The sequence below is a fragment of the Syngnathoides biaculeatus genome, chromosome 12 (assembly GCF_019802595.1).
Source record: "Syngnathoides biaculeatus isolate LvHL_M chromosome 12, ASM1980259v1, whole genome shotgun sequence".
In the NCBI taxonomy this organism is placed as follows: Eukaryota; Metazoa; Chordata; class Actinopteri; order Syngnathiformes; family Syngnathidae; genus Syngnathoides; species Syngnathoides biaculeatus.
In genome coordinates, this window is record NC_084651.1 from 15,379,833 (window position 1) to 15,504,348 (window position 124,516).

A 124,516-nucleotide genomic window follows, 5' to 3' on the forward strand; every position below is an offset into this window, starting at 1 on the left:
AAGAGAAGTCGTTTTCGTGGCGTCGACGACAGCTGTTTCAATTTCAAGTGAGTTGATTTGAATTGCATAGAATCATTCATGTATGTACCATTTCCCCCACGTTGTATAACAAATTGGAAGATTACAGATGTTTTCCTTTTTAAATTCATTTGAATCCCCCAAAGGGAAAGTCATTGTATACTCTGCTGTTGTGTGTTTTTTTTTTTTTTTTTTTTTTTGCACACACATGAAGGCATGCAAAGGAGCAAAGGAGTGATATCAGAGTTATGGGACCTGCAAACAGTAACTGAGCAGAGTGCCTTGCCCAAGGGCACCTCAACAGTTGTCACAAAGCAAAATAGCATCGCTTCAACAACTGCATTAATCCACAGCATAATTCATTAACAATTTATTCAGAATGTATGGCATTTTTTCCTCATAACTGTAATACTTATTCGTCATAAGATTACATTTCATATGAGAAAGTTAGTCTTGTAATTTTAGAATTTGATTCTGGTGACTTTATCCCATTACGTACACCTAATATTATGTTAATAAAAGATTTTCTTCACAATATTAAAACTTCTACCATTACTGGTAATTTTGACTTTATTAATGCATTTTTCCTCTAAATGTTACGACTTCTTTCTCATGACCTTGTTTTTTTTTCACATAATATAATTTTTTTATTTTTATTTTTTTAGCACAGCCCTTTAAAGCTCTTAGAACCCTTTTTTCCCCTTTACCCTTTTCAAACATGCACAATTGTCAAGTTGTTTTATGCCAGAGAGGCTTTGTTGAATTTATGTTACGTCTCAATCCATTCCCCCCCCCCCCACTCCATTCTCCTTCTTCCCAGGTCAACTTGCCATCCACAAGAGGTTTTCGAGTGGAAGAGACGACTAAATGACCCTGCGTGCATGTCATCTCTCACCCCCGCCGACTGTTAGGTCACACATAAAGTCGACTTGAACTGAACCCTTCCAATGACAGCTGAAAAGCTGCGCATGTGCAATGCTAAGCGAGCATTGGGTCTGTCTTTCACAGTTATGGGTGTAAAGCTTTTTCTTTATAATTCAGAGCGAATTATAGACATCAAAGAGGTTTTTTTTCCTAATGCGCAGTAGTAGTTGTAATAGTAGAAGATCTGATCTTTTAGGAAAGCAACTGTTGTCTGAGATTGCACAGGCAAAACTATCACAAGCATACCTAACATACTTTATTAAAAGCTTTTAAATGAGTTTTCATGCCTATTATTCAAATATCATGAAGAAATGATAGTGAAAGAGCTATCATGATCTCCACCCACTCAGCGTCACAAGTGCTCCACTTTTTAGGCAACTCCTCCAGGCAAGCATGCAGCTCACATTCACGTGAGTACATGAAGGCAACACTACTGCTAAAACTTAAAAGAAAAAAGAAGATAGCCACCTTTTTTTTTTTTTTTGTACTGTAGCTTGAACTGGCAACACTCCATTTTATTTACAAATTCTGTTTTGTTGGTATTTTGGGGGAAACTTAAGGGTCTATTTTTTTTATTATTATTCTTTATTTCACAAATGACCCCCCAGGTGCTCTGGGTTGCGGTTGCATTGTCCGGCATCCTCTCCGTGACCTCCTATGAGGCGTTCAAATGTCCACAGATCTGCCGCTGCACGGCCTCCAGCCTCCGATGCAGCAACGATACTCAACGGGCTTCTGACAATAACACCACATCCATGTAAGTATCGTTGTTTGTGAATAAAGAGCTACTCTAAGATCTATCGTCTTCTTTTAACTTGCAGTCGCACAAACCCATTCTTTAACTTTTGCAATATTTCTACTGTACAAATACTGTGGAGGAAGCATTTTCTGTTGTCACATATCTAACAGAGTTCTCAAACACCTGGATCTTGAAGAACTTCCAACACACGCCTTCAAGCAACTGATCAACATAAAAGCGATGTAAGTCTACTGAAGAAATTTTTTTTATTGGGGTGAATCGGGCAAAGCAGCACAAGTACTGACGTTTCTATCGGTATAAATGTTCGAAGCGGGAATCAAAGCTGCTACAGACCTCCGAAATAATGCTTGAAAAAATGAAAAAATAGGAACGTGTTGTTGTGAACATTTCCCTAATAACATATTTACATTTTACTTGATGTATTGATCAGGGTTTCGTTGATTTGGGATCAATATCCAACTAGCTCAGAGGCAAAACTGTGTTGCTCTCATTTTTTATGATGCATTCATTCGCCACAACATGAGGTGCGGATACACAAAACACTACAGAAGTGTACCTGTATTCAAATCCCTTGGCAAAGTTAATAACCCTTAATAACCTTAAATTGAGTTGCTGCTCAAAAATATTGTTTGAAATCGCTGCCTGCCTTACATGTGATAATGAACATATTACATTCCCACCTCGATGGAAGATTTGATGAAAACGTTTTTTTACATCTATGAATAATTATAATGTATTAATGTTAAAAGGCCACCATCAGACCATTTTCCAAAGTTTTATTTGTTAATAAATTGAGAAATTAAAAACCTTATGCAGTCAAAGCATGGAATTGCATTTTATTGCCCAACATCAATATTTATAGTAGCTAACATTTTAGGAAATATAATCATAGCCATATTTAATTATATTATGTTTCATTTCATTTAAATGCTATGAGTTAGATGAAAATCATTGCTGTTCTCCCTGCTTCACAAAGGGTTCATTTTGAACACCCGATTAAGTTACCAAATGTATTTCCTTGCCTGATAAAGCAGGATTTTTGGATAGCACACTTACAACCATCACGCCACAAAAGTAGGCCATCAAATGCCACAGGTCACACCAACTGACATGATGTGATCTTGCTTTTTCTTCCGAGGATTTGCCACAGAACTGTGATGATGCATGTCCCAAAATTCTTGGAACAAACTCTAAACCTGTTATTTTATTATACATAGCCAGCAAGTTTTTAGAGCGTTTATAGTACTGCATATTTAAATGGTTAAATAACAATTCAATTATTAAATAAAGGACAAAACCAGATGAAAGTTGTCCATCCCACCACTGTAAAATGGGTGGACAGTATTATGTTTACAGTATGTCTATAAAAACTCGACCCGACTGCGGTTTCCAATGTTGGCATTACTTTTTAGTCAACAATTCTCTTGCAGTTGGAGGAGCAGATATGAAATGTTGTTTGGTTATGGTGAAAACTTTGCTCTCCTCTTCAGGGACAAGCTTTATCAGTCTGGGATACTTAAAATTCTAATCTGGCCAATGATGGGTTCACCGTGTACAAGCAACTTAAAAGAGACGACACAATATTGTGGAAAATAGTCCTCTGTGCTTGTGTGTTGTGAAAAAAAAAATCCGTAATTCTTTTATACAAGTTTGTACAAGCGATGCATACAAATCTTAAGGAGTGAAACTTGCAGCATGAGATGATCGTATTTTTTCTTCCAAAGCATTTTAACATCAAATTGTTTGTCACTACATTTTGTTACTTTAAAGTTGATTAGAACACGGATGCTGAAAATGCAGATTAATAAGTATTTCTTAGTCCCTCCAAGATAGAATGGAACGACGTGGTCTCTATCGTGGGTGGGCAAAGTTTCCTCTGACAGCAACTTTGGTGCAATCGTGCAAGGGAGCAAAGTAAATGAAAAAAAAAAAAAACATTTGTGGGATTTCATTGTCACTTAGATATTGAAGCACAGTGACCTAAGAATCGGAGAGAAAAAAGAGAAAGAAGAGGGAAACAGAGGTTGATTATACTTCTATTAGAAAACAAAACGCTGAAGGACAAAGCTGAACGTCTGTTTACCTTTCAATGTCTTTGTTTAGACGTCATTCTTAAACATTTTCTTTTGGTTTTCTTGGCCTAGAAGAGGGGTCAGCAATCTTTTCGAAGACTGAAAGCTAATTCTTGGGGACCGAGTAATGCCAAAGGAAACCTGTTTGATACATAATTCTAATAAAGAAATGTGTTTGATATATATATATACAGTAGTTAGAGATACTAAATGTGATAATACGGTACATCTAAATGAAGACACTGATCATGATGTCTCACAATAATTACCAACTGATTTACTGTAACAAGACAGTAACAGATTCATATGAATATGCAACTCTTAAATTGTACAAATCTCTACAAGCTGTTACATTTTAAAATGATCACTTCTATAACATTAAGAAAATCTCGCATCAACGTGTGCTACGTTTACAATAAGCAGGTCACTCCTGATGCCCTGGTTAGCACCATATTGGTGACCCCTGGCCGACCTGCATCCGTAATGTACATTAAATTCAGGTGAAATTGCATGAACTATATTGTCCCAAAAGCACTTTTGTACACGCATGCCTATTCATTTATTGCTTTCCATAGACAGCATACAGTACTTTTTTTTTCTTTATCTGGTGACTTCTTAAACGCCATTCCTGTTTTCTACTTAAATGTTTCAGTTGATTTATTGATCTCCTATCTCAGTCTCAAGCTGATGTCAAGATGTGTGTGTGTGTGTGTCACAGTAAGATCTACTACAGCACTGTAACCCGGATACAGACACACGCCTTCCTCTCCATCCACAGCTTGAGAGAAATGTATGTACAACATCGTGTCTCTGTTTCTCCTTTCCCTGTTTCAGTCCCACACGTGAAAAATGTGCAATTTTTAAAGCTGAGAGAGGAAGGAAAATCGATCACAACCATTGCACAATCATTGGCCAAAGCCAATGTGACCATTTGGAATGTGCTGAAGAAGACAGAAAGCACTGCCACACTAAGTGACTTATGCTACTTCAAATAGCACTGCGTAGTTCATTACAGAAAAATTGTAGTAGTTGTAAGGAAGTACCAAAATACGTTAACGACATCAGCTACATCCTTCAATGTTTAATGTATGATAGTCGAGACTTCCTGAACAAAAGCAAAGAGGTTCAACCAGAAGATGCAAACCACTCATTAGTCGGAAAAAAACAAAGGCCAAACTAGAATTTGTTTAAAAGTAAAGAAGCTTACCTCGAGAATTCAACAAAGTTTTATTGAACGAGAAAATAGAACAAACCTAAATAATGTAAAAGCTAAAGCTTTCGAGAAAGTAATATACAGATCAATGCTCTGGATGTCAAACACCAAACATCATCTATGTCGTACCTTGCGTTTCCATCTTCTTCTTCTTTTAGGAGGGTTTCATTCATCTTCTCTGCTGAAAGCAAAAGTAACTGAAGTCTACAAAAAAAAATTGTCTGTCAATATAAAGAAGTATGTAACCAAATGCGGTAAGGCAACGGCTAAAACATTAAATGCTCTCATCGAGGAAAGAAGTGAAAGGTTCGCGATTGCTCAAGTCGGTATTTAGTCTTATACTCCATGGTACATGCATTGTACCCTCAGATGAAGTTCGCTTATGTCAAAACTTCAGAGGCTCAAGGGAGTTTTGCAAAGGAGTTGCTACTAAATAGTAAATCCATCTGTTCTCATTTTTTGTTTCACCAGCCCACCGCCCAAAAAATATTTTGTCACAAATAACAAATAAATATATTCTCTGTTGTTACCTGGAAATAAAAGATGAAATGTTGATGTCGTGTCTCGTTCATGTAAACCCAAATGTTTTCGTTCTACATTTCAAAGTGGAAATTGGCCTCACCCTTGCAGTTCTTTTGGAGCGAGTTGACAGAACTGAACACCCTTCCCTTTTAGTATTGGGAAAGCATTATGTTGTTATTTTTGTTTGTTTTATGACCGTTTTCTCATTTGACATACAATCCACTCAACACTTTGAACACACTTTCAAGTGCTATTGAATGAAAACCTTTGTCTAAACATTTGACAGGTAATGTAGCAAACCTGAAAAATGATACCTGAAAAATACAAGATTGTACAAGAAGATTGTCCTGCATGAATTCATTTTTAGCATGTGAATCACTACAGCGTTAACCAGAATGTACCCTGCTAACAAACCCATGGGCAAACTCTTTTTTTGTGTGACTTTTATTAACAAAAACACATTTGAGAGACATTCTACTTACATGTAGCTTTTGTGAGAAAGCTAAAACAACAAACGATTTCTCTCTCTCTGTGAATTTCCATAGCACTCTTAAAAATATGAAAAATCTGAGGACAATTGAAAAGGGAGCCTTCACTGACCTGCCCGATCTGAATTATTTGTAAGTATATCCTTTTTTTTTCATAATTCCATTTTCATAATTCTACCTTATTTCAGATCATCTTAGCCTGCAGAATTTGTTCATTATTCATATGTCAAAGTAATCGGTGCATTTTTCAAACTCATTTCCGTTGCGGGCCACATCGTAGTTGCAGTTTCCCTCAAAGGGCGGTAATGACTGTGAAACCAACAATATGAAATTTTGGTACAGATTTAAAAAGAAATCATGGAAGTTGATTCTCACGATTTGACTTCGCGGGCCACATAAAATCATGCCCGGATCTGCCCCACCTCCCAGGCCTTGGGTTTGACACCTGTGGGTTACACTGACAGTTTAACCTTAGCCATTACTCAGAAACCCTTTTTTGACAGCAAAATATGGAATTCAGTGTAAGCACGTGCATTTAAATGTAACACTATGTAAATTAAAGAGTAAATGAAAGTGGTGAACAGTATAGTGGCAATGGCAAGACTTAAAAACACGTACTAAGATAGACGTAATGTCATTTTTCACAGGTGCATCTTTGGCACTGGGGTGATGCACTTCCCAGACTTCTCCTCTATATCCTCCTCAGCATTCCCATTCAGCCTGTAAGTGTTCCCAAACAAGATAAATGGCGTGGTTGCCAACATTATTTTTGGATTTGCATTTATTGCTCAAGGCGTCTTTGCATCCATCACTGAATGTCACAAACATCGGAACAAATCCTACGATTGTTTCTCAGTTCCTCAAGACTGCGCGAACTAACACTGTCTGACTAATGAGCCAAAACTGGTTTTGCAGAAAAATGCAAGGAAACATGGCCATAAAAAATATTCCTGCCAATTCCTTCAATGGTATGACAAAGATGACCAGCGACATGTGAGTAGAACTGCTTAAGAATTTGTCCTTTAAGTAGTTTAAGAAAACAGGGTGCTTTTAAGAATGTATTCACATTTGTGTGTGTGTGTGTGTGTGTGGTGTGTGTGTGTGGTGTGTGTGTGTGTGTGTGTGTGTGTGCGTGTGTGTTGCTTCTCATATGTGCTTTTGTAACTGAACGTTCGCTTCCTCAACCTTGGCCACTGGATTTGTTGACTGTATATTTTACCTTGACAGAAGCCTGATCGGTAGTGGTTTCAAGGAAATCAACGCACATGCGTTCAATGGAACCTTCATCAGAACACTGTAAGTCCAATCTTTTTCCATTGAAAAGACAAGCGTGCGAAAAATAGGATAGGCTGATGTCGTATTTTTCTGATGGCATCGATATTTTGTATACTTTTAATAGCTCGCTTTTTCTTATCCCAAAAATAGAGCAAACAAATAGTATGAAAGACTAAACAAAGATATCCCTTTATTTTCTCAAACTCGACACACTGATTGATGCCAGTGGGTAAATACAATATATGCTTGAATCAAATATAAATGATAACTAAGTACAATGACCATTCACATTGCACAACCAAAAAGTTGTACAAGTTCGGAGTTCATGTCAAATTTGCTGTAAAAACATGACTCAAAAGTTAAAAAATGATCATAAAAAATGAGTGTGACATGAAATGTCAGCAAATCCCATCAGAGTTCAGCTCAGTGGGCCCAATGACTTGTTAAACAAATGTCTTTGTTTTTTTTTTATTGGCCTTTTTGGGGATAAAACTGCAGAAGGAAAAAGAGAACAGAGAACAAAAGAGAACAGTATAACCATATAACCAGGAACTGAACTTAATGTCACATACTAGACGGCAAACCTACTCATAGAATTAATTTTTAATCAAATTAAACATCAGTTATAGGCAAACTCGTTTTAGCCGTGTTTAGCGTAGAATTACTTTACCGACAATACAAGTGCTCAAAATGTGTTGCGCTGCTGGCCAAAAAGTGTCACGGAATGGATTGTGTTCAACTTTGAAAGTTGTACTGTAAATGAAAACTATCTTTATCTTTCACACTCTGAATGTAGCTCATCTTTTTCTTCATATTTAGAGATTTAAGATACAACCGACATCTGTGCAGCCTTCCAGAAGCTGCTTTCGAGGGAGCCTCTGGCCCGCTTTATCTGTGAGTGTTAAAACACACACACACACACATACATTGCTGATATTCTCAACAAATCCAATTCATTGATATCCAAATTCAGGCTGTCAGTTTCAAGGGAGATTTCAACCAGTTTTCAAAGGCACGTGCAGGAGGCTAATCATATTTTTAATTTACTGGAGCATCGAACTGCTACACTGTGTGAGATCAAGATGGCTTCCAGGAAGCCTCCAAAACGGTTATCATGTCTCAGGGCATTATTTTGCTTTCCTAGCCAACCACATCACACTAGTCATATAGCTGTGTGCCTGCCGTTGTGTAATCAGGGCTTTAGAGTTCCGGTAACTTCTTCTCTATGTGTGTGATTCAGGGATGTTTCCTACACAGCTTTGACATCGCTCCCCCAAACGGGTTTAGAGCAAGTAAAGCGCTTGAAAGCAAATTCTACTTTTGCTCTGAAGCGCCTTCCTCCATTGGAGAGTCTGGCTGAACTTGGGGTGGCCGAGCTCCCGTACGCAAGCCAGTGCTGTGCCTTCCGCGTCTGGTACAGCAAGCACAGGTAAACAATATGTTCTCCCAGATTTGACGTGAAATAATCATACAAACATTTATACAAACCATCAAAAAAAAAAAAACTTACACTTGTAACATGTGATTTTACATTAACAGACAAGAGGCCCGCAAGAATCCAAACCCATTTTGTCAATGGATACACAAGTAAGTTACAAAAATTTGATATACCATGTATGACACTGCTCATTTTACTATTAATAATCAGAACAAAACTTGTGTTCTCTTGTAAAAATGTTCCTTGTAAGAACATGCGGATTCAAGGCATGAGCAGTACAGTTGAAACTGTACCAAATCGTCACTGCCCATGCAAAACATTTTACTCTTCTCCTGTCGCTATTGTCTTGTTTAATTTTGTAATGGATTGGATTTGGATGAACATGAGACTTAAGAGCAGTGCCAGGAGGCAACATGAAGTGCCAATACTATGTTTGTGTACTTAAATTTGTACTTGAATATTTATTTTTCTGATGACTTTTACTTGTACTACATACAAAAACAGATATTTGCTTTGTAAAAATAGGCTAGGTCCTTTTTTCAACTTCCGCGGTTGACGACACAATGTCAAAAAGATGTACTCTACATAGAGGTGTAGTAAAGTCAACCGCGATTGAGAAAATGGGCTCTAAAAAGACAAGGACAGTACTATGGTGCAGAAATGGGAGCAAGGAACAATAATTGAAAAGAAAAAAAAAAAAGAAATGTGATAAGATTGTTTTTCTTCTCAGCACAAGTGCTTGTAAATTAATGAAGATCGTAACTTTTGTCCACAAAAATATATCCATCCTTCCATTATCTGAGCTGCTTAACCTCACAGCGGTCGCAAGGTACACCCTGAACTGGTTGCCAGTCAATTGCAGGGCACATAGAAACAAACAACCATTCACACAATCATGCCTAGGGGCAATTCAGAGCCTCCAATGAAGGCATGTTTTTGGGATCTGGGGGGAAACCGGGGTGCCTGGAGAAAACCCACGCAGGCCCAGGAAAAACATGAAAACTCCAGAGTCAGGGCCTGGATTTGAACTACAGTCCTCAGAACTGTGAGGCAGACGCTCTAACTGATATTGGGGCTCAAATTTAATTTTGACCTTTGTACTTAAGTACATTTAAGCATATTATTATTTTCATATAGTAGTAGAATCACTACTATTACCAAAATCTTTTTTGCAGTATCTGTATCCGTAAGCAGCAGCGGTGGTGTAGTGGCACATGTTGTCCTACATGTTGGTGACATGTTCAATTCATGGCCAGCACACCAATACCCAAACCCAAATAAAAATGACAGGTTGGTTCAGGAAAGGTCATTAGGTGCAAAAACTCTACCAAACTATCATGTGAGTGACTTGCGGTGGTGACCGCTGATGGCTGAAAAGTCACAAGTTCCTTCTGCCTAAGTACCTCGATAGAGTGCTTTTTCCACCTCTGCTTGGAAGTCACAAGAAATAAAAAATAATTTCACAATTTAGTGAGTTGAAACAATCAACGACCACTACTGTTGGTACCTCCTCCTCAAGGTGGTCACAGACGACTGCAGGATGGTATTCTACTCCTCAGCCTGTTGGCAGGTCACTCCATTCTTTCTACCCCTAAATTCCAGAGGTTGCAGTTGATAAACACATTTTAGTGGGAGTGGCATCGTGGGCGAGCGGTTAGCGCATGGTTTACAGTTCTGAGGTTGGGGGTTCAAATTCTACCCTGTCCTTTGCACGTTCCAAAGACACTTTTAAAGATAATTAAAGAGTAAATTGTCCATAAGTGTGACTGTTGACTAAGTGTTGATTGTCAGTATGTACCCCGTAGTTGGGTGATGAAGAGTTTAGTGGCTATCTCACCTCTCGCCCAGTCAGCTGGGATAGTCTCCCACTGAAACGTGACCTCGGTGAGGATAAGCGGTACAGAAAATATTTGCATGTTTTGTTGGGCTTAGCGGATGGAGTTCTGACGTATTATTACAACAGACCAAACACAATATTCCCAAACTTTTTGTTCTAGGTTCAGTCTGATGACATTTTTCAGTGTTGTTTTCCCATAATAATGTGAACAGAGCGTTCCAAACAACTGAAATAATTAGATTCTATTTGATCTATCTGTTTGCTTGATTAGGAGAAGTACAGTGCTCTGCCCGGATGTCCATAACATGCAACATATGGAATATTCATTCAACTGCCTAAAATAACTCAAATACTGTATCTTTGATTCTCCAGACATTTTGGTCGAGGCATTGACCTCTACAAAAAGAATCCACAATTGGAAGATATTTGTCCCAGCCATGACGGCATCAAGTGCACGCCAGAGAAAGATCCTTTTAACCCTTGCGAGGACCTCCTGGGTCCCGTCCTGGGCAATGTCACATGGATAATAGCCTTTTTGACCATTGTTGCGAACATAACAGTGTTGGTCATGCTGCTCTTTACCGGTCGCAAGCTAACTATCTCACGATTTCTTATATGTAACCTTGCCCTGGCAGACCTGTGCATGGGCTTTTACCTGATGCTCATTGCCCGCATGGACTGCCACTCTCGCCACGAGTACTACAACCACGCCATGGAATGGCAGACGGGCCCTGGATGCGACACCTCAGGCTTCCTGACAATGTTCTCAAGCGAGCTATCCGTTTATACGCTCACTGTGATAAGCTTCGAACGCTGGTACACCATTATCAATGCCATGGATCTAAACAAGAGGCTGGGGATGCACCATGTGGTGGCCATCATGGTTGCAGGTTGGGTCTTCTCCCTGCTGGTTGCTATGCTGCCCTTAGTGGGAGTCAGCAGCTACAGCAAAGTCAGCATCTGTCTCCCAATGGATATTGACTCGTGGGTTTCCCAGGCGTACGTGATGGTTGTGTTATTGCTTAATGTCCTTGCATTTCTGGGGGTGTGTTTCTGCTACGTGTGCATCTACCACAGTGTCCGCAAGCCAGAGCCTGCCAATCACTACAATGACACAAAGCTTGCCAAGCGCATGGCGGTGCTCATTTTCACCGACTTCCTTTGCATGGCGCCAATCTCCTTCTTCGCAATCTCTGCGACACTGCACATGCCCCTGATCACCGTGTCTCACTCCAAAATTCTACTCATCATTTTTTATCCCATCAACTCACTCTGCAACCCTTTCCTCTACACCATCTTCACTCGGGGCTTCAGGAAAGAAGTGCGCCTGCTGCTCCAACGTTGGGGAATACTCTCGTAGCATTTAAAGGTAAAGCTCCACAGCTCCCAAATTACCTGCATCGAAATAATGCCCAGCACAAAAACACACTTTACTTATTCTGCTATTCACTCAAATGGATGGATGGATGGATGGATGCATATGTTTCAGCGTATACTATATTATATATTATACTCTACGTTAACTGTATAAGCAGAATCAGAAGTATCTTCATTGGCTGGAACGCTGACCTTTGACGTCCTGACTTTTGGAACAACTACAAGGCCAAAGATAGACAACCTTAGGGCCCGCAAGGCTTAATAGGGTAAAAGCTTGAAAACTTTGAAAACTTGAAAAACAGAAAAAGAACCTTAAAAATCACATTGGGAGCAAATGCAGTGATGGAATGTGTTCCCTTCTTCTGGTGTTGATTAAGATACATTCTGCTTCTGTAGCAACTGTTGGACCAGACCAGAAAGCAGGGCATTACGGTAATCAATCCGACTGGGGGAAAAAAAGCATGCATTAACATCTCGGTGTTGGCTCTACATAGAATGGCGTGGACGCTGGCTATGTTCTTTCTATGATAATAACCTGTTTTTGTGAGAATTTTTTTACGCGTGCAATAAAAGTGAGAAAGGTCTAGAATAACACCCAGGTTTTTCATAAGTAGGGAAGGATTTAAGAACTGTGCTAGTAGTTGAGTCAGAGGGGCTATAGCTAAGACTTCAGTTGTGTCCTGGTTAAACTGAAGTCTTGCCATCCAGTATTTGATATTTAAAATATACTGTAGTTTAAAAGTCATAAGGAGACATCACATAGTTACACATCATGAGCATAGCTGTGGAAGTTCCCTCCATGCCTCCTGATGACACTCCCAAGAGGGAGGATATGCACATTGTGGAAGATGGGTTAACATTGATCCTTGTGGAACACCACGTTATTTCATGGCTATCTAAACTTATAAACCTTGTCAGTGGAGTGGAAAAGAAAAATAGATATTTGTGTATAGTACGAGGGAGGACAACCAAATGTTTAAGTCTATTTAAAAGAATAGTCTGGCCTACTGTGTTGAAGGAAAGACTAAAATTCAGGAGAATCAGCTCAGTGAATTGACACTTACCAGAACTGACTCAAAAATTTTGAGGGCCATGCTAAAACCAGACTGAGACTTTTCAAGAGTATTGAAATTTCTTAACAAGCAAAATCATCTCATTGAATCAATTATCTTTTTTAAGATTGTGCCTATTGATGGTGGTTTTTAATTATTATTTTGCGTGTGTCCTGTTTGGCTGTTGGTGAGAAAGTATGAATGAGTGAGTAGTGTGAGCATGTGCTGAGTGAGTGATTAAGAGGCAAGGCTCCCACAGGTCCGCCCCATCAGGCTGGACACATCCAGACCCACAGCATCACCCCCAGGACTACCCCCTCCAACACCCCTGCCGTTACCCATTACCAACCACCAGGGCAGTCGTTGTTAAAATTATTAAAATGGGAATAGCTCTTCTTCAGAAGGGGCGTTACAACCGCTGCTTTGACGTGCACAGGGAAGATTCTCTCCTGAAGAGAGCAACTTAGAAATGTTGAAAAGCCCTTATGTAAAAATCCATAAAATGTTTTCAAAATTGATGAGGGAAATGGGTGTAAAAGACATGATGGACTCAGACTCTGTCAAGTATCTCAGCAGCAATCAGCACAAAATTGTGCAAGGTCTCCTCAGGTAAAGATGCAATATTTGGATAAAATGCTGCATCCGACAGTCTCGAACTTTACACAGGAGTGGACTGCCAAGTCTTCACTGACAATTCCAGTTGGAGTAAAAAAAAGTAGCTGTTAAAATCCTGATTCAATAACTATTAAATGGCAGAGAGTAAAACATTTTGATTTTTTGTGTGTGTGATTACCTTGGCAAAATAAGCATTTCTAAGAAATCTCATTTTTATTATAAAATATAAATTGATCTCAGAAAATCTGTTAATTGATTCTTCTCTCTGCCAGCCCCCGGTTTTGTTTTCATTTAAGGCCAAATAATCCATTCATGATGTTGTTCTAAATGTACATTTCTCTGAGCAGTCAACATAAGAGCAAATGTTGAGCTGTGTGGCCTGAGCGCCGACCTTTGTATGTACCATTTACAGTCACCCATTCATAGTCAAAGTCATTGTCTATGAAATGGGAAAAACATGAAAAGTAAAATTTGCCATTCGTTGGTAAGCTCCTCTCATCATTTTCATGAGAGCCGCTAGACCTTGTCAAAACGTAAAATTTATGTAATTGATATTTAATATACTGTGTTGCTCACACTGCACTGCACAGCCAAAGTAGTTCCTGGACTACAAAATCTTCCATTCCACGTTCTGTCATATTAATGGTTAGGCTTGACCAAGTTTTAATTGGAATTTCGAGGTACATCAAAAATTGAACTTCAGAACATTTTGGTGGGGTTTATACTGTATATTATCAAAACTATTCTTATGATTGCACTTTTGCGCATTGTGTATAATATTGGATTCTGTGTTAAATGTAATTTGAGTGTAGAAGTTTCCAATTTTATCAATCCACAAACTACTGATAATTAAATATGCACTCATGAAACCCTAAGGGACTTCTTGACTGTTTAGACTGTGAACTTCAACAATAAAACATTTTTGTAAAGATAAAGGGGGCCAGGTTACTGTTCATTGTATATGACATAGAGACTGAGAGATGTATTATTGTCCAAGTCAGCCAGGTTTAAACCACTCTTATCACAAACAGTTTATTGTCCTGGCATCGACAAATATGTAGAGAATATTCTGCAATTCAGATTTTCCCTTCGGCTAGCATCGTCCGTTGTATTGCACATACACTAAATGTACACTGTGTGCCGCTGACATGCCACAAGACTGTATACAAAATACCTGTATCATCGTAAATGTGTTGATTTTTTTTCTTTGCATTTATAGAAAAGATGTAGCGTGTTGCTATTTTATTGAAGGACGTGAAGCCCAGCAGCTTTCAATATGATATACTGTAGTACATTCCTTGACAGCATTGTAAAACAATGAGCTGGTACCAGTCTGACAGTGGCAGTTAAATTTAGCATTATAAATATTACCATCTGTAAGGCAAAATTTTTCATACTGAACTATTACTCATGACCATACTGTAGTTAATTTAGTGTATAGTGAGTGCAAAAGTCCAACCCCAACTATATTCAAGAAATCTTGGTAGATCTGGTTTTAACCATAATAACGGAAACTCCCCGTTTCAATGTTTATTGACTGTTGCACACGGTGTAGTAAATATATGTGAGGAATAAACATTACAATCAAGCTAGGAACTCATATTGGCAACACGACAGGCAGACCCTTTAAACCAGAGTATTAAAAAAAATACAGAATAATTAACGTGAAATTATATTACATTTGCAACCAAAATACTGTAATTTTCTGTGTAGATTCTTCTGTAATCATAGTAATAAATAAAAAAATAAATACAATATAGCTAATTAGGCAGCATGTTCTCTTGTTTTTTTATTACAAGTAGCAGTCCCTATGATTGGCCAGCAGACAGTTCAGGGTCACCTCTCACTTAAAACGTAGGCTGGGATGGGCCGCCCTGACCTGCTGCAACCCTCGTGAGGATAAATGCTACACAAAATGGATGGAGCAGTGCATTACCATTCTGCTTCCCCAACAGCTTTAGAGAACACGTAATCCCTGCCACCGTAACACATGACGCCATCTTTCAAATGGAACTTCCAGCGGTTCTTGCTGCGGTGAATCTGCAACTCGGTGAAGAACACAAGACATTGCAATATCAAGGCTCAAAGCCCCGAATTATGATTTGCCGAAAAGTCCACTTACTTTGTCATATTGGCAAACAATGACATTCTCTGAGTCAAACAGATCTGGGATGTCTTGTTCAAACACATCGTCACCTGAATTCAATGGATCCTATTGAACAGAACCTGAGTTTCAATATAACAGCTTCACAGATCTAACCATTTTCTTAGCTTTTAAATATACTAATTTGACCATAAAATAAACCCGCACAATCTAAAGCATTGGTTGTCAATTTTTGCCAACCTTGTAATCCCATTTCTGTGTCGTCATTAAGTTCCAACCCACTTTTACAGATATTAGAAACAAAGCACATGCATTGTTCGAAAATGTACTAATTCTTACATATTTAAAATACCTTTCGGATCAGTTTAAAAAGCTGAAGACCAGAACTGCCTGTAAAAAATAATCTATAAAGACATGACCAAAAGTAACTGCAAGAGTACAAATGGTTCCACTACGATTGAAATTTTATTATTTTTTTTTTTTTTAACTGCCCATCCAAAACTTGGCGGCTGACTGGTCAGCAAATCTGAAGCCTGCCCTATGTGGAATTTGCATGTTCTCCCTGCGCCTTTGTGGGTTTACTCAGAGTACTCCTGTTTCCCCCCACATCCTAAAAAACTAAAAACTAAAGTGCCCATAGTTGTGAGTGCGAATGAATATTTGTACCCTGTGATGAGCTACTCACCAGTTGAGGGTGTCTCACATAAAGATAGCTGGAATAACCTCCAGCAAGACCCTGACCCTATCGAGGATAAACGTTACAGAAAAAGGATGGATAGATGGACACCCGCAACCCACTCCAAAAAGGGTCCGTGACACACTTTTAGGTACACTAGTTGAGAATCACTGCTAAACTTCATTGCACATTTGCAGACTACAAGGGTGAAGATATGTACAGTATATTGCAAGGAACCCATACGGTACAGTACCTCATCTTCTACATGTTCAAGCTCATCAGCGCCTTCACTATCACTGCTGGAAGAGGCGGTGTTCCCATCACTGCTCCCGACTCCTTCCTGCAGAGCCTTGATGGCCTCTGCGTTGATTATACCCAGGAAGTCATTCTGCTCCAGCGGCACGACTTCTTCCTCTTCCAGGTCCGAATTGTCTGCCGTACCATCCAGCTGTACGATGTCGGATAGCTCATTGTAGTTGAAGTCCAGGTCCAGCTTGTCAACAAAAATTACGATTATCACAAGAAAATAAAATTTAGCTGGTGTAGAAACAGAACCGTTCAACAATAGCAAAAACTGCTGAGTGATGGTGATGTCAGAAGGCTTAATTGCTCAGGGAAAATTCTTACAATTACTTTAAAGCAGTGCTTAACAAACATTTTCTCCCCAAATAAAAATTGGATTGCATCACCATAACATTGTCATATACAGCACAAGCAAGTTCCATAGTGACAGACGGAAAATTTAATGAGCCTCCACTTGAGGGCAGAAGGGACAACCTGTGTTAGAATATATTTCTATGAATTTTTTGTTTTGTTCAACAACGGTTGGAAAACACTGTCATAATACAAACTAATAAGGAAACGCAATACATTCATTTACAAAGATGTCTGTTTCCAAAAAATGTATATGCTTAAAGATCAATAAAATGACAAAACTTTTTACTCTGACATGCAACCCAAGATTTAAATGACTATATTGAAATTACCCCGAGAATTGCTTCAGGCTGGTCGCAACATTTGCCGTGAGCCAAATTCCTTGCCCTTGCTGCTTTTTCTCGCTCCTCTTTAATGAATTCTTTGAGGATGTCATCAACGTCACTGCTCTTGAACGGAGTGGTCTTCGTCAAAGCCTCCTGGGTATCGAAAAACTGGCCGACGGCAGAGCTTTTGACGCTAAGGTCCACAGGCTCTGGATTCGACAGGCTCGCTCCCGCAGCCAGTGCAGATTCCTGTTCTGGAGAAGACCCTACCCCAATCGGTGTGGGCTTTGGGATAGGGTCTTGCTGTGGAAAGCTGCTTTCCTGACTGCGGGGTAAAGTAGCGTCTGGCAGTGTCAAGGAGTCGGGCAAAATGGTCGCGGCAGGCGGTGGCTCCTGAGAGAGCGTTTCACCAACTTGGATTGAAGCCGGTGGAGGTTGGGATACCGTTTGCTGTCCGGCTGGGGCCTGAGTAACCACAACAGGAACATTGACCTTGTAAAGTTGACCTTTGGGTAACACAGGAAGAAGGAGTTTTCAGAACAGTCAGACCAAACGTTTCAGCGGAACAGAACACAATCTGTTACGGGTCAATGGCTGATTTTTTTTCCCACCATAACACTGGAATGAATACATCAAATCTTAAATCATGAAATATTAACACCAGGGAAATGTTTGTCACATTTTAATAAGAATCAAACAAGTGTTTAAAAATAAAGTTAATTCCTATTTGACAAGGTTAATTGAAAGCAAAATATAAAATCATAAACTAAGATGACATAGGTAGACAACATGACAGTGGTGAAACATCTAGAGAGGTGTATTTTTTATTCCATTTTATTACAATAAAATGTTAAATCGACAAATATTTTAATGTTTCAATGATAAGTTAGTTTTAATAATAAAATCCCCTTTGTATTGTAATTATTGTGATGAATTTTATTTTTTTGAAAATGTACAATAAAAACATTGTACACTCTTTGCAATCATGAAAAAAAATTAAGAATACATTATTTAACCAAGGTAGAATCTCAATTATATAAATTCTCAGTGGGAGGAGGCCTGCTATGTTCCCCGAGCCTTACTTTTCACTACATTTGCATCACAAGCTCTAAAAGATGAGAAGTCGGATTTAATCATAATTATGGCATAATGACCGCTATATTTTTGTGAAATTTTGATCTTTTTGATTTTCACCACAGTTTTGGTTTAGAGGTGCTCAACTGTACATTGAACGGGTGGGATAAGAGGCATCACGTACCGGAGGCTGTTTGTAGAGTGACTCCAGCAGGTATCTGCACAGGGTAAGATAGGCCAGCAGGAAGTGAAAAGGTAGCAAGTGTCTCGGAGTTGGTCTGCAATTGAACATTTGTTACTGTTTTTTTTTTTTATGAATAGACACTGGAAATAATTTTACGCAGTGCTACACCATTAAAAAAGTGCACCAGCAACAATTATAGATTAAATGGAAAAATATTCAAGTGGATAAACATATAAAAAACAGCTAAAAAAAAAAAAAAACAGGTCACCCCTGTGAGGCTGAATGTTTGATAAAGCCCTTGAATTTAAAAAATAAAATAAAATAAAAAGAAAAAAAATACATGTATTGATTTGCATTTAAAAAAAAATACAAAAACATACTTGCCTTGACAGGAAAACTGTGATTAGTCTGACTTGCGGGCATCATTACTGAAGCTGTCAGTCATAAGAAAACAGCTAATAGAACACAACTCATGCCACTGTTTGAAACTTTGACTTCACGACGTCAATTTTAATGACAACCAATACATCAGCTTCTGGAAGTCTTTGTGCTACCTGTGAGTTCTGCATCATTGCGGCTGTAGTTTGGTGGAAGCTCCAGCACAAAGTCTGGAGAGTCGATGTTGTTCTTCCTGAAGTCATCCATAGTCTTTGACTCCATCATTTTTGTCTCCCAAAGCTGCACAACAGAAAATGCAGACTGTATGTTCTTTTCTTACTCAACAGTCCGTGAAACTCACTTGTCGTAAATTGTCGAGGATGCAGTCTTCAATACCCTCATCCAGGAATAGCTCCCTCATACTCTCAATCACGTCATTGATTATTGACAAATAGAGCTTGGCCTGCAATCAGTTATACGAAAATCTGATCATCAAGATGCGCTTTGCCAGTAGAGTGCATTAAGAAAATGTAATTCATTTTGAAATGATTGAGTTTATTTATCAAAACTAACGGAGTCATTGATGATGTAGTGGTACACGCGACTGACTGTAGTGCAGGTAGCGTGGGATCAACTCTCGCTCAAGGATGGTGTCACTATGTGCCCTGTGACTGCCAACCAGTTCAGGGTGTAGTCGGCCTTTCCCCCAATGTTAGCTGGGATAGGCTGCGGCACGCCCCCGTGATCCTTGTGAGGATGGGTGACTTGGAAAATGAACATGGACAAAGCTAACTTCGACTGACTCGTAGTAGGCTGAAACGGGGGTTGGGCAAAGTCTGGCCCACGGGCTACATAAAACCCATTCTGTTCTTTAAATCAGGCCAACTGAGTATTTACAGCAATTTAGAGAGAGTCCTGAAATATTTGTTGCAATATTTTAACTGAATTTGATTTCATCACTTTTATTTTTGTTTTGATTTATTGTAATTAAAAAAAAAAAATTTATGTTTAAGGCCAAATTCAATTTGATAAAACAAAAAAGCTAATTAAAGATTAGTTTCATGATTACCTTACACATCTTTTTTTTTTTAAATATACTATAAATGTCATGTAAAAGTGACCAAGCAACATGTGACCATGTTCAAATTCAAATGCAGTCCTTCACCACAAACATTTGTTCATCTGTAGTCTAAAGAGAACACTTGGGTTCACCACATGGTTTAGAATCAATTTTCCCACCTCTTTTTTTTTTTTTTTTTTTTTTTAAACAAACCCTCATTTTCAGTCTAAATTTGCCACGAGGAAGCAGCTCTTACCACCATGGGGCCCATGTTGACCAGAATGCCTGAAGGAATATAAATAGCAGCTACAATGCACTTCCATCAGAACTAATGTGTTCCACAGTCCCCCACAGGTGATAGCAATCAGCCTCCTAAGAGAAGCTGTGATTGGACTTGTGTCTCTCATGGAGCTCCTCTTCTATTGTATTTCCTTGTCTTTTCATTGCTCGAAATATCACCTTGGAAGTTAACTAGAATGAATCATTTTGAACCCAGCATAAAATCACCTATTCATTTATCCGACCATGCAGGTCCCAGTGATTGTTTGCAGCTAGCTGCTGTAAGAAGGGGTGAAGAATGTGGCTTGTGCTGAAAGGACCCTTAGTATGACCCCTGACAACTATCTGAGGGATAGTTATAATGGCTCTGCTCACTGAGGTCAAATGCCACGTCAGAATATTGAGAGTTTTGTTATGGCTTGTATGGGTTAGCGTGCTTTGTTTTCAAAACTTATCTGAGGCCCGACTGTGTTAAATCTAGACTTTTAAGTATAAATGTTTGTCTTTGTACTCTAATTGCTGGCAACCAGTCCAAAGTATGCCCCGCCTCTCAAGTCAACTACGATTGGCTCTAGCACAGCTGAAGCCATAAGAACAAACGGGATGGGGTCTCACAGTCATTGCCTATGTGAGTTTTGAAGCCCCCCAACGGAACAAGGGAGTACCCAGACCATACTTGCAGAGTGTAGGTCAGGGCGTCAAACGTACGGCCTAGGGGCCAGAACTGGTCCATTAGAGGGACCGATCCTGCACTTAGGATAGAAAACACAATTTACTATTTTTAATAACTGTAACTTGTTGTTAAATTTGGCCACTACAGGGTGCACTGAAATGACACTGATGCGTTTGTGAAAGCCAAATAATGCCACATTTCAGGAGCACATTAATATACAATGGTGTGCCATGTTCAAACTGTGAAAATAAATACCTCCTGCAGAAATGTTTTAAGACATTGAATAATACAAAATTTCAGTCAAAAGCTTCACTTCAAAAGAGGTTGGTTTCTTGTTTTTTTTTTTTTTTTTGCCACAACTGAAGTTTTTATAAATGCATTGACAAAGGATGCATAACTGAATAGTACATGCTCACTGATTCGTAATACTGTTGAAATCATTTGTTGTTAGAAATGTGAAACTGCTCCTATGGTTTGCAAGAAAAATTTTAAAAAGATAATAGTGAATAAATGTGATTCTCTGAAACTACTTGTGATTGCACAAAATTAATGGGGAATTTTTTTAATAAATATTTATGGATTTTTTAGTCACAAATATTGTGTTCTGCAGACTAAAATGAATTTTTTACACCCCTGCTCTAGATTATGAATTTCAGTGTACATGGTTGTTTGTCTAGGTGCCATGTGATTGGCTGGCAACCAGTTAAGGGTGTATTTTGCCCCCCATCCTAGTATGAGGACAACCGCTATAGAAAATGAATGGATAGAGCAGATGTTATGGAATTTAAAATTTGCTGAAGTACTGCAACTGCTGTAATGTACTTACAAATGCATTATATAACTGTGTCAATAATGGCTTCATTGCCTCATGTCCAAACCTGTAAAATGAGACTTTTTCAGCTTGTTACTGCAAACTTGTCTCAGGTCTAAACTTTCCCCCCTTTTTTTTGTGTTTCACCTTTTGTTTTGTTTCAACTGGAACTTTGCAAGTTCCGCATTGAGGGACGCATAAAGGAATCACTTATCTTGGGGAACCTCTCAAGGCTTCGCCAGCAGGTCACTGAAGGCACCGTGGTGTCTCCTGCAACAAACACCAAACAATCCATCTGAAGATTAACATTTCAACAAACACTTTGACCTTAAGACACAATCATGTGTATACTGAGTGCAGACGACTCACTATTTGCAGAATTCAAGGTTGGGCAGAGATACAGTAGTTGGGTACAGTATTTACCGAACGCGGAATATTTTGTTTTGCATGAATCCATAAAGCAGAAGACAAAATTTTGTAAACAATGAATAATGGGAGCAGCACGGGGAGCTACTGATTTTCACATCTGCCTCACAGTACCAAGGACCCAGGTTCAAATCTGGTATCGCCTGTGTAGTCTGAAAGTTCTTCCTGTGCCTGCATGGATTTCCTCCCAAGTACAGTACTTTGGTTTCCTCTCACACGCCAAAAACATGCGTAATAGGTTAAGTGATGACTCTAAATTACCCTTAAATGTGAGCACGAATGGTTGTTTGTGCCCAATGGTGAGCTGGCGACCGGTTCAGGGTGTATCACCTAAAGATGAGATGCCATGACCCTTCTTAAGTAGTATATAAGTGGTATGGAATGTGGATGGATGCCCCCAAATCATGGCATGTGACATCTATTTAGGTCTCCACCCATCAACTGAGAATCATTGTTAAACTATAGTGCACATTTGCAGACTACAGGGCAAGAAATGTATATTAAAAGGAACCCATATTGTACCTCATCTTATACATGCAAAGTCTTGCATGTTTTCCCAATGCCTGTGTTTTTTCCCCAAATACTTTGATTTCCTACCACATCCCCAAAATATGCAAATTGGGTTAATTGAAGTCTTTAAAATCCCCATAGGTGTGAAAGTGAGCGTGAACGGTTGCTCATATATGCCCTGCAATTGGCTGGTGCCCAGTTCAGGGTGTACCCTGCCGCTTACCTGAAGATAGTTGGGATGGGCTCCACAAGCCCACGGAAAATGGATAGCTGGATAGTTAAACAATGGGGAAATCGGATTTACATAAAAACAGTACACTATTCAATAAGATAAGCATTATGGTATGAGTTTTACAATTCATACAAGTTTATTTCTCATTTTGCTTTGGTAGGACAGGATTTCATATTACATACATCAGTCTGAATTGAGGACCTTTGAGTTGAAATGGCACATAATAAGCACAACATTCGAGTCCATGAAAACACATTCCTCCAAAATTGAACCCTGCTAAAGACTGAAACTAAACTAAAGGTAAGCAGCAAATCAGATGAGATGGTCTTAATGCATTAAAAAAAAAAAAAAAAAAAAAACTGGCCCTATTACTTATTGGCACTAAGAGAAATAGTTCTGCACAGTTTAAGATCATGAGTGAAATTCTTGGGTTTTTGCAGCAGCAGCAGTTTGTACACAAAAATATCCCGTGAAACAAGATTAAAAACATTTGCCAATTCCCTAGTTACACTTTGACTCATTCAACAGCTTGTAAGACTAATGCACAAAATGTCCAACAGCTTGTTGGTTGTCGTTATCATTAAAATGCAGTTCAGGTCAACCAAATTAGCAAAAATTACAGACAAAATGAAGCATGTTGTTATTTTGTTTACATCACTCTTCTGCATGGGGTTCACGTTTCAATTTTGATTCTTTTGGATGATGTTAAACATTTGCCATATTTTAGTGGAGATAATTGACTTGTCAGTTGAACATACTTGGAATGAATGAGCAGTCAAATCTCTACATACAATGATTAGCATGAACTATATCATTCACTCATGTAACACAGAGCGGAATTGCAAACCTCGTAAACTACTAATCCCAAATAGCGAAAACCGCTCATTAATAATAATCTCAGCCCAGCCGTTTTTTAGGCTGCAAACGAATCTGGAGGGCAGTCCAGATAATACAAATGCAAGCCTACGTACAGTTCTCTTACATTTGTTATTTTACTTTGAACAATTACATGTAAAGTGCAAGTGTTAGAATGTTAATGCATACAGTTTCAGCTACAGGACTAAACCTTAAATAGCAATGATACCAAGCAATGTCCAATTAGATGAATTAGACACTAGATTCCCTTGCTACCCAACTAAGTTTTTTTTTTTTTTTTTGTAAAGCAAGTTTCTTTGATCTTCACTGTGTCATACAGTCAGATTCCTTCTTTGACTCTATTTCAATCACTTTCTTCTCCACTTCCACCTGGACAAAAAAAAAAAGAACAAAGTTGCCATTGCAATTAAATCATTTAAGACGAGGAATTAATTTTCCAAAAGACCCACGTACGAAACAGGAAGAGTTGCAGAGGTTCGCGCCATGCTAGGCTCAATTCTGGATCATATCAATTTTATGACTTCATGTAAAGCAGTAACTGTATATTTTTAATGTGCTGATATGAAAAATAAGTTTAACTAATATATATATATATATATATATATATATATATATATAAAATAATCAATGATGTTAAATTTATCGTAATTTCTCAAGTATAATTCGTCCTGAAGTATAATGTGCACCCACAAAGTTGACCTTTAAAAAAAAAAAAAAAATAGGAAAACCCCTTCTACCAATGTAAAACACGCACCACTGATTTGCGGCTATCCGTATGCTCAAAATATTAGGAATGATCTCTATTTTGCCAGGTTTGTATTTTCAATGTTTGTACTTGTATTGTTTTTCAAAAAAATCATCATTAATAATCTTTGTGCATGTACTGATGCAGCGGTAAGACAGTATATATCTCGGGACAGGCCACAGGACACGCTTGTCCTCGTCCCTTCAATTGTCAGAACAGAATCCCTAAATTAACTAAAATAAATGCTCAACGAAGGCATGACATCTTATTAATCCTGTTGATAACACATATCAAAGTCTTAAATAAACTACAGAATTTAACGCAAACATTTTTTGCATTACATACTTGTGCATAAAACATTTGTGCATAGTCAAGTTTACATTACACATTCTTGGCCAAGACATCAAAAGAAGCATCCGACTCGTCTCCGATATAAAAAATATCCATCGTAGCTATCTTTGGTGCATCATTGTCAAACTCATCATTGATGACTTGGCCCAGTTCTGGTCCCTCCTGCATTCATGAACAGTGATCCCATCTTGCTCCCACAGCATGTCATCCTCTGTGCCATCCATGGTGTTTGTGAGGAAACATTTTTTTAATCCAAGAGTCTTGGTTCCATTTATTCCTCATTATTGTCAGGTCTTACCTCCGTTCGGCTACAATCTGTCGCAGCTCTTCATAGCGTTAGGTCGCAATCAAAACGAGAGCTCAAACTACATAGAAATGAGCGTAATGGTCACTTGAAAAAAGTGAGCATTTCAATTGTGTGCACTATTCCGTTTTTTTTTTTTTTTAAATGTGCCCATTACGATTGTATTACGTAGTTTAGTTAGTTAGCTGTTAGCTTGGGTTTTTTTGCTTTCGGTTTGGCCGTGTCATCGGCCAGAATGAGGTCACATTTCTTATAAAAGTGGCTGCACAACTAGCCCTAGTAGTCAACATTTTTTGTCTTCGTTTAAGTTAAAACAAACTCATGGGCTGTCGTTTCTGTTTGGTGCAGTAGTAACAAATATGTTCTGTTAACGATCGTAAAATGCTATGCCCCCCACCCTCCAGGAGGTCAGAGTTCATGTTGGTGGTGCACATTACCGTAATTTATATAAATGTGTAAATATACCTAAATATAACGCATTCTCTTGACTTTTTGAAAATATTTGGGGAAAAAATTTTCAGTATTTTTGAGAAATTATGGCACATGTTCATTCAACACTATTGCACATTTCATCCAAATAATTCGTGCAACAACTTGTACATCTTATAGTCACAAGTTGGAAGCAAAATAAAGGTGCTGCACTAACAAGGTGTGTGTGGTCCAAACTGTGGTTTATTAGATTGAGATTATTTAATAGTGTTTGAATACTTCTGAAACATCTTACCTGACAATGATAGCGTGTCCAGCTGGTCACGTGTTTTTGTGGCTGAATGTCATTGACCGTCCCAAGTGATTTGACTGTAGTCTGTGACACGACGGCGCCCATAATCTCACATTCCATTGTGATAAAAGGATACCAGTCGCGTGGGATTTCCTGATCAGATCCCAGCTCGAGTTTGCAGGAGAAAGAATGAGGATGGTCGACTGCTGCAAGGGGAAAAAACACCTGTTCAAGCTTTCATGCACTTACTTGCAATCTTAAAACTTACATTCCACAAGAAGCAAAGATTAGGACACACCATAGAGGAAGAATACAACCTTTTCGTTTTTATTTCATTGTATTTCAATTTTGGTTTTTTTTTTTTTTTTTTAAATAGCATCTTATCCTGTTCAGGGTTGCGGGGTGCTAGAGCCTATACCAGTGCTATATTTGTGTTCTACAACCCTTATTGAACCTGAGAGCTACTTCTTGGGCATTGATGATGATGATTGAGCAGACACTTGTGACATAATTCTGCTTAAATAACTTTTAACTAGGTGTTAATAATATTCTCAATTAATGATAGTCTTAGCAGCACAGTGGAGCAGCTGTACAGAGTTGGCCTCACAGTTCTGAGGACCAGGGTTCAAATCCCAGCTCTGCCTGTGTGGAGTTTGTGTGTTCTGCCCGTGCCTGCGTAGCTTTTCTCCGGGCACTCCGCTTTCCTCCCAAATCCCAAAAACATGCATTAATTGGAGACTCTAAATTGCCCCTGGGTGTAATTGTGACTGTTCGTCTCCACATGCCCTGCGATTGGCTGGCAACCACTTCAGGGTGTACCCCGCTTTCTGGCCGATGACGCCTGGGATTGGCTCCAGCACTCCCGCGACCCTGGTGAGGATAAGCAGCTCAGAAAACCGATGGATGGACAATAGTCTTCACTGGGAATACACTATGTTCTCACAATAATTAATGATTTGACAAGACAGGAAACATAAGCCTCAATATGCAACACTTCTATAAATCACTACAACTACTTGATCACTTGTAAAAAAATTCCTAGGTCATTAATATGTCCCTTCTTTTGTGGCATTGCGTGGGGGGATTACACAAGTGACCCTTTGGGACTTCCTATTATTATTATAAAATGATCAAGAAAAATATTTAAAACCATGGGTAAAACGCTTCCGGAAAATTATGGGCTGATTTATAACACACAAAAGTTTAAACGGGGGTTATTGAAAGATGATTGACATACTTCAAACCTGTTGCTTAATATAGTGCCCCCACCCCCACCCGACTCAGCCATTGGACCGTGTGATGGTTCCTTGGCAGTCAAAATTTGGGGGAACCTGAACGTTTGTTTCCACCAAGTACTTCAGTTTATGAAATATGGCCGAGAAGCGTTTTAAACCCTCTATGGGTCACCGGTCAATGACGAGAAAATGTCTTTTTATGGCTGTCATAACAGGAATGAAATGGAAAGCACAAACAAATATTTCTGAACTTTATTTAATGTGTTTCCTCCATAACAGATTATGCTGCATTGGTATGTCATATGATTTTGGTCATTGCCATCGGACCTGGATTGGCCACACCAGGTTTTACCGTCAATATCGTAACTGGAGTGAGTTCAGATGAACCACACCACATTGTTAAAAGTACCCAGTCAAAAGTGACAGCACTTTCTAAATTCATATGGTTTAATATCATGTTGCTTGTCCCTTTGCAGCTATTATAGAAGCTCTTGTTGGAAGGCTTTCAACAAGGTTTACGAGTGACTTTAGAGGAATTTCCATTCTTCCAGGAGCAGAAATGTGAGGTCACACATGGATGTTGAACGAGAAGGCCTGACTCACTGTCCTTTTGAAATTAACCCAAAGGTTTTCTGTCGGGTTGTGGCCAGAACTCTGTGCAGGCTGATCAAGTTCATCCATACCAAATTCTCTCATCCATGTCTTTATGGACTTTGCTTTGTGGAATAGGAAGAAGTAATCCCCAAACTGTTTGACCTTCCAAAATATCTTGGTAAAATGAAGCATCAGCTTCCATCACTGGAGCTCAGGGGATATTTTCAACAGTTTGAAGATGACCACTTCATGTTCCAACACATTAGCGCACAACTGAACTAATCAAGGTTCATAAAAACACGGATGAGAGCATTTCATGTGGATGAACTTGACTGGCCTGCGCAATGCTGACCCAAATCTATGGAACACTTTTGATTGTGGACAATGCGAGCCACGCCTTCTGACCCAACATCAGTGTGTGACCTCACAAATGTGCTTCTGGGAAAATGGTAATGAATCTCCTTTAAAACTCCTAAACCTTGTGGAAAACCTTTCCAGAAGAAATTATGTTATAACTGCAGAGGTGGGCTGATATCCTTATGAAACCATATTTATTAAGAATGGGATGTCACTCAAACTCACACCCGAGTCGAGGCACGTGAGGGAATATTTTTGGTAATGTAGTGCATATTACTCGATGGAAGGATTGCTCAGTCAAGACTACATAGAATGTGTGTTACCTGTGTTCTTTGCTGGGAGTCTGTCAATCTTCCACACAACAGCAGAATAGACGTTCTCATATTTGATAGTGCCAACTGACACCTGCATGACAGGCTGTGACTGTGCAGTGCTGAAGGAGCCCAAGCAGGCATTTCTGTTCATTCGGGCTTTTAGTGACCTCTGGCGCAGCAAGGCCGCTGTTTGCGTTACTTTGACCCAGTCACCCGGTACCGGCACCCGAAGTTCTACATTCTCACATAGTGGATACACGTCTGAGAGACGCATCGTGGAGAGGAATGTTCCTGACATATTAAGAAAGGCCTGTAGCTCCACATAGGCACCTTGAACTGTGACCACGGCTTTTATTGAGAAAGGTATTTCCGTGCAACCCAAAAACATCGTCTTGTACCGCATCAGCTCCACCCTACATGCATCAGGTGGGCAGAACTTTATCAGTCTGGAGGTCCGAAATTCTGTTTCATTCACACACTTGTGAAAGTGGCAGTCTGTGATCTCCATCCAGAGCTCACCGCTATCTTCAGATCCATAACTGGCATTTGAGCGCAACAGGCCAAGGTCATTTAGGGCCAGAAAGCAATCGCCGGCTCCATTCAGGAAACCAAGACAGTGAATTTGCGTGAAAGCAATCCGCTCCATAACTCCTCCGAACTTATCTTGCTGGACCCAAATGTGGTCAGTGATCTGCAGCGACAGCTCCTGCTCCTCATAATTCCGCCTGGGCTGGTGGAGCATGGACAGCTTAAAGATCTCCTCCTCCATGGAGACTACTAGGTCTTCCATGTCTTTGTGCACAGTTGAGCCAAACTTGAGCAGTTGTTCAACTTCTGCTTCGTGATTCACCTCCAGTTTAGGGTGGTAGCGTTTCTTTTCAATGTAGGTGAAATGTTCAACTTTGACTGTGAGGACTTTGCGTGGCTCACTGTAACTTTCTAGTTTGAGGTCGGAGAGTCGACACTGAGGCAACAGCTGGAACTCCTTGAAGGGCTTCTCAAGCCCTCTCTCATAGTACATCTGCAGCACACCGCCCGGTAACAAGCGGAGGTAGATCGGTCCCCACTGTCTTGAGGACATGCGGTTCTTTTTTTCAGGAATCCTGAGCATCACAGGCCAACCATCTCTCCTGTGGCTACGAAATAACCCCCGGGGGACAAACTCAGAGGGACCCTCTCTTATCACTTCACATTTCGAACTGAGGCACCTCTCCTTTCCCTCGTGTCTTTCTGTCTCTCCACTGTTGTCCGATTCTGCTCGGAGGCCTTTGATTTTGTTACACACGAAAGACAAAGTGTTCTGGAGGTGATCACGTGGAGGCTCACTGCCATCTTTGGGCCGTATAAAGAAACGCGGTAGACTGTTGTCAGATTCAGAGTCTGAAGAGGCGCTGTCCACATCAATGCTGTGTCCGGAGTTGTCCCAGAAAGGGTTAAAGTGTCCAGAGTTCCCCTGGAAATTAGGAAAGGCATTTGGTCCATCTGAGCTTAGATTCAAGGCTTCTGGTGCAGAAGAGGGAACAGAAGAGACAGATGTGCTGGTGAAGCTCTGGAAGAAGTTGCTCGTCTCCCTTGAGTTTGAGCAAAATGGAGACGTGACGCTTGGAACGCCACTCATGGGGGTGCGAAGGGGCGTGTTACTGAAATTTGATTGGCTTTGAGGAGATTCCGGAGTGCTGTTGAAGCTCCAGGAAGTGTCTCTAATAGGTGGAAGAACTAATTTGAGACCATTTGGGCGTGGTAGTGCAGCTTTGATACACCCTGGTGACTGTGGGGGCTTCTGTGGGGAGGAGAGTGGTGTGTTATCATCTTCAAATGTAACCCAGTTTGAGTGATTGGTCGAACACATGGCTGAAAGCTCTTCAAAACAACTTTTCCTCCTTTCCTTTGACAACTGTCCTAACACTGAGGAATTCTTATCTGCAAGAAAAAAATGTAATAATAATTAATTACAAAAATCACAAAAAGTAAAAGGAACACATGGCATATATTGAACACATTTCTGAGTGAGAACAACTGTAGTTCATGTATTCAATTGAAATACAGGATGCAAAAGCAAACATATGTAAATATGTAGCAGGATGGATTTTTTTTTTTTTTTTTTTAGGACATCAAGTATGTTTTTTTTTTTCAGTACCATACTGTCGTATTTGGCAATGAGGTGACGAGTGATGCTTGTCCACTGACACATTGCAATGGTGGACTGTAACAATAAGTCAAAGTGATAACTTAGCATTAAGATGAGTCCACTGTTGTCCTCTAGCTTGAATGTAGATGTGCATATTTTCAAATGGGTGCTTCACTTTAATTGATGGCATGGAAAAATCAAGAGACAATTTGCCATAATCAAACGCTGAGAAAAATCCATAATAATGAACAACATGGACATTAAGCACAAGTATGTGAACTTTACATTTCTGCTCCTGAAAGAATGAAAATTCCTCTTTTGTTGGGATCGCACCACCTATATACAGATTTGACACTTCATGGGACTGCTTATGACAGCAACACATCTGGATGATTTTTTTCCGGTGGCATGTTGCCCCCTCATGACAATGCTCAGCTACGCTAAGTGTAAAATGCACCTTTCAATGTGCGTGAAGGGGTTTTCATTTCAATCGGTGCCATGTTCAACATGGAGAAAACCCAGAAGGACCAGGGTATGCAGTACAAAAGCTTTGGATTCAGTAGAAGGAAGAGCCACAACACAGTAAGGAGCCTGACATAGGGACAAGGTTTCATGCATCCATTCATTTTCTACAGTGTACCGCTTATCTTGTGCTGAGATGTAGAAAATTGGAGCCTAATCCACCTGAATTCCAACAAAAATGCATTTTAAACACAAAAAAATAAAATACATAAAGTTACGGCAATATTTCTAAAATAGCATATTAGTACAGACGATTTGCACAAACTATCAATCACGATTTATTTAAGTAACCTCAGCAGAACCGGAATATATTCACCATGTCTTCTGCAACTGATATAATCAATTCCATTTTAAGGAGACTTCAGATGTGCAAATGAATTTTGCTAGAAACAAACCAGGAAGTCAACCTTGGTATGTTGTTGAAAGCTAAATCCAAGCTTTTTCCATGAGTTCAGCCCCTCCTCTATATTTGATAATGTTTTTCGAGGCTGAACTTCTGCTCATGAAGCATCACAGAAATGAAAAGCATCTAAATCTGCAGAGGATAAAAGATTCAATTCCATACATTCCTTTGGGACAAACAGTCAAGCACACAGGAAATAGCAACATGCTCTTAATTTTTCTGTACATACAACAAATATTGCCTAAATACAAGTTGCTCAACTTGGGGGGGAAAAACACCCACAATGTGATGAACCCATTATAAATACAGCTACGTATAAAATGCATGTCAGCCAAACAAGCTTAAACACATAACACACTGGAGTGAGTCAAATAATATTTGTAGATGGCACAAAGCTTTTTTTTTTTTTTTTTTTTAAACGAGGCCACCGCGTTTTTTACATCACAGTCATCAAAGGTGGATTACAAAACTACGAATTGGAGCATCATGTGCTGATGGGTGAGCAATTACATCATGCTCAGTCATGTGGCGAGTAAAAGCAAACCCTTCAAAATACGATGAGTTGAAGTGGAACTGTAATTCCATGGGGGGGAAAAAAGGTTGTGACCGAAGTTGGAATAACTCAATTAGATTTGCCTTTGATGAATGTTGATTTGACCACAGTGACTGTTATCAAGTGAAGGGCAGAGAATTCGATGACCCATTTCCAGAGGCAAATCGTCAACTCATCAGTCAGCGAGCAGAAGAGGAACTGCTGCTGAGCAGACACTGGAAACACAACGTGCAACAAGCGTCACCAGTTACCCGTGGTTAACCTTCATTCCAAACAAGCCCAGCACCAGCCCTCCCCTCCCCAAAAAATGAAAAAATAAAACACACCACAAGAATGAATAAAAGGTAGTGATTTAGAGCTGTCCCATAAAACGTCATACGTTAAACACAAACAGTTCTGAATATGTAAGTATTATATATGTTTGAAACTTTTTCTCTCCGCCCTCCCCCCAACAGCAGCTGACAATGTTACACCTGCACAATCTACGGATATCCAAAACAAGGTCTATAAATTCCGTCTTCACAAATATATCTATTATGCGTTCACGTTGCTGTTAATGTACGTAGTAGGAGTAGATGTACGTTTACGTAAATACAAGTGTGCTGAATCAAAGATGTTTCCAACCCAGTCCATCGCTTACATTTTCCAGGCAATGCTAAAGAATAAAGAACGAGCCCAGCTATTAGATTGTGCAGGTGTCCAAATTGTTGCGAGACCCCCACCCCAAATGTGTTTACGTTGTAAAGTTCGCCAAAAATTCACGACGTTGCGAGGTACAGCGAAGATCAGGGTAGAAATGAAAAGACGCGACAATCACCGCTCTTTGCTTTCTCAGTGGCTCCAGCCGCCGATACCCACAACAACGTCGCCCGGGGTCCGCGTCGCATACACGCAGGCCGCTTTCCGGGATCCTTGCTTCACGCCATTGTTTTGGACTTTGTGAACTTTTGCAGTGAGTTTAGTCACACTCTTTATAAACGGTTTAACAACAAATTCCACTGAACCCAATCACTGCGTGGCTGCAAGTGACAACAATCATTGCTTGAAAAAATAACTAAACTTGGAAAAAAACAAAACAAAACGTTAGACCAAACTTGGTCTTACGGCGCGTTGGAACGTCACAAGAACCAATCCCAAACCCCTTAGAAAACATACACAAATGGCGCCAAAGCCAAGACAAACTTACAAATTCACAAAGATAGCTGACTCTCCGAGGTCATCACTGTCGTTTGATCGGTCGGTTCTCTTCAAAATGGCAGAAAGTGAGAGAGAATCCCGGCCGGGAATGTTCACGCTCCCCACTGCGGTCCTCAGCCAGGACGCCGCAGGAAGCAACAGAGCAAGCCGCGCTGCGTTCACGAAGCTGGGAAAAAGAAAAAAAAAACACCATACGTTTCCACTCCTGTCTCATTTCTATTCGTCAGGGGCGTCCAAACTTTTCTTTCTCCACAGTTAAGGGCCAGAAATTACATTCGACCCCAGGACAATGAAGCAGATGTGCTCACCATTTGAACACAGTGCTACCCTTCATACCATTTTGGTGTAAAACTGAACAGGCAATTTTCTTGTATAAAGTAAAGCATAAGTTTTCTTGTATAAAGTAAAGCATAAGTTTATTATGCATTATTGGAAGAGCATCAAACATCTTTGGTATAAACGAACTGAAATCGTGAGCCACATCTCTTCACCTCACCTTCACATCTTATTTTTACAGTTCTACTGGATAAATGGCAAAAATTATCAGATTCAAGAATCTTGTTAAAATTCACAGAAGTGAAAGTTGTTACATCTGCAAAGGAACTAATTTTGCAGTTTTTCATTTTCACTTCCAAGGTAGCAGTCCTTAATTTTATGGTGAAAAATGCTGTATGAAGTGAACCACATGCTCACACTTAACTCAAAGTTGAGATTGTGAAATTTTGAAGTGTATGGAGTACTTAAATCTACTACAAGCTACAACAGACTCAAAGTTGAGATTATGAAATTTGAAGTGTATGGAGTACTTAAATCTACTACAAACTACACCAGATTGACAAAGCATATTTAATATACATTTGTCTTAAGAAGGTTAACTGAATAATTTTGAAATAATTTCTCTGTCAAGTTAAATTTTATTATTGTTGCTGCCGTATTTCCAGGTGGTCAGGGTGGTTCTTTGTCTGAAAAACCAAAAACCCTCACAAATGCATTTATTGAAAAGGGTCATACCCAACCACATAATTTTAAAGACAAAATGCTCTTTATTCAGAGTCTCACACACATTGTGAGCTTTTGAGAAGATTATACGGCTCGGATATCATACTAGTACAGTACTTTCCATCATGTGGACAGTTTGCAAACATTTGTTACCCAAGTGAAGACTGGTGGGCAATCCGTGAGCAGATTCCTTACTGACCTCATCATGTCAAAACAAGCCAGAACTGAACTGCAGTTGCACGTTGCATGCTGCGTGAATCAGCTTGTCTACGCACCAGTTCAAGAGTCCAGGCAACGACACATCCCATTAAACAAACTTTATGAGACACACCCAAAATAAGTAGGTACAGACTTCATACTTTGTGAGAAACATTTGCACGTTCAGGAATGGATACTTTTTGTATTGTGTATGTGGAGAGATTAAAACATATGGCAAAGGGCCTTAAAATAAAAATAATTCGAAGCCACGAAAAAAAAAAAAATAGACACTGCAATATCCCAGCAGAAGCACACCTCCACACTTACTTTGGTGCTTTAAAAAAAAAGTAGTTGTAAAGTAAGATCACACACATAAAGGATGCTTTACAAGCAAAGTGTCTATTGTAGACTTTTACTTGCATGTAAACAGTTAGTTGGTGGTTCTCAGCAAACAACTTTGTTGTTCTCGTAAGAGGACTCCAGAATAAGGGATGGATTCAAGTGTCTAATTGTTGGTGGATCACTGGAAGCCTTTCTTAGATTATGCAGGTGTTAGAAGGGATGTATACATTAAAGGCGTGAAACAATAAGTGCATGTAAAAATAACCACACTGACATTTTGTGTTCAGTAAGCAGCAAAAACTGTCATTTTTCCACACACAAAAAAACCCCAAAACAAAACAGAAAGCCTGATTGATCATCAGTTGTTTGGTCTTCAAGTCAAACTTTATCCATTTCCTGCATTCCATTGAAAGGAAAGAGCCTCCAGCACTATTTATGTGATGCGGTGTCATGAGGAAATAAAAGGCCTCTTCAGTCAGTCAGTCTTGAGTGTTTGTATTGCCAAAATGTAAACTATGGAGGATTTTGAAGCTTTGTTTGTGAACTGGTTTTGGGGACATGATGGTCTTGGTACCAGGATGCTGTGGGATTTTGGGGGCTCCACAGTGTCTTCAGGGTGCTCTTGTGATGTAAATGGAGCCAATGCGAGACCCACTGCTAACGGCCTTTGTTCTTTTTGGCGTTTGCCTGCAGAAGATAAAAAAAAAAAAAAAAACAGTTCAGTTCAGGCTTTTTTTATTTTTTAAACTGTTAATGAGGAAGAAATGAGTGCACATCACTGCAACCACCAGGGGCGCTGGTGGGTCTAAATTTCTGATCTGAGAATGAAAAACACGTCAGCTAGGGCTGGGTGATTATGTTCAGAACAATTTGCAGTTTGACAGCTCATTTTATGTTAAATTGTCAAACGCTGAAAATGTTATATTTACCAAAAAACGTGTATGCATTCATATACATGTTCTGCTAAAAGCAAGAGGAAGCACCCATTTACCAATATTTGAGAGGGGAAAAAAACGTTTCTCATTTTCTGTGGAAAAAAAACTTGTACAGGGGAACAAATTAATTAAAAATGATAATCTGGTTTTTTAGAAATAATTTGAGATTATTAAAGCCATATTTCATAGTTTGAATTTCAATTTTGAGAAGCTGAGCTAAATCAGAAACAGCATTATACGACTCAATAGAACGCTAGAATCAAAAGAGCAGCTCCCCTTGATTGTTAATTTGTCACATAACAGTTCATTTAGTCAAATGCCCATCCCTAATTGAATGTTTACTTCATCACATAAAAACAAAATATACACAGTATTGTATTGTAAGATACAATCACAATTGCACATGGGGCAACACAGGACGTGAATGTTAAATAGTTTCATGAAACTGAAGCGAGAAAAAGTAAAAAAAAAACAGTGTCCAGTTTATATGATCAAATTAGGGGCTAAGGTTCACTACACATAGCTGTGAGAATCCAGAAACATACTCAGTGTGGTTTCTGTCGTTCAAGGGGAAAAACACCACCTTCAGTTCACACACATGTTCGGTCGGCCCTGCCATTTGGCTGTCTGGCCTCAGGGAGCCCAGAACACACAACACACAACGCACACACACGCACACACACACACACAATTCTTCAATACAGACCTACTAATGTCTTTTATGATGGTGCCAGGAAGTGCATTTTCCATTCGATCATGCAACAAGCACACTTAACTCTGACCTCCTTGTCCACCTTGTGGCAGAATTTTCATGACGTCACAGCTCACAGTTTACAAAACAACTTGACTTCCAAAGAGGGACTCGAATTTTCTTATTCACCCCGTGGAGCTTTCGATTTTCTTTTAAACAGGGGCAATTCAGGTTGCCCATGTGGAAAATGTATTTGCATCCAGGCGTTACCACAAACATGGGGGGGAACTAAACTCTCCGTCATGTAATGCAATTGTAGTAAAAGTAGTTACTAGCGTTAACTGTTAAAATTAAAAAGCTAAGAGATTCAAATGTAAAGCAATATCTAAGTAATACTGTATTTCTCCAAATGATAATACCAAATAGGTGAGGGTCAAAATGATTGATGTGAGCCAGAGAACTTCATAAAATTGTAAAATTACAGAAACTGAAGCAAAGGGAAGATTAAAAAAAAAGAGGAAAGACAAGGGAAAAAGAGGCAAAGTAGATAATCAAATGAAGCACCAGTTGTACTGTATTAGCCATTCTACACAGTGTACAGTTCAGTTTCCCCTCATACCAGATTAAACTGCAGTTTTACTACTTCTTTGCATCAGATAATTAATATTTCGCTGCAATGACCATTATCTCACATGCAAAATACCATGTATATCATAAACGCATAGTTGACCATGATTAGGTTTTCCTTTAAATTAGGATAATGGAATTATTTCACATTTTATTTAATACTTTGAATCAGCGAGGTGTTATCTGACAAATTAAACAATGGTCAAAGCAATGGATTTGAACTTCTTTGGCTAGCGTAGGTAAATTGCTAATGGTGAGGGACAACATGCAAAAACGTGCCTGGGAGCCATATTCCAGGAGGTTCAATGATTTCAAAAACAGAAAACGGTCATCAGTTTACCTTGCTTCCCAATTTGAGTGTGTCGATCTCCTCTCTCTGTTTGCTCAGCGTCTCGTTCATACTACACAAATGGTCACTCATCATGCTCAGCTGGTCTTCGTAGCTCCTCTTGGTCGTGCTCAGTTCATCCTGTGTGCCACATGACAATTTCAAGTGAACCAACAAGTGAGTGTGCTTTGTGATTCTTTGGTTGGAGGATCAACATACCTGCAGGTGTGTGATATTCTGATTGGCCCTTTTCATCTCCTCAACAACAGTGTCCCGTGATTGCTCTGCAATGGCCAGTCTTTTAGCCAAAGCACGACACTAGAAATATAAAGAGATTACAATGTTTCAACGAATGCAAATTTAAACCGGATGCTTTTCTTTGTAGGTATAAATCTGCACTGAATACAGTTATTTGAAGGCACTGTGAAAAGGAATGTTTGGCGTAAGGACAGCACAATATTTTGGCCCCTGAATTGAGGAACTGAGGAATATTTGTTTTAAAAACACCCAATTATTGGACCAGGGGTCACTAATGTGGTGCTCTAAAGGAAACCCCTAAGGACCAAATGATGGGTAGCCAGCGGCCTTGTTCTAAGAAACGTTAGTTATGTGACATTGTAATTTTCTAGGTGTAGTGTATATTAAAATGAACATGTAAACACTGGCAGAGATTTATAGAAATAGAGTGTTGAACATTGATATTTGTTTCCCAATTATTGTGAAAAATCATTAACATGACAAGTGTCTTCACATAAATGAATAGAATTCATTATTTATCCAGTAATAATGTATAACAATAACATCCATGCATCCATTTTACAATCAGAGGTAATTTGACAAAAATTGTCACCTCAAAAGTGCGGAAAATAAGTTTGTGACAAGCCATTAACTCATGTGGTGTTTTTATTTATTTATTTCCCCCCCCCAATGAGAAATAAGATGAAGAACACATACTGACAGTCTACCGGTCGTCCTCAGCTACCGTCCTTCAAATATTTGGAAGGAACACGTATAAAGAATATTTATTATGACTGGTGTTTTACACCTACTCTGTAAGTAACACTGCTAAGATGACTTACAATGCTAAATGGGCAAGAGAAGATTATTTACACAAAATCACTGAAGTTGTTTATCAGACAAAATGTCAAGTGAAGGCCTCACCTCAGAGTGGAAGTGCACCGCTTTGCTGTCTGACACCTGGAGTTGAGTGGTGAGCTCCCCCACTCTGGTCATGTAGTGAGTCTTTATCAGCTGCTCCCTGGACTCCTCGTCTCCCAACTGCAAAACAGACGCAACATCCTGCAATGTTACACTTGATTTATCCAAATGGAATATGCTACTTTGAACTTCTTCCTTATAAATGCACGGCCACTCACATGCTCAGCTGTGGGTACGGTACACAACATGCCAACCTGACGAGAGGAGACAAAAACACAGCTGTTGAGTAAACTTCAACTATGAAACCATTGCACAGCCTGACCAGTTCTAGATTATGAGGCCACTGTAAACCCCTACAACAGTACTCTTCTATTGTGCTGCCTCAGCAAATTGGATGTCTGAGATTTATCAGGCATAAAGAATGTGGGAGCAACAAGATCAGACAATTATTGCTACAGGAAATGAGATACTCTGGCCAAGAAAAATAATTTTCCTCAGCAAGATAAAAATAAGAAGTGACTGTACCAAGCTGGTGCACATAGTTTCCTTCGCAGCAGTTTTCAGAGCAGTCTCCACTTCCTCGTGGTTCTGTGTCAGCGTGCTGACTGCAGTTGTCCGTGATTTCTGACCTGCCCCTTGAGCCATGGCGAGCTGAGCTTCCAGGTCCGAAATACGCTGGTTCTCCTTTTCCAGACGCACCTTCCCCAGCTGAGCTTCCAGGAGCCAGTGTTCTTTTTCCTGCTCAAGACGTGCAATCTTTTCCTGACTCTGCTGTACCTGCAGGAAGCCAGCATGGGTAAAAATAACAATCAAATTAAGGGCACCAAGCACAACAATTAAGAAAAGTATATGAAAAATAATCTTTTTGCAGTAGCTTCTAAAATTGTAAAATACAGTAATGATCTTGAAACACCATTTTTTTTTTTCCATCACAGCATTATACAACAACAAAAATAATAAGTAGCAACATATTTAGACACACATAACATATACTTGTCCATGTAACCTTTACTTATGGTGACCAATGGAAACATCAGCATCATACCTGTTGAGTGAGACCTTCTCTACTCTCAGTGGAGCTAGTGAGTATCCGGCGATTAGACAACGCTTCCCTGTATGGAACAGATTGTGGCCTGGGCTAAATATGAAGAAAGGTTTATTAAACACAAAACTCAAGCAGTAACAACACATAACAATGAATAAATAAGTTTTCAGTACATCTATCAAAATTTATTCGTATTGCTCATCACTGCAAACTCCTAACACTACAATAAAAACATTTTGAATGCAATAGTAACATTTGAAATACAATAATAGTATGTTAAAGCTCTTAAAGCTAATGGCAAGAGTGTTTTGTCCAGTCAAATGTCTACTAGTCTGTAAATACTGATCTGAGCAGAGCTCAGGGAATGCTTACCTTTTGAAGTGCATGAATGTAAGCAGCTGCTTTCTTTTTGTTGGAAAGCATACTTTCAGCATGTAAAGGATTGAGTGCTGCTGTACTTCCTCTGGGACTGTAGCTCGATGATGTGAAGAAATCCAAGTTGTTGCTGAAAAATGTGGAAAGCTGCAAGAAATCACAGATATTATGCCTCATAAAAATAAATCTTTCTCAGCCTCTTGAGCTAGAAGGCAACAGCAATGGGTAAAATAAATGTCTGTGCAGTTAGGATTTCTCCTGCAGAAACACTCAATCTAAAAATTCTCACGTCATACATCCTGTGCCAGCAAGTGTGCAAGTCACCACACTGGGCCTCCCATTGGATATGTCTTTACTCAAAAAGAGAATCATTTATCAGCAACCCTAGTTGCGCAGCAGCTGTGAAAAAATGATTTTGACAGTAGCTTTGAATATTTAACTGCTGGCCACCTGAGTCCTGTCCATGGTGCCAATTGAGCATCATGATACTACTGCTGTCAAATCTCAACTGTGGCTCACAAGGATTAATGTGTGGCGTGTGAGATGAATCACAAAGTCGACTGTTTACTGCCCCCTATTGGTCGTACCTTCCCCGTGCTGTTGGTAAGCGAGCCAAGGGATCCCAGCAGGCACTCAGTGGTGGTGAAGAGTTTCTGTGTGGCTGTGGGGATCTCCTGCTCTAAGCTGGCCTTCTGGTTGTAGTGCTTTGACATTTCTATACATACACATGCATGCAAACACAAATATGTAACGAGTAAGAAGAGCAAGAGAGGTATAATTGTGATGGTTTGCATTATATTTTCAAATGCATACAGTTGAGAAATGTAACACAAGAAGTGTTTGACTAAAACCTGTCTAAACATTAAAAGCTACTGCCTGGATTCAACCAAGCAATGATAGAACAACGCGCCATCCATTTTCTTGACTGCTTATCCTCACTGGGGTGTGAAGGCGTGCCGAAGCCTATTCCAGCTATCTTCCGTCGGGAGGTGGGGTACACCCTGAATTAGTCTGCTGCCAATCGCAGGGCACATATAAACAAACAACCATTTGCAATCACATTCACACCTACAGGCACTTTAAAGTCTTCAATCAACCTAACACGCGTGTTTCGGGATTGTGGAAGGAAACCCACGTGGGAACTCTTTACCGGTCACACGGAGAATGGCGCCATTACCAAAATGTAGACAATCAAAAAAAACACCTGAGACTGACGAACATGGAAACAAATGTAAATGACAATTAACTAACAGTAACAGTTCCAACCCAAAGTTGTTTTTAATTATTGCTTAAACATTAGACAATGCTTGTTTTTGGCTTTGGGTTTCACCTGTGAAAACTTGCATAACGGCGTCTGGAATGGGTTCACTAGTCTTTATTTATGTAACTCATAATGGTAGAAGCAGAATTAATTCTGAAGTCTACAAAACTGTTTTAACTGGATATTTACAGAAAATACATCCAAACTAACTGGAAGAAGCTTGCAATAAGACAATGACACAAAACACACTGATGACACAACAAAGGACTTCATCAGGGAAAAAAGTGGAAGGTCTTAGACTGTCCAAGCCTATCAGAACCAAAATAGAGCATGCATTTTACCACCTGAAGAGGAGACACAAGACCCCCAAAAGAAAACAACAACTGAAAGAGGCTGCAGTAAAGACCTGGAAAAGCATTTCAAATGAAGATTTCAAGTCTGATTAAGTCAATTGTCGCAGACTTGATGCAGTTCTTGAAAGTAAGGGGTTGTTTTACATCTAGATTTAAATGTCATGTAATAAAACCTGTACTTGCTCCAATTTGTCACATCTAAACTGACTAACATTACGTGCCTCAAACGTGGCAGCCTGACTACACTGAAAGACCAGATTTTCCAATTAATTCATTTTATTATAAGATGTTGGGGCCATAATTTAAAATGACAACAACAGGATTTATGGTGCTCATACAGTGAGTCGTTCAGACAATTATTCGACTCAACTTGTTGTTACAAAGAGGTCATGAAAGTGGTCAAGAAGATGAAGGGCTGCTTACGTTTAATAACATCATGAAGACTATGCAAACAGGCCCCTAGCTGGGTGAAGACTGCAGAGGTGCTACTTTGTGGCATTCCATCCTGACGAACACCTTGGATAAAAAGCACACATTTATGTGTACAGAAAAAAATATTTCTTTCTTCCCTGTTCACAACTATGTGATTTTTTATTTTTTTCAGCATCAGAGGGATAATAGACAAAAATCTTAAAAATGGTTTGAGTAATTCATGTTAACCTACTGGGTAAAGTCAATAGGTTGATGTAATTCTGTAGTTTGTCAAACAATGAAGTGACACTCTTCACATCAGTTTGCAGCTCCCGGTTCTTCATTGAAAGAGCAGCAGTGCATAGTGGTGTCTGGCACTCCTCCTCTAGGCTGGGAGGAAACAACCATTAAAAAAAAAAAAACTGCCTCCTCCACCCTCTGCCCTTATCACACACATGCAAGAACACTGCTGACCTTTTTAGTTGATAGGGGAGAAGCTTTTGTAGAAAACGGGTATACATAGAGAAATTGTCACTGAAGTTCTTCAGCTTGTCAACAGTTTCCTGAAATTCAACATAAAATAGATGGTGCTTCGATACAAAGACACAAGATACATCTAATTGTATTTATCCCACAACCTCTCACCAGCACTGTAACAGTGTCCTCTGTGATGCTTTGGTGTAACTGCAGGAAACTTTCCTCCAGGGGGCGCACGTACACCGCATTCTCGTGCAGATACTGAGAGAACTGGAAGGAGAGAAAGTTTGTAACCCGAATTACCCGTTCACAGTTTATATTCACAAGAAATTCAGTACATGCCTAGTATGTGTGTTTGCTGTTCTACTGACCTTCTGATTCAAAGGAGAAATTGACTCAATTGAAGAGTCCAGTGGATAGATATGGACTCTCTGCTCAGTGTACGAATGGAAGTTTAGCAGACCAGCCACCAGGTCCTGAATGAAGCTCAAGGCTTGACCTGCCACATCCCGGGCTTTAAGCTAGATTTGGAAAATATACTATTCAATAAAATTAAAACTACAGTGTGTACATTCTTGACGCTTGAAATGCATATCCATCCATCGATCCATCATTTTTTTCCACCCAGTTGAGGTCAGGTCGTGGGGGCAGTAGGTTTAGCAGAGCCCAGACTTCCCTCTCCTAAACCATTTCTTCTAGCTCTTCCGAAGGGACCCCGAGGTGTTCCCAGGCCAGTCGCAGGATGTAGTCTCTCCAGCGTGTCCTGGGTCGTCCCCAGGATCTCCTCCCAGTGGTATGTGCCCAGAAAATTTCATCAGGGAGGTGTCCAGGAGGCATCCTGTCAGATTCCCAAGCAACCTCATCAGGCTCTTCGCAATGTGGAGGAGCAGTGGCTCTACTCTGAGCCCATCCTGAACGACTGAACTTCTCACCCTATTACTAAGAGGCCGGACAAACTGCGCAGGAAACTAATTTCAGCCACTTTTATCCTGAATCTTGTTCTTTCCTTCACAATCCACAGCTGATGACCACAGATGAGGGTAGGACTGGAGATTGACCAGTAAATTGTGTGCTCTGCTTTTCATCATAGCTGGTTTTTCACCACAACAGACTTAATATGGGCGGGTCCAGGCCTAGCCACTCGGCGCTCACCTTCAAGCCCTTCCTCCAGTCCTGGCTCTAGAGGGGCGGTGACCTGGATCCGGGCAAGGAAAACCTAAATCCATTTCTTTTATTCATTATAGGGGTTTTGGGAGCCATGTTTTGTCTGGTCCCTCACCTAGGACCTGTTTGCCATGAGTGACTTTACCAGTGGTGTGAAGCCCCAGAAAATTTAGCTCCCAGGATCACTGGGACACATAACGTGACAGCTCAAGGAGGGGTTAAATGGCAAATAAAAATGAATAAATAAAAATAAAAGAATACTACATTACAAGTTAGACCATCTCTGAAACCCCTACCTGATGTCTTCGATTGTGTGCTGGCACATTTAGACTGTTGTAGTCACTAAATTCTGGAGAATTGGAGGGACAAAGAAGACACTTGAATGAGCAAACTATTCCACATCAACGGTATTAAATCCTGAAGGGATTAAGATCAACCAGAGGTACTCGATTTCAGATGGCACCAACATAATGGTTCAAATTCACGAGGAACTAGTGCAGTGGCATAAAAATACATTGTCATGTGATAGGCCATTATTGTTTCCCATTTATGTCTCATAAGCCTTTTTAAACATTTCCTGGACCATTGGCTTAGATTAGTGATCAACTACAGCACGCAATGACTCACAAATTCATGTTTGGTCATAAACTAAGAAGCCCTTGTACATTACTCACTAGCAGAATACTGTATTTCTAACCCATTCATGATTGGGGAAAAAAAAAGAGATCAGTCATTTATATATTCACTTCTAAGTGCAGAATACTTACTGGTGTCATTAAAGGGCACTTTCTCCTGAATCACGCTGCTGCTTTGTTTCAGTTGTGTGTTGAGTTCTGACTGGCATCGTCTTAACTGCTGCTGGCTGCACAACAAAGCACAACAGAACCAATTGTCATTCAACTAGAACTAAGATGTAAATTATTGATGGAATTAATTAAAAAAAAAATAGGCAAACTTACCACTCCTCCGTTCTCAATCGGCAGTCTTTTCCTTCCCTCTCCAGAGTCTGTATTTTGACCTAGCAAAAGAGGAAAGCACAAAAAATGCAGTCAAGTCAATTTACAAGTGGACGACGAATTATCCTCTTGGCTTTTTGTCCTGGCTTACTCTCACCTCCAATCGCGCCTTGTCACTCTGCAGTCTCTGAATGGTTTCTGTGTAGTTGGTAGTGAGTCCCTCCACGATACTCTGGTGATGCTGTGTCTCTCTCTCCAACTCCTCAAGACGCGCCCTCATCTCGGCCTCCTGCCGCTTGTGCTGCTCGTCTGCCTCGTAAAACTAGAGCGCGGACAGGAGAAAAACAAATTTGCAGTCTCCTTAGCATCCTTCATTTAAAAAATATTCCAAATGGCTTAGAAAATTGACCTGAAAAATATTAATTCAACATTACCTGGATATGAAGCCGCTCGTTTTCTTCAATTTTTTTCTGCAGGTCCTCATCAAACACACTTTGTGTTCGCACAGTATGGTGTGAGGGAGAATCTCCTTTATTCTAAAAGTGGGAAGACAAATGCATTTATTCATTACCATCCAAATCACAACAGTACAGTGTACTAGTGGTGAGTACATCTGTCTGACAGTTCTGAAGTGAGTCAATGGAATATCAACTGGCTTTTGTGTGTTATGTGCATGTTCACGCCGTGCCTGTGTGGGTTTTGCTCGGTTAAATATACATATCCCAAAAAGACAGAGGTTAGATCACAGTAATTGAAAACTCTATATTGCCCTTAGGTTTAAATGTGAGAGAAGAAGAATCATCATCTTTGTTGGAATGAACATGGATGCATGTGCACAAAATTTGAACACACACACGTGTTAGTGGAATAGAGGACAGCTGAAGCGCCCAGGGAGCAGATGGGGTAGCAGTGTTTTGCTCAGGGACAGCACAACCGTGAGTCCCGGGAATGGTTCCAGTGAGAATATTGAACCTAGGTCCCCCACGGTGGAAGGTGATTCTCTTAACCAATGAACTACCAGTCCAGGCATTACACGACCTGATTTCTAGCCTGAATCAGCTGGGAAGGGCTCTGCTTCACCCATTATGAGGACAAGCACCATGGAAAATTGATGGATTCCATATATTCACCTCACCATTCTGTAGATATTCTAATTCCAAATTCAGCTCCATACAGATGTATTACTCATTTTATGTAGTATCAGGGTTTTGCTATATGTTGTGATGTACGTATTAACATCTTAACATATTCGAGGAATTTTGTAAGCAGACATGCAAACATTAAAGGCATAAAATAGTTGAGCAAAAAAAAGAAAAAAAAAAAGAATTGTAGTGAAGGTCTGGGGGGGGGATCCCCCGGGCTCCTGCAGGAAATGTTTTCTTTTAACTCTGAAACTCTGGAAGACAGAGTAGAATAAGGCAAAATACATTTTCTTCACAAAAAAAATTACACCACTCAACTACATGTTGATGTACAAATCCGTGGGGGAGACTTATCTAGTGTTAATACCTACAATATGTCTGGGAATAAAACACATTGTCTGAGGAGGTCATGTGACTTTCTTGTTGTTTTATTGGTGAACTAGACTTCAACGTCACTCACACTTAAATTGAATCAGCGCAAACAGCACCCGATGCAAAAGTCGAAGTTGTAGTCTGCTGTGGGCGAAATAGTTGATAAATAAGCAAGAATTGATGAATAAAAGTAGCAAGCAACATTTAGATCCTTATAACGAAGTCAAAGAACCATTACTTCTTAACAGCAGAAGTGACAGAAGTTTTTTTTTTTCTGGTCTCATCAACTCCTGTGACTTATCCAAACCGGGTCTCGAGCGTGCAAACGTAACCTTATAATGCATAATGGTCTGCCACGGAATAATATTCACAATTACATCTGTGTGTGGAATCGATCGAGCTGGCAGCGGTTAATCAGCAATGGTGAGCTTCACCGCGCCCAACCAAGAACAACTCATCAGAGCTATACGATTTATGTACTATTTTGAGTTCAAAACCGCAAATTTCACTGAAAGGTGATTGCTTCGGATGTATGTGTAGGGGAGAACTATTTCTCAGCTGTGCTGTCTTCATTCAATTTCAATTAGTCAGAATGCAGTATATGCATGATATAAACTAAAACAACTAAAAAGGACATTAGATTTTCAGCACTTAACATTTAAAAGTACAAAACCTTCCTCGAACTGTAGAGGGCATTGCTGGTGCAATGATATTAAGTGTGGAATCCCATCAGAACCAAGCATTTCTCAACATTCAGTCAGATTGATTTGATATCATGATTATAATTCTCACAATACCTCAGAGACCATATTAGCATGGTATTTTAAGAGACATCACTTTGCATTAATTTTAAAGCCTGAATAAAAGCAACACGTTTGGCTCTTCAGGTACTCCAAAAAGAGACAAACATTCATCCATCCATTATCTGAGCCGTTTATCGTCACAAGGGTCACAAGAGTGCTGGAGCTGTCATCGGGCAGGAGGCGGGGTACACCTTGAACTGGTTGCCAGCCAATTGCAGGGCACATAAAAATAACCACTTGCACTCATAATCACACTTCACGGCAATTCAGTCTCTCCTATTAATGCATGTTTTTAGGACGTGGGAGGAAACCGGCGTGCCCGCAGAAAACCCACGCAGGCATGGTGAGCATATGCAATCGCCACACAGGTGGGGCAGCGAATTGAATACCAGACCTCAGAACTGTGAGGGAGATGATTGAACCAGTCCCTCAACATGCCGCCAAGAGATAAACAATGAATCATATTCTAGTTGCATGCGCATCGTTACCTTCCACTTCTTGCCCTTAGCTTCACTGGCAGCTAACTCCTCTTGCAGCAACTCCACCCTCTTAGCCAGCTGCTGGTTCCGAAAGCTGAGGCTGTCCATCTCCTGGTCCTGCTTCCTCAGACTTTGATCCCTCTGCTTCAACTGCTCCTGAAGACAAGGACCAAGCAGTGAAATAGGAATAACGGTGCTGCAAATATATTGACTACCAGAGAATCACTAGCCTCTTTTACACAGAGATCACACCAAATTATTGCTTAAGAGTCTTAATACTGTAATTAGATGTGTGACAATATTATACCACCATATGCTTCTGTGATACTGTGAGAATACTTTGCACAGTGACGACTGCTTTTACTGCAACAGGGCAAGAGAAGTCTCTGGTGTCAGTCAGTCCCGCTTTTCTGACATTCTCACAAGACAACACAGCAAATCTGTTATTGTGATGCAACTACTGCCAAAGGTCACAAAACCTCTTGAAAAACTAAAAATAATAAAGGCTGGGTCTTTTGTTTTGGCTATAATGCTGCAGCTTTGCTCTGTGTTGAAGTGCTTCTGGTGGGGGATTGCAGTCAGGGATATATAAATAGGGACTTTGGTAAATATTTGAGCAGGTATAAAATAAATGCAGAGAAGCTTATTAGGCCTCTGCAATTTGTCTCTTAAACATTACCTTACCTTAAAGGAAGCCGAATTAGCCTGCTCATCAACAACTGCCTTCTTCAGCACTTGGTTCTGGGCACGCAGCTATGAAGATATACATGACAGTGCACACATACACATGGATTGAAACAGCAACTATTGGGATCAAATGGAGTGTACTACTTTTTCGTGAACATCATAAGAGTCGCCACAAGTACTTAAAATACTGAACTATACGAGCATAACATTATGCAAGCGGTAAGTATATTGTCAGCACTTTCCAAAATGTCACTGTTCACTAACTGGAAGATCAGTCAAAAAGGAAATGGCACACGTTGGCCATTGACCATACAGTCAGCTGACATGGAAGCAAAGTGCACATGAGCCCACAGGAGGAAATGACATTCGGTAGTGCCATTGTCCTATTTGACCATTTGCAATTTTGAAAGCATGTGACTGCACGACATTGCATGAGTTTTAAGGTCTAAATGTGGCATGCAAAGACACCCAATACATACTAATACAAACAAGTGAGTTGCCTCACCTTGATGAAAACAGATATGAAATATCAGAAGGCAAGTGAAATCAATTGAAAGGTTTCTTTACCTTGGAGTACTCCTGTGCCAATCTGCTGTATTTCGTCTGCAGATCCGTGACATTAGCCATAGTTCCTCGAAAATCTATCGCGTCTTGAGAAATATCACCTTATTCAGGGTACAGGATGATTTCCAATTAACCAAAATACCCCACTCTACTTCACGGGTGAGAAAGCTGGCTAGATCAGGTTAGCAAGCAGTCAAATATTACGTTCTTGAGAGCTGCAAAATCTAATTGGCACCGCGTACATCGCTAAAAAGGCAGAGGCATAGTTTACGGACAGCGTAAACGTTGGTGGTCATGAGATTTACGCAATGATGGAAATGCGGATGTAAATCTTCCGACTTGCCTACGACAGGTTGAAGTTAGCATTATCAGCGATGACAGCGCGTTGCAGGCTAACTAGTTAGCAAAGTAGCAAAACACATCCCGGTGGTGCCAAGACAGGATAAATACAGGCTAATGCTCGCGTATACTGCCAAATAGGAAGAGTAGCAGTTGTTCTTGAGCCAAACAAAGCCTTGACATCATCTACAGTTCTTGTACTTTATTGTTATTCCTGCCGAAACGGCCAAGCTCTAGCGGGAGGTCAGAGTTGAAGGAAATAAACCTGCTGAGCAGCTCTTTTGAGTGCGCTCTCTAGCGGTTGGAGATATACAAACGTACACAAGGAAGTTGATGAAAGGCCTGTGCAATATTTCCACCTTAATTGAGATTTCGTCTCCATTAAGCACTGCTTCACAAACTTTACTTAAAATAGAACATATTTAAGGCACGCCTCCCAGAAAAAATGTCAGAAAAAGTGTAACTACTGAAATAACCATCTCGATTCCATTTCCACATTTAGTGTGTGTAATTAAGCCCTATTTCGTTGAACACAAAGCGATTTGAATGAATGAATGAATGGCAAAAGTTGGATACACAGGTTTGGTGTACCTTCTGCCACCTGATGGAAGACCATTTAATTGTTCTGTATTTCACTATATGTCACTGCCATATGTAGAATTAATCAATTTACTGTTTTTCACCGTCATAGTGACCATCTGGGAAATCCTATGTGCCCCACGATGAAAATGAGTTTGAACCCTCCATGATCAGCAGCACAGACGAGCCTTTGCGTACCTGTGTGGAATAACTCCCTTTTATTGTTTTCAAAGGTTTTTGGACGTTTTATGATTAGTTCTTCTACATGTGTGTTTTTTTTCTCACAATAATTGTGAATGTCCCCAGATTTTAGTTAATTACAATCATTTGTCAAATCTAGCAATACACTGTAGTTAATAAAAGAGGATCAATAACATGAACTACATTAAAAGGCAGATGCATTGGCACCCAAGCACAATACTTACTTTCTGAGTTTACTATCACTGTCTGAACTTCACTTTCAGGAATGTGTTTACATGAGGTGAAGCCTGGTTTCTTGTGTGTAGCCATCATGAATATGATTTTATTTTTATTTTTTTTTTCAATACATTGAAGTTGGCCTGGGAAAAGTGAACTGGCCCTTCCATGTCAAAATCGGGATTAATAATTACAACAACTCAAATAAATAAATTAAAATATTGCCCGCCCCCCCCCCCCCAAAAAAAATGAAGTAAGCCCACTCTTGTTTTCACTGGGTCGAACCTACAGTTCATCCTTGATAAGAGACAAAACTCGTTGTTAATTTAATGGAGTCAATTTGTCCATAAAGTGTAGTCATTTTTATTAAATTGACCTTACTTCCTGATTGTAGTAGATCCAGCTATGTATGAGGAGGGGCAAAAGAGTAACAGACCAACCAACCTCTAAAGTGAAGTGTTCCTTGTTTGGCTTGTTCAATAGGGATTGTAAATGAGCCTGTTCGTATCCTCCCATTATACAGAATGAGTGTATTACTGTACTCGAAGATTCCCCCAGGGAACGTAAATTATCCAAAACCTAATTTTAATTGAAAAAACAAACATGCAATTCCGTATATCTTTTCCTTAATTGATGTAACACATTTTACAATTAGTTAACTTTCATTGATTACCTTTCCCAATAAAAATGATCAAATGAAAGGTGTTGAACATTTACAGTCTTATAATTACATGACCTCATTTTGACTAAGAGTGAAATGGCATGTTGCTAATGCAGCCATCCCTCCTCAAATCCGTGACGATTAATTTCCCTTAATCCATAATACAGTAATCTCTTCATATAGCCAGTATATAATCATTTCTACAATTTACTGTATACACCATTGGATGCTTCGTAAGTATTTACATAAAGAAGTGAATATTCTTCACCAACATAAGCATCATTTGACACTTTCCTACGTGGAAAACACACACTGGCAGCCAGTGGCTCCAGCATTGTCTGGTTGCCTGGCAACTGTCGGCGTGGCGTGGTTGCTAAGGCTGTGTGGGATGAGGGGGGGGGGGGGGATGATGCTGCTCTGATTTCCAGCTGAATTGAGGCAGTCAGTAGGGAGAAGCCCCCACTTCCCCACTTCCAGTCCGCACACAGGACTCTATTGAACAATAGTGCAGTGCCAATGGCCCGAGGCTGGTCACACGAGCTCTTGTTCAGGGTCACCACTGTGCTCATCCCTCAGCCCTCTTTTACAAATTAACTTAGAGCAAAGATTGTGTTTAGGAGATATGATGATGTAGCCATTTCTGGCGTGGCCTCAAGTTAATGTGAGGCGCAATTTTCGAGGCCTGCCAGGTTGGAAGACTGAAAAAGAAGCAGGAAGAAGGAGGCAGTGTGTGTGGAGGAGTCACACACGTGGTGCTCATCACAGATTTTGCAGTCAAAACAAGACTACAACAGTCGGACTTGGTGGAAAATATTTGCCAGCTGTGATATGCTAATGTGAAAACTAAGACGGCTGCCACATGAATGAATGGTTGTATTTGAAGAATAGGCTATGATTAGCTTATACAAGTGCTGTGGTGTTCACAGCAGGTGGAAGCGTTTATCAGAAATGGAACAAGTTTAGACTATTACACTTGTGGTGCATCAGAATAGAAAAGTGCTCACTGTGCTAAGAAGAACAGGTTTTATTAATAGTTTTGTAATACCATATATAATGCAATTGCATATCTTTGGCGAAAATAAATCTTATAAACATTTTATCAACAGAGGTTAGCATACAAAAAAAAAAAAAAATGTGTCAGTCAAAAGCCATGGCAGACACAAACCGATACTGGGCTGGCAGTTTTAATTTTTTTTTTTCCATTTTTCAACCAATGCAATTTAATCATACCCATACAGGACCTGCAACTTAAATTTTAGAACCATATGACCGATATTCAATAAAAGCTGATAAGGAACAGAGCGACTGGTGTTATGTGTGATTTTAGCTTTGTGGCATCTCTACTTTTACAGTTTTTGTAGTCAGCGAGAGAAACAGAACCTTCATTTGACAAGTGAGTGTTAAGGGAAAAACGAGTGATAAGTCCCTATCAGGGGTGGGGAACCTTTTTCTTTTCAGGGGCCAATCCAGTTTTTATGGTGTCCTCTGAGGGCCATATCACAGCTCAAGGGGGAAAAAAATTAATTATGTTTATCATTAAATATCACCTCATACATTATTATATGAGAATTACTGGTTTCAATATTTTGGACTTCCTCTGAGTCCTTAAATGTTCTGTGGACCAGATTTATGCTCTCACGGTGTAGGTTCCCCACTCCTGCTCAAAAAAACAAAACAAAACATTGGTTCTGCATCTACAGCAGCCTGGGGATTCCGTGAGTCAGTCTTCTCCAATTTCCAGTGACAATTAAAATAATTCACAAGACCTGGAAGCATGACCGATCGAGTGGCAGTAGTTTTATGTACTTAGCTTAAGTAAAAAATATACTGTATTAACATACGCATGGAGACAAAATGTAAAATGATTAAATCAGAAATTCTCTAGCACACGGGGACTATGTGCCATTTTGCACCATCCAAGTATTCAAATTTCAAATTTGGCAGCAAAAGAAGGATTTTGTATGAATCTTGAGATTTTTTATACATGCTAACAAAAAGCAAAGAAAACCTGGCAGTCATAGTTAAATTGCAAAAACAAACAAAAATAAAACACCCCCTCTATAGACAATTGGCAAAAAAAAAACTTATAACAATAAAAGAGGGAAAATAGGGTGTATTGCTGTGAAATAAAAAGCAGAGCAAGACAAAATACTTATGAGAAAAAAAAAAAATGTGCCTCGTCATTCCTTTCAGATGACCAGTGATTAATGGTGTTTCCACCTCATAAATTAATGTTATAAATAAGGTAACGACTCATGAACAATTGTTCTTCTTTCACAGCAAAATAAGACCAGTGTATGCAAGAATTACTGTACGTCTGCAGCTTACTTTGAACAGATCCAACCACAAAGTGGCTGAAATCAACCAAAGGATTGGTTGCGTCACTACACTTCCCAGAGTCCACACGCATTTCCTGTTAATGGGCTTCAGAAAACTGGGACATCAAGTCATGACTCTCAACATAATTATATGGTGGGAACAGGGAAACATAGTGACTATGGCCCCTTGCAGTTTTATATCAGTGGCACAGTAAAATGTTTGGCACAGACATTACATGGTATACTTGCAGCTACCATAACCCACTGTGGCACTTTTTTGTTTTGTTTTTTTAACTCACGTGGGATGAGATTGCTATAGTGCATGTCTGTTTTCCTCAGATTGTGAAGTACTTTTGATTTTAATACCTAAATGAGAAATGTGGCCTGCAACCTCCCAGAGTGAGCCGACTAATCAGCTGACCGTAAACACCACATTTAACAGTTTGAGGGGGAATAGTACTTCCTTATTTTGTTTTAAGGAGGAAGTGCCGCGAGAGGAACACGAGTGGCCGACAACCGGAAGTGAGGCCTAATTACGAGAGCAGTACAAATCTTCATATGGATTCCAGTTATGTGCATTCATATCTGTACTGGTAAGTTTATCATGCCCTTGACAAGCTCTACTGCAATTCTCTCACAAATTATCCCTTGCAGCAGACTTCGACAAGGAATAAACTCCAAATACAGTACAAGAACCAGTGGTTATTTACCATCCAATCCACAAGGGTGAATACACAATGAGTTGAGCATCATGGCTACTTTTTTTTTTTTTTTGCATGGGAAGAGCAACTGATTCTCTCATCTCACCTTGGGTTTGGACTGAAGCAAACACACACAAACACACAAAAAGTAAAAATTATGGAGGAAATCATATGCACAAAGTCAAGAGGCAGATGTTGATTTCATTTGAGACGTTTACGCCACAAATGTAAAACACACGGGTAGATGAAAGTGATTAACCAGACCAAAACAGAGCCTGGCGCAGTGGCAAAGTTTGCAAGTAAAATTTGGCAGTGGCAGAATAAATAGTACTCCCAGTTTTGCTAATCCTCAAAAGTTGTGTGTCATTTATGTTCATGGCAAAAGAAGACTAACACTATCTCATTCATTCGCTCAATTCGAGCTTAACTAGCATCTCTGGGGCTGGAAAACTCACATTAAATGATGTGAAAAAAATTAAGGTTGTGAAATTATTGCATCTCTCTCTCAAGAGCTGTAGAGCACAAGTTATTTTAAAACAGTGCCATATTTCCTTTATCTTTTGAGCACAGGAGGGAAAACTTATAACACCAGGTTAGCTTTTGTCCATTACAAACATGCACTCATTCACTTCATACATAGATTCACTTGGAAGAGGATACAGGATTGAGGAGGAAGCATGCAACGCTTTGAGTTAGAAAAAGCTTTCCCATTTGTCAGAGGAAAAAAAAAAATCTTGATTCACCATCGTCCATGTCGACAGAAGCAGGCAGTTCATTTTGGATTCAATTCGCCATAGCCTAGACACCCCGCAATGTAATGTGACCGCTCCGAAGCTGCAAAAGTCTCTTTATGGCTTTGTTCTCCTGTGTGAACAATACTATTGCCATTTGTTTTGTTGGACAGAGATATCCCAAAAAAACAATGAAGGAAAGGCTCAAAATGGCAAATATTCGATGAGTTAAGGAGAAGGAGGCACACTGGGACAAACGACGGAGGTGACGGTTCACAGGGTCCGGAGTCTGATGACAGGGTATTTTTATTTCGGAGTATATTTTAAATTTTTATTTCCTGTTAAGTTTTGTGCTCTTGACATTGCGTTTGGAGCCCTCTGTGCAGCTGCGTATACCAGCGAGGTGCAGCAAGGAACCAGCGGCCTCTTTAAGCTCCTCATCGAGCTCCAGCTTGACCTCGCGTCGTGGCCTTTTGCCAACAGGCCACTTAATGGCGGGTGGGCGGCGCTGCATTTGGTTGGCGCTTCTCTCCTCCCAGAGGTCGGAGTCGTCGTCGCTGTGGAAGCCCTCGCTGCCGGCGCGGCGGGACTGCCTGCGGTCGCAGCCTCCTTCATCTAAGGAGGACAAGGATGAGGAGGAAGACCGGGAGGAGCAGCGCTGCAGGGCGACACTGCTGTAGTTGTGGTCCTGCTTTGGATCGCTGCTCACTAGGACTGAGTCGGGTCTGGAGAGGTCCAGTGGGCTGTCAGAATTGCCTGTTAAAAGCAGATGTAGCAAACACCAATGAGTACTACAGTTTTTAGACACGTTGCTTCTAAGCTCATTGAAATACAGTGCCCAAAATAAGTGTTTACCTGCAAATTAATTGACACCAAAAAAAACCAACACCTGTCCTAAGCGGTTTCCAAGTAGTCCACTCCATTTTATCTCAATTACTTTGAAACTCAATGGAGTTTATCCACATTGCACTTCTGTATTTGGGGTAAGAAGACGTAGCAACTTTTGGTCACCACGAAAACGCATGTTGACAACATGGGAAACGTTGATACTCCAAAAAAGTTAGCACAGACCATAGCGGAAAAACCACAGCGTCAGCTCTAAAAGTAGTTTTATTTAAAGTTCAACACCAAATGTTTCAGTTTAACTTACACAATCCCACATTATAAAACCTATATAATTATTGGGGTATTTTTTTCATCAGGTGGTTTACCAGTTGCTTGTAACATAGAGACATTGGAAATGTATGCCTCCTAACCCTTCCACAAGAAATGCTGAATGTTACTGTGAGTACAGCCATTACTCAACAATAAACAATATTTTTAATGGTCAACTGATCACTTTCTATGCCCACGCCAAAAACGTAATGGGAAGTACTAATACTGATAATGATTTAAAAAAAAAGCTTCTTCCAAGAACGCATTATTAGCCATGTTAAAGGGCCATGTCGCAAACATTTTTATAAGTTTCTGTGCTTGGATAACAATCAAACATATGCATACAATTTTAATCTGAACAGAGATGATGAAGATCACCAAATGAATTAGCAGACAAATAAAAAAAACAACACTTAAGCAATGGGGTGGGTGATATGTGAGGAGGGTGAACATATGGTTGCTGTTGGATTCTCTTACATGGGTCAACGTGGTGCCCTGGGGCAGAGTTTAAGAGCATCATGGCAGTGGCAGCATCAATATCAGACTCTGGAAGAGGAGAGAACATGCATGATGGTCAGTCCTAAGGTGTGAGTGCACGGCAGCAGGGCGTTTCTGTCCCTTTAACCTTGCTCAAGCCCTTTTTCCACCAAGCTGTAGTTTGGTAGGGGTCACATTTGGTCCACAAAATAAAATAACTCATCTCGGCTATTTAGGTACTGAGTAAAACAACCTTCTTGTAGTCTGTTGTCGCCCAACAGAATGGTCATCTTTATTTTTTAACAGTTTTTTTTCTACCAACAGCCATAAGACACAATGGTGGAGGGGGGGCAAGTCTGCATGTGCTCTATTATTATTCTGTTTACTTCATTTTGCTTGGTTTAATTAATTTGTACATAATGTGTACACTGTGAGTTGCAATTCCATTTACACTGCTGAAGAAGCTACAGCCATCCCACCTGCCTGCCTCATGGTGGTACTACAAGCCATAGAAGGGTTCAACTGTTCCGAAGACTGTCGTACTAAGAAGAGCTGAACATTTTCCCTTGATGGCTAAGTAAGCCCAAAAAATGCCTATGGAATGGATTAGACCAAACAAAGATTAATCGAAACAAAGCAGAGGATAAATTCATGCCACTGATAGGGTAAATGTATCTGATCGTCTCAGACCTAACCAAGTGTCTAAAAGCCTCATGGCTCACTTCTGGGGATCTAAATTATTAATGATTACAGCAAGATTGAGTGCTCCACACTCAGCACCAGCGGAACCTCAGCCTGTTGTCAAGGTTACAAATCTAAGAGGCAGAGAGAGGAGGGAGCCATAGCTAAGGAATCGAATGGAGAACATGAGGCATCAATGACTTGAAAGTAATAAATCAAACTAAGAATTGAGGCGGGGTGGACAAGATGCTGGATGTTCTGGGACTGAAATGCACAAAAGCACCACAATTGTGATACATTCACAAGCACACTAAAACAAAACCACCAAGCTGTAGAGCATGTGAGCATACAAAGCGCAGAAGGACTGCCTCACCTTTAAATGAGCAACCTTGCAGAAAGAGATGACGAGGGGGTGAGGAGGCACTGCAGGAGAGATTAAAAAAAAAGAGACATAAAGTGCCATACTTGAATTACAAAAGTGTATTAAAGAATCAGACACTACTCGAACCCATCAAAATGACACCACAAAAAGAATCTTCAGTTTCAGAGAACCAAGGCCATTTAACTTGGAACAATGGTCTGATTTGATGCGTGAGATCAATTTCCTGCATCATCACATCCTGTAGTAATTTATTGTGGTGAATGAAGAAGGGTCACCTGGGCGGGGAGGCGGGTGGTGTACAGAAGGCATGTGCGGCGGGAAAGTGCTGCTTCTTAAGGGCTTGAATCAGGTTGGGGCGGTATTCTGGGTCGACACACCAGAGAGAACCTTTCCCATTGGTCTGTAATCATATTGAAACATGATGAGACTATGAAGAATGAACATCCTTGATCGTGACAATAAAAACAACACTCACTTCCCAAGATCATTACTATTTTTTAAAGCTCTGAGTTTTGAAAGTGTATCAACTGTCAGTCATGCTAATGTGATTTTTAAGTCTAACACCACAACCTAGGACACAAAATACAGTTAAGAAAACTTTATTTTTATTGTGGAGCTGTGGTCATTTCGAGTAACAACAGAAAACGCCCATTATCACGCTTTCGTTGCTTCTCATACATATGCTGATTTATGGCTTTGAGTGCTATACAAAGAGACATATTGAATAAAACTAATTATTTTTAAGCCAAATATTGCCCTATAGAAACTGAATGTTCATTTTTGACTTCCTAATGACAAATAGAAGTTGCACTCATAGAGCATTTCTCCTGGTGGAGATTGTCATTTTAACAAAGTACATCCACGTACTGCACACACTGCTCCAATGTAAGCAATGAATGTGTCTGTTAGTGACGTGTGCCTGTGTGTTAACTGTCACAGTATCTGATGGTGGTGTATTCCTGCCTAGGCTCAGGGAGCGAGGAAGGGAGGGTGGAGAATAACCTTGACTCACATTACCAGACCGTCCCCTATGCAGGAAGAAGGAAATGTTTCCATGGCAACGGAAACCACCAGCCAGTGTCATGTGAAACTGGCGCTGGTCTATCAGCAGATGAAGTGTTCACACTGTGCACCTGCATGGTGGGTGACTTGCGCTACTCCATGGTGCTACTCACAGAGTGCTAACTTCCCGTGGTTTAAAAAATACCAAGTTGTAGCCAGCCACACCCCTAGCACCACAGGCTCTACCGGTCACAACTCTGAACTCATACTGAAGTTCAATATGGCAACCATTGTGTCTCTCCCTGGAAAACCCTTTCTGTCACAAATTTAGACAACACTGGGTATGAACAAATATTCTTCTTGTGAGCATGAACATTACCTTGTATTTACAGGACCAAAAACCATATTTGTTTGCCATATTAGAAAGATCACATACAACAACAACAACAACAACACACTGGGTTATGCCACACATTTTTCAAGTGTGTTTTTGGGGAGCTAAAGACAATGCTCAGGAAAACAAGTAAAGATTTTAAACTTTAGCCTCGTTAAGAGAGAGAGTTTCAAAACTCGTGCAGCAAACCACAACTGCTTTAGACTCTTTAAAAAGGTAAAATTCCTGAGTACGCAGTTTGAAAAATACAAGAAAACTGACTTCAACTAGGCTTTCTGGGTCACAAAACATCAGAGCATTGTGGATGAATAACAAAAACAAACATATAAAAAACTTTTGCGGATATACAAACTCATTTCCATGTGAACAGGCTCTATGAGAACTGAACTACCACAAACGACTGCTAAAACATCAAAACGTATTGTTACACATGCAGGAAACAGCTGAAGTAAACGTGCACTGAAATGTACTTGTTTTTTTAAAAAATACATTTTACTTTTTTAATACTTTAATTTGTTTATTTAGGATTTATTTAGGTTCATTTAGGATAGGGCATAAACTTAATTTATTTGTGTCATTATTTTGTGCTGCACCACATATTAAAAGATTGGATTTGTTTACAACTCGTGACTTATAACTCTATAAATGGGCATCATGTTAGGATTCCTTTTTTAGATTTTTTTTTTTTTAAGTTAGATAACAGACCATTTGGATACACTTTTTTTTCTTAATGCATTACAACGGTATCGGAGCTCTGCATTGGCAAACACTCAAAATCACGTGACTCAGATATGGGTAGGAAAAAAAATGTAGTATCAATCACTATGAACTTTAAGCAGGCTCCAACTGATTAGCTTGTTTCCCTGAATAGTGGCGGAATATTGACTTTTGTCTATTGGAAACTTTGTTACTGTTGTACCTTGTAGGGTAGCTGAAGCACTCAGCCCTTTTCTGATTTACCTCCTAATTAGCCATGTGATTTAAAGCAACATTTGTGAACACAGCTGTTTTCTAAATGTAAATCATTGTGGTTCAAAAGGATCATTAGTTCAATTTAAGATACCAGTACATCAAAGTATTTTTCAAGTTTTTGTCTGCATACAACAGACTAATTTATTCAAGAGCTTTTTAAAAGTTGGTTTTACAATCAACATTTATGCATATTTGGTAATGATACTGTAAGAATTTCTTAGTTGAACTGTATTATTATATTGTATGTATAATTTTAAAGGTTTGACCTTCTCCAAAAGTTGATCAAGTCAAATTTTACGTTAGATGTGCACTACCTGGCACATACAAAATCTATCTGATTGTGGTTTGTTTGCAATTTCTGCATAGTTGTGACCTGGACAAAATTCTAGACTTTTTGCAGTAGACGATACTGTACTGCCATTAAATAGCAGACCTGACCATTGCCACATTAGCCACACTATTTAGAGTATAGGGATTTGCTGAATGAATTATTTTGTGAGTAAAAATTTTAAAACAACATTAGAATTGTAGTATATAGTGGTTATAGTCAAATGGTGACATAAAATAAGGATTCTATTGTCCTGATGAATATGTGTATTGAAGTGAGGAGGCAGCTTAATGACATACCTTTCCTAAACTCCTTTCGACCTTTCGAAAACATTTATTCAAGGAGAGATTGTGACGCACGGAGTTCTTCCATCCAGTGGGAGCATTGGAGAAATAAGGGAAGTGCTCAAGAATCCAGCCATAGATTTCTTTGACAGGTAAAGATTTGCTGGGCGATTGCTCAATGGCCATGTAGATGAGGAGCGAAAACGAGAAAGGGGGTTTAGACTTCAATGAGTCCCGCTCCCTGCCCCTACTGTGAGCTGAGGCTGAGGAGGAGGTTAAAGTTCCATGGCTGGATCCATAATCTCCCTCGATGTCAAAGAGGGGGCTGCCACTGGGTTGAGCTTCTGGACCTCCTAATGTGAAGTTCTGAAGCAGGTTCTCATGGAGCCAGTTGAGGTTGGTGAGTTCCTCATCTTCAGTACCTCCAGTCCGATCCACGCTGGTCGCAAGGGGGCTGGATGCGCACTCCGCCTCAGGCAGTGTTCCCACTCCACAAACTCCTCGAAGCCATGTCCGCCCCTCTTGCATATCCAGAATTTCCGTTTTCTTGTCTGGTGACATCCCAATAATTGGACCCATTAAATCAACCAGTTCTGTAAAAAAAAAAAAAAAAAAAAGAGAAGATAGAGCTCAAGATTCTGCATGATTAGTCAGAAACATGTTTTTTAAAGTTGCCATGATGACAGCACTGTTTACAACAAATTGGAATACTGGGCACATAAAGGTTTTCTTGAGTTTTTCATACTGCCAAGCATACTGTGGTCTTTTGCACCTCAACTGTACTCGGTAGGCCTCCGCCCCTCTCCTTCATGCCTGGCAAAGACGGAGAGCCTTTTAGCTCTCCACCTCTTGACTTTAGCAAAGGACTTTCAATGAGATCCTCTCAAGCATCTGAGCGGACTTAAGGCTCCACTCATTGACGCCCACCTCATTTCAGGCAAGACCCGGCTGCTCGTTATGTCTAAATGAGCATGAAACCCACCAATGACTGCTGGAATAAACGACTGCTTCCACCTTACAGTGGAAAGCTTACAGGCTGATCCACATTATGCAAGAATCAAGCCCCAATTGGTCACTTGCAAGATTACGAAGTGTACATTCCTAAAATCTTCTGTTCTCTAACAACTATACGCCATTTCACAGGCCAATACAGACGGTTTTATCAAAGTACATTAAATGAGAGAATGGCATCTCTTGTTCACATGCACCACCTTACGCGCTTCTGTTCAAACGTACAGTATCAATACAAGACACTGGTAAAACTAAGCACACCGATAGGTATACTTTCGACAGATGTACTTGATTACTGCGCTGCATGTGTATCAGTCAAAACAAGTGAGAAAGAAGCAATAGTCTTTTTTTTTTGTCTTAGTTTTTTCTTTGGCAGCAGTGAAAAAAAATAAAGTTAATTCTTTTTACCAATTGCCCATTGCCCAAACACACAGATTTAGGCTGATAACACGGAATTTTGCCAGCCCTAAGTATTCCTTCGTTATTGTGTTCAACATTAACATTTACATCTACTGTATATTAAATCCATTCCCCCAACAAATACAAGTAAAGGCATTGTACGCTGGGGACGCCAAGTGTACTCTTTGGCTCAGCTCACAACAAGCTTTAAGTCTCGGGTGTCACCATGACAACCATGCCGTCCTTTCAATTAAGGAAAAAAAATCTCACAAACGAGAGAAGGAAAAAGAGTAATCCATGCTACCGTTCTCCACCATGATATGCACACAGCGGCAAAGGGAATGCTGCAGCACCTGAGTGTGGACACCAGATGCCTTTGAGTGCGGTTATGTATGTAGCAACATAAGGGGACATATAATCTGTCAGATAGGCATATCTTTTCATTGCTGTGATAAGATAGGAATTGGGTCAGACTAAAGAGTTTGCTTAGAGAACGAGATGGGAAAGGGAGTGCATGCACTGACATACACACTGACACACGAATCAGTTTGTCAAATTCAGCCAGTGAGAACAGGAGAAGGCATTAGTGCATTGAGTATATTACCACTTAACCCTCAATGGGTTAAATACATACAAAACATATAGACAAACCCAATTTGCTTTATACTGTAGTTGTGTCATGGGTTTATACTGGCCTTTCTAGTACTTGCAGTGGATTTGATACCTCTGATAAGGACGTTATGGTTTCACAAAAATTGGCTTGATTGGAAAAAAAAAGAATCTCAAAGCTCGTTTCAAGTTTGCTGAACAACTCGAATCAAATTGAAAATCTACGGAAAGAACTGAAACTCCTGGTCCAGAAAAGAATCCCACAGAACCTTCAAGATTTGAAGACTGCTTGTGGGGAGGAATGGGCTAAAATCACACCAAAGCAAAGCATGTCACTGATTTCTCCATACGAGGGGTGACTTGAAGCTCTCATTGCAAAAAAGCCTTTGTACAAAGAATTAAATAAATACCAGTTTGTGTCTTCAAAATTTTTTCCGTGTTCACATTATTACACATAACTTAGTTTCTGATCCTATTTGTTCTAGTTTCTTTGCATGCATGGATGGATTACTGTACTTGGGTTGCAGCTTGTTAAGTAGCTGGATAGCTGGCTTCTTAAACCACAAGACGAATAATTGTTATGCTGTCACGATTGTGTAATAAGTGTTGGCTGTCGCTGGTTCAGCAGTGCTGTTGTGCAAGGTTAATTCAGCCACTGGTCTTTACCCAACTACATGAACTCAAGTATTGTACATTAATTCAGTTTTGACAAACGGTAAGTAATGTTATGTCATTCAAGCCACTTTGTTCTAATTTTAAAATCTGTTCAGATTATCTGACATCTTAAGTGACAGTTACATACCCGTTTTTATATTCTTCCACTGTATATGAAATAATATTTACCATCGAAAATTGTTAATATTATTGTCACTTATCAACTACTCATTCATCCATTTTCCGTCCCACTAATCCTCATTAGCGTCACGGGCGTGCTGGAGCCTATCCTAGCTCACTCTAGGGAAGAGGCAGGATATACCCTTAACTGGCAGCCAGCCAATTGCAGGGCACATATAGGCAAATACCCATTCACACGCAACACTCAAACCTCTAGGCAATTTAGAGACTTCAATTAAGCTATTGTGCATCTTTTCGGGATGTGGGAGGAAATCGGAGTACCTGGAGAAAACTCACGCAGGGACAAGGAAAACATGCACATGACAAAGAGGTGGGGCCGGATTTGAACCTGGGTCCTCAGAACTGTGAGCAAGATGTCCAGTTGTCCACCGTTCCTCCATTAGCAACTAAAAAGGTTTCCATCTGCCTATTTTCAAAGCCGCTTATCCTCACAAGGGTTGCAGGAGTGCTGGAGCCCATCCCAGCTAACTTCGGGCGAATGGCGGACTAGACCCTGAACAGGTCGCCAGTCAGTCGCACGGCTCATCTAGACACAGACAACCACGCACACTCAGATTCAAACCATCACTGAGTGGGAACTGAACGCATGCTGCCTGCACCAAAGTTAGGCGAGTGCAACACGACACCACCAGTGACGACTAAAAAGGGTAAATTAGGAGGGAAAATGTCTCTTTCCTGAGCTCAGGAAGTCCTTAAAGGGGAAATCCAGTGGTTTGCATTAACAATGTATCCAATAGGTCATGTAATCTGTACTCTATCTCGACAATGTGATGTTAAATCCTCTCTCATTTAATAGTGTTTTGAGAAGACTTTTATTGAAAATTACGAATTTTCAGGGGCGCTGCTATTGTCGCGAGTCACATGACTTATGTGGGCGTATGTGACGTGTTACGTGCCGTTCCAAACGCTCGATTACATGGGACACCATTATGCCCAGGCTGATTTCTCAGATTTATTCTCATCTGAAGAAGAAATAGCAGTATCGGTTGATCGGGAAGACGGAGGAGTACTTCCATACACATCCGTGAGCGGCACAGCCGTGAGCTGTTCTCTGCCGCTCAGTTGATCGGAAGACTGAGGAATACTTCCATACAGATTTGAACCTGTGGTTGTAAATAATAATTATAAAAATAGAGTAATGATTGGATTAAAATCTGCAATAGAGAAGGACTGTGAAACAAAACTTTATCGGTGATGTGGACATACTGGATTAAACTGGAGTCTATCCATGTTTAAAGGAAAAGCATATTTCTTAAATTGCATTTTGAGATATTTTTCATTAATGGTGCATGTATGAAAGTAGAAACGAGAATGCATTATATTGCACTTTGTTATTGTCATATAACTTCAATGGCAATATTGGACATTTACAGTTTAAGTTGTCATGTTTGACTTAATGAGCAAAAGAGTTTAACAAAATAAGGATATTTTTTTTTTCTGCTGGTCTGAAAAATAAGATGAACTGTATGTCATTTGATCCGTTGCATCCCTTCAAAAAAAATCTGTGCAAACCCAATGGTTTTGTAACCCACGTCATTTGTAACTCAAGGTGTGGCTGTATTACTCCGTAATGTTTGCTATGTTTAGGTGATGGGCACTTGAGGAAAAAATGTTGACCATCAAAGGCGAGAATTAAAAATGTAGAATTTAAAAAAAGATAATATGGAGGGAAAACCTCGTTCTCTGAAATCCTGTTGGAATCCCAGTCTAGTATTTGGCAGATTAATGGAGCTCCGAGTAGTTCCACAGCACGGATTTACCTTAACATCGCAGAGCTGATATTATGTCATTTAGAAAACTTGTTCTTGCATAATAGCACCCTCCATTTTGCCTCAATTCTGAAAGAGTCAGTTGGTAAACAGTTCGACACAATGGCTACTATGTTTTTTTTTTGATTAATTGATTATGAAGCCTGTGTAAAGAGAAAACAAGCTTCCCGGTTCGAAGTCATAGCTACGGTAATAGATAAATAGTAAATTTAAGAGGGACAATCACGTTTAACATGGTCAGATGCTTATCAATGAAATCACATCTTAGGACGTAATCAACGCATAACTTGGGTCTTATTACTGTAGATTTTCTTCATTATATCGTGATAAAATTTTCAATCTGGATGAAATTTAACCATCTTTTATGAATTTCTGTAAGATTCTCAGAGCCTTAGCGTTCAGTGAATAGTTTTGCAGGTAAAAAAAACAAAAAAACTCTTAGCAGAGGTCTGTGCTCTCTGACCAATTGTTTAGGTTGTTTATTGTCTTTCACATTAGATGAGTTTGTGTTAACTAGACTTAGTAATGGATTCACGATTGCCTTTTAGCATCAGCACATACCGTAAATCTGATGAATTTTTCAATTTTGAAATTATCTTCAGGCCAGGGTGGATCACAACACAAAACTTGAGCAACAAGATACAGTAGGAGATACAACACCGTTGGGAGGCTGTGAGAACTGTCCATTTGTGGTGTTAAGAAAATCTCTACTACAAAGCCCAAAACACACAGACAAAAATATATTTTAACATAACGGGCTCCTATTCTGAATGATTTTTCAAAAAGAGAGGGTACAAAGCATAGAGACTAAAAGGAAAATAAGATTCACTCTTCCAAACATTTTTGACTAAAAGTAGCTAAGTCTTTAAGATGCATATCCATCACTTTGTTCATGTCACTCACTCCTTATAATTTGGAACTAATCAGGCTGGGGCCTGAGGATACATCCCAGAAAATTCTCTAAAATTAAGACTTGGACCAACAAAGTTGATAATTGTGCTTGCTGATCAACATTGATGCCTTGATTGAGACTGCTCTTTGCAGTCTAATCACGTCATGATTGTGTTACCCAAAACATTCCACTCACAGACATTACGGTGACAGTCACCACAGGTGTGGCACACAAATTATGACTGCATTCTGTCAACATTTGTTTTGCTGAGGCCTGAAGTAATTTCGTATTATTAAAAACAGAGAAGATGGAAAAAGAAGTCATGGTCTGCCTAAAGCATCAAAACACTGATTCATCTTAAGGCACAAGTGGGCTCTGCCACTTTCTATCCAAGTCCTGACCTCTCAGCTGGGCCCTATCCTGACCGACTACCTGAGAATGACCGGTCCCTTCAAGAAGACTGTCATTTAAATATGAACAGAAGCAATGTGGAAGGACAAGGAATAAATGTTTGTGCCCATTCTATAAGGAAATGTTTTCCGTTATTGCAGCTGGTCAATTACCCCTGCACTTGTACAGAATGTGCTTCACTTCATTCTTACAAAAAAGCTACAGAGGATGGTAAGAATCCAATGATTAATGTAAAGTAATTTCAAGTGTGGAGCCAATGGGACGGACCTGCCTATTGACTGCAGCTCATTGTTGAAAATACAACAAAGGTGTAATGGTGCTGACCTGATGGCTCATCTGCAATTTAAAATAGCACCTTAGACCACGAGCCACATCATATTCATTTGCAAACAGGCAAGGACAAACAGCAGGTGCCAAGGCAAATTTTTACCCCTTTCAAACTGCTCTTTTATCATGTTAAGCACTTACTTAACCCATTCAAAAATGACAAAGAGACAAATAGCTTTAAGTGGGAGATCAAGCCATTGATGTGCCACATAGGTGCAACAGAATGTAAAGATGAGACCATGGTCGTTTCAGGGATGATCTCAGGCATCAGATCTGACTTTCAAGAATCAGTTGCCACGGCAGCCAGTGTGGCGGGCGAAGCGGCTGTGCTCATGTCTGCGCATGAAGAGAGAGCTGATGTGGGAAGATCAATACAGGCGGAAACTGCTGAGGCCAGCAGTCTAGTGCTGTTCTCCATAAAACCTGTCTGACAAAGAGGGGCGGGAAAGGCAGCAGCCAACCTGGATGGCATGGTGCTGTGACGAATCGCCACGAGGGCATACTTAAATAATAGTTGCTCATTATATAGAACATGGGATTTTGAGAAAACACATAATCTGGAAAAGAAGCTCAAGTTTAGATACGCTGAACCACACCCCGCTCACAGCGCCTAAACTAAACCAGTTGACACAAACCAGTTAAACCTCTTAGTCCACAAAGGTGTGTCGCAAAACCCCAATGTCTGTTATTTGAAATCCACCGTAATGTTTCTGACTACTCTGTGAATCAAAACCTGAATTAAACAGTTTGAATGAGAATAAGTCTTCTCTACGTGCATGAAAACAATCATTAATGTGAGGGAGACTCTTGCAACACATCCATATAAAAGCTCATAAAAACAAATATATTAAATGGATTACAACAATCTACCCAGTAAGAGTAGTTATCAGTGGTAAAGCGTGAATGAAAAAGCTTACAAACAATTGCAATCAAGCACACACCCAGGTCGTACAAAAATGCAGTCGTTTTGTCTTTTTTAGTGTGCTTCCATGAGGTTTCTAAATTTTAAGTATTCACCTCACAGTTACAAACAGATGACCAGGAGGGAAGGAAACACCTCCTGGCAGTTGAGGAAGTCACTTTTCAGAGAGCACTCACAGTTGGGCCAGCTTAGACAAAAACAGTGATCTAGCTCAAGAAGAGGCCAAACGTTTATACAATGGCAGCAAACACGCACGCCTGTTAATGGCGCACAAGCAAATAAAAGTAACACTGCAAAGATTGAGTTGTTGGGAACCTGCAACGATTTTATACTTGCAAACTGCACTTTGACTCTAAACAGAGGTTAGTTTTCCAAAGTACAGACCTCCCTCCCAGCAAACACTGAAATCTTATCTCGAGGGTCATGTGCCCGTCTAGTCTAGAAACCCTCCTCCCTCCACAACTTCATCTACTTCCAAATACCACGAACAGAAAACACAGCTATACCATTCCCTTTCGGCCTATTGTCAGTTAAGGTACATATCCTTCTAAAAATATAAGGTTTTAACACAAATTTGCTGTCGATGGTGCTGTGAAAAGTATTCTTCTCTCTTCTCAAATTCTTATATTTGTGCAAAATTTCCCCACTTTAACATAATCAAATGTGTGTTTCTTTCGGCTTGTCCCTTTCGGGGTCGCCACAGCGTATCATCTCAGATGAACGCATATATATGTTTGGCACAGTTTTTACACCGGATGTCCTTCCTGACGCAACCCTTCTCAGGGAGTGGAGGCCCCAGTGGGATACGAACCCACAGCCCCTGGTTTACCAAACCAGTGCTCTAATCACTGAGCTACGAGGCCTCACTTTAACATAATCAAATAAATGTAAATATTACACAAATATAATGGTAGGTTAGGTAACCCAAGTGAACCTAAAATGTTTTTTTTAAATGATTTCATTTATGAACAAAACAACTAGTTACCTGAAACTCTGTGTGAAAAAAGTAACTATCGCCCTTGTTAAATGATAAATTAGTTGTGGCTAATCACATTTTTTGTTGATTTTTACTGATCACAACCAAGCCTGATTGCATACTGACCTGTTCAATCCAGAAATCTTTTTTTTTTCCCATATAGGGGCAGGTAATAATTTTTTTCTTAATAAATGAAGTCACCACTCAAAAACGTTCATTTGGGTAATGCAGGTTTTGTCTGATATTTACATTTGTTTGATGATGTTAAACATTAAAGTGTGGAAACTAAAAATATCAGAATTTGAGAAGGGCGCCAATATCTTTTCACAGTACTGTCTGTTTTCAACATGTTTGGGTTTTTTAGTTTAAGGAACAAACTCAATGTTAATTAATGTAAATCATTGTCAACTTTATTGACCATGCGCACAGAAATTTTCCAAAGACAAAAATAACAATGTATAAATAATAATATATATGTAAACAGATGTTCTTTTACCATAGATCATCATACCTAATTTATCCCAAGAAGTGCTACAAGCATCACACTCCTTTCACAAGAGCTCCCAAATCCTGCCTGAGTATAGTCGTTGTGCCGTCTATTAAATGAATCCTGTTAATTATGCCAGGGATGATGAGACAAAGACCCATTGTGCTTCACCTCTTCCCTGCTAAAGTACTCAATCAAGGAAACGTTCACATCAGTACTGTTAGTGAGGCGTGTCCTAATCTCCAGTGTCCTCTGTCCACCAGTCAGAAATGGAAGACTGGAGGAGGAGATGTTACAATCAATTGAGATGTACATTTCCTTTTGTAAGCAGTCAGTTAAACTATAGATTGTACAGATTTGGCAATACAGTTTTCTCAGTTGTGCACTATGTCTAACAACAAACACCACGCTAAGTGTTTTACAAAGACAATATTGTCAAGTGACCTAAGAAAGACCTGACTGGTTAATTTATAGTACACTTGCCTGATTTTGGTTCAAGCAGTGTGGGTTCAGTTCCCACTCAGCGAGGGCATGAATGTGAGTGCAAATGGTTGTCCGTGTTTCTATGTGCCCAGTGACTGACTGGCAACCAGTTGAGGGTGTAGTCCACCTTTTGCCAAAGTCAGCTTGGATAGATTCCAGTGCCACGTGGCCTAACCAGTATAAGCGGGGTTAAAAACGGATGGATGGTTAATTTAAAATTACAGCACTCCTGAATAATAAAATCTTTAAAGTTGATCTCTTTGATGATCTATTCACATTAAATAGAATCTCAAACAACTTAGTCTGAGATGCTGCTTTTTGTCTGAAGCAATAAAAATTGAAAAAGTTATAAACACCTAGTGAACACTTTAAATAAGGATACATGTTACCAATAAGTTAACCACAGTTTATTTCAAGACAAAAACAATAGGACACTCATGTCTAAAGTGATGACAAAAGCACAAGGAGGATTCACATGCCAGATGAATAAGCACTGATCAATTTTCCCTCTTCTCTCAGCTTCAAAATAGTTTGCTTTTCTCCAACATACCGCAGTTAGGTCTTCATGTTTGCTTAAAACCAAATGCAGTTTTCATAGATAAAACCCAAAGCCAAAAACAAGCACTGTCTAATGTTTAAGCAATCAATCTAAAATGCAACATCTGAAGAATTAGAAATACCCATGAGTCACATGTTCCAACACTTTAGTTCACTTGAAAAGTGGGTAGGTTTCGACAAAAGGTCCTCTGCGGTTGTTTAACACATGTTGATGTAAATTCCATGAAAACATAAAGCTGGAATTCTGACCTTTTGCCTTAAATTCATCTTTTAATCTGAAACCCATATGTCTTCAGTAAACAACAAAAATAAAGGACGTTAACTTGCCATTCCAGTACATTTGGAGGGGACTGTCTAACAGACGAGGTCAGGATGCCTTGCTGAAACATTTGTGATTAAAACATGTAAATGATAGGGACACAAGAGCAGAGCTTTAAGTGTCTACAATGTTACTTATTTTCCCCACTTACAGTTTTTCAAAACCAGAATGGTTTCTTCAAGTTTCTTCAATATCAAGACATCAAATTCTTGTGCCAATTTATGGTGTATTCAGAAAAACAACCAAACCGAAACAGGATTTGTAGTTATAAATTTATTTAGAATTTGTATTTTGAGGCAAGTCATAAGAAGGTCGTGCACTATAGACTGGGTTAAGCTATCAGAATGAGAAGTATCTGCTTTTACAACAAATCTAAACCGTAGACAGTCACGCCTACAGAGGACTTGTTGGATTTTCGAGGACACAACCTTCCATTTACTTTGGGTCAAAGTACACAATATTGTGATAAGACTGATTACATGACCACACCACCATATGGAACTGCAGTTGCAGTGCTACTTTAGCCTCAATTGGACAACACAGCTTTCAGAGTTTATGCTTGTTGTTTCCTCAATTGCAACATTACATACAGTGATCATAGTGGGATGATTGTGGAGACAGTGAGCTCTTTTCATTCTGTATGGCAGTATGTACAGTACATTATGAAAATGGAGCCTTGTTGGTCACATTTCTTCACTGTTAGCACTTTCACCCTGAGGGGCATCTGCATCACTAATAAAGTGAAAAGGAGCAACTGGTTGGACCAATGAAAGCAATAAGTGTTTGAAGTTGTAAAAATGAAGTGTGGATTCCAGAGGAGCTATGTTTGTAACTACTGAATTGAATACAGTGTTCTGCTACAGTAAAATATCCCCAACAATGGCTGCTCTGTGACAGTCGAGTCCAAACACAAATACAAAAACCCCAATACAAAACGTGACTGTCCATAATCCGTTCCAGTTCAACTCAAAATCAGCGCAGTCTGGATTTTCCCCTAATCTAATGATCTGTGTTCAACAACTGGGCCCATATCCCATTTTAGGCCATGAAGCCACACGAGCAAAATGGCCCTGTTGGGTCCTCCATTTTTGTTAAGGTTAATATATCAACGTCTTGCTTAAATATCTGGCCATGACATCATGGTAACCAGTTTGACTTTTTAAGACCGTGTCATTAGATTTCTCTGATACTTAATAACATTACTAACAACATTGTCATTATATCAAAACAGACTAAAACATTCAACAGACATAGGATTGCTCAATGAATTGGATAACTCAGCGCATCTAACATTTACACAGCCAACCATAAAAATACTGGTAGTGTTTTGTTAATGGGCACTGGTGAATGAAATAAAAAAATAATTTCACGACTTTTTTTAACATCTACCAAGAAAGCAATGACATTTTCCATCGTGACATTTACAAACTGCATATAAACTCCCTCCCGAAACAATAGCCTTCGATAATCATGACACACAATCAGTCAGTCAGTCATTCAAAAGCTTTGGTTACACCAGCAGCTTGCTCTCATATCAATCACACCAATTTATATGAAAATAGTGAACATTACATGGGCATTTTTCAAAACTGCTACAAATATCCCTGGTTGTAAAAGGCCCAAAAACAATAAAACAACAAATTCAAACGAAAACAACCGTCATGTTACTCATCACCTCGAACAAGCCAAAAGCCGCACGTCCTTGGGATAGAGCTCAAACTCTATTTCTATTGATTTGAATACATGCATTACTTTATTTATTTTTTTACCATGATAATACAAAAAATATGTATTTTGTAATGAATGGATTACATCAATTGTTAAGATTTAAAACTTATCACGGCTCAAGTTTTTTTCCCTGCTCCCTAGAAAATAATCATTAGTGCGTTTGTTTGTTTTTAATCAATAAAGTATGAGACATTAACAGCTGGACATTATTACAGTGGACCCTACTAATTGTGGGGGGATAGAGAATGGTGAACCACGCATGGCAACAATCTGGAGATAATTGGCACCTGTTATAGTTGGATTGCTGCGATTGGCTAAAAAACAGTTAAGGTTGCACCAGCCTCCTGCCTGAAGATAGCTGGGATAGACTCTAGCACTCCTGCAATCCTTGTGAGGATAAGCAGCTCAGATTATGGATGGATGTAAATATATATATTTTTTTAAACCCTTAAAAATCCCTCAATATGTGGGATAAACAGCTAATGAGCATTTTTGGGGTTGGCTCACTCGAAACCAGAAAAATAACAACAAAATGGGGAAAGAAACACATTAAAAGAAGTATAAAAAAACTAAAAGAGGAAAAAAACCTCTGAAAAAAATAACTCCACAAATAGGTGAAACCACAGGGCTCAACAGTGACTATGCTGGGGTGCACTGTATTATTTGATATGCATGTTTTGAGCGTACGTTAGCAGGTTTCCAATGTGTCTCTCGTATTACTTTCAAAACCAAAGCTACTAATTGTAGAGGTTTATCATGAGCAAATGATTGGAGAACATCAGTGGGCTATCAACAAATAACCCAAACAAAATTTTTAGAACAAGCTGTTTCCATTTAATTATGTTTACTCACATTGGCATCTACTGAAAGACTGAATTAAATTTTGCTGTTAAGGTTACAAGGATTCACCAAAATCAAAAGTATTTTACATCAGCAACAACAACATTGCAGAGGCCTATTTATAGTAATGAATGTCAGTAAAGTTAGCAGGCTCTCAGCTATTCTGGGGAGCAAGAGTACTAACCCTGCAAAGGCCTCTGTACATGCAGACGTGTAATACATGCAAGGACTACAAACAACAATGAAGACAACAGATGGTTGTGGCCATAGAAACGCTGGCTATAAAGTAATGGCAGATTGATAACATCGACTTTATTTTGTTCATTTATTTTTATCACCCTTTGTTTTCCATTTCAATTACCACAAGGTTTTTAACAACTGGTAAAATAAGCTTCATGTAGTCAGTCAAGCTCAATGTCACAGCACAACATTTTTTTTTCTGAATACAAAAAATACATAGTAGTTAGGAAGTTAAGGATGAATGCAGTTAGTATCGAAGATGAAGAAAAGAAGCAGTAATGGTAAGTGGATTATTTTGTAACTGTAACATTTCCTTATATCCAAAAACATTTTGATTTTGTTTACAGAACACTCATGATGTGGAACAGTCTTGTGATAATCCATTACATCATGTGTTCAACCAATGTAACCTCATAATCTGGGGTTCTGTAGATATATACCATGACATATTTATGTCATGAATAGATTATACCAAAAAAAAAACATATTTACTTGAATAAAGTATCACTGCTGTCGACTTGAATTGTCCTTAGTTTAAAATGTACAGCTATCAAAGAAAACAAATGACTGTTGGTGCCTTAATAAACGGATGGATGAATCACCACAGTCACATGCAACGTGGAATATGAAGTTACACGGAGTGACGTGAACCATTGCACAATACTTCCCGACAAACCGGACTCGTTACCGAGTAACTTATTACCGCTCACCAACCATTTGGTGAGCTTTAACAGTAAACGTTTCGCGCGTTAGCTCACCCAGTACAGGCACGAAGCGAAGCAGCCTTGGCAGCCAGTTGGTAGGTCAGTGAGTGAGAGGAAATCCAAAGCTAACGTTAGCATTGTAAAACTTTAACTACTCTATCGATTATGTGTCGACAAACGTGACATTACTCAGGATAAACAGAGGTATGTGCTAGGAGTAAAAGGCCCGGTACTTGAATAATGCATATGTTGGGAAGCAGAGAGGAAGTAACGTTAGCTAGCCGCCACATGCTGTCGCTTATTGTGCCATGCTTGCTGCTCTGAGCAAAGTCACTTGACCACGTTTACTTTTAGCTTGTTCCGAAACACACGCCTCGCAAACACGATCCAATCACACACGGAATTCCAACAACAACGGGAAAGCGAGAGGAGGCTGTAATACTCACAATCATGTACGACGTTTATCGGCGCGGTGTGACACAAACAGTACGCAGTTTATTCGGTTGTCTGCCTCGCACAATGTCAGAGATCAGATCAGCAGCTGCTTCCTCCATGCACGCAGCGCGCGGATCACACAGCGCACGGCAACGCTACCAAACCCCTAGCCGTCGTCATGGCAACACAGCCACTCCAGCCAATCACAGCCCCTCCCCTCCTATCTCCCCTGGCAACTGCCGCAGCCAAGGGGCTCCACGAGCGCGCACGCTATCCTATTTTGCATCGCCAAATAGGCTTTCACTTTTTTTGTCATCTCCCTCTCGCAGAGCGAAATAGATTGAAACATTTATTTGTTTTAATCGTGCACTGCTGACATTGACGTATACGCGGGAAGGACTGTTCGAGGTCGTTTAAACTGAATGTTGTTTAGACTACACACAAACACCTCGGGGCAGGGAGAGGCTGTGTCACCGCACCCATCACAGTGGACCCTCAAAAGGGCCCCACCTAAAGTAAACCGTGATACTCGCAAGCTAACCAAACCTGCGAACACACACACACACACACACACACACACACACACACCGACTTGCCGATATGCACTATGAGGACATTCAGCTCCTGACCTGCATTATGGTGTATTAGAGGGACACCCCTTTCCGTTAGTACTACAAAGACGTGGTATAGATTAAAAAAAAAAAAAAAGTTAAACACGTGGAGACACACACACACGCAGATCACGTGCTGTGTGATACCCAAGCCCAAACACATTTCAGCAACATTCCTGTCAAGGTTCATTTGTTATTTATTAAGTTGTTTAGCGAGTTGCGATTTTAAGTGTAAATTATGAAATTGGGTTGAAATCAATGATTGACTGATATTGTATTGTATGATGGGTGGGCTGGAATTTAAAAGAGAGGGTCTCGTCCAAAATTACCAGTACACAGATATTTAATGTTTGTCCCATGATGGACATGTGCTTTATTTTTATTATATATGTTTTTAGACAGAAATGAATTGCATTTCAACAAATTATAGTATATTTTTATTCTGTGCATGCAGTTCAGTTTCCTTTTCAATTTGTGGTTTCCCCTGTGAAAATTAAATATTTAATGTCATGGACCTATTTTTGGTAATGTTGTTTAATTTTTCTTCACTTTTATAAATACTAGTTATAGCACTTAGTTTTTTCATCCATCCATCCATCCATCCATCCACCGCTTTTCCGGGTCAGGTTGCTGGGGAAGTAGCTTCAGTTGGGATACCCAGACTTCCCTTTCCTCAGCCACTTCTTCCAGCTCTTCTGGAAGGATTCCGAGGGGTTCCCAAGCAAGCCGAGAGACAGTCTCTCAAGCGTGTCTTTGATTGTCCTCGGGGTCTCTTTCCGGTGGGACATGCCCGGAACGCCGCACCAGGGAGGCGTCCAGAAGGCATCCGAATCAGATACCCCAGCCACCTCATCTGGCTCCTCTCAATGCGGAGGAGTAGTGGCTCGACACTGAGCCCCTCCCGGATGACCGAGCTTCTCACCCTATCTCTAAGGGAGAGCCCGGACACCCTGCGGAGGAAACTCATTTCAGCCACTTGTATCCGGGATCTTGTTCTTTTGGTCACGACCCACAGCTCATGCCCATAGGTGAGGGTAGGAACGTAGATTGGTAAATTGAGAGCTTCGCCTTTCGACTTTGCTCCCTCTTTACCACAATGGACTGATACAAAGTCCGCATCGCTGTAGACGCTGCACTGATCTGTCTGTCCATCTCCCACTCCATTCTTCCTTCACTCGTGAACAAGACCCCAAGATACTTGAACACCTGTACTTGGGGAAGGATCTCATTCCCTGGAGAGGGCACGCCACCCTTTTCCGACTGAGGACCATAGTCTCGGATTTGGAGGTGCTGATTCTCATACGAGCCATTTCACACTCGGCTGCGAATCGCTCCATTGAGAGCTGGAAATCATGGCTTAGTTTTTTCAGTGGTTGGACATGTACTTTAAACTTGACTTTGACTTGACATTTCCCACACAAACCCAGTTTCCTCTGTTCTACAGAAAAGTGTTGGACACTTAAAATTTGCCCCATTGTAGCCCTATTATTAAGCCCCAATGTTACACATTTTAAAAGATATCTTCCCTTCTACCTAATTCTGGATAACTTGAGGTTACTCATTTAAGCCCATCATAAGGTCACCTACCAAAAGGCTTGAGATGATAATTTTTTGCCAAATGAGTGTGCTATTGTTAACTGAACCCCAAATGTAAACATCTTGACAGGTTGCACCTCTAAGACATATTTAGGGTTATGAATTATTACATTCTGCACACCTTGTGGATTCACTGTAAGTTAAATATGCAAAGACATTTATACCACAACTTATAGACTAAAAGTGCAGTGGAAGAGAGCATCTTTTTTTTTTTTTTAATCTGTACTTGGCTATCTGTAGAGTGCAGCTTTACTGGCTGAAAGCAACTTCACAGCAACCTGCAACTTTCTCATCCTGGTGATATCGTGCTCAACCTATTTCATAAGCGTACATAAGTACCTCTCTGTGGTCTGATCTAATAGGCTCCCTGTGTGCCTTTATTGTGCATAAACCCACATAGCTATCATGCAGTCATGGCGTACATGCTGTCTGTTTTACAGTGAATGCACAAATTAGCTTTGGCCTTGTTTTAACTTCGCAAACAGGTTTAGCAGCAGTTGTGGTATGCCACAGCAAATACTTGACTTGAAGTATTTGTCTTTTCCATCGGCTTCAGACCTGTCATTAAATTCATTTTTATGGTTTGTATTTGATACAGGTACTGTGTATAATGCACAGACTCAATGGGAAAAAATTAAGCTATCGTTCATGGTTGAGGCAGGCATTTTTATTGTCATGTTATATTCATTCATGTTTTCAAGGCCTGTGCTGACATCATTTTCTTGCGCAACAAAGCTATTCTTAGGGACAGCAGGCTGCGTAGACTGTCCCATTTTCCTTCCCGGTGTCACTCAGGGATGAAGTTGCAAAGCTAGCAAGGGAGAGAGAATAGAAGCATTCATCACCTGGAAAACTGTGGAGAGAGGATGCCTTAAAAAGACAAGACCATTCACCGATGTGCCTAAAATGAGGCTAATCTGATTGCTAAACAGTTTGGCAAAAACAACATAGCTTACTGACCACCATCAGAAATGTTGTGCATGGTATTGACGCATACAGTGAAGAAAATAAGTATTTGAACACCCTGCTATATTGCAAGTTATCCCACTTAGAAATCATGGAGGGGTCTGAAATTTTCATCACAGGTGCATGTCCACATTGAGAGAGATAATCTAAAAAGATAATCAATAAATCACAATTTATGATTTTTTTAATGATTTATTTGTGTGATACAGCTGCAAATAAGTATTTGAAACCTGAGAAAAATGAATGTTAATATTTGGTTCAATAGCCTTTGTTTGCAATTACAGAGGTCAAACGTTTCTTGTAGTCGTTCACCAGGTTTGCACACACTGCAGGAGGGATTTTGGCCCACTCCTCCACACAGAACTTCTCTAGATCATACAGGTTTCTGGGCTGTCGCTGAGAAACATGGAGTTTCGGCTCCCTCCAAGATTTTCTCTTGGGTTTAGGCCTGAAGATTGGCTAGGGCACGCCAGAACGTTGATATGCTTCTTACAGAGCCACTCCTTGGTTTTCCTGGCTGTGTGCATTGGGTCATTGTCATGTTGAAAGACCCAGCCACGACCAATCTTCAATGCTCTGACTGAGGGAAAGAGTTCCCCAAAATCTCGCAATACATGGCCACGGTCATCCTCTCCTTAATACAGTGCAGTCGTCCTGTCCCATGTGCAGAAAAATACCCCCAAAGCATGATGCTACCACCCCCATTCTTAACAGTAGGGATGGTGTTCTTCGGATGGAAATCATCATTCGTCTTCCTCCAAACACAGTTAGTGGAACTATGACCAAAAAGCTCCATTTTGGTCTCATCTCACCACAAAACCTTCTTCCATGATTCCTCTGTATCATCCAAATGGTCATTGGCAAACTTAAGACAGGCCTTGACATGTGCTGGTTTAAGCAGGAGAACCTTCCGTGCCATGCGTGTTTCCAAACCATGAGGTCTTAGTGTATTACCAACAGTCACCTTGGAAACGGTGGTCCCAGCTTTTTTCAGGTCATTGACCAAGCCCTGTCGTGTAGTCCTGGGCTAATTCCTCATCTTTCTAAGGATCATTTAGACCCCACAAGCTGATATCTTGCATGGGGTTCCACTCCAATTGAGATTGACCGTCATATTTAGCTTCTTCCATTTTCTAATGATTACTCCAACAGTGGACCTTTTTTCACCAAGCTGCTTGGCAATTTCTCCATAGCCTTTTTCAACCATGTGGAGTTGTACAATTTTGTCTTTGGTGTCTTTGGACAGCTCTTTGGTCTTGGCCATGTTACAAGTTTGAGTCTTACTGATTGTATGGGTGGACAGGTGTCTTTATGCAGATAAAGTCACACAGGTGTCTTTATGCAGATAAAGTCACACAGGTATATCTGATTCAGGATAGTACATCGAGTGGTGGTGGACTGTTAAAAGGACAACTAACAGGTCTTTGAGGGTTAGAAATCTAGCTGATAGACAGGTGTTCAAATACGTATTTGCAGCTCTATCACACAAATACCTCAAAAAAAAAAATCATACATTGTGATTTCTGGCTTTTTCTTTTAAGATTATCTCTCTCACAGTGGACATGCACCTACGATGAAAATTGCAGACCCCTCGATGATTTTTAAGTGGGAGAATGTACAATATAGCAGGGTGTTCAAATACTTATTTTCTTCACTGTATATCCAAAGTTGTATATCTGTGTTCAGGGTGCAACTGGGGTAAAAAAATACCGTCATGTGGAACATTTTAAACTTTTGTGTGTCTATCACTATGGTTGTAATAACACAAAGAAGAGTAAAGAGCTCTCTCAGATAAAGAGGAGTGAGGTGAAGAAGTGCAGGATTACACACCTTGAATAGAGTTCATGGATGGCAGTAAATGTGAGGGGATGAACAATGAGGAATCTATCCCATCCTGTAGTGACTGAGCATGAATGAGGGCGCGGTGTGTCTTTGCAAGCCAGCCTATGGTGGCAGAGTGGTCAGGAGCCGTGCTGCTTTAATGGTCTATAAATCTGTGTGGGCTGGCTGCTCTGATGCTGCCCCAGTGAGACCCTCTCAGGCGGAAAATGAATCAGACCATTTTTACGAAGCTCCAAGTGTTGAGGCTCTTGCCCTCCCTTACTGCCAGCGAAGCGATAAGAGGTGCTGCACACACCCGCTACTCAATTTCAGTAGGTCTGGAGCTCATAAAACTGTCTACTAGTGACAAACCTTGTTTGTATACTGCACTGTTTTCCCTGTTGTCCTCTTGCCTTTGTTGCACCCTCTGTATTTTCTGTTCCCGTTCCTTTTAGCAAACTTTGGAATGGGAATACAGTTGTTGACAATTGGCATCCAGGCACGGGGAGAGCATGCAAACTCCACACAGCCTTGACCGGGATTTGAACCCCGGTCCTCAGAACTGCGAGGTAGATGTGCTGACCAGTTGGTCACCAGGCCGCTGCAGTTGGCAAATATGAGTATTCAAAAAATTATATTTAAATAAAGGATTCAAATTTGAAAAGTGCTTGCCTTGTGCTAGGTCAAGATAATTTTACAACCCGTATTCATACATATGCAGAGGCAAACAACTGTACAACTGTACACAAACACTCATGCATAATGACACTGGGCCTCAGTCACTAATAAATGTGTAGAAATGTTTTTACTCTGCGCACAAGCCGAGTTGGTCATACAATACATTCATCCATCCATTGTCCGAGGTTCTTATCCTCACGAGGGTCACGGGAGTGCTGAAGTCTATGCCAGCTGTCATTGGGCAGGAGGCAGGGTACACCCTGAAGTGGTTGCCAGACAATTGCAGGCCATATGGAGACAACAGTCGGACTCATAATCACACCTAAGGGCAATTTAGAGTCTCCAATTAATGCATGTTTTTAGGATCTGGGAGAAAACTGGAGTGCCTGGAGAAAATCCACACAGGCACAGAGAGAAAATGCAAAGACATACAGGTGGGACAGGGTTTTGAAACCCGGTCCCCAGAACTGTGAGGCCGACGCTGTACAGCTGCGCCTCCGTGCTGCCACATACAATACAGTATATGGAAAATCACCATTAGAGTCATGACACATGAGTACCGGACAATTTTCTTCACACCACTGTGCGTATGTTAATGACTCATAATGCATTCAAAATGACAGGCTTGTGCTCAAGGCGCTCCAATCTGCATAAAGCGTGTCCCCATTTCCCTTTAAAAGGGCATCTGTGTGACCATCAAATCCAATGTGGAGAGGGTAAAAGTTGAGAGAAATAGCCACAAGTTTTTTTTAATCTTTATATTATTTTTTCAAAAGGTTTGTATCTGAAAGCTTGCCAAACTCAGAAACTGACAATGTATTATAATGCAATTAACCATATTTCAATAATTTCAAAGGCAAATTTGACGATGCTGCAAATAAAAACTGCATAGAAAAAAATAAAGAGATGATGATGACCAATGCCCTGTGATTGTTTGGCGACCAGTTCATGTTGTACCCCGCCTCTCGCCCGAAGATAGCTGAGATGGGCTCCGGCACGTCTGTGGCCAGAGTGAGGATAAGCGGAACGGAAAATGAATGAACAAACCTTCAGAAGTTGTGAAAATAGATAGATATATAGTTGGCTACAACAAAGGGGCATTTGTAGCAGATAGAATTCATGAATTAGAATTGGAAGTGACAGAAAATATACAACCATTGCTGCTCTGAATCACGTCACAAACAACCCAGCGATGCCATGTGTGGCTCTAATCTCTTCAACGGTCGTTTGTCAACTGTAAATTTCGGAAAATGTTGTTCAAGATTAATTGTGATTTAAATGGAAAATTTGTCCAAAAATTATATTTGCATTCAACTATGGCTAAAACGTTACCCACAAGAACTGTAAAGCTTCCTTGCACGCTTGCTGTCTTAAAAATTTGATCTTTGCTGTGACTCCAGCATAAATGTTGCTATACCAACCCACTAACTGTTAGGAGAGGAAACCAGGCGTGGTCAACGTGTTTCACATGCAACGCTTGGTTTGTTCTTCAGGTTTGTTTCCCTGGAGGTTCTTCCAGCTTTTGCGCGCAGTCGTCCTCAGTTGAAGAGGATGTTTGCCTACAGAAGCCTTTGTTTGACAGTCATTTCTGTTAACCCAGTTTTATGAATTGTGTCAGCAATTGCTGATTGTCTGTTATCTGTCAGCAGATAAGTGCCTCCTTTCAGGCGCAGGCAATAAAGTGCTCAATGTGGAGGGCAGAGGAATGATCTTTTCAATCGTAAAACAAATATCCCGTAATTCTGTATTGATTCGATTTATTCAAGTTACAGTGGGAACATGCTGTATTACCAAGCCCAACAGTGTTGTGTTCATTTGGAGAATTAAGCATTGCATAAGTAGGGAGAGTAAATTAAATTTAACATTAGTTTAATTAAAAACAAATTTGACAGTTAAATGACCTTTAACAGTGTAAACGCTGATTATAACTCCCTTTTAACAATTCTACTGTTGAAGTGATAGTCAGTTAGGAGGAAAGCGCTTTAAAAATACATCAATGAATAAACATCTTATTTAACATTCTTATCTAAGAAGCAAAAGACCATTTTTTTCTGCCAGCTACAAAATTATTTCACATTTAGCACATTTTGTAAGGCTATTTTTCATCTACATTTTTTAAACTAACCATAGAGTACATTAAAATACATGTAATCTGACCAATATTTTCACTGACAAAAATATAGTGACAGTAGCATCTGACACAAAGAAACTACATTCTTCTGTTTACATTTTCCTCCTCTGTACCCCACTGATTATAGGCTTAGGCAGGCAATCAATACACTGTAAGTGATTGTCCTGTTTACAAAGACAGTGATTTCTACAACTTGATTATAACAAGCAAAGACTGCCTTCTTTATTGAATCAATCACTTTATTTCCAGAAGAAACTGTCATCTTTTTTTATTCCATCACCTTGTGTGTTTCTTTTCTCTTTATTTACCACTGCTATCTTGCAGCATTTTAAGTACACGGAAACAGACGGTCTTTGTTCCAAAGGCTATCGAATACCCAAGTTAAACAATACACCACATGCAGGGGTAATTGAATAAACCCATTGATCCCTGGACAGTCTATTGCCAAACCAAATTTGGTTATACGCCCTTAATGACTGCTCCTTACACACAAATGAACACTTGCAGTCAATTAACAGTAGAGCAGGAGCAGTATGAAACAACCCCACATTTCACGTAGACCCCTCAGTTTAAAATGTACCATCAGCTACCAAAGTCGTGACGTCTGCGAGACATCTGGCTGGTAGCTTTGCTGTCACAACAATACGACAACAACAGCTTTGTTCTTTGACAACAGCATAGATTTTAACAGCTTCCAGTCAGGCCCGCCATTCTTCGTTCACTGACACACTGTATCGTCTTGGACAATTGTACTCTTATGCGCAGCAGCATAAGATGGCACTACCAGTGTTGTGCATTGCTAATGCTCCTGCATCATTGTCAGAATTCATGCATATCACGGTAAATTAAAAGTGCTCGTGGCAATTACTTAGAAATAGTGTGTCCTAACTTTTACATATGACCTCAATACTAACCTATATGGTTGACTTTGATTAGAGATGGAGTACACACTGCACAGGATCTCTGTGATTTTTGACAATATACACTATAACACACTATAGTTTATCTTGTCATTTTAGAATTCCCTTGCCGTTACTAAGTGAAATGTCTTTTCCTCCCTTTCGAAATATGTTTACACCAAGCCAGAGGGGCCACTGCTGGCCAGCCAACTGTGGTTTAGGTAGAGACACGCTTGTCTACCAGAAGCCGAACCCAGCAAATCAACGAGTTTCCCCAGATGCAGCCAGTGAGTGTTTTTGATCAGTTTGTTCTAAAATTCCCATTAGTTCAGGGAGCTCGTTGCTTTCTTCATCAACACAACGTGAGCCACCGTTAGTTGACCCAGTATGTATATGTGTTGTGCAACTCGTTCTGGACAGTCAGGTTTGGTGACTTTGGTAAGTGTGATCTTGAGTCTTGTATTCATTTATGTTTATGATTTATGTTATTTACAGCTCAGTACACAAAGCAAACAGCATCCATTTACTAAATCTACTCGTATATCGATACGACTACATTCTTCTTCATCTCTTATTTCTTTTTCATCTGTTATTTAGATATCCATTTACATATTGCCTCTAGAATTCAGATTGCGACACCACAGTTGGGGAGACCAAATAGCTTCTGAACACATTTGGTTAAATGGTATGGTATTATATGTTGAACCACACCAAACGGCAGCCATCCAGTAACTCCACCCATTCATGTATTTTCAACACTGCTTATCCTGTTTAGGGTCACAGGGCCCTGGAGCCTATCCCAGCTGACTTTGGGCAAAAGGCAGATTAAATCCTGCAGTGGTCGCCAGTCAGTCACAGGGCACACCTAGGCATGGACAACCATTCACACTCCCAATCACACCATCACTAAGTGCGAAATGAACCCACCTTTGCCTGCACCAAAGTCAGGTGTGTAGACCACTACTCCATCAGTGACCATGCTGTAACTCTACAAGGGACAGTTGGTATTGAAATCTAAATATTTTATCTTACGTGAGCTCGGAGAATGATCTTTTCCGATACCTCCAAATGAGGCATGCAGGATTCATTTTGACTCCTTTTAGAACCTTTTATAGCGCACCCACTGAAATACTTAATTAACCTCAGAAGAACCAGTTTTGGTAATTAAAAAGTGGCAGTGGTACTAAGGCACATGTCCTTGACTGCCGTCCAGAACACATTGTACGAGTGCACTTCGTAGCCCCCTGCAGGTGGTTGTCCCAGAGGATTCCATTTAGGTTGGTTGGGCATCTCCTTCTATGACTCTCAGTTTGTTTCCTTCTGGGGTATTCTGGGTATGTCCAACCAGAAAGAGGCTTTTGGAGACCTAAATCATGCTAAATGGAACAATGTCTTGTGGATGGTTTGGAAGTGCTCATGTGAAGTTTTAGGAGCTCTTTGTAGACGGGAAATAGACTTAGTTAATTGGCTGAGAGAAATCCAATGGTTCTGCTGCCTTTTAATAAAGTGTGTTTTGTCCATTTTGCCTCAAGGTTCAGTTACCAAAAGGGGTTCCATGCCCTATAGTTATTAACATGGTGCCTTGTTTGATAAATGGCTGCAAATACTGGTCTACCAGTATCGTGTAGCTCTGTGCATAAAAAGCGAGACTGACCCAATGCCTCAGGGTGTCTATCCAACCTGAGACTATAGAGAATCTGACTGCAAGGCTGCAAGAGGGCACACGGCTGTAGACTGGAGAAAGTGGTGCAGTGCCTCCGTGCCTGGCTGAGCACAGGGTAATGAAGCATGGCAGAAAAGAGAGGAAAGGAGTGTGTCTGCAGGGTAGGCATGGTTCTCGTGTTCCTATGCAACCAAGGCGGAGGGCTAGGTAATGCAGGCCCACCTCTCTGCTGCCTTCTCTCCCCTTTCCCATTCTGTCCTCCCAAAATATAAATGTAATCCTGTCATGCAACCTATCATATCTAATTAGTTTTCATTGGAAATGACACATGATCATTTGAAGTTGGTGTGTACTTTCTAATCATGTTAAGTTAACTGCTCCATAATTACCCCCACTAAAGTATTAATGTGTAACATTTATCTTAATAAGACGTTGCTCCTCCTTTTTCTGCGAGACATTTAGCTGCAATCAAAGGTCCACTGACGACAGATGTGCTACAGACTCTGATATGTGGACTTGACTTAACATACTGAACATGGAAAGATGTAATTCCTCGCCTTACCTCACAGTATGTCCCATATTTTAGTGTACCTTGAATTTGCATACAGATGAATACATTTACTAAGCTTTGCGGCCTTTTAAAACAAGGTCAGTGACTCAAGTGAAGGATTAAAAATAACAACACTGGCTGGCTGAAAAAAAAAAAGATTCTCCTGACAGCATTACTGTGTAAGCTAGAAAGTCATGTAAGGTTCGGGCTTCCTATAGTACAGACAATGTAATAAACTACAGAGAAAAAAAAAAAACATTGTGATGCTACACGTTTCCTGTGGGCAACAAGTGTGGATCTATTCTTAGCTGCTGGCCTGGGCTCCAGCACGCGCTGCTTCCATTCCTCATAGGTTGGACAGGATGAGGTGTGATTCACTCCTGCCAGGTCCCACTGTGTTGTTGAAGCCCATGTCCAGCTGTAATGACAGTGGGGCCCAATGACCATCTGTCCCCAACCAGCAGACTCAGTGCTCAGGAAAATGGGGGCAGGAACAAGATGAGTTTAGATATGGGGGGTATCAGCTTTGTGTTACCATAAAGCTGTCGCTCCTCTCGCCTAGCAACGGCCTCCTCTATTTCCTCGTTTTTAGGCAGTATGGTCCTCTTGGTCGGTGTGCATGGCCCCCTCACTCACTCTCTCCTTGTCCTATTTATGGTAATGAGCCATCTGCCCTCTCTGTACCAGCCGCCCAAATAGAGGAGGGGATGGAAGGAGGGGTCTCTGACAGACAAGAGTCTGAGACAAAGACGCTTATCCTGTTGTGTCTGCCTCCGTCCCAGTGGATGCCTTCAGATACTGACAGAGTTAAATGATTATCAAATCAGTAATATGTGATGTAGGCAAAAACATAGAGGGTCATTTAAAGTGCATGACTAACCCAGGTTTCTCTGTGCATCTGATTGCGACACGGAGTGACTCCATCACTATGTCAGTATACATGAAGTTGCAAATCACAAAGGCTATTTTGTAATATCAGATGCACAATGACACCTCCCAAATATAGCACAAGGTTTTGACTACTGAATCGCATAATACACAACTCACTCAGCTGCATCTCTGTGACTTGGTGACATGATAGCAGTGGTCACATCAGCCAACAGAGAGCGTTCAATAGACCTCTGTTGCCACTGGATACTAGATTGGTTACCAAGCCAACATGTGTGCTGCACTGTCATAACTCTAATGGATTAGTCAAGAACAGGATGTGTTTTTTGCAAGTGGACCGTTGATCCAGTGTGATGTTTTACGTGCTTAAATAAAGACTATGTCCTGGTCCTTCTTGTTATTGGAACAATGGGTCCCAATATTTTACCTTGTGAGGATAGGCTATGTCATGTGCAAGAACACATAATCATACATGATTCATTACGGCTCAACTGACTACTACCCCTAACACGAGAATCACTTTCACTATGAGGAACATTTAGAACAGAGAGGTATTTTGTACAATACAAGCATCAAAAATAATATCCTCAACTGACTCTCAATTCCTCCATTTGCATGGTCAATCATCATTAACCTTGTCACAAAGCTACAAAGTCAAACACATGGCTGGGCCACTGACCAACGAGCAGCATACCACAAATGTTCTGCTAGTAGAGGTCATTGTAGTTAGCAAACGGTTATAAAACGAAAGGAAACAAATGAAGAAAGGTAAGGAACCCTAAGGTGACATGGGGAAAAAAATACACACACACACACACACACACACACACACACACACACACACACACACACACACACACACACAAACAAACGTTTTTTCTTTCATGCACATCTCCTGCCCTTTGGGGCTCTGTAGAAAGAAGAAACATGAAAGTAAAAAAAAAAACAACAACAGTGTGTGATTGGTTGCAATAAAGCATGTCACCATCAGCTCAGTGGTGTGAGCCATCAAGAGCGTAATGCAGCTAAAAGGCAAATTTAGTTTAAGAACACTTTGGAAAATGTTTGAATCGTGGCCATACATTGAAAAAGTATCAAGGTGCAGAGTAGGATTTTTTTTTTTTAACTGACCAACAATATGGAATACAATTGAGGAAAACAAAAACAGATTGAGGTGACTGTGATAGGCTGGTGACCCGTTCAGGGTGTAACCTGCCTCTCGTCCGATGTCAGGTGATAGGGGCCAGCACATCTGCAACCATAGTGAGGATAAGCGGTTCAGAAAATTGATGGATGGCTGAATGAGGTGAAGCATCTTCCAGACAAGAGACTGTGTCTCTGTTGAATGGAGCGTTGGCAACAAATACATTACATTGTTGGTATGGACCACAGACAACATGTGACACTCCTTCAATTCACAACAGTTGGTGAGATGTGAGAGAAGACACCTAGTGGGCAACTACACCAGCTCAAATTATTTATTTATTTGGGTATGAAATGCAGCCAGAAGTGTTTGTTGGTATTCATTTATACTCCATGCTTATACTGTAATCATAAAATAACCTGTCCTTCTTGTCCTCCCACAGACCTTACTGATTTTTAAAAATTAATTGTTTTAAAGTTTAAAAAAACGATGTGGTCACATTCATTTCAACAGATAGTGGCAGGCATAGGCTCCTTTTGTCCAGCAGATGTTTTCTAATCGCGGATACAACTGTGAGACAGCTACTTGAAGTTTATTTTCAATGCCCACCTTCACCTGTATTACATTTTTTTTTTACAGTCCTCTTTTAGTGGGGTTTTTAAGACACTTGATGGACGGCAGTAAAATTAGCTCCACCTGCCGGGTGTAACCTAATATGAAATATGTTCAGGGGATCCCTTTCCTGCACCCACCCGCCAAAGAATCACCCCCGTCATAACGCCCGGGACCCCTAAGTTTGAAAACCATCGGATTAATGAATGAATCTTTTTCAAGAGGATACATTAAAGAAGGCCCTCAATTATTTCACAAGCTAGATCCGTTTCTCTGTGTCCCATGACCAAGCATAATACTCTTTTGCTAGAACAGTGTAATTAAGTTTCCTTTCAAAAAATATCCCCATTATTCCATTTTCAACACCAGTTATCCTGGTTAGGGTCGCTAGAGTGATTATCAGTATGCAGTTATCCCCCACCGCTTTGGGGGGCACATGAATGTTTTTGTATCACTTATGACCCTTACATTTTTTAAAAAGGTCTACAGTATCAAAACACACAAGCCAAACAAATGCATTGAAACAATATACTGCGAGAGCAAGAGCAATGTCCATCCATCCATCCATTTTAACACCGCTTATCCTTGTTAGACTCGCGGGGCACTGCAGCGTGTCCCAGCTGACTTCAGGCGAAAGGCGGACTTGAACCCTGGACTGGTCAACAGTCAGTTGCAGGGCACATATAGACATGTACAACCATTCACACCATCATTGAGTGGAAACTGAACCCACGCTGTCTACACCAAAGTCAGGCAAGTGTACCACTACTCCATTAGTGACCCTCCTAAAATACACAAGCAGAAAAACTGCAAACGACAGTTTAAAATATATTGTAAAAACGAAATTAAATAGCATAATGTGGAATAACACAGATTGAATAAGAAATATAAGAAATAACACAACTAGAATGTAAAAATCACAGGAAAAGAGTTGTTTTTTTTAAATTAACACATTCTTTATACAGTACTTTTGTATAATATGTTCACTGGTTAGCTCTCTGTTACATGCAACCCATTCAGGCTCAATAGCACCACCATCTGTTTCAATACAAGAAGACGGTTTTCCCGGTTGATTTAGAAAAACAAAGCGATTCAAGAAAACTTGCAGTCAGTAAAATTTATCTTAGATTTATATAAATGCTCGTTGGTAAAAAAAAAAAAAAATCCATCCATCCATTTTCTGAGCCGCTTATCCTCACAAGGGTCGCGGGAGTGCTGTAGCCAATCCCAGCTGTCATCCGGCAGGAGGCGGGGGTACATCCTGAACTCGTAGCCAGCCAATCGCAAGGAACATGGAGACAGACAACAGTCGCACTCACAATCGCACTTAGGGGCAATTTCGAGTCTCCAATTAATGCATGTTTTTGGGATGTGGGAGGAAACTGGAGTGACCGGAGAAATCCCACGCAGGCACGGGAAAAACATGCTAGGTCTACAAATGCAGTATAAAAACTACAAATATAAAAAGAATATTGAATGCTGAAGGATAATCTGTGTGCAAACTTGAATAATGATATTTAAACTTGAAATGAAAATCAAATACAACTACATTTAGTATATACCACGTGACTGAATTAAGCAAAACCAAAGCCCATTCATTCCAGCGGACTTAAAGTGAAAAAATTGTATAAACCCTGGATTGGTCACCAGTCAATCAGAGTGCTCATACAGGGCCGTGTAAAGGTATTTGCCCGCTTCCCAAATTCTTATGTTTACTGCAGTTTCACCACTGGTTAGATCATTAGCCTCACAGTTTTGAGGACCAGAGTTCTAATCCTGGCTCCACCTGTGTGGAGTTTGCATGTTTCCCCATGCGTGTGTGGTGTTTCTCCTCGCACTACGGTTTTCTCCCACAATCTCAGAACATGCATTACAGTAATTGGAGACTCTAAATTGTCCTTAGGTGTGATTGTGAATGAGCCTGACTTTGTGTTTCTATGTGCCCTGCGATTGGCTGGCAAACAGTTCAGGGTGTACCCCGCTTCTGGCCAAACTATAGACTGGACAGGCTCCAGCACTCCCGCAACCCTTGTGAGGATAAGCGGCTCAGATAATAGATGGATGTATGAGAGCCATTATCCCTAAATTAAGAAAACATGGAACAGTTGTGTACCGTCCTAGGAGTGGCCAGTAAACAAAAATGACAGTAAGAGTACAGTGACGACCCTTCCAGAAGGTCACGAAAGAACCCAGGAAAACGTAAAGAACTGCAGGTCTTCCATGCATCAGTTAAAGTCAGTGTTCATTACTCAACAATAAGGAAGAGAAGATCCTGAACAAAAATAGCATCCATGGCAGAGTTTCAAGGCAGACCGCAGCTGGAAAGTCCGTGTTTTGTTAAATCTAACATAAATGTAACACAGCATTTCAGAAAAACAACATTTTATATATATATATATATATATATATATATATATATATATATATATATTATAAGTGAGATGGTCTGCAGCTGCTTTAGTCCTTCAGGACCCGCACAACTTGCTGTGGCTGATGCTGGTCTTTATCAAAAAAATCCTCAAGGAGAATCTTCGGCCATCAGTTTGTGACCTCAAGTGAAGCACACTTTGGTTTTGCAGCAGGACAAAAAAAAAACACACCAGCAAGTCAATTTCTGAATGGCTTTAAAAAAAAAAAAAAAAGTTTTTGAGCGGCATCGTCAAAGTCCAGACTTGAATCTGATTGAAATGATGTGGCACAACCTTAAAAAGGCTGTTTATGCCTGAAAATTCTCCAGCGTTGAAGTAAAATAATTTTCCAAGGAGAGTGGCCCAAAATATCTCCAAAGAGATGTGAAACACTCGGAAAATGCTTGATTTCAGTTGCTGCTGAGGGTGCCCAGTCATTCGTTTTACTTTTCACACTGGGCAAGGTAAATTTTGATTTTTTTTCCTGCTTGATATATAAAATAACAATTTAAAAATTCAATTTCATGCCCACCTAAACACAAAAGTGGGGAAATTACGCACACATAAAAAATTATTTTTCATCGCACTGTGCATAATGTTCACATTCATACTTATGGACAACTTAGCGTCTCTTTAATTGAATCCACGTTTTAAGAATGGTGAACCTTTCAACAGTTCTGAGGTCCTACGTTCAAATCCCTCCCTGTGTGAAGTTTTTGCATATTCTCTCCATGTCTGCATGGCTCAACTCCGGTTTCCTCCCACATCCCTAAAGCAAGCATGTTAGGTTTATTAAAGTCTCCATCAGGGGTGTCAAACTCATTTTTGTCACTTGCAACATTGTAGTTACGGTTTCCCTCAGAGGGCAGCTGAAACTGAAACCATAAAAATATTTACTCACCGCATCATATTTCCTGATCTGGTCCCCAGGCCTTGAGTTTGACACGTGTGCGCTAAATTGTCCCTAGGTAGAAATTTGAGTGCAAATGGTTCTTTGTTTATATGTACCCTGCGATTGGCTGGCAGCCAATTCAGGAAGTACTCTGCCCCTGCCTGAATTCATTTGAGATCGGCGCCAGCACATCTGCGACCCGAGCGAGCATTAGCAGTTTGAAAAATGGATGGATGGATGGATATTTTTATAATGTAGGAGGATCTAAATATCTGCAGGTTAGACGAATTCTAGAGTAGGCTGCAGCCAAAATTCAAACCCAGTACACAGGTTAGAGGCACACCTGCTTCCCATTGCTGCCCAAACATCAATAAAGCATTGGGCCTCAGAATACACAATTATAAACATGTAGCATTGTGTCTGAAACTGTAATTCAAAGTTAGTGAATACTATAATGACTGTCATTTTTACTGCTATTTGACAATTCAGTCGGTCAATTGCCTTAAAGACTTATTACAAATCTATTCGTGTGAAACTAGTCATGACACTTGGTCACCGTAACAATTCAAGGATCAAAATAAAAAAAGCCCTTTAAAAATAATGGTGCTCAGTTTTAATGAAGGCACACTACAGCATTTCATTGCATTTGGCCGCATGTTTCCAGTGAAGTTTTAAACTACTGAATAAGAACAAGAATAATACACACGCTAAAATGACTTTACCGACAGTCTTAGTCAAACTCGACCAATATTATCTTGGTAAAGACTCAATACTCCGATTTGCTTTGCTTTGTGTAGGAGTTTCTTTAAATTGTTAAATTGGTTTACCAAATGAACTCTACGGAATAATAATCATATTGCCGTTTAGCAACTCATCTTACCTCCACTTGATCCTTCCGTTTCAACTTGGATGTTGTTGGTGCTAACGTAATTGAGTGTTTGGCCTGGATGTGAGAGGACCATGTGACGGGGAGAGGTTGTCCCATGTGATGCGACTGATTCCGGGCTGACTGTGCTCGTCTGTTATGGCTCCTCCTGCCACAGTGGTTAGGCCGAGACGTTTCACCAGCGCAGGGGACCGGGAATAACCCGATCACCGTGCGATTTTCCGGAGCCCACCGCGGAAGATGACAGATTTCAGAATGCTCCTGGAAAAGGCATAGGCGCTGCGTTCGACGTCGCCTCTTCTGCTGTGAAGGCTTCGACATTTCTTCCCGATTAACAACACCGCAAATGAACTCCGTCAGAGCAAGCAACGTTAGCAGAAGACCAAGGCGAGTGTCGAGGCCGCGCCCGGTGCAGCCGGGGAGGAACCACCAGGAAAGAGGTAACCGCGATAATGACCACGGTAGCATTAGCATTGTCTGTCATTTGTTTACCGCTGATTTTCTAGCATTGATTGAAGGGCTATGTTCGTCACAGTTGTTACAGATCTACAGAATGTCAGTCGTTGTCAAGACGACACTACTTATGTATCAGCCGTATACGTCGGTTTGTGTTCTCAGGAAACACCGAGGCTTTTGTGTTCCTAGCTGGAATACAGGCCGCGCTTTGTTTTGCTGTATTTTTTTTTTTCATCTGCGTGGCCATTTATTTGACTCAACTTGTCTCGCTTAATGTTGAAAAGCGTGTTTCCCCACCGACGAACGTTTGTTGTGATGGTGAAATGACGAGCTTGATACGGGTGTTACTTGATTCACGAGTGGCAAACGTAGGAAATGGTACACAAAGTGGTTGTCGTAGCATACTCAATGAACCTAGCAGTACCAGATGCTATTATTAGCATGTTTGGCTAACTAGTTGAGTCCAGGTGTTTAGTATCAGACGCTTTATTGTCAACGTAGGAATATATCCCTCGGATTGTGTGCTTTAACTACAATGGTTTGAGTTTTATTTATTTTATTTTTTTCACAGTAACGTACGTTGTCTGTGTAATGTTAAGGAGTATGTGCTGCGATTGTTAAACGTAAACATTAGCTGGTTATGCTCACAAGTCTATTGTTTACAATTTACAAATACGTTTGATAGAGAACAAGAGGCCACTTAGGTATTCATTGTTAGTGATTAGCTGCTAGTGGATATCATTAAACGTCATCTCTCAGCTCGACTGGTGTCATAATGTGATCTCATAAAATATATTTGACATTTATTGCCCATTAAACATTGTAACAAGGTGTGTTCAGGTTCGTCTTTGCAATTTCTAGCAGTTTTGACTGACCCTAATTGTTCCAGGTTTTGTCGTGGTTACTGACCCAGTAGCCTGGGAGAGTCATCTTTGCAACCAGAGCAACAAGTAGACAAGGCTTTGCATCTATAGCTAACAACCCATCATTGCTTAGTATATAGCTGTGGATGAATGCTCCATTTCGGGTTGATTGAATCCCCTTCTTGATGGGATCTGTTTTGGTTTCTGGAGCATACAGAGTAGGTAATTACATCTTTTTGTTCCTGTTTTATTCTTTCTTTGTCATGTTAATGAAAAATGTTGCAGCGCTTTTGAATCTTTGAGACAGCACTGATTTGATGTTGTAGCATTACACATTGAATATGGGTGCCACCTGTACCTCATGCCTCTCAAGAGAATGTTTTATTCAATAGTTTGATTAAGCTCTATTGCTACCATTACCAGATGAGGACGTTCCTGCAGATATGGTTGCAGAAGAATCTGGTCCAGGAGCTCAGAATAGTCCATACCAACTTAGAAGAAAGTCTCTCCCCAAGAGAACAGTGTGTCCGACAAAGACAAACATGGAGGTACAACCAAGAAAATTATTATGCATCGCCTGCCCATAAACAGAGGTTGATCTACTAATGTTTTATTTAACTTGTTCTTCTCACAGGGTGCTTCCACTTCAACCACAGAAAACTTTGGACACCGACCAAAGCGACCTAGAGTTTCAGGCAAATGTCAAGATATACCATGTAACTATACACATTTTGTTGGTGTTCAGTATAATTTTATTGCCATTTGAATTAGCCTAAAATACAGTTAATAAACAACTGATGTTCAACAAGTTTGTTAATCTTTCTAAATAGGTTCACACATGAAATAACAAAACATTTGTCGAAATACCTTCCAATATAGTAGCTATTTTATCCAAACACAATGTAAAGTCATGTAGTATTGAATGGAATTAAAACAAGTGTTAAAAAAAAAGATGCAGACAAAAATCTAGTACAGAATGTAGGAGTTTTGGGTTATTTTTATTTTACAGCATATTAGCATTTTCTTGAGGCATTTTTCTTCTCCTTTACTTCAACCTGAATTTGGTCAAAAGTTCCAACAGTGATATACTGAACATTCTAAATCAAAAAACCTGAAAGTAAAATGTCATGAATTCAGGATGAAATCATATATTGTTGTTATTTGACTAATTAAGTGTTTTAATCTTCACCCCAAACACCTCTTTATGACTTTATTTTATTCTTTGTTTGTTTCATTTCCCTCCTTTCAGCAGCTCCAGCAGAGCAGTATTTGCAGGAAAAGCTTCCAGACGAGGTGGTGCTGAAGATCTTCTCATATCTACTGGAGCAGGACTTGTGCCGCTCCGCATGCGTGTGCAAGCGCTTCAGTGAGCTTGCAAATGACCCAATCCTCTGGTGAGTCTCTGGTGGTGTGTTACATCATTTAAAGCATTTTTATAGGGATTTTTTTTAACATTGCGTGTCTTAAGGAAATCTGCTTATAAAGATGTTTACATTTTAATAAAGTTCGCAGGTCTGTCTGTCGTGATTTTTTGTTTTTGTTTGCCACAATAATGTCATGTTACCAATATTATGACTTTGATGCTTTACTTGTATAAAGTACCTCCATACTGATACAGAAATTATACGATGTTAAAGTATAAAATAATGACAGTGGAATCTTAAGTTGAAAAACATGGACCTTTAAAATATTCTCATTTGTTCAAAACACTATTTAGACATAGATGAAATTAAATAATGTATTCCCTCTTGATCTAAAATATTTTTTAAAAATGACATCACAGCTCAGCTGTCAAACCAATTGAAATTATTCTAAAACAATTTTATAAAATGGCATCACAGCTCATCTACTAAACTAAAATGATGCTCACAGCTGCTGAGATTTGTAGCATTCTTGAGAATGTAGATATTGGCTCAGCAATTATTTTTGTCAAAAAAAGTGAAAACCAGCACAAATTTCTCTTTATTATTTTGATTCATTGAGTTGTATATAATACCCTAAGTAGAAAACGTAAAAACTATGCTCTCTAGAGGAGTAAAGTGTATTGAGTGTTTTGTGCAAAATATCAGATACATTTAAATGTAATGCAGTCGTGAGCAGGTTAATAGTAAAGTCAGGCCGAAACGTTAGATTTTCAGGCCCAGCTGTACGCTGCATAATACGTATAGATTCCAGTCCCCTCCAAAGTTTTTGGATTTACAAGGCAAATTCCTTTGTATTTGTTGTATACTGAAGACATTTGAGTCTCAAATCAAAAGATGAATATAAGACAAAAGTTCTGAATTCATGCTTTTATTTCATGGTATTTGCATTTTGATGTGAAACAACTTATTTTTTTTTTAAGCCACTCACTTTTTAAGTCATCAAGTATTGAAACACATTTTGTTAAATTCACTGAATAATTAACATTGAATATTTTAGTGCAATAACCCTTACTTCCAATACCAACATCAAGCCTGCAACCTGTTGACATCACCAGATTGTTGGATTCTTCATTTCAAATTCCTTTCCAGGCCTTTACTGTAGCCTCTTTCATTTCTTGTTTGTTTCTGGGGAATGTCTCCCTTCAGACTTCAGTCTCTCTTTATTCTTAGGTAAAATGAATCCTCTATTGGGTTATGGTCCGGCGAATGACTTGGTCAATCTAAGACTAAGGTTAGCCTTTTTTTTTCCCCTAACGAAGTCCTTTGTTGTATTGGCAGTGTGTTTTAGGTCATTTTCTTGTCGCATGATGAAGCCTATCTTAATTATTTTGGAAGCATTTTTTATTGTAAATTTCATAACAAAGGGGTTTTGTAGACTTCGGAATTCTTCTGCTACTATCATGAGTGAATAACGTCTAGTGAGCCCATTATAGAAGCAGCCATGCAAGCCCAAGCCATATTACCTCCACCACGCTTCACAGATTAGATTTTGTGATTTGGATCATAAGAAGATCCTTTCTTTCTCCATACTTTGGCCTATCTTTTCATCACGTTGGTAGAGGTTAATCTTGGTGTCATCAGTCCATAAAACTTTTTTCCAAATTTATCATTGCTCCTTTTTGTACTTCTTTGCAAAATCCTATCTGGCCTTCAATTTCATTTTGCTGGAGTGTTTTGTTTCTAGTATGTTTTTTTTTTTTCTTCACAAATCTCCCAATGTTTCTGTCATCAACTGCTTTCTGTACCCTTGGCCAACCTTTTTGATGTGTGTTGCTCAATACACCAGTAATTTTTCTTTTTAGAACATTCAAAATTATTGGATTGGCCAAGCCCAATGTTTGTGCAATAGCACTGATCAATTTTCCCTTTTCACTCATCTTAAAAAGGATTTGCTTTTCTCCCATAAACAATGCTCTGGTCTTCATATTTGCTTAACGGCAAAAGCAGTTTTCACAGGTGAAAGGTAAAGCCAAAAACAAGCAATGTCTAATGTTTAAGCAATATGTCTAGAGTGCAAGACATGAGCGGCTACAAACACCAATCATCACATGTTCCAATAATTTTGCTCACTTGAAAAGTGGGTGGCTTCAAACAAAAAGTGTACAGTCCTGACTTGATAATATATTTGAAAAATACCATGAAATAAAGTATAGAATTCAGAACTTTTGTCTCCTACTTTTTTTTTGTTTATCTGGAAGCCAAATGTATTTAGCATCCAACAAAAACAAAGGAATTTACACTGGTGTTCCAATACTTTTGGAGGGGACTTTATAAATCTTGTTTAGACACTGAATTTGCACATTCTTAACATCAGCTAATTATATAAATCGTGGTTATTTATATAAAAGTGAACAGTTTGTGAGATATGCGAGTACATTAGTTAACTCGACACTTGTATTTACCAGCCAATGGTGTTTGTTTCACATTGTTCACATTAAGGTAGTGGACTAATTAAATTCTTTATTTCACGTCTGTGGAACAATAACCCTCAACTAGGAAAATGAATAGTAGTATCTTGGAGAAAACACATTCCTATTTGGAAAAATTCTCACTATTTGAGAACTGCACACACCATGTTCAGGAAGTTCAGAATAATCATTCTTAAAAGTATTGGTATTGGGAAGACTTAGTATCATTTCATTTCTGACTGTAAGATACCTGGCAATACTGTGCAACTCTATACCACACATTGGATGGTTTTAAACAATTACCCATCTTGTTTCAGGAAAAGACTGTACATGGATGTTTTTGAGTATACGCGACCCATGATGCACCCAGAGGCAGGGAAGTTCTACCAAATAAACCCAGAAGAATATGAGCAGCCAAATCCATGGAAGGAAAGTTTTCAGCAGTTGGTATGCTATCATTTTATGAGCCGCCGCGGTGTTTTTTTTTTTTTTTTTTTTTTAAAAGACTGCGTTGTTGTCAATGTTAGCAGATTTAATATATCACAACCATTAAGTATTCTAACTATTTTTAAAATATTTTGGCTGATATATTTTAAAGCTACAACAACTAATTAAAACTAGGTAGAATAATGAGTTTTACAGATTGAGTGCGACAGTATTCTTAAAGAAGCGTGGTTAGCATTTTATTTAACATCGAATGATGGGTGCTCAAATAAGGCGGAACTGGAGCAGGGTCAACGCTTCACATTTGGGTGTGAGAACCTGGGCGAGTCTCCCTCAACACCGACTTAAGCAACCTCCCTCCCGTCACCGGTCACTGTATTACGTAGGACCAACGGAGAGCTTTAACCCTTCAAACAGAGAGTTGGTCAGGACTCCCTTAGTTATAAGGGATTGGGGAGCCTGGAGTAAGCGAGGGGTGCCTCAGCTTTTTTATTTTTTACTCACTGTGGTAGAACAGTTTGATCTTGGAAATAATGTGGATATACTGCAAGATTTGTCATTTTTTTTTCTTTTTTTTTTTTGCATGTCTCCATGGCCGCTTTAGGTTACAACCACACAATCTTGATATTCGCAAATTAAGTAAAAATGTTTTAACTGACTCATAAGTTTCACCCCATTCATGCAGCTACACTAAATGCTAGAATGCCTATTACCGTGTTTTCATGCAGATGTACACCACAGGCACAACAAAGAACATAGTGTGAAATAAATTCCACCTTTTTTCAAGACTTGTATCTTGACATTTTGTCTTTGTTTGCTGCAACAAGTCTTCTGTGTTTAGATGGCTAATGTCATGTGAAATGGCATCACCACAGGCCATAATTGTGACCTTCCCTTTGCAATGTGAGTGGGACACTGGGGTTATCGCTAATTTGTTCCTTTGGGCAACCAAAAACCTTCACGGTTTCCGTGAACAAAAACATTTCAAAAATATTTTCGTGATCGCCTCACCCTCACTCATCTTCGTCCTAATACGTTCATATACCTTATACCGAGACAATGTCTTTGTTTTCGGAGCTGATAATGCCAAAAGTGTCTAATTTTTTCATTTGTATGATGGTTTGCTTTCAGTATAAAGGTGCTCATGTTAAGCCGGGTTTTGCAGAACACTTCTACAGCAATCCTGCGAGGTACAAAGGGAGAGATAACATGTTTGTAAGTGACTTCATGACATTTCTCATTCCGTGTCAGTATTGAGCAGTTCATCTAACTCGTTTTTTTTCTCTTCTCAAGTACTATGACACCATAGAGGATGCCCTCGGAGGGGGCCAGGAGCCTCACTTTGATGGCCTCATATTTGTTCACGCTGGTATTTACACAGATGAATGGATCTACATTGAGTCACCAATCACAATGATCGGCGCTGGTATGCGCATTTTATGTGTCACGTTATTTTTTGTTAGCTAATCTACACTCTAATTTGACCCTTCTACTTTCTTTGTAGCTCCTGGAAAAGTGGCAGAGAAAGTCATCATTGAAAACACCAGAGATTCCACATTTGTGTTCATGGAAGGCTCAGAAGATGCCTATGTTGGATACATGACCATAAGGGTGAGATTATGTTTGTTGTTATTGTGTTCCTCGATGTAAAAGACAACATGATAATCTGGACTCTTGTGTTCACTGTAGTTTAATCCTGATGATAAATCCGCCCAGCATCATAATGCACACCATTGCTTGGAGATTACTGTCAACTGCAGCCCAATTATTGACCACTGCATCATACGTAGCACTTGCACGGGTAATGAAGTCTTCTACTTTGCCGCGACTTTAAGTGTTGTCCATACATTACGTTGGTGTCAGTATTTATTCTGCTGTTTCAGTGGGATCGGCTGTGTGCGTTAGTGGTCAGGGTGCTTGTCCCACAATCAAGCACTGCAACATCAGTGACTGTGAAAACGTCGGGCTATATATCACCGACCATGCACAGGTACTATGCCCCCATAGTCTTATTCGCCAGATGAAGATCTTTGTCCAAGATGACGAGCACAGTTTGAAACAAGTTTGGGAATGAGCTGTTTTTTATTTTTTTCCCAGGGAATATACGAGGACAATGAGATCTCAAACAATGCTCTAGCTGGTATCTGGGTGAAAAACCACGGTAACCCAATCATCCGACGGAATCACATTCACCACGGCAGAGATGTTGGTGTTTTTACATTCGACCACGGAATGGTAAGTCTCATATTTTCAAACAGCAGATCTCAGTAAGCAGAGTTTTTTTTTTTTTTTTTTTAATGCCAATACAACATTGTGGTTGTACTTAAAGGTCAAGTGTCGTCAAACGGATGATTTTTGGTATACTATTAATGAAAAACCCACAGCCAATATGGTCCCATGTGTTTTTTCACAACAAAACATGATTTTTACATATACAGCTTTTTGTAACTCCTGCCATGAAAATCCTCTTGAGGGATTTGTTTTCGAGAAGAAGCAGGAAATGACGTACAAGACAGAGGCGCCCCCGAGTGGACTCGTTTGTTTCCATTAGTTTTACCTCCGGGAAGGTAGCTCGTTGTTCCTCCGTGTTAGCCAAAATGCCGGCTCATTGCATTGCTGGACATTGCTTGAACACTCGGGAGAATGGAATTACCCTTCATAAGTTTGAAAGACACCGTTTGTTGTGAAAAATGGTTTGCACGAGTGCAGAGGACGAGAGTTTTGTGGGTTCCATATAACAGGTAGGTGTGTATACAGCTCCAAAAAAAAAAAAAAATTGGGGGGGGGGGGGGCGGACCACGTAATCGGTCTTTCTCATAACATCGCAAAAGATCCGCATATGAAATGTGTTGATGTGTGCATACAGCCACTAAAAAAAAAAAAAATAGTTTGGGGCGGACCACGGAATCGGTCTCTCTCATAACGTAACAAAAGATCCGCGTATGAAATGTGTCGATGTGCGCGTCGGCCAGCCAACAATGTATCGATAGTGTTCATCGCGTATTGTGGCGACTTTGAAAATACCCCTAAAAGCAACATAGCTAGGCTCCACCTCTTTATATGCCACCAGGTGCCGCGTTCGTCGGTCACAGCTTCTGCGAAGACCGTACGTCGGGCTTTGCGACGGGGGCGGCTCTGAAGAACCCAGCCGAGAATGCTTTACTCAGTTGCGTGCGTGCATAAAGCGCCAGCTTGACTGTGACTAAAGCAGCATCGCTCGGGTCTGTCATAAGCCACGCCAGCCGGCTGCGATGAGCCGTGATGGCTCATCTCCGCCGCGGGAGTGGATCGGACGGGATGCGGTTTGGCTGTGATCGGATACCATCTGAATATGGCTCGAAACAATAGTGTAGTATTGCCCTGAGGGCTCAAAACAATAGTGTAATTTCCCCCGGTTGTGTGGTGTTGTCCTTTTCGAAAAGAGCTTCGGTGTCAGAAGGGGCGTTGGAAAAATGCGAATATCTCTGTTGTTCGGCTTCCATAGTAGCAGGCACTGCGCGTTTTCAACGGCGGAAGTGACGATGACGTCAAGGACGGAGGACGCGACTAATATGGCGACCACTTGGATGTCGAGCGACACTCAATTGTGCAACTTTGTGCATGGATGACGCGCTCTCCGCTCAGTTTTTTTTTTCCTATAGACATTGAAGTGAATAATGTTATATGTATTTTTCATTATAATATCTATTTCAGAATGTTTATAGGGATGACACCCGGGCTTTAAAATTTTGTGGTCTTTTTCCAGGGTTACTTCGAGAGCTGCAACATCCATAGGAACCGTATCGCCGGGTTTGAGGTGAAGGCGTATGCCAACCCAACAGTAGTCCGCTGTGAGATCCATCATGGGCAAACAGGAGGCATCTACGTGCATGAAAAGGGCCGGGGACAATTCATTGAAAATAAGATCTATGCAAATAACTTTGCTGGTGTGTGGATCACCTCTAACAGTGACCCCACAATACGGTCAGTGTGGCTGCATCACTGTGAAAAATTTCTAATAAATATCTACTAGTCTATTACATGCTGAAATAGGTTGTTTTTTAATACAGGGGAAATGCTATATTTAATGGCAACCAAGGTGGAGTTTATATTTTTGGTGATGGCCGAGGTCTCATTGAAGGAAATGACATCTATGGCAATGCCTTGGCTGGGATACAGATCAGGACAAATAGCTGCCCTATTGTCAGGCACAACAAGATCCACGACGGCCAACATGGTGGCATTTATGTGGTGAGAAATGGATTGAGACTAAATCCATCAAATTTGAACATTTATCTTTTAAACATACATGTGATGTTAATGTGTGTGTGTGTTTTGCACAGCACGAGAAAGGACAAGGTGTCATCGAGGAGAACGAGGTGTACAGCAACACGCTGGCTGGAGTGTGGGTCACAACAGGCAGCACACCGGTACTGCGTAGGAACAGGATACACAGCGGCAAGCAGGTATGATTAAAACCCACCTACACAGGGTTTCCCCAGGGTCTCGAGAATTCTTAATTCACTGACTATTGCTTTAAAGTATTTTTAGTTGGACTGTAATTCGTATGTTCATGTAGTGTATCTTAAATAAAACTCTTGCACAACCTACTACAATACTTTACAACTATACAAGCTAAAGAAGCAAAGCAACCAATTCGATTTCGCCTTATTAGTCAGTGCCTTTCGACGCCTCAGGAGAAATCTCACTGTTCCCCCGTTATTCGTGGTTGTGTAAGGAACATAACCCCTGCGAACAACGAAAACCCACGAATAATGGATGCAGTATGAATATACCCACATATGAGATCCAGCATATTCTTTCAACCATATGATGCACTTAAGTTAGATTTTCCCCAAAATGGACAGCATGCTTCGTGTGCAGAATTGTTGTGTGACTTGGCCAAAGAAGTTCACTTGAACACACTGGTTACACTGTTAGCATGTATGCTAGCCCATGTTTTAGCATGTACGTAAGATATTATATGATGGTGCTCACAAGGCAGAGAGAAACAATAGCTTTTTACATCTGTCAGCCGAAGCATCTTACATTACACCACACACTGGTGTGTAAGCAGGGTTTTTTGTTGGTCACACTCACGGTGTCACATCGAAACTAAAATTATCACACCTCAGTAAACAGAATAGGATAACCAGCTAATAATAAAACAAAACAAGAATGTCTCAATAAATAATTGACTCAAAACATGTACTGTAAATGCTATTTACATTAGCATGATTTGCAATGGTCCCTGCATGCTTTGTGGCACTAAGGAGGTCCTTAGCACAAAGCATGCTGGGAGGACAATGTGCATATTAATGAAATAATAATAATGAAGGAATTTGTCTCTTGCACTGACTCCTGGAGACAAATTCCTTGTGGATTACTACATACTTGGCCGTTAAATCCCATTAATACATTGATACAATAAATACATACTGTTATTCTTAATACTACTGCAAATTGCATGTGGCTCATTTACGCATAAATAGACAAGCTGGTCTTGGATTTAAAAACTCAAGATCTTTCCTTTTTCCACTTATTCAGCTATTTTGAATTCATTTTCTGCCCACATTTTTGTAGTTTTGATGTCACGTTATATAGGTGCTAAATTTGAGTTGGTGAATCTTGGAGAGGAACCTTGGACCTGAAATGAGATCTTAATGCACAGTGACACCTCAGAGATAAATGTAGTCAAATGTTTTTTAATTTTAAGGTCCCATATTTTGGCTATTTAGACCTCCATAGCGACTCTCTAGTCTAAAATTTTCAATTTAATTCATATAAAAAACACATGGTGTTGTCAAACTAGTGTCTAGCTAGAAAAGATCCTTCTGACATCTATATTTGTTTGACACAGTTTTTTTTAGATTCGTGCTTTGTCTTTTTTGGAAGAGACAACCCTTTTTCTTCTGATTAATTGCCTCCGTGTAGAACTACTTCTATTTGTGAAAGTGAAAATTTGTGTAAACGTTCACGTTGACAATGTTTGCTCAAGAGCAGAGAGGTTGACGTCTTCGCTAATGAAGAAGCACGTCACCTGCAACTCAGGAATGCGCAGACAATTTGAATTCATATTTCATATTCACTCAGGCACAACAGTCCCAATATAACATCCTAGTTACTAGAAAAAGTTGCTTTGATGAAATATGTGACCTTTCATTTGGCATGCAATGTTCTTAGAATGTTTCACTTCATCGTTCATTCTGTCAGGTTGGGGTCTACTTCTATGACAATGGTCATGGTGTTTTAGAAGACAATGACATTTACAATCACATGTATTCTGGAGTTCAAATAAGGTTAGTATGAAAATACCAAGATGCTTTGGTTAAGTCAGATGTTTGAAATGTTCTTTTTGTGAGCATGTCCTAATTCATCCACTTAGAACTGGCAGCAATCCCAAAATCAGGCGCAACAAGATATGGGGAGGTCAGAATGGTGGCATTTTGGTTTACAACTCGGGTAAGATGTGGACTTCATTTTTTTTTAAAGGCTTGACACCAATTTCCTTAAAATATAAACAATGTTTTGCAGGCCTGGGCTTTATCGAGGACAATGAGATCTTTGACAATGCAATGGCAGGAGTCTGGATTAAGACGGACAGCAACCCCACCTTGCGAAGGAATAAAATACATGATGGGAGAGATGGTGGAATCTGCATTTTTAATGGAGGAAGAGGTAATGATGTTGACATGAATGAGTAGAATATTGCAGTGAATCGCCACAAATTAGTCTAATCATTTTTCTTCAAATTGAATGTACTTCTTTTTTTTTGACAAAAAACAGCTTTAAGTGTTTTTGTGCTTTTCCTGTAACTTCCTAAAATGCCACAAAATGGCATCGTGTGGCACGGCTGAATTAATAACTGGTGTCATGGAATTATTGTAGTCATACTTCTCAAACTGATGAGCATTGTGTGTCAGAACTAAGTTTAGCATGTGTTGTTAATGGAAGTTAGTCTTTCCTGTATGTCCATTTTTTTTTTTAAGCATAATCTTTCAACCATTTATTTTTAAGGGTAGTGCTGGATAAATGCAGAGGGTTGCGTCAGGAAGGGCATCCGGCGTAAAAACTGTGCCAAACAAATTTGAGCATTCATCTAAAGAATCCCATACCTGATCGGTCGTGGCCCGGGTTAACGACGCCCGCCCCCGCAGCACTGCTAACCTGCAGGGCGTCGGTGGAAATTCAGCTACTGTGGGTCGAACACAAAGAAGAGGAGGAAACCGGATCCATCGTCAGAAGAAAAAGAGGAATGCACAGAGCCTACAACTGAGTGTAGGGACTTTGAATGTTGGGACTATGACAGGAAAAGCTCAGGAGTTGGTTGACATGATGATTAGGAGAAAGGTTGAGATGCAGAAGATAGGCTAAGATGGAAAAAGATGACACGCTGTGGTGACCCCTTACAGGACAAGCCAAAAGGAAAAGAAGAAGTTGAAAGATGTTTGAATTGTTAAGTGTTGTCATTTATGGCACATTAAAACAACAACATACAATTTTAAACTCGGAAGGGGGGGTTGTCACTCCATTTTATTAATTTATTGCTAGGAATTTGGTGTACAGGTATATCGAGATGGACGTTAAGAGATCTACATTGGTCTACATTCAAGGAATGTCAGATTAGTATCAATTTAGTTATGTCGTCACTGGATTGTGGTGCAATGGATGCATCTTCTTAGTAAGAAAAACAGGAAGATGTTTGATGCCTTACTGCGGCTTCTGACTTTTGTAAGTTGGCTGCTGCCCTGTCCATAGTCTGCTCTCATTTATTGAAATGCTCATATTTTACTGAAACAAAGTGGGGGACTGGCATTATGAGAGGAACTGTTGCATTTCTGTTGCCACTACGTTCTTTACTTCTGACACAAGCCGGGTGTTGTTTGTCATCTAGGTCAAATATAATGATTGGCAGAGATAATTATGGAAGAACATATGCTTTCTCTGGGATTTAATGTAAATTGACATTTGTCTTTCATCTCTAGGCTTGCTTGAGGAAAATGACATCTTCAGAAATGCCCAAGCAGGTGTCCTCATCAGCACCAACAGTCACCCCGTCTTGAGGAAAAATAGAATATTTGATGGCTTTGCTGCAGGTCAGTTGGTGTGAAATCAAGGATTCAGTGTCAAGAAATGCAACGTGTGTCAGATCAGATTTGTCATCACTAGGTATTGAGATCACCAATCATGCCACAGCGACTTTGGAGGGCAATCAGATTTTCAACAATCGCTTCGGAGGGCTTTTTCTTGCATCTGGTGTCAACGTTACAATGAAAGGTACAAACTGTGACGGACACATTTTCATAACCAACTATTATCAGTGACAACTGTAATCTTTCTAATCCCGCAGATAACAAAATAATGAACAATCAGGATGCCATTGAAAAGGCTGTGAGCAGAGGTCAGTGCCTGTACAAGATTTCAAGTTACACCAGCTATCCAATGCACGATTTTTACAGGTAATCTCGTGTCACATTACCAGATGACAATGTCACCGGTGTTTTTGTTTTGTTGACTTTTCACTGCTCCCATTTGGCTCGCCGCAGGTGCCACACCTGTAACACAACAGACCGCAACGCCATCTGTGTGAACTGCATCAAGAAGTGCCACCAGGGACATGATGTGGAGTTCATCAGACACGATAGGTACCAACACATTTTTTTGTGTGCTGAAACATGATTGAGATACACCATATTGTAATAAATGAGCTGCTGTCAGGCATATCAAGTGGTACGTCGACTTACAAACTTGCTAGCTTTTCAAGTTTTGAACTATTACTTCATCACCAATGCACTTCTAGATGTTTAAGAAGACTAGCAAAGAGTTACAATAAACACAGTTCACCCCCAGCAACAACTTTTTTTTGTGGAGTAGGATCAGTATGTTGAATTTTATGGCAGAATATAGATTTAAATTAAAGTAAATTCCGTTACAAGTCTAGTGACAGAACTACTCAATCACAAGTCAAGCTGCCAACTGTATTTCTCCCGAGTTGGAAACGAAGCATTTTATCTTCTAAGGTTGAAAAACTCAATAATACTCCCTTCCAGTCAGTCAGTGTAATTCTCATCATTTTTCCATTTCCCCACCCGTAGGTTCTTCTGTGACTGTGGCGCAGGGACGCTGTCAAATCCTTGCACATTAGCTGGAGAGCCGACGCACGACACAGACACCCTCTATGACTCGGCGCCTCCTATAGAGTCCAATACGCTGCAGCACAACTAAGCCCCAGACCGCAAGTCCAGTTGCGCCGTAATGGATGCTTAGGAATACAGTGGAGGAAGAGGAATCCCCAATTTAATTACAGACTCTCACAGAGCATTTAGAATGGAGAGGGAAAAAAAGGACTGGGACACAAGATGCCAAGCCTTTCTGTCCATTATTTTAAAGAACAAGGTGACATCAATGGAAAAAGCTGTGGAGAAGGAGGCTTGTGGGCATGTCAGGTTGCTGGATGAGTGACATTGACAACTGGCAAAGTGGATATACACATTGGGGAAAATATAATGCAGTCATGTGCAGTCGTGTTCAAAATAATAGCAGTCCAATGTGACTAACCTGATGAATCAACACCTTCAAAATATTTTTTTATTGCTACATGTCAAACAAGTTCACAGTAGGTGCAGTAGATTTTCAGTAGACCAACAAGAACTAGCAGTCATGAAATGCACACTTTTAAAGCGGTACAATTGGGTAATTTGTTGAAAGGGGTGTGCTCAAAAAACAGCAGTGTGGCATTCAATCAATTTTGTGAAAAACAGGAGAGAATCAGGTGGCCCCTATTTCAGGACGACGCCAGCACCTGTTCTACATGCATTTCTCCCTGAAAGCCTGAGGAAAATGGGTCGTTCAACACATTGGAGTGTGTGCGTGTGTATATCATCAATGCTGGGTTTTGTTGGTTTTCTGAGAATCTACTCCACCTACTGGTAACTTGTTTGGTATGTAGTAATAAAAAATATACGGAAAATGTGTATTAATCTGGTTAGTCACATTGGACTGTTATTATTTTGAACACCATTGTACACACGTGGCAGAGACACTGCATTCTGGTGGTTAAAGGCCACAATGCTTCCATCGCTGGGTGACCGAGCGCTCATACGATATGAGAATATCTGAACTAGCACTTCTGCACCCCAACGCCCAACTCAACTGTTCATTTGAATTTAATGCTTTTTGTGCAGTTTTGTATTTTCATGCAAAAAAAAAAAAAATCGTACTGTACTTGAATGTCTTTATTTTATTAAATGTTTTTTTTAATTATACCCCAGAATTGCTGTAATTATACTCAAGTCACAGTATCTAACTTCTTTCTGTGAAAGAGATCTGAGAAATGAAAGGGAAACACTAAGCAGTTTCTCCTGCAACACCGGCTTATTTGCAACACTCAGACTGAAATGTACTTTCACAAGACTTGTATGACTTCATATCATAAATGCATGCCTTTCTTCCTCCCACTGAAATGTTCCAGTGTCTATATTTGTAGTACTAACTAGATAAAGCCACAATGTCTGCACTCTTCTTTTTACCGATACATGGCTGTTGAATTTGTCAACTGTTGCAATGAATCTAGTGTTCTTTACATGACCAAAATTCCATTTAACTCCACTTTGTAGTCTAGCTGCATCATTGTTTCGACTTGATCGGGTCCCAGGTCTTGTGAAATTCTTTTCAGTTACCCCCTCCACCCCCCACCCCCCTTATTGATTTGCCAATGTTGCAGGAAAACCCAATAGGATTTTACTCCATAGAAGCTGAGACCAGTATCTACGTACAACAGCACTATATATTTTCATTATCCCTCCCCAATTCATGTGTACTGGTGATTGTGGGTTCTAATTCAGACTGAAATGTATGCATGTATCATAACATCTAGACCTAATATATTGTGAAGTATTCAATAACAGTTATGTAGGCGCTAGCTTGAATTAAAAAGGGTTTAATTTCCTAGGTGAACATTGTCTTTTTTTTTAAAAAATAAACTTTATTAGATCATGGCAGTAGTGTTTTGTCTCCTACAGAACAAGGACAGTACTAACATGTGGCCATTCACACCCTGCATGGGCTAATAATTTTTTTTTTTTTTTTTGACAGAGCACTAAGTATCAAACTAAGACAGTGTCAAGAAGGTTGTTTAATATGAACTGACAACAAATAGAAATATGGCGAAAGGGAGTGTAGTGTACCATGAGTTTGACATTGTCATACCGTAGCACAGTGTGATGAAACCTGGCCAGTGTGAGTTGGGGGGGGGGGGGTATGGGGGGCAAAATCAAACTCTTGTTTCCAAATTACATTCTATGGATCATCTGAACAATTGCAGCAAAATGGGACTTGTCCTGTGTGGTGTCTTCTGAAAACTGCCAAAGCTTCCTATAAGAGTAGATAAGATATCAGTGAGCTGGGGAAAGACAAAAAGAAGAAATCAGCACACAAATAACATACTTGAAGAGTCTAAGGCTGACGGTGGTCTTCTCGAACTCTCTGGCCTTTCTGTGTCCTGACTGGATGACCTTTTCTGGTAGGCTGGCAAGTCGAGCCGCATTGAAGCCATAGCTCTTGGGACACGCCCCGGAGATGAACTTGTACAGGAAGGTGATGGTTTCTTGGCTTGGATCCTCACATTCATTTTCCACCATGCATGCCTAAATGTGACGGATTGCAGAGCATGTATGAATTGCCTTGAAGTAAATGTACATTGGATGTGGAAGGTATTCAGACCCCCTTAAATTTCCCACCCTGCTTGCACCTCAGTGCAGCATGCTTTGCCGCAATGAGGAGGTCCTTAGGGTGTAAGGAACATAACCCCTGCGGATAATGGGGGAACACAGTACTCAGCACAATCATTTTAGCTGTGGCAATTCGCTTCCATTACCACTTCCTTATTCACAACCTCAGTCATTTTTCTGCCACTGCAGAATTGCTAATGGTCATTAGGCTGTGTTTACAACCTGAAAAAAAAAACTTCTTCCTTAGTATGTTTTGTGCTGTCTGGGAAACATTTTTTTCCCCTCCAAAGTTACAAAAATTTACCCTAATTTCAGCTGTATTACCGCGTCGGTGTAGGTTAGTAATAGACAACGGCATGCTCTGACTTCTGTACAATTTCAGGTTGTGAGACCCGTCATAAACCTATATTAACTGTGTAATACAACTGAATGTCTTATATGACATCCTCACCATGTGGCCGAGGCGCACCGCAGGATTGTTGGCGAAGTCCTCCACCAGGGAGTGGTAGTGTGTTGAGAAGAGAGTGCGACAGCAGATCTTTTCAGCAAGCTCCTTCACAACAGCGCAGGCGATGGCCGTGCCATCATATGTGGCCGTGCCCCTTCCTGCCCACATTTCACGAGTGAATGGTTAGCCCCACACAAACGCAAGCAACTTTAACACACCATGACAAGTGAATGTGTACCTAATTCATCCAGAAGCACAAGAGAGTGTTTGGTGGCATGGTGCAGAATACACGCAGTTTCACTCAACTCAACAAAGAAGGTACTCTCTCCTACAAGAGACAAGACGATTAAAACAACTGCAGACAATTTCACCTTTCCCCCCCTCATTTACCAGCCATGATACGATCGGAAGCTCCCAGTCGAGTGAAGACTCGATCGACTGGCGTGAAGCGCAGACTCTCGGCAGGAACGAAGCAACCCAACTGAGCGAGCACAATCACAAGGCCGCACTGCAGCAAGGCACAGAAAGCTCGATTTTACTTTATTCATCCCATGAGAGAACTTAAATTGTAACACCAACAATAGTCACACAAACAATTGCATACATAATATAGTCAAGCCAACAAAGTCAAAACAAAAAAAAGAGCAACTCCTGGGGATTAAAAGAAATGTCAATATGTAATTTAACGAGAAAAAAAGACTAAAGATTAGGATGTTGCATCTTGGTATCCGTTAATTGTTTAACAAGCGGTGCGAGCAGCTATGAGCTGGCTGTCGGAACCCCTGGCCACATTGGGAGTACTGGGACATTGGGGATCTGTTGAAAATGAGTGGTAACGGCATGAATATATTCTACCTCCCCCACCCCAAAACCAGGGTATTTTCTAATAAGAAAAATATTTTACTTACATACAGGAATAAAGTGTTTTCACAAATTCATGAGAAAGAGGAGGAGGAGGAGGGGTTCTGGAGCTATGGAAGGAGTGTATCCTTGGCGCCAGGTCGAAACTTATGCCAAAAATTGGTAAATTTAATATATTCTCACAAATTTACACCAGTGACTGTTTTGGAGGCATGAGGATTCCACCCAATTGGTGACTTACATAAACCACTCAAAACACTTTACACAATAATAAAAGAACTTTTGATGTGTGTTCCAAACTTAGCGGTAAGTGGCACTGTAAATACAATTAAATAATTGTTTGTACATGTGTTCTCACCTGGACTTTCGTGAATGTGTAAAGTTTTGAAAAGATGTGAATGTCTGTAGTCAATTTAAAGTAGCATTTGTTGTCCTGGCGAAAAGGTTTGTTGCAACAGCAACAGCGTTCATAGAAGCAAAAAGTCGATTGGCTCAAATCTCGATTGGGAGTTTGTTAAATTACAATCACTGCAAAAGAAGCAAAAATGGGGCAACAGTTGAAAGTATATTAATAATGTTGGACTTCCTGTTGAGTTTAGGCAGGGATGTCAAACTCATTTTTGAGACAGGTGATATCATAGCTATTATTTCCTTAAGACTATGACTGTGAACCCATATAAATGCATACATATATAAACATACAAATATATATGGACATATATACATACCATATATGTGTAACTACTTTTCAAATCAGAAGTAAATAAAAAGTTGTCCAACTATTCTATTTAACTTGAAAAGGGTTTGGTAAGAAGAACATTCGTAATATTAACTATTATAAGTGCAGAGTATGGGCAATTTGGATATTTTAGCAAAAAACAAAGTCAACACACATGATTTGCTTGTCTGGGTCACAAAAAACGATGTGGTGGACCAGGTCTGGACCCATGGCCTTGAGTTTGACAACTCTGTTATAGGATATGGCTTCTTCCGGCTTTTTTGCACATCTTGTTTTACCTGCCTCGTAGGCATTGGTCAAGCATACCAGACAGTGCTCTGTAGGGGGTGACCAAGCCATTTTTCTTCAGAATCTTGTATAACAGTTAAAAAAAAAAAAAAATGGCAAAATGTCAATTTTTTTGGTGCATGTTTAGGCACAACCCTCCAACATTGTTTTATTTTATTTATTTTTTTCATCAGGAATTTGCTTCTGTTCTAAATCTTAATGGTTGTAAATTAGTCTAAACTGGGAAGTAAAATACTGAAAATAATATACAATTATATTGATGAATTTATAGTACAAAAAAAGTACAAAGATTTTAAAATAATGAAAAAGCAATTTAGCTAAATTAAAGTCCTATATTTTAGAGTCAGTTTATCAATAAGCGCAAATAAAAATCTATCAAATTTGGATTGCATAAAATAGTGCAAACTCAGTATGCAGCTTGTCAATTTTGCGTGAAGCCATGAGTGACCCACCTGTCTCATGAGAGTAGACTTTCCACCCATATTAGGCCCAGTGACGAGGACGCAGGAGGCATGACTGTTTTGGACGTCATCTTCCTCGCTGCCACGGAGGCAGCCAATGTAGATGTCATTGGGAATGAAGTCGTCGCCAAAGAATGTCTTGGTAACACAGGGGTGACGAGAACCAGTGAGCTCGAGGAAGGGTGCTACCTCCTTATCGCCACCCGGGAGAACCACCTGTGGCCTGGTCATTGGACCATCTCCCCCTTGGCTGTATCGTAATAAGGCCAATAGAACGTCTGAAAATAAATTAGTACGTTAGCAAAAAGTAAAGCCTGGCATGAATGAATGGGGAAAAAAAAAAAAAAAAAAAAAAAAGGCTGATACCAAGCACAGCCATGCACTCCACCGCTGTCTTCCAGTTGCTGTAGTTTTTGTCAAAGTTGTAGAAGAGCCTCCTCATGCAGTCTCTCAGAGCAGCGTCTCTCTTCTCCTCAAATCCTTGTAACTCGCAGAACAGCTGCTCAGACTCATTTGTCACATAACGCTTCCAACCTTTTTTTGTTGACTTCACCTCATACTCCTCTGGAATATTCCTCTGAGAGATGCTGTCGGGGACCTCCATCTGAAAGCGATTTCGCCCCGTTCCCCAGTACGCCATGTTCTTACAGCCTATTCTCTTTTTCTCTCGGTCAAGATAATCCTGTAGCTTTCGCTCGCATCTCTTGATGCCTACAAGAGCCTGGTCATATTCTGGATCAAAGCCATCCTTCGGGGTAATGACACCGGTGGTACGAGCTTTTTGGTGGTCAAAGGCCGTCTCCCAGCGCTTGAGTTCAGCAGACAGGTCAGGAAAGAGACCACCGTTGTCACTCTTAAAACTCATCACTTGACTGAGTAATTTGGATTGAAAGTTAGCCGTGACTGGTGCAAAGACATTGGCAATCTCCTGGATCGTTTGGAAACCTTCAAATGCTGAAAGAAAGTCGGCTATTTTTCTCTTACTGTAGGTGACCTCCTCATACAGAACCGCCCTGCTGTCTGGGTGGTCTTGACCCTTCAGTGGTGTGCCGATGCTATGAATTTTACTCAGGAGGCGCTCTAAATCGGGAAGCTTCTTTAGCAGGTCTGAAACTTCAGACACTTGTGCTTGAGCAGCCATCAGGTCTTCCAGTGCATCCAGCCTGTCCCTGATGGATCTTGGGTTGCAGAGAGGAGCACAAAGCCACTGCTTGAGTAGCCGCTTTCCAAAGGGGCTGGAGCAAGTGTCTAGGCGCTCGAGCAGAGTTCCCTCTGTACCGCCAGAGCCATTCTGAAATATTTCAAGGTTTGCCAGAGTCACTCCATCCAACACCATGCGTTGGCGTGTCTGAGCAAAGAAACTTTTTCGTATGTCGGATTTCTTCATTTCCACATCGACAGGGATGTATTCTTCGAAGTTGGCCATAGAGAGTAGCTCCTGATCCACAAGACACTTCTTCAAGTAGAAGATACATCCACCCAATGATGAGAGTGCCAGTTCATAGCCCTCCTTGGGAGTAAGACCAAGCAAATCACACTCAGAGGTCATTTTTCGGAGAATACAAGGTAGGAAACTACTCCCTATCCCTTGGTCCTTGCCTGCGTTATCTCTAAAGTAGTCTTCCACTGAAAGGGTTTTCAGAGTCTTCTGAGCATCCCAAAACTGAGTGCTTGCATTCAGTCCCTCCTGTAGCGCTGCAGAGAGAGAAGCCTTTAGTATTTTACGTGTTTCAGCAGATGGGTTCCCCCTTTCAAAAAGTACTTCGGCAGGCGGAAAATGTGCGATCAGGGTGCGGAGACGTGAACAATGCCGGTCGTCTGGAAACTGACCAACATGGAAGAGGCCCACAGAGGTGTCTACAAAGCAGACTCCATAGATGCGGCAACACCCACCCTTTCCTTCATCTTCGGGTTTCTCCTTCAAACTTAACAGAAACTTGCTGTGACTCTCACCAGGAGTACCGTCCAAGACGCTGTAGGTTTGGGTGCCTCGCGTAATGATTCTGCACACCTCTCTTTTCACAACACGGTCAAACTTGGTGGGCTTGGCCAGAGTCTTACATCGGGCTTCCATCATTTCTGGGGTTTCAGTCTGCTCCACACGTGCCACTTTGTAGCCCTTCTGGACTAGTACATCCGAGAAGCGTCCAAAACCAATCTCTGGAAAGCCAGAATGGGCCCAGGTCCCTTTCATAAAAGTAAGTCCAAGCTCATTCACTCCGATCACGGCATCCATGTGATAAAGTTCATAGAACTTTCCAACTTTGTAGAAGATAACGGTGTCGAACATCCTAGATTTGATATGCCACCACTGACGCATACCAGGAGTGTTTCTGTTGTTGAAGTCTTCTGGCACATACAGGGTTGTCGGATCATATCCCTCATCAGTCACTTTCCGCCTTTGATTGTCTTTCCTCCTATGATCCTGCAACCACTCCAGCTTCTCGTGGTCCCAAATAGTGGATCCTCCACCTGTGGCTGACCCTTTGGGTTGGCTTTCAAAGCTGTCAGCGGCCGAGAAGACAGATAAACGAGACTTTGTGTCAACAGCTATGGATGCTGGAGCACGTTTTGATGCACTGGAAGGGGTAGTGGCTATCTTTCGCTTTGCAACTGCAGGCTTCTCCGTGGGACGTTTACGCTTTACAGGCTTAACTGGGCTTTCTGCTTCAGACTCTTGTGTGCTCTCTGCTTCTTCATCCTCACCGCTCACTGTGACTCCTTCTTCATCGTCCTCACTGCTGCTTGCAGCTGGCTCTGGTTTGAATTCATCATCGGATCCCTCGCTATCCGAGGCCACGACTATGCGGCGGCGCTTGGCTTTATTTCCCTTGGATCGGGTTGGATGTGGGCTGACTTCAGATGAGTTTAACTCCCCATTTTTCTCTTGATCCTCACCACTGATCTCATCATCAGTCACTGGAGAGTGATCAAGCTGGTAACAATAAAAAAAATACACATTATTAAACTGCTGCATGAGTCTCACTTACCTAATTACCTCCAATCATAAAACAAATTCAATTAAATTGTGTTACCTCCATTTCTTCTTCCTCCTCTTCCTCATCTGATGGATCTGTGCAAAGAGACATCTTTAATCGTTTTTCTGGGCTATCAAACAATACTTTGTCTGCAAGCTCCATTGCATGGCTGACTTGAGGCTTCCCACTGAAAAACAATCCTCCACTTTTAGCATCACTGCTGTCTGAACCTGCAACACAAATGAGAAAACATCCCACATCAAGAAGTCATCTAGTTGAGCTGAAGTACCAAGATGCACAAATTCTCAACAATTTGGTACTAAAGTCTCCTCAGTCTTTGGACATTTTCACCAATCACCATCAAACATATTTAAAGTATTTACACTAGAAACAAAACAAATAAATGACTTTGGTACAATGCTAGGAAAGGCCAACCTTGGTACTTTCTGATGTACTTGGTGCTGACCCATCCCCGCGTGGGCGGTTCATCAAAAAAATGAACATGCACACGCTGGGTCCGACCACGGCCTCGCATCTGCTGTCCAGTTAGAGGTTGAGGTACCACCATGCATGGCCACCACGGGTGCCCCTCCAGCTTTGTCCACACAAGAGAACCTGCACTGAATGCACATGTGGAGCTCCTGAAAGTAAAAATGACATCCAACAATAAACTCGAGCAAGACATTTCTGTCTCTCCATTGAAAACATTTAGGTGCTATCTCTCCCAAAAAATACTGTAGGTCAATAATAGCTTCCTGGGTGCAGTCTTATAACATACCTATATATTAAAACATACCTCACACACTATATTGTCAATCTGTCATCTGGCTTTCCTCAGACAATGTCACGTGTTGTTGCCATTTTTACTCTGATTTTATCAGCTGTTTTTTCCACATTTAAAACATGGCATACAACAAAAAATATTAGAATGATGCATGCTTTCTGTTTTACCCAGTACAGTACATTTGCCACTATTAATGTAGCCTAAAGTATATTTTTGACTTCAAGTGCCATACATTTTCTACTTACAACTCAGTTGTGTTGGTCTTTTAAAAAGGAATGGTAGGTATTTTGTATTTAATATTATGAGTGTAAGTTTGAAAACGTACCTATGTTGAAATAAAGTAATTTTCTACACTTCAATACACAATAACTGCGGCTTGCGTGAATATTAAATATACATTTATGGTCTTAAATGACTGCCTTTTTTTGATGAGTTGAGACCACGTTACAATATTTTAATGTTGGTTATGAAAGTGGTACTTTTGGAAATGTCCAAGAACTACGTTTTGCGTGATTTGACACAGGCATTAGTAATTAGAGTAATGTCAGAATGTAAAGGCGAATACATAACGTTAATAAATGTACAATACATGCAGTATATATGTACATGCATATATGCGGAGAGAGTTGCGTGTTTTTGACATAATTGGCAAAATAAAGATGATTCTGATGAACGCATAACTTAAATAATATACAGTATGTTTAATTTACCCAAGGGATACACAGTGGTCACACGTATTGTTACGTTTTGGAACACTCTCAAGGAAAACCTCTCCAGGAATTAGACAGATCCAATACAAAACGACACAATTATCTCACTCAAGTTTGGCTGTTGATGCCTTGTCGCCGACCACTTTGTTGAATCCTCCTTTTGGATTCTTCACGACACTTTTTGGTTTGACTTTGGTGGCTCTGCTCGGGGGTAGTTTAGCTTCTTCTTTGGGTGACGAGTTGGACTTGTCGACGGAGGACGGCAAGGCGGCCTCGACCGGGTGAGCTTGAGGCTTTAGCCTGGGAACCGGTGGTGGAGACTTGGAGAAGTAATTGAAAAGTGAACTTTGCTTCGCCATGACAGAATGTTGTCGGGGACAAAGCCTAGCGTCTGCTAACTTCGGGTCTCGACGCCATAAACACGCCGCACGAGCCTCCTATGTTCGCGGGAAAACACAGTGGGTCGGAACGAAGGCGCGGCTACAACGAGCGTTCTCCAATGACAAATGAGCACTAAGTGGTCACGTGGCCCCCAACATCTGCGTGACAAGAAGTGGCTTGCAACGCAGAGCGCTTCCCTGCAACATGATTGGCTGCTGCGTCGTGGGAAAAGCAGGCAACGGAGATGTGAGGACGTCACCATCCTGAACTGTTGCACATTCTTACGAAATAAAAACAAACACCTTTGTTATGGTTAGGTTTAAGGCTTGCGTTGGGGCTTTAAGTGGTTTAGGATGGGTGGGTTAGTGGGTAGTGTCCTGCCTGGAAACTTCGTGGGACTCCCAATAACAACACCGACCCACAAATGACGTTGAGTAAAACGCGGAAGGAAGAGGAACGCCAGCGATCACAAATGGGACCTGCAAACGTGGTGTCCATCACGTGACGGGTAAAGAAATGTTCCATCAAAAATATCAAAATCCCGATATGAATGCTGTATTGTAAAAAACATTAATTTGCACATAAAAATGAGAATGTTTGACGGATTGGTGCCTTCTTTTTGTTTGTTTCTTAAAGCCCTATAGTTATGATAATGCAACTGGAAGGTTCCTGCACAATTAATACAATACAGAAATGCTAAATAATCACTTATCGGTATGGACTTGAGCATTGGAAACGGAGGGTCCCGGTTTGAGTCCCACTGTGGGCTAAATCATTGCAACAAGATGGAGGGTTGCTATTTGCTTCCTGACTACTGTCAAGATGTCATTTCACCCTATCCACCCTTTCACACTTAACACTTGTCCTTCCATGTCTGCATGTGTCTGAATAAATATACTCAGGGCAATTAAGTAAATATACAGCAGATTGTACATTGACTTTCCCACTGAACAATTATTATTAGTCAGAAAATATAACAGTGAAGTAAATCAATTAATTAAAGACCTGAGTACTTGTATGCCGACTATGTACTCTACGTATTGCTCAAAACCGTGCTAATATTCCTTTCCCAGAAGAGGGCAGTAGAATGCTAATACAGTACTAAAAGAAAGCTGCATTTGAAAAATAGATCATGTGTTCAATGTGACCATGTGTTTCATGGATTCTTCCTTTGCACAATTAGAGCAACCTGAACTTTAGGATTTCATATCAATCAACCAATTAATAAGTTGTGCATTCCTAACTAGAGCCTTTAGCCACAAGTGTATGGATTGTTTTCATGTGCAGTCGAATTATTTGCATACCTCAAGGGGAAATTCAACTCCTACTCCGATGTATACTTTTTGCTGCACTTTTAAAAAGAATCAGGCATGCAAGGAGAGATTAGAGTCAAGTCCTCACAGAGTGACCAACACCTCCTCATATCCACTGAAATAGGTTTTATGCTACTTGGTCTTGCATTTAGACACCCTCAGCCGGGTTATCCAGTGTCCACCCAAGAACCAAAGTCAACCCTTTATCTTCTGTGATGTTCTTCATGGCTCTTCAACTGTAGAGTCTGTAGATTCGTAGGAGACCCAGGACCTGATGTAGAGACTGGACTGTGAAGCCCGTGCAACCCACTTCAATGGGCTTGCAGAGGGCCTTGCAACCATTTCTTTGACTCTGAGCCCCCAGGCTCAGTAACTACTTTGCCTTCCTCCATTCCCGAGCTGCCTTCATTCAAAATTCCCATGGGGCAGTTAGCTGCACGAGCACCACCTCCTTGCTTGCTCCAGACATCAAGAAGGTAATATGAGATTGTTCTTGTTTTCTTGCAAAAAGTGACATAATTAAAAAAAAAAAAAACTTAATTCCCAAATATCTACCTATGACAGAAATTTTGGCATATGGTGTGGGGGTGATAGAAAGCATCTAATTAAAAAAGGATTTTTGAAGCTTGCACAGAAATTGTTTCATGGAGCAGCGTTTGGTAACATTTCTCTTTGAGAAGGCACAAAGTCTTGCTATCTCATTGCTTTCATGGTAGGCGTCAACATTAATTGACTCCCATATGTCACATAAAACAAAGAGTCCTAATTAATTTTATGCAGCTATCCAGACTGAAAAACTCAGATACTACAGCTGTTCATGCATATAGAAAACAACCAACCATAAAAGTATAGCTCACACCCGTTGCTGCCCGCGTTTTACTTCCAACACATGCAGTGAAGAAAATAAATATATGAACAACCTGCTATACTGCAAATTCTCCCACTTACAAATCATGGAGGGGTCTGAAATTTTCATCGTAGGTGCATGTCCACTGTGAGAGAGATAATCTAGAAAGAAAAATCCAGAAATCACAATATGTGATTTATTAACTATTTATTTCTGTGATACAGCTGCAAATAAGTATTTGAACACCTGTCTATCAGCTAGAATTTTGACCCTCAAAGACCTGTTAGTCCTCCTTTAAAAGTCCACCTCCACTCCATGTATTATCCTGAATCAGATGGGCCTGTGTGAGGTCGCCAGCAGCATAAAGACACCTGTCCACCCCATACAATCAGTAAGACTCAAACTTGTAACATGGCCACGACCAAACACCTGTCCAAAGACACCAGAGACAAAATTGTACAACTCCACATGGTTGGAAAAGGCTATGGAGAAATTGCCAAGCAGCTTGGTGAAAAAAAAGGTCCACTGTTGGAGTAACCATTAGAAAATGGAAGAAGCTAAACATGACGGACAATCTCAATCGGAGTGGAGCCCCATGCAAGATATCAGCTTGTGGGGTCTCAGTGATCCTTAGAAAGGTGAGGAATTAGCCCAGGACTACACGACAGGGCTTGGTCAATGACCTGAAAAGCGCTGGGACCACCGTTTCCAAGGTGACTGTTGGTAATACACTAAGAAATTATGGTTTGAAAACATGCATGACACGGACGTTTCCCCTGCTTAAACCAGCACATGTCAAGGCCTGTCTTAAGTTTCCCACTGACCATTTGGATGATACAGAGGAGCCATGGGGAAAAAAAATTGTGGTCAGATGAGACCAAAATGGAACTTTTTGGTCATAATTCCACGAACCATGTTTGGAGGAAGACAAATGATGATTTCCATCCCAAGAACAGAATATCGACTGTGAAGCATGGGGGCGGTAGCATCATGCTTTGGGGGTGTTTTTCTGCACATGGGACAGGACAACTGCACTTTATTAAGGAGAGGATGACTGCGGCCATGTGTTATGAGATTTTGGGGAACAACCTCTTTCCCTCAGTCAGAGCATTGAATATGGACCGTGGCTGGGTCATTCAACATGACAATGACCGGAAGCACACAGGCAGGAAAACCAAGGAGTGGCTCTGTAAGAAGCATACATAAAGGTTCTGGCGTGGTCTAGCCAATCTTCAGGCCTAAAATCAAGAGAATATCTTTGGAGGGAGCTGAAACTCCGTGTTTCTCACCGACAGCCCAGAAACCTGTCTGATCTCGAGAAGATCTGTGTGGAGGAGTGGGCCAAAATCCCTCCTGCAGTGTGTGCAAACCTGGTGAACAACTACAGGAAACGTTTGAGCTCTGTAATTGCAAACAAAGGCTACTGTACCAAATATTAACATTGGTTTTCTCAGGTTTTCAAATACTTATTTGCAGCTGTATCACATAAATAAATCGTTAAAAAAATCTTAGATTGTGATTGCTGGATTTTTCTTTTTAGATTATCTCTCTCACAGTGAACAAGCACCTACGATGAAAATTTCAGACCCCTCCATGATTTCTAAGTGGGAGAACTTGCAATATAGAAGGATGTTCAAATATTTATTTTCGTCACTGTAATAAAGTGGTTGCTGAGTTGTTTATGCGTTTGCATTTTGTTTTGTCATATGGTACGATAAGATTGCAAAAGAATTATTCTCACAAACTAATAATAGTCTTTAAGCTCAAGAGAATGCTATGCAGGATTAGCTGAGCCCCAGACCACAGATTTTGATCCCTGCAACATTCTTCTAAAAGAATCAACGTGCTCAATGTATTCGTGAGTAACCCTGTGGTCCGGTGGTATTAATTTGGTTAAGAAATTTCCTAGAGTGAGCTCGGAAATAGATAGATAAATTAACCAGCATTGACTTGTTAGTTTTCACCGTTAATTCATGTGCAATGACTCCTTGGCCTCTTCAGTACAGTCTCGGATAAAAACGACTGGGGACCAATGCACACAAGATGCATTATGTATTTATACTCCGAGCACACATACATTATTTCCTGTGCACTATGCCAAATGATTTAAATGAAGTGGGTGAGCAGGACATGGTAAAGCAATGGCTGATTTCAAGTATGCACATCGAATTGTACCGAGAATGATTTATTTGCAAAAAACCTCGTTAATGTGCATCACAAATTAGATTTACTGAAGGCAATTTAAATCCTTTGGCTCTCTCATTGACATATAGTGCAAAGTAATGTGAACATTGTCTCACTTGTGACTTATTGGAGCTTGTGAACAAGTAGCTGAAAGCTGCACTCTTCTTTTCGAAAATGCTGCAATGATCTTGGGGGTAAAGTTGAGAGGGGGGCACAGGACTGCATGTACGCTGCTCAAAGCATAAATTGCACATCCAAGAAATTCATTAAGGAAATATTCAACCATTCAGTCACATTAATGCCAGCGTCAAAATGAGGGCACTCACGCATGGTCGTGCTACTGTACTGTAGTCAGGAAATTAGACACCATCAGAAAAACTGCTCCTTTGAGTACACCTATATTGATTGTGGGGGGGGGGGGTGCTAAATAAGTAATATGTGTCAAGAGACAGTGCTGAATGGGCAATTTAACCCATATTGAGATGTATATTTATGAAGAGGATTAGGAAACGAGGTTCTGTTTAGCACCCCTAAATGTAAAGCAGAAAACTGTGACCAGTTTGGGCATTTCCCACAATAATCTACTGGAAGCCTGCTTTTAATGTATACAACCTTAAGATTTTTGTTTTGTTTGGCAAAATAACGACAAGTCCATTGAAATGTAATCTTTGTCTCCAATTCATTTGGGTCGGAGGTGTTTAAAACAGAAAGCTTTTCCTGCAGTCCAATCAGTATTCATTGGACTTTATCTGACGCAAAATGCACAGACGTTGTATTGGCTTTGAGCAGGCTGTCACTGAAGAAGTTTATGCAATACTAAACACCTCTGGATGCCGATCAGTGGGAGAGATCATAATATACTTCATTAGCTGAATTGGTGAGTTTCCCTTATCTATTTACGCCTCTCTCCTTCCTATCTATCCCCATGGTAACTGAAAGAGCAGATGTCATAAGGTAATTGACTCATTAGTCTCAGTCTGCTCGGTCCGTTTACATGTAAATGTCCTGTTTCCACATGACTTCACATTTTCACTAACTCGAGTACTGTATGGACTTTCAGCAAGTACTATAAACGCTATAGGGGATCCTCTAAAATTGACTGTAATCTGTTGTGCTGCTGGATGACTTTCAATTTGCTCTGATTTTAAAACCATTTTTTTCCCTCCATAGAAATTAATTGTTTTAGAAATGCTCTATTTCACCAGCAAACTTTGGCAATCACAAAAATCAGAAGATTAGTTATTCTTCATCTGACAGGAGACTGAAGACCACAGCAGCAGAGTGGACATTATTGAGCATTGCTGAACTAAAATGTAGCATCAAGTTAAGCAAACATTTGAATGTGAAGGGTTCTTTGTCAAAAGCAAAGTTTTGTCGAGTTAGCTAAATTGTGCGGGGTCTCTTCCACCACCTCTTTAAATACGATTTTAGAGGCTTATTTTCTGCAATAATTTTAGTTGAATTGCATAAATTTCAAGAGTTCGGTGTTGGGATGGTGACAGATTGAAAACTGAAAAACACGAGATGTGACAAAAGTTTAATGTGACTTAAATAATTACCTGGGAGCAACAATAAATAAATAATAACCACATAAAGAAATACAATAATAGATAAATAAATAAAGCCGCTTTTTCCCGCATTTCGCATCAGTGCCCTTTGTACAGAAGACCATCATCATAAGAGGCGGCTGGTTTTAAACAGGAGGATAGAAGGAGTTACTTGGTCCATACCCTAACTTTGTTATGACTTCTGAAGGAGGAAAACTGACAAGTCTACTTCATCTACTGTCTCCTATTGATAAAAATCATAAGTAAGAGTGTCCTGCAAAAATGATTAAAATGCCAGCTATTACAAGCATGTGTAAAAGGGGCTACACGGTTGTTGCTTTAGCTCTAATATTACCTCTAAAGTTGGAGTTGAAATGCCAATTTTGTGACCCTGTAAAAATTAAAAAAGAAAAAAAGAAAACAGGCAGGGCAAAAGGAGCTAATATAGAGACCTCAAAAACTAATTTGAGTGTTCTAATGCTTGGACGGATCTGTTCAGCTTGACAAGCCTTTATTAAGAGGAGATTATTCTTAACAGCTTCCCATCCTAATCACTTCCGACAATCTTAAAATGAAGATGTATTACACACTAGTACGAGTGGGTGTAGGGTACATTGACTATATTGTGGCATATGAGCACCTCAGTATCCGGAAAGCAAAACGAGGAGAGCTGGACAAGTTGCACTTGGCAATGCAGCGAAGTGGCGAGAAGCAAAGCAAAGCAAATTTATTTGTGTAGCGCATTTCTTGCACAAGGTAACCCGATGCACTTTACATGATTAAAAGCATTCAAATACATAAAAACATTTGAAAAAGTACAATTAAAACAGCTTTTTGTGCAAGAAATATAACTGAAAAGCAGAAGTACTCTAAAATGCATGGGAAAATTGTTTTTAATCTGGATTTGAAAACACTCACACTTGGGGCTGATATCACCACTGTTGTCAACTTATTCCATTTTCGCTCAGCATTATTGTGAAATGCTGCTTCACCGTGTTTGGTTTTGACTTTGCACTCCATTATTAGACCTGAGTCAGTCGATCTTAGAGTCCTACTGGGTTTTGTATTCCATTAGCATTTCTTTCATGTATTCAGGACCTTAACCATTTAGTGATTTATAGACCAGTAGCAGATCCTTAAAAACTATTCCAAGACTGACTGGAAGTCAGTGCAAAGACTTTAGAATTGGAGTGATATGCTCTGACCGCTTTGTTCTGGTTACAACCTACGCTGCAGCATTCTGAACATGCTGCTGCTGTTTAATGCTCTTTTTTGGGGAGCCCAGTCAGAAGACTACTGCAATAGTCAAGTCTACTTGAGATAAAAGCATGGATGAGCTTCTCCTGGTCTGCTTCACACATATAAGCCTTCACTCTAGATGTATTCTTGAGATGGTAGAAGTCAATTTTAGTAATTGATTTGATATAACTGTTGAAGGTCAGGTCGGAATCTATCAGAACATCAAGTTTTGGGACTTGGTCTTTGGTTTTTAAAGATAGAGAGTACATGTGTTTACTAACTGCAATTTTCTTTTCTTTATTGCCATAAACAATTGTTTCAGTTTTGTTGTGATTTAGTTGAAGAAAGGTTTGGCTCATCCAGTTATTTATCTGCTTTGGACAGTGTCACAACACATTAATTGAACTATAGTCATCTGGAGACACTGCTACACATAACAGTGGGTCATCTGCATAGCTATGATGGTTAAAACAAAAGTTTTGGAAAACTTGACCCAAGGTTAGAATGTACAGGCGGAGCAGGAAGGGTCCAAGAACTGACCCTTGAGGGACCCCATATCTCATTGCCATTTGTTGAGATTGAGCACTTCCAATGGTTATAAAGTAGCTCTTGTCCTCCAGGTAGGACCTGAACCATTTAAGGACTGTTCCATCTAGT

General features: G+C 40.2%; 7 protein-coding genes across 23 annotated transcripts; 2 read left to right on the forward strand and 5 right to left on the reverse strand.

The window, feature by feature from the left end:
* The first annotated feature begins 1,358 nt into the window (after nt 1-1,358).
* On the forward strand, nt 1,359-14,526 carry LOC133510159 (lutropin-choriogonadotropic hormone receptor-like). Of its 2 annotated transcripts, XM_061837902.1 has the most exons (12): nt 1,359-1,699; nt 1,852-1,923; nt 4,493-4,564; nt 6,055-6,129; nt 6,645-6,719; nt 6,913-6,990; nt 7,225-7,293; nt 8,092-8,166; nt 8,513-8,701; nt 8,812-8,859; nt 10,920-11,916; nt 13,173-14,526. In XM_061837902.1, exons 1-11 carry the CDS (start codon nt 1,539-1,541, stop codon nt 11,905-11,907), a joined length of 1,902 nt encoding a protein of 633 aa, XP_061693886.1. In that variant the 5' UTR covers nt 1,359-1,538; the 3' UTR covers nt 11,908-11,916; nt 13,173-14,526. The 2 variants fall into 2 exon arrangements, with proteins under 2 accessions (XP_061693886.1, XP_061693885.1); XM_061837901.1 differs by having other exon boundaries at nt 10,920-14,526.
* On the reverse strand, nt 14,504-20,460 carry gtf2a1l (general transcription factor IIA, 1-like). Of its 5 annotated transcripts, none has more exons than XM_061837904.1 (9): nt 20,304-20,460; nt 19,349-19,450; nt 19,164-19,287; nt 18,994-19,043; nt 18,610-18,703; nt 17,358-17,857; nt 16,625-16,864; nt 15,714-15,803; nt 14,504-15,631 (listed from the first exon to the last, which is right to left on the reverse strand). In XM_061837904.1, exons 1-9 carry the CDS (start codon nt 20,316-20,318, stop codon nt 15,524-15,526), a joined length of 1,323 nt encoding a protein of 440 aa, XP_061693888.1. In that variant the 5' UTR covers nt 20,319-20,460; the 3' UTR covers nt 14,504-15,523. The 5 variants fall into 5 exon arrangements, with proteins under 5 accessions (XP_061693888.1, XP_061693887.1, XP_061693890.1 ...); XM_061837903.1 differs by having other exon boundaries at nt 14,504-15,637; XM_061837906.1 differs by lacking the exon at nt 20,304-20,460 and adding an exon at nt 19,597-20,224 and having other exon boundaries at nt 14,504-15,637.
* A 1,458-nt stretch (nt 20,461-21,918) lies between these two features.
* LOC133510157 (stonin-1) lies at nt 21,919-33,534 on the reverse strand. 6 transcript variants are annotated; one of them, XM_061837893.1, is made up of 5 exons: nt 32,899-33,206; nt 32,165-32,296; nt 28,485-30,395; nt 25,979-26,181; nt 21,919-22,080 (listed from the first exon to the last, which is right to left on the reverse strand). In XM_061837893.1, the coding sequence occupies exons 1-5, from the start codon at nt 32,966-32,968 to the stop codon at nt 22,057-22,059; spliced, it is 2,340 nt and encodes a 779-aa protein (XP_061693877.1). In that variant the 5' UTR covers nt 32,969-33,206; the 3' UTR covers nt 21,919-22,056. The 6 variants fall into 6 exon arrangements, with proteins under 6 accessions (XP_061693877.1, XP_061693881.1, XP_061693876.1 ...); XM_061837897.1 differs by lacking the exons at nt 21,919-22,080; nt 32,899-33,206 and adding exons at nt 23,092-24,223; nt 33,268-33,534; XM_061837892.1 differs by lacking the exon at nt 21,919-22,080 and adding an exon at nt 23,092-24,223 and having other exon boundaries at nt 32,899-33,205.
* A 1,761-nt stretch (nt 33,535-35,295) lies between these two features.
* On the reverse strand, nt 35,296-49,272 carry ppp1r21 (protein phosphatase 1, regulatory subunit 21). Of its 2 annotated transcripts, none has more exons than XM_061837900.1 (22): nt 48,649-49,272; nt 48,079-48,147; nt 47,404-47,550; nt 45,033-45,134; nt 44,756-44,920; nt 44,602-44,660; nt 44,410-44,504; nt 43,939-43,991; nt 42,850-42,999; nt 42,647-42,748; nt 42,476-42,564; nt 42,255-42,391; nt 42,014-42,106; nt 40,564-40,691; nt 39,974-40,123; nt 39,602-39,694; nt 39,082-39,333; nt 38,775-38,810; nt 38,560-38,676; nt 37,618-37,716; nt 37,411-37,539; nt 35,296-35,504 (listed from the first exon to the last, which is right to left on the reverse strand). In XM_061837900.1, the coding sequence occupies exons 1-22, from the start codon at nt 48,706-48,708 to the stop codon at nt 35,475-35,477; spliced, it is 2,355 nt and encodes a 784-aa protein (XP_061693884.1). In that variant the 5' UTR covers nt 48,709-49,272; the 3' UTR covers nt 35,296-35,474. The 2 variants fall into 2 exon arrangements, with proteins under 2 accessions (XP_061693884.1, XP_061693883.1); XM_061837899.1 differs by having other exon boundaries at nt 38,560-38,697.
* Nucleotides 49,273-51,650: 2,378 nt separating this feature from the next.
* On the reverse strand, nt 51,651-91,902 carry foxn2a (forkhead box N2a). 4 transcript variants are annotated; one of them, XM_061838061.1, is made up of 6 exons: nt 91,771-91,902; nt 60,082-60,659; nt 57,362-57,486; nt 57,078-57,127; nt 56,024-56,092; nt 51,651-55,147 (listed from the first exon to the last, which is right to left on the reverse strand). In XM_061838061.1, exons 1-6 carry the CDS (start codon nt 91,850-91,852, stop codon nt 54,723-54,725), a joined length of 1,329 nt encoding a protein of 442 aa, XP_061694045.1. In that variant the 5' UTR covers nt 91,853-91,902; the 3' UTR covers nt 51,651-54,722. The 4 variants fall into 4 exon arrangements, with proteins under 4 accessions (XP_061694045.1, XP_061694048.1, XP_061694046.1 ...); XM_061838064.1 differs by lacking the exon at nt 91,771-91,902 and adding an exon at nt 90,900-91,764; XM_061838062.1 differs by lacking the exon at nt 91,771-91,902 and adding an exon at nt 74,043-74,258.
* Nucleotides 91,881-108,347, forward strand: LOC133510251 (F-box only protein 11). Of its 2 annotated transcripts, none has more exons than XM_061838058.1 (22): nt 91,881-92,216; nt 93,519-93,643; nt 93,730-93,811; nt 94,345-94,489; nt 97,245-97,374; nt 98,503-98,586; nt 98,665-98,797; nt 98,876-98,982; nt 99,061-99,172; nt 99,255-99,361; nt 99,469-99,606; nt 101,117-101,334; nt 101,421-101,601; nt 101,694-101,816; nt 103,564-103,649; nt 103,736-103,812; nt 103,885-104,028; nt 105,336-105,446; nt 105,520-105,627; nt 105,701-105,809; nt 105,897-105,995; nt 106,446-108,347. In XM_061838058.1, exons 1-22 carry the CDS (start codon nt 92,123-92,125, stop codon nt 106,573-106,575), a joined length of 2,643 nt encoding a protein of 880 aa, XP_061694042.1. In that variant the 5' UTR covers nt 91,881-92,122; the 3' UTR covers nt 106,576-108,347. The 2 variants fall into 2 exon arrangements, with proteins under 2 accessions (XP_061694042.1, XP_061694044.1); XM_061838060.1 differs by having other exon boundaries at nt 94,348-94,489.
* A 122-nt stretch (nt 108,348-108,469) lies between these two features.
* Nucleotides 108,470-116,855, reverse strand: msh6 (mutS homolog 6 (E. coli)). 2 transcript variants are annotated; one of them, XM_061838057.1, is made up of 10 exons: nt 116,457-116,855; nt 115,290-115,495; nt 114,912-115,084; nt 112,243-114,811; nt 111,868-112,154; nt 109,918-110,035; nt 109,766-109,855; nt 109,531-109,685; nt 108,796-108,995; nt 108,470-108,723 (listed from the first exon to the last, which is right to left on the reverse strand). In XM_061838057.1, exons 1-10 carry the CDS (start codon nt 116,705-116,707, stop codon nt 108,642-108,644), a joined length of 4,131 nt encoding a protein of 1,376 aa, XP_061694041.1. In that variant the 5' UTR covers nt 116,708-116,855; the 3' UTR covers nt 108,470-108,641. The 2 variants fall into 2 exon arrangements, with proteins under 2 accessions (XP_061694041.1, XP_061694040.1); XM_061838056.1 differs by having other exon boundaries at nt 112,243-114,814.
* Nucleotides 116,856-124,516: the final 7,661 nt, after the last annotated feature.

Excerpts from the sequence above, each read along its gene's own strand:
- LOC133510159 (XM_061837901.1), top strand. The coding sequence starts at position 1,539 with ATGACCCCCCAGGTGCTCTGGGTTGCGGTTGCATTGTCCGGCATCCTC. Across the intron at positions 8,702-8,811 it reads GTCTGGTACAGCAAGCACAG|ACAAGAGGCCCGCAAGAATC; the intron begins GTAAACAATATG and ends TTACATTAACAG. Across the intron at positions 8,860-10,919 it reads TTTTGTCAATGGATACACAA|ACATTTTGGTCGAGGCATTG; the intron begins GTAAGTTACAAA and ends TTGATTCTCCAG.
- gtf2a1l (XM_061837903.1), bottom strand. Across the intron at positions 17,858-18,609 it reads CACTCTACAAACAGCCTCCG|GTCAACTTTACAAGGTCAAT; the intron begins GTACGTGATGCC and ends TGTTACCCAAAG. Across the intron at positions 15,804-16,624 it reads TTGAACATGTAGAAGATGAG|GATCCATTGAATTCAGGTGA; the intron begins GTACTGTACCGT and ends TCTGTTCAATAG.
- LOC133510157 (XM_061837892.1), bottom strand. The coding sequence starts at position 32,968 with ATGCGACGCGGACCCCGGGCGACGTTGTTGTGGGTATCGGCGGCTGGA. Across the intron at positions 32,297-32,898 it reads CACTGAGAAAGCAAAGAGCG|TGTCTGCTCAGCAGCAGTTC; the intron begins GTGATTGTCGCG and ends TTGTGTTTCCAG. Across the intron at positions 24,224-25,978 it reads GGACACGCTATCATTGTCAG|GTGGAAGTGGAGAAGAAAGT; the intron begins GTAAGATGTTTC and ends TTTTTTGTCCAG.
- ppp1r21 (XM_061837899.1), bottom strand. The coding sequence starts at position 48,708 with ATGGCTAATGTCACGGATCTGCAGACGAAATACAGCAGATTGGCACAG. Across the intron at positions 42,565-42,646 it reads AGGACACTGTTACAGTGCTG|GAAACTGTTGACAAGCTGAA; the intron begins GTGAGAGGTTGT and ends GTTGAATTTCAG. Across the intron at positions 42,107-42,254 it reads CAACCTATTGACTTTACCCA|GTGTTCGTCAGGATGGAATG; the intron begins GTAGGTTAACAT and ends TTTTTATCCAAG.
- foxn2a (XM_061838061.1), bottom strand. The coding sequence starts at position 91,852 with ATGGTCCTCTCACATCCAGGCCAAACACTCAATTACGTTAGCACCAAC. Across the intron at positions 60,660-91,770 it reads AACGGAAGGATCAAGTGGAG|AACTGGTTGATTTAATGGGT; the intron begins GTAAGATGAGTT and ends TTTTTTTTACAG. Across the intron at positions 56,093-57,077 it reads GCAAGGTTGCTCATTTAAAG|AGTCTGATATTGATGCTGCC; the intron begins GTGAGGCAGTCC and ends CTCCTCTTCCAG.
- LOC133510251 (XM_061838058.1), top strand. The coding sequence starts at position 92,123 with ATGAACTCCGTCAGAGCAAGCAACGTTAGCAGAAGACCAAGGCGAGTG. Across the intron at positions 94,490-97,244 it reads GCAAATGACCCAATCCTCTG|GAAAAGACTGTACATGGATG; the intron begins GTGAGTCTCTGG and ends ATCTTGTTTCAG. Across the intron at positions 99,362-99,468 it reads ATATCACCGACCATGCACAG|GGAATATACGAGGACAATGA; the intron begins GTACTATGCCCC and ends TTTTTTTCCCAG.
- msh6 (XM_061838056.1), bottom strand. The coding sequence starts at position 116,707 with ATGGCGAAGCAAAGTTCACTTTTCAATTACTTCTCCAAGTCTCCACCA. Across the intron at positions 110,036-111,867 it reads AGTCTACTCTCATGAGACAG|TGCGGCCTTGTGATTGTGCT; the intron begins GTGGGTCACTCA and ends GCCTTGCTGCAG. Across the intron at positions 108,724-108,795 it reads GTCAGCCTTAGACTCTTCAA|GAAGCTTTGGCAGTTTTCAG; the intron begins GTATGTTATTTG and ends CTACTCTTATAG.